This window comes from Pristis pectinata, chromosome 15, assembly GCF_009764475.1.
Source record: "Pristis pectinata isolate sPriPec2 chromosome 15, sPriPec2.1.pri, whole genome shotgun sequence".
Taxonomy (NCBI): domain Eukaryota; kingdom Metazoa; phylum Chordata; class Chondrichthyes; order Rhinopristiformes; family Pristidae; genus Pristis; species Pristis pectinata.
This window is the reverse complement of record NC_067419.1, coordinates 38,816,528-38,960,706: the sequence shown is the minus strand read 5'-3', so window position 1 is coordinate 38,960,706 and position 144,179 is coordinate 38,816,528. Positions and strand designations below refer to the sequence as shown.

The window sequence follows — 144,179 nt, the reverse complement described above, 5'->3', positions numbered from 1 at the left end:
TGGAGGTGAAGGTTACGGGCACTCTTAACTTCCTAGTCTCAGAATCAATCCACTCTGGTGCTGCTGATTTTTCTCATGTCTCATGGTCTGCTGGTCATTGCTGCATTGAGAAGGACACCCAAACTCCATGCTCAAGAGGAAAGACTCCATCTCCTTCACCTTCATCCCACAGGAGCAGATGGAAAAGAATTGAAGGCTTCCCCAAAGTGCCGGCATTCCATGACTTCCATCAGGTTCCGTTGTAACCATCAGGTTTTTGAATCAACCCGCATAACCCTAGCCCTAACACTATGGATCACCTCTTACACTGTCATGGACTTGTCTCTGATTGTGTCTTTTTTTTCACTGATGATTTGTTTTTGCACACTCTCTGTCTTCACTACATAATTTATGTATAATTTATATTCTGTTTGCTGTCAGAACCTGCATGCCTGTGATGCTGCTGCAAGTAGTTTATCATCGTACCTGTACCTTACCATACTTGTGCATATGGCAATAAACTTGTCTTGACTTTATTTGTCTTGACTGTGGTTATATAGTCTTACTCTTTTCAAAGACTTTCCTGGCCAGCTCATCTACAGCTGTAGCCAGATCTCCGCACCCTCTTGCACAATGAACATGCCTCCTATGGGCACAGTTTTTCACTGGTCCATCCAGGTTCCCTCACCCCCCTGGGAGCACTCATCCCCATGCATCACTGAGGCATCTATTCATTCTGTAACCGAAAGAGTGTTACATGCATTGTGGGATGCTCCATTCAGATCTGACTACAAAAATCTCACTTGCAAGACCAAATGCCAACAACTTCAAGAATTTACAATAGATCAATTGGATGCACTGTTCTGGAATTGACAGTTACTTATTATGGCATAGAAGGAGGCCATTCAGCCCATTGGGTCCATTCTGGTTCACAACAGAACAACCCCATTCTCCTCTTCTTTTCTGTCTAGCTCTTCCTTCCATATGCTCACCAATTCCCCATTGGTTCTTTTACCACTTAACTGCATTAAGAGATAATTTGCAGTAGCCAATTAACCAAACAGCATATCTTTCGGGTGAGAGCAGAAAGCAGAAAACACAGCAGAAACCCAAAGGAACAGGCAAACTTCACACAGACAGCAGCTGAAGTCAGAATCCAACTTAGATCCCTGCAGCTGTGGGGCAGCCATGTTAAATGCTGAACCACCATGCTGTGTTCCACAGAGAAATCCATGTTTCGTGAACAATTGAAATCTTGAGACTTTCACAGATAGTATTAAGGTGACCTACAATACCATCTTAACTCTTCTAAAATGTAGTAAAGTTGAAAGTTACACTTTATTGTCATTCACTCATATGTTATAAAAACACATGGAGGAACGAAATGTCGTTTCCCCCAGACTCACGCAACAGAGAACATACAGTACATAGAACAAAGGACATAAAATAAATGCAGACAAAAAAGTTTTGCCAGTACAAATAGTGCAAAAAACGGTATATACAAAATACAAAATCAGTGCGGGGTTAGTGCAAAACTGAGTTGGACGAAGAAAATACAGTTCTCAGTGTGTGCACTAAACGTATAAACATGTTCAGCAACAGCCAATGTTCTTATACGCCGTTGTGCAAACCAGGGCTTTTGACGTGGCATTTGTCTGAAACTGCCTCCAGGGTATTCAGGAGCCTGACAGCCTGGAGGAAAAAGCTGTCGTACAGTCTAGTAGTTCTGGCCCGGATGCTCCAGTACCGCTTGCCAGACAGCAGTGGGATAAATAGGTCATGGGAGAGATAAGAAGGGTCATCTATGATTCTGCAGACTTCTAGCCTATGATTACCAACAATATCTGGCAATATGACTTGCCACCAACAACCACAGGAATACTCCATGCCACTCAGGGAAGTAAGAGATATTTTGCAAAATCCTTGTTATTGGTGGTGGGGTGAGACGGAAATAGGTTTTGAATAAGCCCTCCTCTTCCTTTTGATTCCACAAGGAAACTAAACCAAAATCACTTTTTTCTCCAATTCGTTTACCCTCTAGGTGAACCTGGCAGGATAGAGGAATCAGCTTCCTGGCTCTGAGTCGGATACCTACCACGTAAATGGAATCCAATCTACATTTTTTAAAGGAGGATCCCGAAGATAAGTGCATTTCGGGTCAGTATGGTGTCAGGAGGTGTCTCAAATGTGTGATAATATGAGCCCATCTGCCCAGCAGGGTTAAAATTGCCTCATAAATATCATACGATTGAGGTCAACCACTGCACGTGGAGCAGTTTCAGGCTATGAAAGAAGCTATTTGAATAGTGCAGAAGTAAACCTAATTTGGTCTTCATCTGGACCCACACATTTCCAGTAAGGCTCACTAATAATGGCTAAAGTAAGAATTAATCTCCTTGAGCCTGAGGATATTAACTCAACTGTGGAGGCCTACCATTGACAAAAACCAACCATATAATTAGTATTGTCCAATAGTATTTACCCACACCAAGGAGCATATTCAATTTTCAATTAAATAATTCATATTGACGATGTAATTGATTTGACAAAACTGTAAACTGTTTTTTATGTGCTGTATTAATTGTTTTTTTTCTAGGAAGCTCTGAAGATACATGTTCAATAACATTATTGCATGTAATGGGACTTGTTAGCTAGTTCTATAAAGATGAATAATCACCTATTATTACGTACAGCTAAACGGAATTAACTGGACTACTACAATCTTGTTGTTCTTTACTGGTGGTTAAGAACAATAGATCATTCATTCAGTAAGTCACTGTTACAATCCCACATTGCAAGTAAAGTCAGGTCATAAGCAGGAAGCACTGGAGACAAGGCAGAGGTTCATAACTGTGCCACAGACTAAGAACAGTTTCACTGTTGCTATAGGAACAGTATTTGAAGTTCCAGAAGCCCAGCATCTATAGTTTCCTGAAAGAATGATGTACTGTCTGCCCCACAGCTGCGTACACAAACCAAAATTAGTCCACCATGTTCATACCTGTCTTGTGGCTTAACGAATAAAAAAATAAAATTATCAAATAATGAGCCACTGGACATTAAATTCCTCTTCTAGTTAAACATTAGATACTTGAGTTAGTGTCTCTTAATTTAGTATTAAGATAATAGTATTAAATGGGATAATTCAGTATTATCCCACTCCTATCTGAAAATGCTCCTCAGTCAATTGTTTCTATAATAAATGTGGTTCCACACAATGTCCAAGGTATGAAGATTTTTAAAAAGCTACAGGAAAGGGGGAAAAAAACCTTCCTTTTTTGCATAATCCTTTCAATATGGTTATGGTAATCCTGCACATTTTCAACTAGTCAAATAAACAGTGTTGAAAGAAAAATTTACCACAAGGTTTCAGAAGTGCTGATCTTTGACACAGGAAGTTCATTATCCAGCTGACCTAGCCTGCAAGAATATGACGCCACCAACTAAATGAGAAAAACAGATTGCACATCTGTTGAAAGTAATAGCTGCCCCTTCCTGCTCAGCCACATTCTAACGAATTATGTCTTTTAAAAATAAACGGTACAAGATAATGTTGAAAATTCCAGTGATACGGAGATTGTATTTTTGGAGGATTTCAACCTGACAAAAATGCATTGGGTTGAATCTACTTCTTTTTGCTTATTATATTTATTCATAAACCAAAACTTATTTTAGTTAGCACCCCTGCAAGACAAAGTCATTTTTATAACTTCTTACAATTTCATTAGAATAGCCACATTAGTTGAAAGGAAAGTTTTAGCACATAGGATAGAAATTATGATCTATGCTATTTTCATACAAATACTTGCTTCAAATTCCTCTGCATTTTTTCTAATTTAATAGTAGGGCATTTTCATATGAACCTCTAGTGGATAAATTTTTATCCTAATACCTCTATATTAGATTGGTATTGGATCTGATGATGATTCTTTTGGTCTATTGTTTTATGTTGTTTCAGGAGGCAAATAAGACATTTGCTTTTTCCACAATATCTGAATTGTACTACAATTTTAGTACAATTTTCCATCATGTCAAAAATGAAAGTCAATTCACAGCCAATTATACATCATTGACTTATGAGTTGGTATGTACATTTCACACTGATACCTAGGTTGCACAGAAAGGCAAACATGGATGTAATGCTGGACAGCAAAGAAAAAGCAAGAGGCAGAGCAAAAGAGCATTTCACAGATGTGGAGGTGAACTTCCTCACTGAGGAAGCCCTTAAAACATTTTGGGGATTAAAAAGCATCACCAAAAACCCCACAGAGAGGAAGTAGAGCTGGCAGGAGATTGTTAAAATGAGGAATACATCCTTCCAGGTCAAAAGAACAGGTGAGGTTCAGCAGTTGTGAGTGGGGTGATGGGGGAATGAAGGGTTCACGCAACTGGTTAAAATTAAGAAGGACTCTTTATGCATTGGTGATAATAGAGACTAATCAGAATGCCTCACCTCTATGAAAAAAAAGTAAGTTGACTTTCTATGCAGAGGCTGTTGGACTCAGATGTGGGAGCTGCAACCTGGGTTTTAGATGAAAATATTGCTACATCTTTGTTTTAAAACCATAAAATATTGGTGATTTAAAAACCTCCCAGTAGCTGCACAATAAAAGCACCACTTGATATAATACACTATTGAACAAGCCGAGACCATGCTTGTTCTATAATGAATTATATGTTTTCAGGCACTGAAGGTGGAGCAATTTATCCCGGTCTCCCTGTATTTGGAAAATTCAGCCACAGTTCTCAATATTGTTCACCTCCAACTGACACGTTGCATCCCCATCTCTTCCCATCTCCCCACAACTTTTGAAATGACTATGTGTACACAATAAGTAAGGGCAGAGTTTAGCTTGACTGTAATGTTTTGGGTAGCAATGTACACTACTGATTCTCAGCTCAAAGGCCATCATCTCCTCCTTGACAACTGCTCTGGAACCATAGTTACTGAAGCCTCCAGTGCTAATCTGCCTGAGTCATAGGAAGATGTGCTGTAACATGAGAAAAATAACTGCATGACCCACTCCAGATTAACCCCTGGAAGAAGCTTTGCCTGGAGAATGATGGCTGTTGATGTGCATCCATACAATATGTGTTCTCTGTGGATTCCTAAGATCCAATAAAGTCCATTTGCCAATAAATACATGAGAGACACATGGAGCTCAAAACAATATATATATCCACTTTCTTAAAGGCCTCCTCACACACTGCCTCTCTGGACTTCATTATAAACATCATTGTATCCCAGAGAACAGTTAAACATTCACACAATCCTTAAAGTAACAGCATTAAAACAAAATTATTGTTCACAATAATTAGATACCCTACATTGATTCCTGTTTTTTATAAAAACAGTCAAATCTATAAATTTTGTCCATTTTGAAGGTTTGGTATTAGTATTGGTTTATTATTGTCAGATGTACCAAGATAAAGTGAAAAGCTTAATTTTGCAAGCCACCTGTGCAGATCATTTCAAAACTTAAGTACTTTGAGGTAGTACAAGGAAAAAGCAGTAACAGAATGCAGAACATAGTGTTATAATTACAATGAAAGTGCAGTGCAGGTAGACAATAATGTGTGAGGTCCATGACAAGGTAGATTGTGCGGCCAAGAGTTCACCTGTAACGTACAAGACATCCGTCAAAGAATTTAACCAAGTCATCAGTTTGTGCATTTTTTGTGATCTTCTCAAAGATGCTGATGCCACTTATACTGAGCCCCTGGGAAACACAAATGTCAGTGGAGTATCACCCAATTCTGAACCCAGTGGTTCTTATCAATAATATCACTAGTTATGGGACTCACATCAGAAACCTTTGACCTCACAGTCTTTACAATAGTCACTGGTTTTGTATGTGAGAGACTGATCAATGTGGACTTTGCAGAATGTATTGCTAACTTTCACTAGATATGTCCTAGTCCAATACATACCTACTATCTCCCAAATGTCACTCTCTGCATCTCTGACTTGCTGGGATATCCAAAATTGCAAACTCTATTGTACAGACTGAATCCCTTCCCTTTGTAGTTTGAGTCAGAATTCTTCCCTTGTTTCCATCTCCATTCTTCCACCTTCCTCTCCAAATTTGCTTGGGCAAGGTTCGATCTCATTCTGAGGCTTCAATTCATTAACATTTCAGTAAGAGTATATCCTGTTGTAGAGGGAGGTGTGGTTTAATAGTTTAGGAGGAATGCTGAAAATTGATGCTTTATGACCATGTTCAATTGACCCTCTGGTCCCTTCAATTCTTCATTGACCATGTATTCTGACCTTTCAACTTGCCCATTAGAAGCTGGATAGTAATACAAAGTGAAATTGTGCCTTTTCCCAATCCTGTTGAACCATTCAAACTGGAAGTATCTGATCTGTGGAACCCTTTTTGACATGACTTCTTCAGGCAGACTGTGCGTAGCAAAAATAGATCTTATTCCTCAGTTGTATGGTCTGAGCCCTATGTGTATGACTTTTAACCATTTCAAGTGGAAGCCTATTAAAAACAAGTAGTCCAATCCTTTTTTCACAATAATTGATATAACATCATTGGAATGGTCTAATCTGCCAGTTCCACATCTGAAGTTGTGCTGGATATGCTGTTTGTCTATTGGCTAGGTCTTCTGATTTTTGTCAATGTCAGGTTAATAGGCTACTTCTCTGGTCACTGCCTTCATATTCACTCTACCCAAGTATTGTGCATGGAATTCTTCCACAATCTACTTCTGCCATTCTTATGTCATCATTACCCTGGATCTATTTGTAAAGCTCCAACTATGTCCACTTCCATGACAGAGAAATGGTAGAAAACTTGTAAAATAAAAACAATTGTTCTCTATGTTTGTTGTAGCCTTTTCATAAGGCACTCTAGACACAACATTCATCATAGCATGTTTGGATGATCTATACTTGATGTCTTAGTTGAGGGGAGACAACAGCATGTCATTCTGTCAATGGCAATCTCTGCACAGCCATTGTAAGAATGACAGATTTTGGACCCAGGATGACTAGCAGAGATTTGGTCCATGGTCTTCCCAGCAAGAATGGTGAATCCTTGTCACTCTGAACATAATCTACATACGTCCTTCTTAGGTGACCATTCTTCATTTCACTTTTGGTCAATGTGTAAAAACTTAGAAAGTTAAAGAAATTAGAAAATAGCAAGAAGATAAAAGAGACTGAAGATGCTGGAACCTGGAACAAAAACCAGACTGCTGGAAGAATTCAGCAGGTCAAGCAGCATCTGTGGAGGCAAAAAGTGTCCAGGTCAAAACCCTCTGACCTTTGAGGGGAAAATAATGAGAGGACAGGCTATTTCAGTATTGTACAATGAGAGTGTTATTTGGTTAACATTTAAGGAACATCTAGAAAAGAGTGATCATAATATGACAGAATCTTGATAAAGAATGAAAGTGATTTAATTCAATCTATAGCATTGTCACAAATCTAAACAAGTGAAACAACAAAGGTATGAGAGATGAGATGGTGAGGTAGATTGGGAAACTATGGTATATGGTATGACAGGAAACAAGCAATAGCTAACAGTTAAACAATATATATATATGTAGTTTACTAAAATATATATATTCCCTTAAAACACAGAAACCCATCAGAGAAAATGATTAATCTATGGCTAACAAGAAAAGTTAAAAACAATATTAGATCAAAGGAAAAGGCTTATAACATTGCCAAAAAAAAGAGAAGTCTGAGGATTGGGGAAACTTCAAATGTCAGCAAAAGAGGGCCAAGAAATTGATAAAGAAAGAAAAAGTGGAATATGAGGGTAATCTGGTGGACAGCAAATACTCAATAATTATGTAAAAGGGAAAAGATAGTGCAACTTAATGTAGGCTCCTTACAGAGTGAGGCAGAAGATATTATATAGGAGAAGAATGAAGTGGCAGAGAAATTAAACCAATATTTTATGTTTGTCTTTATGGAATAAGACATACCAACCCTTCCAGTAATAATGGAGAACAATAAGTTCAGAATGAGTGAGAAACTAAATGAAATTAGTATTAGGAAAGGAAATAATGGGACTGAAAGCCACTGCTTCAGTATGCATGACTAAGAAATTAAAAAAATGTGGTTGATATAGACCACATGGATTTCACTAAGGCCTTTGACAAGGTCCAATATGGGAGATGGTACAAAAAGTTAGAGCCCATGAGATCCAGGGCATATTGGCAAATTGGATACAAAGTTGGCTTGGTAATAGGAGGCAGAGGGTGATGTGGAGGATCATTTTGGGGCTGAAAGCCTGTAATCAAGGATTGGTGCTGGAAGCCTTACTCTTTGTTTCATATGTATTAATGTAGAATATGAATGAAGGAGGCATAATTAGTAAATAGGCAGATGACACAAAGAAAATGATAGATTTGTTGAGAAAGAGGAGGAAAGTCGAAGGCTACAGGATGATATTGGTCAGTTGGTAAAATGGGCAGGATTGCACATTGGATTTAATCCTGACAAGTGTGAGGCGATGCACTTTGTAAAAACTCATAAGAGCCAGACATACACAATGAATGGTAGTTCCTCAAGGAGTACTGAAGAACAAAGGGACTTCATGTACAAGTCCAAAGATCCCTGAAGGTGGCAGCACAGGTAGATAAAGTGGTGAAGGAGGCATATGGAACACTCGCCTTCATTAACCAGAGCTTAGAACAGAAGAGCAGGTTAGTTATGGAACAAAATGTATAAAACATTGATTAGGTCTCTGCTGGAGTATTGTGAAGAATTCCAGTCACCACACTATAGGAAGGATGTGAGTGCATTGGAGAGGGTGCAGAAGAAATTCACTAGGCTGTTGCCTGGGATGGAGTTTTTCAGTTATGAGGGGAGAGTTGATAGGCTGGGTTTGCTTTCCTTGGAGAAGAGAAGGCTCAGGGGGTATATGATAGACGTATACAAAATTATTGGGGCATAATTGGGGTAGATAGTAGGAAACATTTCTCACAGCAGAGGTACCCAAAGCTAGAGGGCTTAGGTTTAGGGTAAGGGTAAGAGGTTTCGAGGCAATCCAAGGAAGAACTTTATCACCCAGTGGGTGGTTGCAATCTGGACTGCACAGTCTGAGTGGGTGGTAGAGGCAGATACCCTCACAACATTTAGGAAGGATCTTTGAATCTCCAACCCATTAAAGGCTATGGGCCAAGTGCTAGTGCAAGGGATTAGAATAGATAGGTACTTGATGGTCAGCAGAGACACAATGAACTGACCAGCCTGTATCTGTATTGTATGATTCCATAATTAGCCTTTTTGTATTGAATGGCATAGCAGGCTCAAAGGGCTGAATGGCCTCCTGGCACTCCTGTTTTCTCCTTCTATGTTGAAGTACAATGGTGGGATGAGGGTGGGGTTCACGTGGAGTAAACCAATTGATGAACTCAACAATTTGTGCAAGTATGTTGGTCTGTATGTATCTGTTTTATAAGAGAGCATATTTTTCACTTGTGTATTTCTCAGCTTGACAGCATGAAATGTCTTCCAATATTGCTCTACTGAACAGGGATTCTCAATCCTATGGATAGAATTCTTGCCAGCCTTTTCCAATGGTGGTCTTGGCTGGTCTCCTGCACCACCCCACAGTGCATCCTTCCTGACATATAGCTCATTAACCAGGATTACTGTACTGCCTCTCAGTAACCTCTGCTCCATAGCAGTCATAATGCTTTCTACTGCAATCTGGCTGCAATGGAGAGTTTTTTTTAAGACTTGATGCTTTTCTGTGATTGCTGCATAGTAAAGTGCTGGCAACTGTGCCCAGTTGAGTGCAATCCTGTTGTGAACTGAGTTTGTCCTGCTTTAAAGCTTCATTCTGTGTATAAATCACCCCGTTACTGTTTCAAACTTGCTTTTGACAATTTCATGATTCTTTTCAGTAGGTTCAAATTTGCCATTAGTACTTCACAATGTTTTAGCACAGCAAAAATAGGTGAAATCCAATGCTTAGGCACTTATAAGTCCGGGTGAACTTTTGTACACAGGTGCTGAAAAGGAAAATTTGATTCCACTGGGTTCAGGTGTGTTCTGAAAGTGCATTTTTTGTTTCCAGGCACCATGGCAGGTGATGAGTGAGTTTCTACCAAGTGTAGCAGGAATTGCCATTGAGCAGACATTTCAAATGTTATTAATTGTTGTTTTTCTCTTTAAAATCTGCTGGCTGTTAGTCCAGTTGGGCAGGGTGAGTGCAGGAAATGGATTACCTGAATTCCACAGAGATTGCTGTACAAATGTCCTTGTGGACTGTTGGTGGCTTTACAAAATGGACCACACACGATTAATTCAAGATACAGTAATAATAAACTGAATTCCAACTCCACCATTACCCATCTCTCATTGCCCTGATGGCATTATGAATCAACCACAAAGTGTGGTACTGGAGCCAGATTAGTTAACAGTGACTGGCTCCTTTCCCTAAAGAAAACTAGTGAGTTTTTCCTGGCACTGTATTTTATAGATTCAATTTTTTTAATGGTGGGATTTAACCTCATCCCTTTTGTGTTGCTTATCCAGTACCACAGTCAACACCTAACTTACCCTCTTGCACCTGAAGTGCTAAATCATCAGTTGAGGTTGGTTGGTAGACATCAGAATTTAAAGAACGTGGCAGAAATCCAGTGTTCATTTTTAGAGTGCTCTATTTGGGGTGTAAGTAGAAGAGCAGTCTTGTTTCTGGTAGCAGGCAGCTTAAATATGTGGACTGAAAGAATGCAGTTGCAATTTTCCAGTACAAATGCATGAACCATGTACTCTCCACCCAACTGTAAAAGCAATCTTTAAAGGGACACACCACCAACAACTGCACAGAAAGGGAATTTCTAACTTAGATTTTCCTTTGTAGATTAACGCAACAGCTTCGGGCTGCACAAATGCTTATCCAGGCAACCCCTGAAAAATGGAGACTACTCCCACCCTTAGCTCTCAATGCCCCCACAGGCCCATGATCTTCCATGATTGGAGACACTCCTCAAAGCCTAACTCTTCACTTTCTATATAGGTACCTGAGACATCCAACATTGCACTGGTCCAGGACTAGTAAAGTGCTATAATCATCATGGGCCAAATGACCTGTTCCTGTGCTGCACTGACCTATCATGTAGCTCACCAGCTTGACAGTAACAAGGCTCAATCCTCAATGCAGAGTGAACGCAAGAGTGTCAGCAGAATCTCTCCAAAGATTAAAATGCATCCTCGTGCAACCACATCACAAAACGTGGAACTAGTGGGCTGCATCATAAAATAAGGAATTTTGATCAGAGCTTTTCTGGGGGAAGCCAAGTTGCTTCCATTCTGAACTAATCAAACATGCCACACCTCTCTGAAGTAAATGGGAGAGTCTTTGCTGACATGAATTATAGAATGCAAAATGGTTGTTTTCAGTTAACCAAGGCATATGCAGCAAGATATTTATATGGAGTTCAGTCAATGATCAGTTGTGATGTTAACAGATGGCTGGGGGGTTGGGGTGGAGTGGGAGTGGGGGCCGGGGGAAAGGGTCCTGTTGTTCCCATGTTCTGATTGATAACAACCCAGCTATGATTATCACATGCAGTATGAAACCACAGTGTGCACTATTCAGAACAAATGTTTTAAACTATGACAACAGTTTTAACTGTTGTCAACATGTTATTCCCCATAATATAGCCACTGTTTGAATCATTGATAAAGGACCCTCTGATAAGCTCTTCAGATGTTTAGTAAAATTACATTGTATTACATATTCTGTATTATTGCAATGGACAGAATGGACAGAGAGGCACCATCAAATGTGGCTGATGGTCAACTGCATGGAGAAACACGAGAAACATGATGTAAGGCAGCTAATACTGGTGGACCACAGAACGTATGAATTGAGCTTATTATTGTCCACCTCTTCTAATGAGCTTTCCAATTCATTCCCTGGTATTATCTGTTCATTTCTATTGATCCAGAGAGCCCAGCATCATCCCTATCAAGCCCCTAAAGAATTTTGCATGTTTGAATGAAAACACCTTTTATTCTTCTAAGTCAGAGAGAGAAACGATCCAGTCTGCTTAACCAACATTCCACAAGAGATCTGGTGAATGTGTTTTTGGGAGAGGAATGATGTTACATCTTAACACATAGAGAAAAGGTTCAACCAGTGTTTTGTGTTTTAGGAAGTTTATTTTCTTCAAGTGTGCTGAGTGCACATGTCTGCGATCAAAGCCCCTATAAAGAGCAACCAAAATAACATCTGCAAAAGATCTGCAGTGATACAGGATGTCCCAAAATCATCATCATCTCTCCTGGCTTGGAGAACATTGATCAACTTTATGCATTCACATACTATAAGTGGAAAATGATTACAGTATGCAAAGTTATAACATACCAGTTTAGAGTTAGTTTGATTTAACAGTTTCTTTTTGCTTGAATTCTTTCATATGTTTGTAAATGTATTTATTCATATACTGTAATCACTGAAATGCTAATTTTTTCACCTATGTAATTTTTGCACAGAACTCCATATGTTAAATTAATCCTCAGCAAAATGCATTTTGCAGACAGATTTTTCCCTTATGCACCATAAATTTTTGTGTCTTGCTACTATGTGCCCCTTGGGCTTGAGAACCATTTGCAAGAGATGTTCTTCCAGTGCTTACAGAATTCATAACAATGGGATTCATCACAAACTGATGTTACCATGTGTTTAATTATACACCTGGGTGGTGGGTTTTTTCATTCACTTATTTTTCATCTGCTTTTCCAGCTCAGATACTAACACAGCTTTGATATTGTTATGTCAAAAGAACCACACAACAGCTCAATACACCCTTGTCACCAAACCAGCCTCAATTTCAATATAGGATCATTAAGGTCTATGTTGCTTTCCAATGTAAATATTAAGGTAGATAAGCAGTACTGAGACTTCACCTGGAATATTGTGTACAGGGCTAGTCTGCATACCTGAGGAAGAATATCCTTCTGATTAAGGGAGTGCAAAAAATTTTCACTAGAGTAATTCCTGGAATAGCTGTAAAGTCCTATGAGGAGTGATTAAGCAAACAAGATATTTTCTGTCTCTAATTTAGAAGAATGAGAGGTGTTTTCATTGAAACCCACAAAATTCTTTTGGGGCTTGATATGGATGATCTGGGATGTCTGGGTCAATAGATTTTTTTCATATATTAAGGGAATAAAGGGATATGTGATTGGTACAGGAAAGTGACAATGAAGTGGAAAATCAGCCACAATCTTATCGAATGGATCAGTAACTATGAAGGCCAAAAAGTCTACCCTTAGTTCTATTTCTTATATTCTTATGTCCTTGCATTCTTGGAGTTGAAGAAGGTAAAAACATCACCAAGCTATTAGTTAAAGTCATCATCAACTACATTCTGCTTAAATACGGATTGATTTTTACTTCTTGTTGCAACCATCCTAGAGGCGACTCGTGCTGTTTTCAAGTTTTTTTGAAGTTGCTAAACTATACATGAAGTAGTGAGGCAGATGTTGAAGGGCTCCCATACCTGGATGCATTAGTATTAGTAGACATTCCACCTAGAACACAGCATCACTACATGAATGAGCAGAGAGTACACAGTGATTGATAAGCTGCCAGAACAGATGAGAGGAGGAGGAGAAGGGGTGAAGGACACTCACTGCAGCATTTATGTGTCTCCCCCTCATGCAGATTCTGTGTCTGAACAAAGCTGTGTTAGTATCTGAGCTGGTGGCTGCAAGTGTTCAATTAAGTCACAGTGTCTTCTCCTTCACTGTATTTTTGGTCTTTCATCATTATCAAGCCAGGCTCCAGTTTTTGATCATCTGAGATGAGAAAGGTACAAAGGTAGGGTGGAGATGAAGGGAATAGTAAAATCGTGCATGATCTCTCCATCTGCAGCTTGTAACTCAGAAGACATTGTAGGATGAGAGGAAATGGGTTGTGAGAAGTCAGATTAACTATGAGAATCCTGTTATTTTCAGTCCTTGCTTCTAAGCCACAGACAGTCCCTCCAATTATAACAGCACTGTTTCAAACATGTGGCTAAGATCATGGTGTTACAATTGCTCCCCACATTAAGTCCTGTAGTATATGATTACATGCCACCTTGACCTGCAAGAAAGGGGGAACTGCATCAGTGTGTGCACATGCAATCTCTTTGGATATCACATTTGAATGGCCAGCAATTTGTGCAAACTGTGAGATCTGGCTGTGAGACATGGAGAAGTATTTATTGTGCAAATATAAGATAAAGTACATGAATAATAATTTTCTAGCAGCAGGATGTTTTATTAGTAACTTAATAAACCATATTTCCTTTAAAAGAAAAGTGGAGGTAAAGTTTAGTGCACCATATTAGCAAATGTGAGTTGGCATATCTCATTGTATGCTTCAGTTCCCAAAATAATGGTGTAGCAATTGACAGAGATTGTTGATGGGGTCTGATTCATTGAGCAGTGTCCGAAGCTAGTGGTGCAGATGGTAACGTAAGGAACTAAGATATGATGTTGACCATGTGTGTGTTTATTGGAATTCTTGTGGCACTGCATTACTGCAGCTTGACATCTGTCTTTGATCACTCCAGCTACTTGCTCCCACTGCCATTGAAGAAAGAGGTCATACTAGCCTATTGCAAACATAGGACATTTCTCTTCCTTTCTACAATTTTCACCAAGGCCTGCAGAACAACATTGAAAAATCTTGGGGCCCACAATCTTATGCTTGGCACTATTGCCCAAAGAATCACAACCCAATTAACATTTTGCACCACTTCTTGCAGTCACAATATACCTCCGCTTTCAAAGGTAGAAGCTGGTTTGAAATAGTGCAGGCTGGATTTAAGCTTTGCTCATTATTGCCCCTTCCTGTGGTGTGCATCCAATGAACCACATGGTTTGCATTGTCTGCACACAGCAATCAAGTAGGCAGCACAGTTGGCAGCTACTGCATCGGAAGCTGAAAGCATGGGTTAAAAGCACATTGTGATTCCCATTTTAGGTGGGTATTAACTTCAACTCCTATGATGTTTTGGAAAAGAATTAATAACTGCAAAACCCTTATGGCTGAAGGTTCTTTCCCCGATAATTAAGTGAAGAAAATGAGGTCAAAGTGAAGAGCAGAGACTGTGTGACAGGATGAAGGGCCAGAGGTGAGAGAAGGCCATGGAGGGATTTAGAAATTAGCATAAATACATCATTGATAGGAAACCAGGGGAAGAAAAATTTTGAATATGTACTTCTTGGCATCACTATTTTGAAACCAGGAGGCATAGAACGAATTATGATAATTCACACTTTCTAAAGCAGAGCACCAAACTTTACCTCTATTTTTCTTAAAAAGAAAATATGGTTTATAAAATTGCTAATAAAACAAATCCTCCTGCTAGAAAATTTTAAAAGTAAACATTTTAGTGATTCCTGCAGCTAAAAGGGTACCAGTTGGGATCATTAATAGCATATACCACTTCTAAATATGTTTATGTTAAAGTGAGTATGAAGCCGGGCCTTGTTAGTTGTTGCTTGATGGCATCAGAGCGCCCCATAGTCCTATTCTGGGTCTGGTCCAGTCAGTAGGCCGCCAAAGCAAACTCACTGGAATCCTACTTTAATTTGAATTCAACCTGAATCAAACACCCTTCACGTAGCCAGGATATAAGAAGGATTTTTCTCCCCCAAGTGACGAGACAGAGACTAACCCAGTCTGAAAAGTCATTTGGTATTTATTGAGCAAACAAATGTGGTTATTAATGGTTACTAGAGATTGTATAAATAACATAGGAGTGCTCCAATTACAATTAGAATAGATGAAACCCATTGCAAGTGTATGATTCCAAGCAAAACAGTTGGGGTTTTCAGTGTTTTCATTGTTTTATCACCTATATCATATTTTAATTAAAAATATAATGCTTATAAATAAAAATCAGTACGTACTTTGTTCATAAATCCAATTGCATGCATACTTAAACAATGTTGAACACTTTAATACTGTTTAGAAAGGGGTTGGGGAGAAAACTTCAGCCAAGAGCAGAAAGGTTCCAGAACTCAGAACTGGGGCAGGGAGCAAACAGGACCTGAAGCAACAGAGAAATGAGGCTGGCAAGCACAGCATTGCAAGATGGTGTGAGAGCAATTTCAAGAGAGTTTGATTTCTGAAACTCATGTGGGGAAGGAGCTTAGTGCAATCCAGCTGCCAAAAGAAAATAATCACAATTACCTTATCATACTCTCAGAGCATCCCACTGAATTACTTTTGTAGTGTAGCTGTTTATAATTATAGCTGCAGTGGGGAAGTGGCTGGGTGGAGATTGCTGGCCAACCCCTGCCAACCCTACCAATTTCCCATTGAAGTTTGTCAGTCCATCCCACCTGCAAAGTCTGTGATGACCTGGTTTCATGGATTCATGTGCAAGGCCATATGACTAGTCAGGATGCTGATGACATCAGCCTTAAAGGCACACCCTTCAAAAACTGGTTATTCAAGTTTCTCATAGTCTGGGACAGAGACCTGGTATCTGGATTATTTGTCATTTTAGGTACAAACATATTTTGAGAGTCACAAACTGCCAGAGGCAGACAGAGAAATGCGGGCCAGAAACACAAAGGAAAGCTTTCTGTTTTTAAGAGATAAAGGAATACAAAAAGTAATCCTTCTTAACAACAGCATTGCATCTGACCCAGAGCTGGACCCATTGAATGACAGGTAGCAATCTTTACCTAGTGGGCACTTCCCCTTTCCTTTGAGCACTGTTTACTTGAAGTTTCAAATGGAAAAATAATAAACCAGGAGCAGGAAGTAGGTCATTCAGCTCCTTGAGCCTGTTCTGCCATTCAACAAGATCATTCCTTATCTTTTACTTCAACACCATCTTCCTGCCCTATCCTATACCCTATGTTACAATTAATATCCAGAAATCTACCAATTTTTGTGTTGAAAGCAATCAATGATTAAGCCTTCTCACCACTTTGGTGCAGAGAAATTCAAAGATTCACCACCCTTCGAGTGCAGAAATTTCATTCCAGTCCTAAATGACCCATCTCTTTTACTGCGACCCTAACCCTTTTTTCTGAACTCCTTGGCAGGGGAAACATCTTCCCCACATCCACCTTGGTGCATTAGATATTCTGGGCCAATAAAGCAGAGGTAGGCTGGCCTTTAATAAATGGGATAAAAAGAATGAGGAAATGGAGTTCAGGTGTGAGTAGGGGTACCATGCAAACCACTGGAAAATATAAAAAAGCAAAGCATGCCATTGCTGGAAAATGTGAATTCAGAACAGTCAGCAGGAAAAGGTTAGCAGGTTAGGCAGCAGCAGTGGAAAGAACAGATGGGTTAATGCTCCCAAACGTGTTGACAGTTAGCTGGTGGGTCCTCAGAGAACCACTGGCTGGTGCAGCGTGTACAGCAACACATTCCAGACTTCCATGACTGCACATTGCAGCACAGAAATCAGGAAGGAGCTGAAAGTCAGATGGGCATGCATCTGACCTCTCACACTACTGTAGACTCACCACTGAGATCAGAGACGTTCTATAAGCTGCTGAGCTGTGGGGCCCCTCAGCTTTATATTAGTGGTATGTCGGTGTGATGGTGAAAACATGTGGTAGTAAGGGATACAAGGTTAAGAAAGGTAAAAATTAGAACTGCACACGTAGGTAAGTAAGTCACTTAATTTCAGAGGGAAGTATGTAAGAAACAAATTTGTAGGATTATGAGTGTATTCCAAAAGTTGATCCAGAGGATTTCATGGAAGAAATGACACAATATTCTACTGAGCTGATGTGATGCCTTTCTCAAGTCCAGTGCTGGATAGAACACAACAACAGAAGATTTTTGAGAAGATCAAAGAACTTAGAAAACTAGTTGAGAGGTTACATTTGAGAATAATGCAAATACATGAATCACTCTTCAAAATGTGTAGATCTGTGTATGACGTATATGAACATATGGTTTGAAAGGGTGGAATAAACAAGATGCATGTGTTTTAGTTATTCTCCATGTCTTCTGGTGATTTTCAATATATTTTGACTACACATGGTTGTAGGAATAAGAGCTGACTCTTATATTACAAGGAAAGGGAAACCGGAGAGACAATTAAAGGGAGAGAGGGGAAGATTCTCCTGTCATTCTGCCTGGGCATATTACATCACCTGGCATCAGAATCTGTGAGGAAGGGCATCATCAACCTCATCTACAAACAAAGGGAGGAGATCAGAAATTAGCATCGATCCCTCTGTTAAAAGGTCATCACCAATTGAGTTAAATCTGCTTGGGGACCAGACCTGTGCTGTACTCAGAGATACGATCGCTTATGTGTGGGATAAGGGGTTGGACATTTGCTCTGTCAGCTTGGACTAGGAGTAATCCTTTGACAGAATATTGCACATATACAAGATGGATGTGTTCTCCAAAACAAGCTTTGGGGCTGGAATCTGAAATTGTACAACTGTTCTACATGCACATCACTAATGCAGTCAAAATTTTTGGGTGGGAAACAGAAAGCCTCCCAATAAAATTTTTAACACTTAAAAGACATTTGGACAGGTACATGGATAGGAAAGGTTCAGAGGGATATGGGCCAAACATGGGCAAATTGGACTAGCTTATATGAGCATCTTGGTTGTCATGGACGAGTTGGGCCAAAGGGCCTGTTTCCATGCTGTATTACTCTATGACTCTAAAACCTGAAGTCAGGCAAAGTGACTTCTCCTCTATCTTGTTTGTCTGTTGGATTGAGTCATTGCTGAAGAAATCAGAAAGGACACATTCATAAGAGGGGATAATGATCCCATGAGCATCACCATCTCTTGCTTAGACCAATACTGGTCCACAAAGTGATGAACATCTGCAACCAGTATGAACTAGTCTCAGGGGCCAGAATCAGTTGTATCAAAAGCAAGGCCATATTCTTTGGTGACTGCCCTGACCGGTCCTCTGCAGCATTCATCATCAGGTCTGATTAACTGAAGATGATAGGAGCCAAGGCATGTATCAAAGAACAAGCTTGAGTGAATAGCTGAGATGAAACAGAAGTTGGGAATGTAGGAGCAGCCATCTTCGGAAAGAATTTGGTCATCAAGTGTAGCTCTAGGTGGAGTAGGTGTGCTGCAGCCATCACCCGAGTTCTTTTCCTTTTCATCTGGAGCTGATGTACAGATCTCCAGATAAAGGGAAGAAGGATGTACCCAACGTGGTCCTCATCATGTATGTGGCTGCATCGAGCTATGTGTAGAATCTGAGTGTGCAGGTACTAAGTGTTACTATTTGACCACATTGCTGTGAAACCTTCCACTCAGTTGGACCATACCATGCCACATGACCCTCGTAGAAAAGTTTCTGCAGACTACATCAACCAGGCAGTGGCCTTCATAGGATGTCCTCAAGGCCCTGCAGGAGAAAGAAACAGCGGATCCCATGAATGGTCCCTGAGCAGGACCTCGAAGTCATTTGGTAGAATGTCTCATCACCACAGCTTTCACACAAGCACCAAGACCTCCCATGGCTGGTAACGAGAAGAAGTCCTCTCCATCAGATCCTTCATGCATAGCCAGAATTTCAGTCTCCCCTCATGCTGCCTTCGAGCTAGCTGGGGTGTGGATGAGATCATCACCCATCTCTTTCTTGATTGTGTGTTGCCATGAAGGTCTGGAAAAGGATGAAGTGGTCCTTGGCATAGTTCATCCCAAGCAACTGTGTAACGCAAGACTCTGTGCTCAATTGGCCATTCTCAGGGACTTACACTGAGGCAAACATTGACTGCTGATAAACAGTGAAAGGCGCACATTTTTCTGCTCAAAACTTCTCGATCTTCAAGTGCAAGGAGCTGTCTGCAGCTAAGTGACGCAGACTGGCACATTCCAGGGTGCAGGAGTATGTGCTGTGAGATGTGCTACAGCTTGGTGTAGCTGCCACTAAGGCTTTCAGGGGAAAAGCTAAAGTATAGGTCTTCCCACCACTGGACACTTGAGGGGCTGGGCCCTGGATAATAACTTTTCAGACTTATTGATTACGAAATATTTGGGATGAAAAAACTGTTGACATGTTGACATTGTAAATATTGTAAGTGAATATAATGACATGCTTAGTACAGTGAATAAAGATAATCTTATATAACTGGGTATGTAGGTAAAGTATATTCTTGGGGAAAAAGATGCATCACTTAACCACAATGCCTAAGGGAAAATCATGTAAAGAGAGCTGTATCCCTCACAGGGATCTTGCCTGATTCTAACTCCATTAATTTATCTATGAAAATCTCCATGGAAGATCAACCTGTATAACTAATACTTTCCATGCTGTTAATGTTGTGCTTTGAATGTATGACTTTTGGGAATAGGTACTTGGCAATTGTCAGGAAAAAAAACTCAAGCATTTGAAAAAAAATCCTGTTTTTTTTCTTTTTCATCCTTTCATACCTGTATGATGAAAACCACAAATATGAAACAGTTTGCAAGTTATGACAAGGTGCGTTAGGACTTGTGTTTTAAATCTACATGCCTGAAAGCTATATTTTGTCTTTAGTCTTTAAAAAAGACTAGAACTCAGATTAATAATATTGGTGTGTCAGAGTTAATTTATATTTCAACTAATAATGTTTTAATAATGTCAACTTTAGCATAAGGCAAAATGAATTCCTACAAGACCCAAGTCATCAAATTGTTCTAGGTCCTATGATCCAATTAAATTTCTCCATAGTTAACTTGAATCTGAATCGCACTGAAGAAGAAACTTTTTAACAGTTCTAAACTTGCTTCAGAACTTTCAGTAAACAACTTGAAACCTTTGGGGCCATAATTTCTTGCATGTTATTCCAATGATTTCAAATGTTTGCAAGAGCCTTCCTTTGCCTGCCTCAGTGAACATAGTATCTTTATACAAAATGTCAAATGCAATCATAGAGATAGAGATAAGAAAGCTTATCTTGATACATGCAAAATAAGTGTCAAAGACAAAGATTTTAGGATACCGGCAAATTGTTTATTCCCTCTCTTTAACTTCTTGTCTGTGGAACAGATAGCAGTGTGATTGACACACTTATCACTACTTTGACTATGTTGATACATATAAAAGGATTTTTGTTGACTGTTGCCTGAAGAAAAGCTTTCATTCCAGTTTTCAGCTCCTAATGCCCTGCAGCAGACATGTTGATACTTATATTCCTGTTGCTGTTTCATTCTGCTGGCTACACTTGAATGCTTTTATATTGATGAAACTGTGTTGATGATAGGACCACGGCACTCCTGCTGTTGACAGAGCTTTCTAATATAGAGAAAAGAATATGATGTCATCAGACACCCAGAGGGAATTTAAATGGGGAGTGGTTTTCATAAAGGTGGAGAAGAAAGGAAGGGTCAATGAGCATCTAATTCACCTAATGTCATCAGTTTTCAGCCTGTGGCTCTTTTAACTCCTGGCTCTCACTTACATCCAGCTGGCCAACTGCCTACCTGGATCAGGGCAGATCAGAATTGTAGGAGCCAGTGACTGTCTCCTGACAAAGTACCATTTTGTGAGGGAGAGAGTGGAATTTGGGATTGCTCCTCTGGTGGGAAATGGTAAGCCCGAGCACCTGTATGTGCTGCTCCTTCTGTTTCAGCCAGGAAAACTTTTGACTTGACTCAGAGGAACTCTTTTTTTTAACTGATCAAGCACTTACTGAATCACTAGGTAAGTATGCAGCTGTAGATAGGTCAAGGTGTGGTGGGAGGGCGGGGGTGGGGGGGGGAAGTTTTCCTATCCAGTTCCAAAAACAAAAAAGGCTTGCATTTCATAACCTCAGAATGTCCTAAAGTGCATTACACCCAATAAAGTAATGTTGAAACATAAATGCTTCCTTCTTCCCCTTAGGCTGTCCCTCTTGATCAAGGATGATTTGCTCCCACTGGTTTTGCTGGTTCTGAAGTGACTGATGGGGCTAATCCAGGAATTGCAAACCCTTCCACACATGGTGGACTGGTGGGTAGTTTCTGAAATGGTGCACACCTCCTGCCATTTATGCAGGGCTTCTGTGTGCTCCTGATGCGTGGACTGAGAGGTCTCAATACCATCCTGTTTGATCCTTCTCTATGTTGAGCTCTCATGGGCCAGAGATCTCAGAAATCACTTATTGCAATTTTTCAGGGAGGATTTGTACACATCCTTGAATCTTTTCTGGAGACACAAGGGATTCTGCAGATGCTAGAATCTGGAACAACAACACAGAGTGCTGGAGGAACTCAGCAGGCCAGGCAAGTTCCTCCAGCATTTTGTGTGTGTTGCTTGAATCTTTTCCTCTGTCCACCCTGGTTATCTCTTTCCATGACACAGCTCAGAATAGACTGTCTGCTTCAGGAGTTGGGCATTTGACACAGTATTAATGCATGAAAGACAGAATTTAATTCGCATACAGCAAACTCTACATAAACAGCAATGTGATAATGACCAGATAATTTATTTTAATGATGTTGATTGAAGAATAAACTATAGCCAGGACATTAATAGTGTCACACGAATTATCTAATGAGCACCTGAGAAAGCAGACGGAGTTTTGGATTAACGCCTCAACAGAGAAATAGCACTGCTAATGGTCTAACATTCCCTCAGTTCCTCACTGAAGTGTTCTGGCCTTTTGTGCTGAAATTGCATGGGTGGAAATTGAACCCATAACTTTCTGATCCAGAGGCAAGAATGTTGCAATTAAGTTCGATCTGGAACAAGGTAACTTGCATTCATACACTACATCACCTTATGTCATCAATACATGCCAGGGCCTTTCACAGGATGAGATATTAAAATAGATGACCAAAAACCTGGGCAAAGGAGTAAAGTTAAAGGAGGTGCAATCAATCCAAAGAGGGATGTGTGGGGATGGAAGTCCAAAATCCAGGGCCCAAGCAGATAAAAATGTGGCTGCTACATTAAAAACTGTGGATGCAAAGGAGACCAGAATTGGAAATGTGGAGAGATTTCAGTAGGGGTTAAGGCTGAAAGAAATTACAAAGATAAAAAGGGATGAGGTGGTGGACACTTTGGAAACAAGGATGAACATTTTAGAATTGAGGTATTCCCAGGTTGGTAGTCCAACCATTATCTTAATGGATCTTATACAAGCAAGGAAATAGAATTATTTTTTCAGTGTGGGTGTTAATATCCATGCAGCATAGCCTAGTGTCTGGTCACATTGGAACCCCTTGCCTTTGGATCAAGACCTCTCTCTGTTGTGCCCATGTGGTAGCTGGTGTGCAACAATGTCAAAAGAAGTAAACAGCCTCCAGTGCTCAATAGGAATGTCAGGAGCTGGAATGCCAGGACCTTCATGGGCAGTTCCCAATAACAGTAGACCTGAAAGCACTTCACTATCGTAGCCCAGAAGTTTAAGTACTTTGACATTGACACTACTGCACTGATTGAGACACAATGGGCAAGAGGTAGCCAGCTGAAAGAATAAGGTAGACATACACCTTCTTCCAGAAAGGGAAACCAGAAGGGGAATGTGCAGGGTGAGTTTCATTGCCAAAAATAACCAGGTTTGGAATCTTAATGACTTCCCTTGTGGGACAATAAAATGCCTTGTGATCCTTTGGTTCACTTGAACATGTCATTGGCACCAACACTCCCTTTCCCACTAGAGGGATACCACTCAAGGTTGACTCTGCAAAATCCTCCAAATCCACTGGCAGAATAAACAAGCCAATGTCAGCATCCTTTCCCAGACCAATATCCTCGCATCGAGGCTCTAGTTACACTCAGTCCACTCCCATTTTCAGTTTGTATGCCCAACACCAAACTCCCAAAACAGGCAAAACAGCAATGCTGGAAGAACTCAGCCACTCAAGCAGCATCTGTGGAAAGAGAGACCCATCAACATTTTGCGTCAGTGACTCTTCTTCTGTTTTCCACTATTTTTAGCTCTGTGAAAGCAAGAAATTAACAGATGGAGAAAGGAAACAACTGAAGGATGTTTTCAAAGCCTCCTTGATGACATGTTACATCCCCACCACCTCCTAGGAATCCCTGGTTTATGACCGCTCAAATGGGAAAGGAACATTCAGGATGACATTGAGACCTGAAGCGTGTGCATCAAGAGCACACTGAATCCCAAAGTAAATGGCATAAGGAGCACATTACTTCCCAACTACTCACCTACAGCAAATCATCCTCAATCCTGAGAGAGGGCCAAAGAAGGGAAGTTACTCTGGTGAGGAACTACATGTGTTCTAGCCAGTTATATTGCTGCTGTATCCAGAGCACACTTTGGAGTTCATAAGTTTTTGTTTTGTCAACTGCGTCCAAACAATCTAGGTTTAACTATGGAGACACAAGAGACTGCAGATGCTAGAAATCTGGAGCAACACACAAAGGAGCTGGAGGAACTCAGCAGGTCAGGCAACATCTATGGAGGGAAATGGACAATCGATGTTTTGAGTCAAAACGTCCACTGTCCATTTCTCTACATAGATGCTGTCTGACCCACTGAGTTCCTCCAGCTCCTTTGTGTGTTGCTCTAGGATTAACTATGTTGATTTAACAGGGAACAATTCTTTTTTTCATATTCGATAATGATATAAAAGGAGGCCTTTCAGCCCATTGTCTAAGACAACTCTCACACTGCTCCCTCAGTCCCCTACCCCACTTCCTTCCTTATAATCTGTTCTCTTTTGCATGTCCATCAGCTCCATTTCACCCTTTCTCTAAACACCCACATACACTGGGGGCAATTTACAATGGCCAATTAACCCACTGTATTACAGTGTCAGCGACCTGGGTTCAATTTTGGCCGCTGTCTGTAAGGAGCTTGTATGTTCTCCCCATGTCTGCATAGGTTTCCTCCAGGTTCTCTGGTTTTCTCCCACGTTCCAAAGACATACGGGTTAGGAAGTTGTGGGCATGCTATCTTGGCACTGAAAGCGTGGCAACACTTGCGGGCTGCCCTCAGAACACCCTACGCAAAAAGTTGCATTTCACTGTGTGTTTCGGTGTACATGTGACTAATAAAGATATCTATTTTATCTTGAGATGTGGGAGGAAATTAGAACACTCAGTGTAATCCCATGCATTCACAGATTCACAGGGGAGATGTGCAGTCTTCATAAGTACAACACTCAAGGTCGGGATTGAACCTGGGTCGCTGTAGCTGTGTGGCAGCAGCATGAACCACTGTGTCACCCATTGCAAAATCCACACAGACAGCACCCGAGGTCAGGATCAAAAACGCAGTCTGGCAAACAGAATTTCTACATCTTGTTTGGATTCAAAAGTTGCTTGGTTTGAAAACTTCTAAATATGGTGATAGGTTTCTTAGCATGTCGAACATACAGCTGACTGAAGAAAAATGTCATACTAGTGAACCAAAAAAGGAGAGCTGTGTTGCAACCAGTGCACAACATGACTTACTATAAAGGAATAAAATATAACTACAAAAGAGTAGCATAAACATGAATTAATTTTCAAACCATTCATGTTTTAATGTTATGAGGAACAATTGCAATGAAATGTTTATGTGCTACAGCATCACAGAAAAAACTTTGAATTCCAATGAAATCTTTTTAGCACCATTTTACTCTTCTTCTGAGTTATCTTCAGGCTGATGTAATTCAATAGCACTTCCTCCAGCCTTTCTATTTTGTAAGTGATTAGACACATCATTGGAACAACAAAAGAATGGAAATGGAGTTCAAACATCCTATTCAAAGGATAAGAATTTCACACCTGAAAATGAATAGTGGCAGACATAGCAGCTGCTTAACTTGATACCTATACTCACAGGTGTGAATTTAACTTTGTACTGTCAATCATTGTTGAGGGGGAAGGGGCTGTTTGCAAAGGCTGAACAGCAGGCAACTCCAGATGGGAAACACATGGCCTTTTTGGGAGAAAGACAAAAGGTTGTACACAAAGGAAGCTGAAGTGTGGAGTAAAATATTTTTCTAAGCAAACACTAGAAATAAAGGTTGAAGAAAGTCTGAAATATTCATGTTTAATCTTATGCAATACAGATAACTATTACATGTTCAAAAAATGATATTAGTAGAGTAAATAAAGTTCAATTGCATTAGTCTTTTTTTCAAATGAGAATTATTTTTCTTCTGATGAGAAACACAATTACACTTATTTACATCACTCCAGTAATTTGACCACATGCTGCCTCTATGTACAAAGTCCAGGGTCTGATTTACTTTTTTATTAATCACTTTCTCAGCCTGTTTTGCAACCATCAAATATTTGAGCACATATATACATAGGTATTTCGATTCCTGAATCACCTTTAAAATTGTAACCTTTGCATAATGTTGCCTTTCTTCATTCTTCCTCTCAAAATATATCACTTTGTACTTTCCCATCCATTCCACCAGTTTGACTGAATTTTTCTGTGTCATGATCCTCCTCGCTGTCTATCACATTTAGTTTAAAATTGTGTCTTATTAATGTACACCTAAGAAATTACTATATATCAAGAAAAGCAGTGGTTTAGTTATTAGGTTCTGAGGAACACCATTGCATACCTTCCATCAGCTCAAAAAAATGTTCATTCACCATGACACTCATTCTTGCCCCTAAGCTAATTTCATATGTAGCCATTTCCATTTTGTTTCATGGTTTGCAGTATTGCTTACAAGCTTATTTTGGCTCTATGAAACATCCCATTCAAAGGATAAAGATTTTCAAAGTCCATATGCACAATATTAACTCCATTGCCCTCATTAGCATTCATTTTTCCCTCACTAAATAAATTCAGTCATTTGTTAATGCATTACTAGGTTATCAGCTTGTGGTGGCTTTCCTTCATTAATCTGAATGTCGAAATAACTATCAGTTTTGTCCAAGATTATTCTTTCTAATAGCTTCCCTTCATCAAGGTTAAAGTACTTGCTGGGTCTAATCTTCCTTATTTTTAAAACAAGGGTGCAGAATTTATAATCCTCTATTCCTCTCATACTATCAAAAGTTTAAGGAGGATTGAAAGATTATGTCCCATATTATCTATAGTTTTGAACCTTGCTTAACTTAAAAATCTTCTAATATCTATTGATTCTACAATGATTCCCATAGATTGGAAGGTAGGAAATATAATCTCATTTTTTAAGAAAGGCAGGAGCTTGAAAATGGGAAATTACAGATCCGTTGGCTGAGGTCAGGAGTAGGGAAAATGCTAGATCCTATTATCAGGAAGTGGTAGCATGGCCCATAGAAAACAATAATAGGGTTGAGTAGAGTGAACACAGATTTGTCAAAGAGATATCATGTTTGATGGATCTGAGGTTGTAAAGTGCAAAATAGATAAGGAGGAACCAGTGGATGTGATATATTTCAGGAGTTTCAGAAGGGCATCAACATGGTGCCACACAAGAGGTTATCAAACAAAAATACAGCGCATAGGATTGGAAGTAATGTATTGACATGGATTGAGGATTGGTTGATGAACAGAAAACAGAAAGCTGAAGTACACAGGTTGTTCACAGTTTGGAAAACTGATTGGTAGAGTGATTAGGCATCAGTGCTAAGGGCCTGTCTGTTCACAACCTATTATCAATGACTTGGATGAAGGGACAGAGTACATTAAAATTCAAATTTGCTGAGGACACCAAGCTGGTTGCCAGTATAGTTTTTGAGGAAGATGCAGAGAGGCTTCAAGGGGATTGGGAAAGGCGAAGTGAAAGGACGTGGACTCTGCAGATGGAATATAATGTGGAAAAATGTGAGGTGATCCACTTTAGCAGAGAACGTAATAAAAGAGAAGTTTTTTTTAAATAGTGGGAGCTTGAAGGGTGTCAGTGTTCAAAGGTACACGAATCACTGGAAGTTAACCTATAGGTACAGTGAACAGTTAAGAAGACAAATGGTATGTTGGTCTTCATTGCAAAAGAATAGGAATACAACAATATATATGTTGTACTGAAATTAGTAGGGCCCTAGTGAGACAACATCTGGAATATTGTGTGTAGGTCTCGTAAGGAAGAATATACTTGCGATGGAGGGAGTGCAACAAAGGTTCAGCAGATTGGTTCCCGGGATGAGGTTAGAGGCTGAAATATGAGGCGACATGGGCCTTTGCTCTCTTGATTTTAGGAGAATGAGAGGTGATCTCATCGAAACACACAAAGTTCTTATGGGGCATGAAAGGTTAAATTCAGGGATGATGTTTTCCTGATTGGGACATCTAGGACCACGGTCGCAAGTTTAAAACAAACCCAGCCATGATTGAGATGAGAAGACATTGCTTCACCCAGATAATAGTGAATCTCTGAAATTATCGACCCATATTTATTTAGCACTCCTATCAAGCTCTCTACTTCAATACATACATCTTCTTTTGATTCTCCAGTTGGCCCTGTCCATTGTCAAACTGCGTGTTTACTTTTTATATACAGAAGACTTTATGTTTCCCTTTTTAGGCTTCTGCTAATTTGTAATCAAATTTTCTCTTTGACTTTCTTATGTCTCTTTTAAATTTGATCTTTGTATATTCATTCAGATCCTCGTTTGTGGTACCAACCTGGCATTTGTTCTACATTACATTTATCAGCTTCCTTTATTCTCTATCTCCTTCATCACAGTAAGGAACACTGACTTTTGTTGTCCTTTACCTTTTCCCCCTGGTGAGAATGTACCTAGACTGTGGCCAAACCATTTGCTGGTTAAATGCCACCCATTGTTCGATTATAACTTTGCCTGCCAATCTTTGATTCTAATTTACTCTAGCCAGCTCCATTTTCAACCCACTGAAATTGGCAGTCTTCCAGTTAAGTATGTTTTCTCTTGATTTTTCCTTCTCCTGTTCCATGGTTAATCTAAACCTTATGATAAAATGCTTACTGTTCTCTGAACTTTCCATAATATCCTATCCTGCTTCTATTTCTTATGTACATATGACACTTGTTCCACTTTCTCCCCAGAACCAAAGATATCAATACATTCTCCACTGGGTTGGAAAAGTCCTGTGAGAGAAAGTTCTCCCAAATGCAATTCAAAACCTCTTTACCCCCTTAACCCTTTATAATATTAACACTCCAATCTGAATTCAGATAATTGAAATCCTTCCTTATTCATGTTCCATATTTTTTTGATTCTGTCTGCAATCTCCAGCAAATTTACTCTTTATTCTTTCCACCTTAGTGGCTTATAGAATACACCTAGAACTTGAGGAATTTGAGGGATATGGGGAAATGGCACAGAACAGGAAATGAGGCCAGCAAAAATCAATCATGGTCATATTGAATGGCATGGCAGGCTTATGCAAAATTTCATAATCTCATGTCTTAGTGTTAGCCAAATGAATTCTGCTCTTGGCCCACCCAAGACATTCTCCTCAACCAGCCCTGCAATTAGTTTCCTTAATCAGAACTGCCAGACTAATGCCACTCTTCTTTCTTTTCTACCCCATTTTCTAAGAACACATTTGATCTAGCAAGGTTTACTATCCAATACTGCTCTGTTTTGAGCCAGATCTCCTTTACAGTCAAAATATCGTAATTATGTCATCTAGCTGCAGATTCTTCTCTCAGGTTCTGCTTTGTTCTTGAGGTAAAAACACTTTTAAATGAAAGGTCCCAAGTCGGTTCATTGAAATTAAATCAAATAAAATTTAACATCAGATCACATTGTCATTTGGAAATGTGACTAAAAGTTTGATCAAAAGGAATAAAATTCAACGAGTGTTTGAAAGAAGGAATGTGGAGTTGAGTGGCAGAGTGTTGTAGGGAGGGAATTCCAGAACACAAGAAAATAGGAGCAGGAGTAGGTCATTCAGCCCCTCAAGCCTGCCCTGCCATTCAATATGATCATGACTGATTTATACTGGTCTCAGATCCTCTTCTGAGCCATTTTCCCATATCCCTCAATTCCTCAATCTTTCAAACATTTAAGGCCCAGGTTACTGAAGCCCATCAAAGCTGGACCAATGGAAATGAAGGATGCACGAGGAACTGGGAATGGAGGAGCAACCTCACAGTATACTCAGGGTGGAAGAGGTTACAAAGATCAGAAGGGGCAAGATCATGGTTAAGTTTTAAAATAATAAAGCAAATTTTAAAGTCAGCCCTAAACTATACTTTTTCCACCTCCTCCTCTGCACTGACGCTACCTAAGAAAGAATGAATAGTGCGCTAAATGAAATCAGTGCTAATATATTTCCTTCAACATTCTAAGTAAATAAAAGCTTTAATGAGATTTTAGATAAGAGACTTTAGTAAGTGTAAGTCAAACTGCACACATTTTTTCCATGTACAGTATCCTTTCAGTAATCATCAGCTCGCTTCTGCACTAGTCTGGTTTATGTAATGTTTTTGTCTGGCCAAAATCTACTGCATACAACAGAGCGCTTACTGTAGCTGTTCCTTCTAAAGAGCAAAGTTGAGAACCGCGCTGTTTTGGCAAATAACTGTGCCTTTTTAAAAGTCACAAATTTAAGGTTTAAACAGTAAGGAATTATTGGCAGGCAGAGTTAATGTTGTATTTATATTATGGTGCTAGAGGCAGCTGCACTCTTGTCATTAAGTGGTGCTTAAACAGCAATCTACTCAGAATGTCTTCTAAGCCGTGTAGAAATGGAGATGGTGGATCCTGTTGAATGGTTTCTCAAACAGACTATTTAAGTCATTTGGCCAGGGCTTTCAGGTGGTAAGAAGGGCTTTTCCTGTCAGATGCACAGCCAGAGTATTAAGGCTATGCATATTGTTCTTGGGGTGGCTTTGCAGGAGTTAAGACCATTATCCATCTCCTTCTGGAATGTGCATTTTCCCTGAAGTTCTAGAAAGCAATGCAGTGGTCTTTGTTCATCTTGTTATGCCGTATAACAGTGCTCCATGGCTGTTCTCACACGCACATGGAAACAAACATCCACTGCTGTTGGAGATTATCAACTGCCTGAAGTTTGCTAGTCTTCCAGTGTAAGGAGCAGTCCACAACTGAATGATGCCAATTGGTACATTCCAAGGTGCAAGACTGTGTACTGGGGTCACAATGAAGCTTGTTGCAGCCAGTACAACGCTCTGTGGGAAAAGACCACTGTTATAGAGCCCTCCCGCCACAGACCACTGAGGAGTTGGAACATGTGTGAAATCTTCTCAGACTTTTAGTTCATGGAATGTGCATAAAAGAAAATAATTATGTCATGCTCATATAAATCTTGTAAGTAACTGAAATAGGGTATCTGTTTCGGGAGTTCCAACTTTGGTGTCATATTTCACCCTGAGATGGCCTTCAACTAGATATCCATAACATCACTATAACTACCAATTTCACCTCTGTAGTATCACTCTACTCTGTTCATACATCAGCTCCTCAGCTCCTGAAACACTTGGCCATGCCTTTACTACTTTTAGACTTGACTACTACAAGTTCTTGCTCATCCTCCCTTGATTCACCCTCCATAAACCTCTGGTCACCCATATCTCCACTGCCTATATCTTTACTCACATCAGATCATGTCCACTTCTGCTGCTGTGCTTGCTGACCCACACTCGCTCCCATTTGAGCAACATCACAATTGTTCCTCCCTGCTATCACAGCTCTCCATGGTCATGTAACTCTGTAATTCCCTTCTAAAACTTCTCTGCATCTCTGTCTCTCTTTCCTCCTGTATGACAGCCCATAAAGCCTAACGATTTGACCAAACCTTTGGTAATCTGTCAAAATATCATATTATATAGTTTGGCAACTTTATTTATCTGAAAGTACTACCATAAATTGTGTTGGGGAATATTTGCTACCTTAGAGGTGCTAGGTAAGTTATTGTTGCTGCTCATACTTAAATGCCCCTTCCATTACATACTGGTTCTGGCTGTGGGGTAAGTGCTTACCAAACCCAGCAAACACTATTTGTGGAATTGCCAGCCAGCACCCAACTAAACAAATATAAAAGTTTTATTTGACTGAGGTCATCGACTGTATTCTGTTTCCCTCTCCACAGATGCTCCCTACTTTGCTTAGCATTTACAGCATTTACCATTTTTATTTCTGATGTCCAGCATTCAAAGGGTTTTATTTTTATAAAACCAGTTCTGCTGTTGAGATGTCAGTTAGCAGCCAACTAAATCAATATAAAAGTAGGTTGCTCATCCAATTACTATGATGACCTATTTTTCAGTACTACAGCAATAGTTAATCAAGAACCAAAGGTGAGAATGCCAAAATACACAAACCAGCCTCCCGAGGACCACCTACCGAATAAGCATATGCCTGCTCTGTGGTAGACAATTATTCAAGAAAATAATTAAACAGTGGTCCTGCAAGGTATATCCCTTTCTTTGCTCTTAGCTTTCCAAATACTTTCAAAATAAGGTATTGATGCTGCATAAGGTCCCTGTTGTATTTCTAAACAATCACTGTCAATTACAAATCCAATTAGCACTTCCACAGAAGGTCTTACACTCTTTTAGAGTTACACACAAATTCATCAATGATTCAGTACTTGTCTAGTCTAATATAAAAATATTTCTTTACTTCCATTGTTTCACCAAGGATATAGGGTGGTGCAATGAAATCATAAAACCTTAGAAATGCAGAATCTTGTAGGAATTAATAAAAAGATAATATCAGGCTGCTTTACAAATCACATATGTATATAATTAACAGATTAAAATATCAAGAGTTTTGAAATTTTTATTTTAGAACAGAAAGATGAGACAAATCAATGATACTTATGGGATGAAGTAACATTGGGTGATATTAATATTATACATTTGTTAACAATATTTGTTAATATGGTCAGATGAAGTTCTTGCTGCTATTTAAACAAAGATATTAATTCACATAAAATAACGGGACAATGCAGTTGTTAAAAATTGTACATTATGGAATTTGAAATGAGAAATAAAGAATCTTGCCTTTTATGGGGTCATAACATCCCAAACGATTAATGAAATTCTTTTGAAACAGCAACAGTTGTTGCATAGGGAGACCCACCAATTCACAGAAAACAAGGTCTGAAATACAGCTTAAAGTTAAAAGACCAGGTATTTGTTTCAGTGATGTTGTTGAGGGATAAATGTTCTTTGAAGCGTAGAAAGGGATCTATTACCTCCATCTGAGAGGGCAGATGGAGCCCTGATTTAACACCCTTTTCTTAAAGCAACATTGCTGCACAACACAGAAGTACCAGCATAGATTATGCGTTCCTGTTTTAATGGATCTTTGAACATCGTTGAATCATAGCAACCAAAACTACAGTGTGATTTGAAATTGCTAAAATATATTAATGTTATCAGCCTTTCTCAGTGCAAACACCTCAGATATTGGAAACGTGAAATACCAATACAAATTGCCAGTGCTAATTGATCAGTATTTGAAAAACTAACATTGTGTTGTTCAATAAACCATAGTATATTTTCCACGACATTACCCAACAATGTGAATGTTATCTCCATCATTGCTAACATCCAGTGGCATGCTACAGTTATTTCTAAACTTGACTTCTGGAGTGTTTTCCTGACTACTCCTCTGAGCTACATCCTACACAAATTTCAATTCCTTCAAACCCTATTGCAAATACTCTTTCACTACATTTGCTTTTCATGACTATCTTTGTATGTTGCTATTGTTGCTCCATCCTAAAATACAGTGCATTCAACATCTTTTCCGTAGCCTTCAGTTCTGGTCTCTTGTGCATTTAAGTTCGCCATTTTTCCATCCTTTCATTTCACCATCTGGAACTTACTTTCTGGGACTTTTCCCTGAAACATTCCACTTACAATTTCTCCCTTTACTTTTAAAAGTCCCAATACCTAATCTGTGCAACTATAATTCTTCTCTGCTCTCTTATGTCTTCCAGCATTGTGTATGTCATTAATTCTCTATAATGAACAATGTGTGGCGACTCACCGTTTAGTCGGGCGAACCGGCTCGGCGGTCGGGTCGCGCGGCGTCGGAGCGACGAGGCCCAAGATGGCGGCAGGCCTCGTCTTTCCCGAGCGACGGGGAGAACCCGCGCACGGGAAAGTCTTGATGACGTAGTACTTACGTCATTGCCGGTTGCTTTGGGCAGGAACATTCTCCCTTAAAGGGCCCGCGCAAGGCGGGAAAATAAACCACTTCTTGTTCGACAATCCTCCGACTAGCGTCTTGTTTTATTTCTTGGTAGCAACTGCTACATTGGTGACCCCGACGGTCCAAACGGACTTTGGACCCGCGCAATGGCCGACAGCACAGCAGCCAACGCAGTGGCCCTCAAGCTGCCCACCTTTTGGTCACTTCGGCCCAGCGTCTGGTTTGACCAGGCCGAAGCACAATTCCACCTTCGGCAGATCACCTCCGACTCCACGAAGTACTACCATGTGGTTAGCTCTCTGGACCAAGAGACAGCTGCCCAGGTTGGGGACTTCATCCAGTCGTCTCCAGAGGAAGATAAGTACCCGGCTTTCAAAGACCTTTTGATTCGGACCTTCGGCCTCTCCCGTCGTGAGCGCGCTGCCCGCCTGCTTCATCTGGATGGCCTGGGGGACAGATCCCCATCCGCCCTAATGAATGAGATGCTGGCATTGTCCGAGGGACACAAGCCACGCCTGATGTTCGAACAGGCCTTCCTCGAACAGCTCCCCGATGACATCCACCTGTTGTTAGCTGACGCCGACTTCAGCAACCCCCTTGAGGTGGCTGCCCGGGCAGATGTCCTGTGGAGGGCCAAGGGCGAGAGCGGCTCGTCCGTCAGTCAAATCACCAGGCCGCGAGCCCAACGCCCGCCTCGCCCGGCCCCAGCAACCGAGCAACCACACCCCAGGAACGCAGACGACGACACGGGTGACCAGCTGTGCTTCTACCATCAGAGGTGGGGTGCGGAGGCCCGTCGATGCCGCCCACCCTGCAAGTTTCAGGGAAATGCCAGGGCCAGCCGCTGCTGATGGCTACGGCGGCTGGCTGCCAACAGAGCCTCCTATTCATTCAGGACAAGAAATCTGGACAGCGTTTCCTCGTTGATACTGGAGCGGAGGTCAGTATTTTGCCCCCGACTGGCCGCGACACTCGTAACAGGCCACCCAGTCCTCTACTCAATGCCGCCAACGGTACAACGATACGGTCTTTCGGCACCCGTACACTTCAATTACAATTCGGCGGCAGCCATTTTACCTGGACCTTCACCCTTGCCACGGTCGCCCAACCACTCCTAGGAGCTGATTTCCTTCGGGCCCACAACCTGTTAGTCGACCTGCGAGGGAAGCGGTTAGTCCACTCTAGCACCTTCCAGACCTATCCCCTGGGAGAAATCAGCACACCAGCCCCGCGCCTGGACTCCATTTCCCTTTCTGGCGACGATTTCGCCAAGCTCCTAGCTCAATTCCCATCAATTTTGGCACCTTCGTTTACGAATTCTAGGCCCAAACACGGGGTACGACACCACATCATTACTACAGGGCCACCCCTTCATGCCCGAGCACGACGATTACCTCCAGACAAGCTCCGCCTGGCAAAGGAAGAGTTCCGTCACGTGGAGGAGCTGGGGATTGTTCGCAGGTCAGACAGCCCCTGGGCCTCCCCCCTGCACATGGTCCCCAAAGCCACCAGAGGGTGGAGGCCCTGCGGCGAAACTATAGCAGGCTGAATGACGCTACCATCCCGGACCGCTATCCCATCCCTCACATCCAGGACTTTGCAGCGAACTTACACGGGGCCCACATCTTTTCCAAAGTGGACCTCGTTCGGGGATACCACCAAATCCCGGTCCATCCGGATGACGTACCCAAGACTGCGATTATCACCCCATTCGGCCTGTTCGAATTCCTTCGGATGCCGTTCGGCCTTAAGAACGCCGCACAGACCTTCCAGCGGCTGATGGACGCGGTAGGCCGAGACCTGGACTTCGTGTTCATTTACTTAGACGACATACTGATCGCCAGCCGTAACCGCCAGGAACACCTTTCCCACCTCCGCCAGCTGTATTCCCGCCTCCGCGATTTCGGCCTCACAATCAACCCGTCCAAGTGCCAATTCGGACTTGACTCTATCGATTTCCTTGGCCACAAAATCACCAGCGACGGGGCAACACCCCTACCCGCCAAGGTGGATGCTATCCGCCATTTTGCCCGCCCCGACACAATCAAAGGCCTACAGGAATTCCTTGGGATGGTCAACTTTTACCATCGGTTCATCCCTGCAGCAGCCCGTATCATGCACCCTCTGTTCTCGCTGCTGGCTGGTAAGGGCAAGGACATCACCTGGACTGACAAGGCTGCAGCTGCTTTCGTTAAGGCCAAAGACGCCCTGGCAGACGCCACGATGCTTGTACACCCTAGGACTGACGTCCCGACTGCCCTCACGGTAGACGCGTCCAACACCGCGGTGGGTGGGGTACTGGAACAGCTACTCGAAGGCCGCTGGCAACCCTTGGCATTTTTCAGCAAGCACCTTAGACCGCCCGAACCGAAGTACAGTGCTTTTGATCGGGAACGTTCTAGCACTGTATCTGGCGGTCCGGCATTTTCCGATACTTTCTAGAAGGCAGGCCTTTCACCGCTTTCACCGATCATAAGCCTCTGTCCTTTGCCTTCTCCAAAGTCTCCGATCCCTGGTCAGCTCGTCAGCAGAGACATTTATCCTACATTTCCGAATTCACAACTGACATCCAACATGTCTCCGGAAAGGATAATGTCGTTGCTGATGCACTTTCCAGACCAACGATCCACAACCTATCCTTGGGTGTCGACTACACTGCCCTAGCTGACGCACAGCAAGCCGACGACGAACTGCCCAGCTACAGAACCGCAGTCTCGGGTCTGCAGCTCCGAGATTTCTTGGTTGGTCCAGGTCAGCGGACCCTACTTTGCGACGTTGCGACTGGTCAGCCTCGCCCTATAGTCCCTGCAGCCTGGCGGAGACGCGTTTTTGACTCGGTACATGGGTTGGCGCACCCGTCCATCAGATCTACTGTCTGACTGGTCGCCAGCAAGTTTGTCTGGCATGGCCTGCGCAAACAGGTCAGTGAGTGGGCCAGGACTTGTCCGCACTGCAAGACGTCAAAAATCCAGCGACACACCAAGGTCCCACCACAGCAGTTCGAGCCTACCCGTAGGAGGTTCGACCACATACACGTCGACCTTGTGGGCCCTCTGCCGGTTTCAAGAGGAGCCCGGTACCTCCTTACCATCGTGGACCGGTTCACGAGGTGGCCTGAGGCAACCCCTCTATCTGACATCACAACTGATTCCTGCGCCCGGGCGCTGCTCACAACTTGGGTCTCACGTTTTGGTGTTCCGGCCCACATCACTTCAGACAGAGGCACCCAATTCACTTCCAGTCTCTGGGCTGCATTAGCGAACCTGCTAGGGACGCAGCTGCACACCACCACGGCCTACCATCCTCAATCAAACGGTTGGTGGAACGTTTTCACCGCCATCTGAAATCAGCCTTGATGGCCCACCTGAAGGGTCCTGTCACAACCAGCAACAAAAGAAACACACTGAGCATGATTCAGTGTTAAAAACTATTTTATTAATCACTACTTATGATAATACGTAAATAAAAGTAAAAAAAAATGTTAGTATGTTAGAATTCAAGAATGTTAAACCTCGAACGTTAACCCCAAAACTAAACTCTTCGTGTGTTGTGTGTGACAAAGTCCAAAACTCCCAGTTCCGGAATGGTTCTTAAAGTTCAGTTCCGCAAGCCATAAGGTGAAACATGAGCAAGGGCTTTCTTCAACAACCACCGTTGTCTGAAGATAAGATGTAGATGTAGAAAAACATAGAGAGAGTACATACGAAATCCAAATGTTCCACGATGGAACCCAAACGACACTCCAGTGTTTACTCGGTAGTGACTTCCTCCCCCCGAAAAGCATCCGAACCGTGGTCGTCCACACACAAATACCTGTTTCCTTCTACAGGTCAGCAACAAAGTGAACTCCACCGGATTACTCCCAACTTCCATACATGGATTTCAGTGGCAAACACAGTTATTGTTTCTCATCCATCGATAGAGAAAACAAGCAGGCTGGTGTCTCTCTCCCTTCTCTCTCTCTCTCCTTCTTCTTCTAACTTCTTCAACAACGTCATTACGTCCTTTATCTTCTATTGACGTAAGCACGCCCCACACACACATACACACACACTCTCTATCTTAAAGGGACTTCACTGAGTCCATAACACCTCCCACCTAAAAAAAAATTTCCCAAGAAAATTTTAACCGTGCATACAGTTAGTAATGTTAATAATTATCACGCTACACAACTACAGACTATCAGATTAGTACAGATACATTTTTCCCATTTAACATCGAGAAAGACAATCAGCAATCACATTATCTTTGCCTTTAATGTGAGTTATCATGAGATCAAACTCTTGCAAAATTAAACTCCAGTTTAACAGCCTTCTGTTCTTGTTTTTGACTCGGCTCAGAAACACCAATGGGTTATGATCTGTATACACAGTCAATGGTTTCTGAGCGGTGCAAACATATACACTGAAATGTTGCAAGGCTAAAACAAGCGACAGTAATTCTTTCTCTATGGTGGAATAATTCTTTTGATGCTCATTAAATTTCTTTGAAAAGTAAGCTACAGGATGGTCAATATCATCAAGGTCACCCTTCTGCAACAACACAGCTCCTGCAGCTTCATCACTGGCATCTACTGCTAATGAAAATGGCTTTTCAAAGTCAGGTGTTCTGAGCACAGGATGGTAGCATAAAATGGCTTTCAGCTTCTTAAATGCTTCTTGACAAGAATCTGTCCAAACAAACTTTACTCCCTTCTTCAGAAGATTAGTTAGGGGAAGAGCAATATCAGCAAAATTTTTACAAAATTTTCGGTAATATCCAACCATTCCCAAAAATCTTCTAACAGTCCTCGTACCTGTGGGAATAGGGAACTCAGATATGGCTTGAACTTTTGCCTGAACAGGAGCTTGCTTGCCTTGACCTACAACATAACCAAGATACGTCACAGTGGCATGGCCAAATTCACTTTTAGCCAAGTTAACTGTAAGGTTAGCCTTGGAAAGTCTTTCAAACAACCTTTCTAACGCAGAGATGTGATCCTCCCATGTATCATTCCCAGTCACTAAGTCGTCAATGTAGGCATCTGTATGTTTTAACCCATGAATCACTGAATTAATCATTCTTTGAAATGTTGCCGGAGCATTTTTCATTCCAAATGGCAAAACATTGTATTCATACAATCCAGAAGGGGTTACAAAGGCTGAAATTTCCCTTCCTCTATCTGTTAATGGAACACACCAGTACCCTTTTAATAGGTCAATCTTTGTAAGAAATTTTGCCTTTCCCACTCTGTCTATGCAATCATCCACCCTAGGAATAGGGTAAGCATCTGACTTTGTTACAGCATTCACTTTCCTGTAATCTGTGCAAGATCTAACAGTTCCATCAGGTTTAGGTACAATAACACAGGGCGAACTCCAATTTGAACTAGAATGTCTAATAATATCATTTTCCAACATGTACTTTATTTCCTGATCAACAAGTTTACTTTTTTCCACATTCATTCGATATGGGTGTTGTTTGATTGGTTTTGCATCCCCAACATCAACATCATGGGTAATTATCGATGTTCTGTTTGGAACATCTGGGAACAGATTTTTAAATTTTAAAATTAATTCTCTCATCTGTTGTTTTTGTGAAACTTGTAAATGGTCCAACTTCGTTTCAAGGTTCTCCAGGATATTTTGGTTTTTTAGTTTCGATGGAACAATATTTGGTCTAAATTGGCCTTCCTCAACATCAACATCAGGCATTCTAGAAACAACCTTTACACCATCCACCAAGGCCACAACTGAATCCCTCTCATAATAAGGTTTTAGCATGTTTACATGACAGAGTTGTGTTTTCTTGCGTCTATCTGGTGTTTTGATTATATATGTTAGATCAGTCACTCGAGATTCAATAACATAGGGTCCAGAAAAACGAGCTTGCAAGGGATTATTTTGGCTAGGGAAAAATACCAACACCTTTTGCCCCACTGCAAATGTCCTAGGCCGAGCACGTCTATCAAAATATGTCTTCATTCTTATCTGGCTTGTTTTCAAATTCTCTCTCGCTAGCTGGCAGACTCTCTCCAACCGAGTTTTAAATTTTTGGACATAGTCCAACAGACTCAAGTGAACTTCCTCATTAACCCATTGCTCTCTTAACAACTCCAAAGGTCCTCTCACCCTATGTCCAAACACAAGCTCAAACGGACTAAATCCTATTGACTCCTGGATCGATTCTCTAACGGCAAACAAAAGTAAATGGATACCTTCGTCCCAATCCTTGGTGTTTTCAAAGCAATAAGTCTTCAGCATATTTTTGAGAGTAGAATGAAATCTCTCCAGAGCTCCTTGAGATTCTGGGTGATATGCAGATGATACAATCTGCTTTGCTCCCAGCTCATAGACTATTTGTTGAAAAATTTTTGACATAAAATTACTACCTTGATCAGATTGGATTTCTTTTGGCAAACCAAACAAGGTAAAAAATTTTACAAGAGCCTTTGACACCGTCTTGGCCTTAATATTTCTAAGGGGTATTGCCTCTGGAAATCTAGAAGTGGCACACATGATGGTTAACAAATACTGATTTCCAGTCTTAGACTTTGGTAATGGGCCAACACAGTCTACAATCACCTTCGAAAAGGGTTCACCAAAAGCAGGAATTGGTTTCAAAGGAGCCACAGGGGGTTTTTGATTTGGTTTACCTACCATCTGACATGTGTGGCAGGTTCGACAAAACATCACCACATCTTTTCTCAAACCAGGCCAATAGAATTGTTTCAAGATCTTCCCTACAGTTTTATTCACACCAAAATGACCACCCAAAGGCATACTATGGGCCAGGTTTAAAATCTCATCCCTATAAACTTTTGGAACAACAACCTGATGAATAACTTCCCATTCCTCAGTAACAGGAACATGAGGAGGTCTCCATTTCCTCATTAACACTCCATTTTTGACATAGTATCCAGTTGGCACTTTTTCAATCTCCTCACATGAGAGAGCTTTTTCTTTCAATTCTGTCAACTCAGGGTCCTTTGTCTGTTCCACCATAAAATCCTTCCTTGACAAAGACAAATCTTTAAATTCAGGCTCACTATAAGGATGTTGATCCTCCAGTGAAGACAGAAAAGTCTCAGATAAGGCATCATAATTTTCTTCCTGTTTAGGACTGTCACAAGGAACCACATCAGACTGCACCGGACTGTCTGTCTTGGCTAATTCTCTAGCTCTAGCTCGAGTCACCGCACATAATGAGTAAACATCTGGATCATTCTCAGACTCATCAATCCTTGGTTTGGTTGTTAACCGTACCACAGGATCACTTTCTCCATTTGCAAGGTCATTTCCCAATAACAAAGAAACTCCTTCCACTGGCAAACTAGGTCTTATCCCTATCTCGACTGGTCCTTCTACGAACTTTGACTTTAAAATCACCCTGTGAAAAGGGACAGACATGGTCTCACCTGTAACGCCTCGTATTAGATTTACTTCACCAGTGTCACTTTCTTCACCAAAATTTAAAACACTGTCCAGCAAGAGAGATTGACTAGCCCCAGTATCTCTAAGAATTTTCACTGGCACCTGGGGTGACTCATCATTCAGTGAAACAAAACCCTCTGATACATACGAACGGAATTCCTTTCTCACCTCCTCCAACTTTTCCGCTTTTCCCTCTTGCAAGGACTGATCTTTAACAGCATCTCCTAAACCTTTTTGATTTTTAATTGCCTGAAAGCAAGCATTGGGCCCAGCTTCCTTCTTTTTCTTCAAAAGGGCACAATTAGATATCACGTGGCCAGGTTTCCTACAGTAATAACAAGTACGCTCAACAGGTTTCTCCAGCCCTGGCTTCTTTTCATCTTTTCCTTTTTGATTACCTCCCAATTTAATCTCCGGTTTACCTGGATTGTCTTTGTAACTCCTTTGAAAGGTTTTAGGTTGTCCCCATTTGGATTTATGGGTTAAAGCATAATCATCTGCCAACCTAGCAGTTTCTTGTAAAGTTTCCACTGCCTTTTCATTTAAATATGTTGTTAATTCAGCTGGAACACATCTTTTAAAGTCTTCCACTAGTATCAATTCTGTCAATTTATCATAATCCCCATCTACATTTTTAGCCAGGCACCATCGTTCAAAACATATTCTCTTTCCATTGGCAAATTCCATATAAGTCTGATCTGCAGATTTCCTCAAATCTCTGAATTTTTGTCTATAAGCCTCAGGGACCAATTCATAGGCCTTCAAAATAGCTTGTTTTACCTTGGTATAATCAGCTGCATCCTCAACAGACAAAGCAGAATAAGCTTTTTGAGCTTTACCTTTAATCACACTCTGTACCATAAGAGCCCATCCTTTCCTTGGCCAGTTTGAACTCACAGCAACCTTTTCAAAATGTTGGAAATACTGATCAACCTGATCTTCTTCAAAAGGAGGGACTAATCGACTCTCCCTGCTGGCTGAAAAACCATCATCAGAATCAGATTCCGAACTCCTACGCTTCATTTGTAACTCATGCTGCCTCTTTTTCTCCTTGTTATCCAGCTCCATCTGCTTCATTGCTAGATCAGCCTCTATCTTCATCTGAGTTATCTTTTGTTCGGCCTCTAATTTCTTTTGTTCGGCCTCTAATTTCTCTCGCTCGGCCTCTATCTTTAACTGGGTTTGCTCTCGTTCGGCCTCTAATCTCTTTTGTTCTCGTTCAGCTTCTAATTTATTTTGTTCTCGTTCGGCCTCTAATCTCTTTTGCTCTCGTTCAGCCTCTATCTTTGCCAGCTGCACCTGTGCCTCAGAAATTGCTATTTCACTGCCAGGAAACTGTTTTAACACTTCCTTCTCAAACACCTTCTTTTCCACATAATGGCCAGCTATCAATCTCTGAATATCTGCCTTTCTCATAGACTGCTTTACTTCTGTAAGGTTTAGCCTTGTAGCAATCTTTATCAAATCATCCTTTTTCGCCACCTCCAATCCCTTTTGGGTTGGTGACTCCAAAAATGCCTTAATATCCATTGCTGCTGGTTTCCACACACACAAGCCAATTAAAAAGAATTTATCAGACCTTCCTCAAAAATCTTTGGATTGAATCCCGAACAAATCTCGTCAATCTGGGGTACAATCCCAGACGACACTCGTTAACCTTGGGAACTATCCCGGACGAGCCCCCAATTTTGTCACAAACCAGCAACAAAAGAAACACACTGAGCATGATTCAGTGTTAAAAACTATTTTATTAATCACTACTTATGATAATACGTAAAATAAAAGTAAAAAAAAAATGTTAGTATGTTAGAATTCAAGAATGTTAAACCTCGAACGTTAACCCCAAAACTAAACTCTTCGTGTGTGTGTGTGACAAAGTCCAAAACTCCCAGTTCCGGAATGGTTCTTAAAGTTCAGTTCCGCAAGCCATAAGGTGAAACATGAGCAAGGGCTTCTTCAACAACCACCGTTGTCTGAAGATAAGATGTAGATGTAGAAAAACATAGAGAGAGTACATACGAAATCCAAATGTTCCACGATGGAACCCAAATGACACTCCAGTGTTTACTCGGTAGTGACTTCCTCACCCCGAAAAGCATCCGAACCGTGGTCGTCCACACACAAATACCTGTTTCCTTCTACAGGTCAGCAACAAAGTGAACTCCACCGGATTACTCCCAACTTCCATACATGGATTTCAGTGGCAAACACAGTTATTGTTTCTCATCCATCGATAGAGAAAACAAGCAGGCTGGTGTCTCTCTCCCTTCTCTCTCTCTCTCTCCTTCTTCTTCTAACTTCTTCAACAACGTCATTACGTCCTTTATCTTCTATTGACGTAAGCACGCCCCACACACACATACACACACACTCTCTATCTTAAAGGGACTTTCACTGAGTCCATACCACCACGGCCTACCATCCTCAATCAAACGGGTTGGTGGAACGTTTTCACCGCCATCTGAAATCAGCCTTGATGGCCCGCCTGAAGCGTCCTAACTGGGTTGACGAGCTGCCTTGGGTCCTGCTCAGCATACGCACTGCCCCCAAAGAAGACCTCCGCACTTCGTCAGCTGAGCTTGTGTACGGGGCGCCACTAGTTGTCCCCGGGGAGTTCATACCTGCCCTTCGGGACCAAGGGGAACAACCCCCAGCAGTCCTACAAAGACTGCGCGAGAAGCTTGGCAACTTGGCCCCAATTCCCACCTCACGGCATGGTCAAGCCCCATCCTGCCAGCCCAAGGAACTACGGGACTGTAAGTTTGTTTTCGTTCGCAGGGGCACACCTCGGGCGCCATTGCAACGACCATATGAGGGACCGTTCCGAGTCATACGGAATAATGGATCTACCTTTATTTTGGACATTGGAGGCAGGGAACAGGTTTTCACGGCGGACCGCCTCAAACCGGCCCATTTGGATCTGCAACAACCTGTCGAGGTTGCAACGCCGCGACGCAGAGGCCGGCCCCCTAAGCGGCAGCTGGCACAGCCCACGGACCTTGGGGACTGTATCGCCGGTTCTGGGGGGGGTTGTGTGGCGACTCACCGTTTAGTCGGGCGAACCGGCTCGGCAGTCGGGTCGCACGGCGTTGGAGCAACGAGGCCCAAGATGGCGGCGGGCCTCGTCTTTCCCGAGTGACGGGGAGAACCCGCGCACGGGAAAGTCTTGATGACGTAGTACTTACGTCATTGCCGGTTGCTTTGGGCAGGAACATTCTCCCTTAAAGGGCCCACGCAAGGCGGGAAAATAAACCACTTCTTGTTCGACAATCCTCTGACTAGCGTCTTGTTTTATTTCGCGGTAGCAACCGCTACAAATGCATTTTTTTAATTTGTTAAAATTTATTTCATTTTATTTCATTGGCATAGATCAGCCATGATTATATTGAATGGTGGGGCAAGCTTGATGGCCTACTCCTGCTCCTATTTCCTTGTGTTCTAGGTTCTTGTGTTTTTGAAATATGTACAGAAATGGAGAACTTCTTACAATATACATATGTATACTGTTGTACATACGTACATTGATATACTGTTGGCTCACAAAATACTTATGTGAAGGTGTGCTGATTTTTTTTATTCAATCAATGGATGCAGGCTTCACAGCTGAACCAGCATTTAATTGCCCATCCCTAGTTGCCCTTGAGAAGGTGGCAGTGAGCTGTCTTCTTCAACCACTGCTGTCCTTGAGGTGTGGGTATACCTACAATGCTGTTAGGGAGGGAGTTCCAGGATTTTGACCCAGTATCAGTGAAAGAATAGCGATATATTTCCAAGTCCGGGTGGTGTGTGACTTGGAGGGCAACTTCCAGGTGGTGATGTTCCCATGCTTTTACTGCCCTTGTCCTTTTGGCCAGTAGAGGTTGTGGGTTTGGAGGGTGCTGTCTAAGGAGTCTTGGTGAGTTGTTTCAGTACATCCTGTAGATGGTACAAACTACCGCTGCTGTGCATTAGTGGTGGAGTGAGTGAATGGTTATGGATGGATTGCCCATCAAGTGGGCTGCTATATATTGTATGGTGTTGAGCTTCTTGAGTGTCATTGAAGCTGCACTCATCCAGGCAATTGGAGAGCATTCCATCACACTCCTCACTTGAGCCTTGTAGATGGTAGACAGGATTTAGGATGTTAGGATGTTAATTACTCACTGCAGAATACTTAGCCTCTGACCTGCTCTTGAGGCCACATTGCGTACATTAACTACTCCAGTTCAATTTCTAGTCAAGGGTAACCCCTAGGATATTAATAATGTGGGATTCAGTGATGATAATGCCATTGATGATAGCTGGATTTTCTTTTGTTGGATATCATCATTGCCTGGCACTTGTGTGACATGAATGTTACTCGCACCTATCGGCCCAGGCCTAAACAGTGACATTGCACAATGACTGTATAAAAGTAGATATTCAGGTGTTAACCAATATTTCATATCATATATACATGCATATAAAAATTACCTTATTCAGATTTCCCCGAAGAAATAATTCATTTGTAGCTTTTGAAACAAACTTTTAATAATGACAAATTCTTGATTGCTATTCTGTGGATTTCAGTTGGTAGATTATTGGAAATTGGATTTATTGTTAAGAAGTGGGGAAAACATGTAAACTAATGTACCTGTATGCTGCCACTGCAATTGTCTTCAGCCTTTGAGGATTGAAGTAATATATCTGTGACAAAACAAATATGTAAAATAATTATAAACACAAGGAATCAACAAATATTTTATGCTCAGCACATTACCTTTCAAAGTTATTTCACTTATTTTCCATTTTATTTACTTTGCTACCTCTTTAGATCCCCTTGCATTCTGCATTGACTCAACCAAAAATTATGTCTGAGTTGTTAGATAAAGAAAATGATAATTCTGAATCCCTGAAAGGACTTCCAATTGTCCGAGAATGGAAGTACATATTGTACCATTGAGTAGAAGTCTATAGCATACAGTATTTGCTGTTGCTATCCTTTATCTACTTCCTCTTACACTGTCCCTCATGACTGAGGATAACCTACTTCCACTTCAGTTCTGTGACTTCTAAGGTGATTGATGCAAGAAAAATGGGACCCATAGACTCTACCACAGGTGGGACAGATGGCACTTCATGGAGTGGGTAGTTTATGAGGTGACGTGTTGGTCCTGCTATTTCTCTAGGCTTCTCTCTGGTCCTGATGCATTGACTTGAGGTATTCATTGCTGTGTTTCCATTTTGAGGGATCCTGGGCCAAGGATTCCTATGAGTCAATGAGAATGTAACATTTCTTTAAGATGGATTTGAGAATATCCCTGAACCTTTTCCTCTCTGCACCTGGTAATCCCTTGCTGTGAAAACTCAGAAAAGATTGTCTGTTTCTGGAACCTGGCATCATGCCAACAAAACATTGAGGTCTATCATTTGTAAATGAAGCCTCGGTACTGGGGGTGTTAGCCTGGGAAAGGATGCTAACTTTGGGTTGCTTATTGCCAGTTCACTACCAGTGGATTTAGGAGATTTAGCAAAGATGGTGGTTGTATCTCCACAATGCTTTGAGATGTTTGCTGCAGGTAATCAATGTCTCAGTACAGCGTTGCAGCAAGTAGTTCGATCCTGACCTCTGGTGCTGTCCATGTGGAGTTTGTACTTTATCCCTATGACCAGGTGGGTTTCCTCCAGGTGCTCTGGTTTCTTCTTACATTCCCTTCTCTCCAAAATGAACTAGTGGACAATGACTTGGTCAGCCTCCAAATGTCTGCATACACCAGTGTTATTTGCGAGCTGTGGCTTGATGACAGAAGTTGGAGTAATCTTGGTTCTGGATTGGAAGTAACACAGGTTGAACAGTGTCCCATATGTGGGAAGCTTTTTGGTGGTGATGTGCAGTAACATGGCAAGAAAGAATGAAGAAGTGACACAGCCTTATTTGTCACAAGTCTGCATTGAAATTGGGTTTTGTTGTTTATCCATTGATTACAACTGTCATGAAGCAGCCATGAGATGGAGACGAATTTTTGTGGGCAGCTCTGTAGCCCTTCCTGAGTGATAGAGTCAATGCTTTCATGAGGTCAAAAAGACCTCCCATTTCTCCTGAAATTGATGTTTGGTAAAGATCATGTCCTTTGTTCCTCAAAATGGACAGAATCCACACTGTATTCAAGAAGCAGGCATTCAGCATTAGGAGGAGACAGCTGAGGAGGACTCTGGTAATGATCTTCCCAGTAGCAGAAAACAACCAGACTTCTCTATGAGTACAACAATCAGATTTCTTTCCTTTTTTTCCTTATTATTAACATTGCTGCATTATTGGTGTATTAAGATGACCAAACAATCAGTACTAGCAACCCAATGCAATCCATTCATAAGTTCTGTTCACTTACTGACATGACCTGATTTGAATTGTCTTCTATCTCCCAGCTATCTGCTAATTTAAGCTGCCTTCCTGTTTCCATCTCATTTTAAACAATTAACATTAAACATAAATCTTTCAAAACTCAAATGAAAAAAACACATGTCCTTGGCCTGATTACCTGAAACAAAGTTTGTGATTTTTTTTGGAAGGCAAAGTGAGTTATGTCCAGAACAGTCTTTTGTTTATTAATTAAAATAATTTTATAGTGTTTGAATCATTCCAACTGCAGAGATTTAAGTAACAGTTTCAGAATTTTTTTGTGTGTTTCTGCTCAATGCTAATGCTGCAAAATAATGCAGGTTTCCTTACCAACCCATTTATATTGAGCTGGCATCTTGGCTAAAGAGCTAAGAAGAACAGCCAGATGCTTGCCTATTTTATGTAGGAGGCCAGGTTAAGAGGAAAATCAGGATCTTATGATGCATTTAGCTTGCCAGTTGCAATTTTGAGCTACAGCTAGGTGAGATACGTGTATTGATGATCTATCTATGTTCACAAGTGCCTCCTCCAACATCATCTACTACATTTGGTGCTCTCGAAGTGGCCTCCTCTACATCAGCAAGATCAAACGTAGACAGGGCGAATGTTTTGCGGTACACCTGTGCTCTGTCTGCAGTGGACACCCTGACATCCCAACTGCCTGCCATTTCAACCCCCCTTCCCATTCCCACACCAACCTGTCAGTCCTCAGCCTTCTCCACTGCCAGGGTGAGTCCAAACACAAACTGGAAGAGCAGCACCTCATTTTCCACCTGGATAGTCTACAAACCAATGGTACAAACATTAAATTTTCCATCTTCAGGTAACCCACACTCCCTGTGCTTCTTTCCCTCTCCTTTTGTTTCCTCCTCCCCCAACACCCCCTCCCCTGCCCTCCCGTCATCCAGCTTCATTTCCCTCCCCCACCTATTTCCATCTGCTTATCACCGACACACTACACATTCTGGTTGTCCTGCCCACTCCTCCAACTGGTTCCACATGCCCCTCATCTTTCCCTTATCTGGTTCCACTTATCTCCCAACAGCCACTCTCTCTGACTCCACCTCTCCTCCTCCCCCTCCTGGCTCTGTCTGCCCATCATCTCCCTCCTCACCTTTTTCCACCTATCACCTGCCAGCCCCTATCTCACCCCTCCCTCTCACCACTTTATACTGGCCATCTCCCCTCTAGACTCTCAGTCCTGATGCAGTGTCTCAACCCAAAATGTCAACTATCCCTTTGCCTCCACAAATGCTGCTGAGTTCCTCCAGCAGTTTGTTTTTTGCTTCAGGTTCCAACATTTGCAGTCTCTTGTGTTTCCATCTGTCTATTTTGATCTGGCATTAAGCAGCCTAATTTCCATTTATTCATTTTTGGGATCTGGGCAATGCCAGTATTTCTTTCCAGTCCCTAATGTCCCTTGACAAGATAACGGTGATCTATCTTCTCAAAACACTACAGTGCTTCTTGTGAAAGTATTCCAACAATGCTGGTGGATTGGGAATTCCAGGATTTAGACAAGCAACAATGAAGGGCCGGTTATATACTTTCAAGTCAGGATGGTTTGCCATTTAGGGAGGGAACCTGCAGGTGATAGTGTTCCTGTGCACTGCTATCTTTGTCCTTTTTGGTGATAGAAGCCATAGGTTTGTCTGGGTGAGTAACTGCAGTGTATTTTATAGATGGTGTATACTATAGCCATCGCAAGCCAGTGATGGAGAGAATCAATGTCTATAGTGGTTGATGGCATTGGTATTGGTATTGGTTTATTATTGTCACTTGTACCGAGGTACAGTGAAAAACTTGTCTTGGATACCATTCATACAGATTAAATCATTACACAGTGCACTGAAGCAGTACAGGGTAAAAACAATAACAGAATACAGAGTAGTGTCACAGCTACAGAGGAAGTGCAGTGCAGGTAGACAATAATGTGCAATGTCAAAACAAGGTAGATTGTGAGGTCAAGAGTCCACTTCATCATATAAGAGAACTGTTCAATAGTCTTATAACAGTGGGATAGAAGCTATCCTTGAGCCTGGTGGTATGTGTCCTCAGTCTCCTGTATCTTCTGCCTGATGGGAAAGGGGAGAAGAGAGAATGACCGGGGTGGGTGGGGTCTTTGATTATGCTGGCTGCTTCACCAAGGCAGCGAGAGGTACAGACAGAGTACATGGAGGGGAGGCTGGTTTCCATGACGTACTGGGCTGTGTCCACAACTCGCTGCAGTTTCTTGCAGTCCTTGGCAGAGCAGATGCCGTACCAAGCCGTGATGCATCCAGATAGGATGCTTTCTATGGTGCATCGATAAAAGTTGGTGAGTGTCAAAGGGGATATGCCAAATTTCTTTAGCCTCCTGAGGAAGTAGAGGCACTGGTGAGCTTTCTTGGCCGTGGCGCCTACGTGGTTGGACCAGGACAGGCTATTGGTGATGTTCACTCCTAGGAACGTGAAGCTCTCAACCCTCTCGACCTCAGCACCATTGATGTAGGCAGGTGCATGTACACCATCCCCTTTCTTCAAGTCAATGACTAGCTCTTTTGTTTTGCTGACATTGAGGGAAAGGTTGTTGTCATGACACCATGTCACTAAGCTCTCTATCTCCTTCTTGTACTCCGACTCATCATTATTTGAGATACGGCCCATTACAGTGGTATCATCTGCAAACTTGTAGATGGAGTTAGAGCAGAATCCGGCCATGCAGTCATGAATATATAGGGAGTAGAGTAGAGGGCTAAGGACGTAACCTTCTGGGGCACCAGTGTTGAGAATAATTGTGCTGGAGGTATTGCAGCCTATCCTCACTGATTGTGGTCTGTTGGTCAGAAAGTGAAGGATCCAGTCGGAGAGGGAGGTGTTGAGTCCCAGGTCTCGGAGTTTGGTGATGGGTTTGCCTGGAATAATAGTATTGAAGGCGGAGCTGTAGTCAATAAACAATAGTCTAACATGGATGTCTTTACTGTCCAGATGCTCCAGAAATGAGTGTAGGAAAAAAGAACATGTGGTTCCAATGGGGCATGCCAATTCAGCAGGATGCTTTGTTCTAGATGGTGCTGTGGATCTTAAGAGTTATTAGATTCATCCAGGCATGTGAGAATATTCCATCACACTCTTGAGTTGTGCCTTGTAGACAGTGGAAGGGCTTTGGAGTGTCGGGGGTGAGTCACTCACAACATTATACCCAGCCTCTGATCTGCTCTTGTAGTCATAGTATTTACATAGCTGGTCCAGTTGAATTTCTAGTAACCAGTGACTCCCAGGATATTGATGGTGGGAGAATGCGATGAATATAATACCAATTAACATCAAGGATTGGTAATTAAACTCTCTCTTGTTGAAGATGGTCATTGCCTAGCCCTTTTATGGCATGAATTTAACTTGCCACTAATCAACCAATGCCTGAATGTTATCTAGGTGTGCCTGCTTGCAGATGCAGGATTGAACATTATACAAGCATCAGTGAACACCATCACTTCTGACCTTTTGATGAAGTAAGGCCATAGATGAAACTGCTGAAGATCATTGGGCTTAGGACACTGCCCTGAGGAAATCCTGAAGTGGTGTCCTGGAGATGGAATAATTGTCTTCTGACAACCACAACCATCTTCCTTTGTGCAATTATAGTACTTTTCCTTTGATGCACATTAATTAAATTTTACCAAGATGTTTTGACGCCACACATGGTGATGTTGCCTTGACATCAAAGGCTGTCATTTTCATCTCCCCTCCAGAGTTCATCTCTTTGGTCCATGTGTGAAGTAAAGTTGTGATGAGGGCTAGAGCTGAGTGGAACTGATGAAACCAATGAGTAGGTTATTGGTGAGTCAGTGCCATTTGATAGCATTGTCAACAACAACTTCCATCACTTAGCTGACAATCGGGAATAGATTGACAGGATGGTAATCAACTTGAATGGATTTATCCTTAGTTTTTGTGGACTGAACATACATGGACAATCTTCCACATTGTGGGGCAATGTTGTAACTGTACTTGACGGTTTGGTTAGTTCTGGAGTATAGGCTTTTGATACTTACAACTGTGAACTTGTCACTGAAGGACATTAGTGAACTCAAGTCTCTGGTTAGTTAATCCAGATCACTGGATTATTAGTCTAGTAATTTCACCACTGCGCCACCGCTATATCAGGTCATTGATCCTTAAAGGTATAGTAGTGGGTGGGGGTGGGAGAAATGCTCAGAATCAGAATAAGAATCAGAATTAGGTTTATTATCACTGACACATGCTGTGAAATTTGTTGTTTTGCAGCAGCAGTACAGCGCAAGACATAAAGACATAAAAATTAATCTAAATTACAAAAATAAATAAATCGTGCAAAAGAGGAATAACGAAGTAGTGTACATGGGTTCACGGACCGTTCAGAAATCTGATGGCGGAGGGAAATGATCAAAGATACTTTTAGCTTTTATTTTATGGTGCTCCATGAAGTAGGGTGTAAAATAGATCACCTGTTCTTTTAAACTGTGCAATGTCCATAACAAGGATTTTAGATATAATTCCATTCATATATAAAAAATTTCTAGTCTGCAACACTATATTTTAGTCCCAAAAGGCAAAATGCAGCCAGCTTGCACAAAGTTTGCCTTAGCTGTTTTTGTAAGAATGTCAATTTAGCACCAAATCAAGGACAATTTTCTGCTGTGCGCTAATGCCACTACTAACTGCTGTTGATGTGAAGCTATTTAACATGAGAAGTTTACAGGCAAAGAAAGACAAGATTTATCCAATCATTCTGCTCTGATTTGTTTTGATCCTTATCCACCTCACTACACAATCAGTCTGCACTATAATATTGGTGAGTATAATGACATAAATGGGGCTAATAAAACAGATCTCCAGCTGGTGGTTTTGAAGAAGTCTTAAGTTTTTAAAAAATTTTAGATCTGAAATATGTTTTTCAGTAAATTTGTTATTTTTTTCGTGCTATTAATTTTTAAATTTAATTATTTGAATTCTTTTGAAATATCTCTGAACATCAGTTCTAACAGCAACAATCAGTCAAAAGGCCACCAGGATCTGCCATCTGAGGTCCAGTCACCACTTGCAGTGGGATGGTTACAGCAGCCCAACTCTAAACCAATTGCTTCAAAAAGTAAGTATAGTTGTGGGAAAAGCACAGATGAGATGAGTGTGGGCAGCCAGACAGACAGATTGAGGAGGATCAGGCCCTATGTTTGTCAAGTTAGTGTGATTTAACAACCAGAATACATATATTTCCCAAAATTTACCACCAATAACCAATAATAATACCAAAGTACTTCCAAGAACTTTAAGATTTTATATACAAATTATTATTTTCATTTTAATCTTCATTCACAGTCCCTTTGTGTCCAATTCTGTAAGTTCTGAGCTGGCTAATTCTTGATCTCCAAACACTCTTTTCTGCAAATGGACAAAGGCTATACCGGTGCACTGAAAGCTTTGGTGAATTCTGTCTTTGAGAGGTGGCTTCAAGATACAAGAGGTGGTTCACATTTTCCAGGGTCTCATCGGGGACTTTTATTCGCATAGGAGAGAGGTGTTACGCAGTGGGGGCTAGTTGGTAGAAGACGTTTGTTTTGCAGAAGTTAGATATAAAATCCAGTCTCTCATATGCTTCAATTAATGAGGCAACAATGACTTTATTTTAAGATTTAATTAGTACTAAAAGACTGTATTGGCTGTTTTGAAATCAGATGTTACTAGCAACAGCTAGAGGTAGGATAAAAATAGATTATAAAAACGGTATTCATCCTTTCTAATATATCTGAAACTTGGAATTTTTTGCTTTGGTAATTTTCTGCATGATTTACAAAACACATTGAAGCTTAAGCATTAACTTGAGCATGCAATCACAAGAATGAAAAATCAGCCAAATAATTGCTCCATTCGAAATACTTCCTACAGCTAATGAAGGCATTGGGTCCAGAACTATTAAGTCAAGACTATGCTGATATGCAGAAATTTATTGTTAATACCAGATGGACTCTTCAGAGACAAATGTTGCCACAGAGACTATGCAGTTTTTATATTCAACAATGACATAATAGCACATTGTTAAACTGCAGAATCATATGGCTTAAACTTCTAAGAAAATCGAGAAATAATATTTTCTTACAATAACGCTGGAATTTGATCAAATAAAATCTAGAAGTATCAAAAAAAATTAAAGCTGGTTTCAGTGAAGATTTTTTTTACAGTTGTCCTTCAACACTCCACTATACCTGCACTAACCTGTCCCTGAAAATGTATATATTAAGTACAAAAACTTGTTATAACATCACTATGACTCTGTAGTTGCCTGCTCATACAGGAAAATTGTAACAGAAGTAAACGTTCCAAATAGCAACAACTGTATTATTATAATCAAGACGAATTTTTTCATGGATCTAACTGTCAAATGATACCACCCAGTGTGGTATCAATTTACACAGGACAGGAAATCTGACTTTGGTGCCCAGTTTGTGTCACATTATAGCTGAGCTCAGTTGGGGCAGGGGTTAGGGTCGAGAAATGGACTCTGCACGGGTAAAGAACAAACTTAGCCAGGATGTGAACTTCTCATTTGTATAGCACATCCTGCTGTAAGATGTATTAGTGCACATCAAAATCAAAGCACAGCTGGTTTGGTTGCCACATTTCCTTTCATGCTGAAGCTCTTCCAATAGCTTTATTGAAGCCTACACAGGAAGAGTGGCCTTTTGGACATCTGCCTCATTGTCATGCATTATTGGCATCCCTAGCATCCTTTGTAGATAGTTCAGTTATTTGGAAAAATAGACCAGTTGAGAATCTGTGTTTGCCTATCTTCATGAACTTGGGATCAGGATAATTCATCAATCCATTGACAGGAGCTCCAATGCAAATGTGGTTAAGTCAGGTATGTACACACACCAGCCATGCAAGAGATTCCACAATTGTTGATCTTAATTCTATGTGAATTCAAAAGGTTCCTAGTGAAGTCCAGTAAAGTGTACATCAACATATTTCAGTCTATGGAACATTTCTGGGTAGTGTTATTTACTCTCCTTTATGTGCAAGTTTAAGCACTGAACCAGAATTATTAGAACATGCATAACTTACCTCAATGCTCTTGGCTTGCTTGCCAGTAAGGAAAACAAGCTTTTTCAAGCTTTTCATTAATAACAGCCACTTTAATATGCCAGTGGCTCAATCACTGCTACTGCTGTTTGCAGAATTTGCACTGCTTTTGTATTGTGGGATAGCAGCAACAAAATAAAACACTTGGAACAACTGGTAACCTCTATAGCAAATACAAGAACATGTTGGAATGATATCTTTTCACTGGTATGATACTAGATGTTCTGGAACATGAAAATGGAGAATTGATTAACACCCTATGAAATAATGGCCATTGGGTTTCAGTAGCTCAGAACTGCTATAGGGATTAGGCTTTTATTTGTATTTACTCAATTTGTTTGGGATATGGGCATTGGCTAACATTAAGTGCCTATCCCTACTTGCCCTTGCAAAGGTGCTGAATCACCTTCTTGTATCACTACTGTCCTTCTGGCAAAGGTACTCCCACAATGCTGTTGGGTAGGTAGATGCACAATTTACACTCAGCAACAGTGAAGGAATAAACATGCATTTTCAGGTAAAGATGGTGTGCAACTCATAGGGGAACCTGTAAGCAGTGGTGTTTCTTTGTAGCTGCTGTCCTTCTCCTTGATGGTAGAGTTTGCTCGAGAAGCCTAGGCAAGTAACAATATGCATTTTGTAGATAGTATCCACTGCAGCTTTGGTAGTGGAGGGAATGAATGTTTAAGGTGGTCATCTGTATGCCAGTCAAATGGACTGCTTTCTCCTTAATGCTGAGCTTCTTTAGTGATTTTGTAACTGAACTCAACCAGGGAAGTGGGGATACCTGACTTGTATGTTGTAAAAGATAGAAAGGCTTTGGGATGTCAAGAGGTATGTCATATACTGCAGAATATCCAGCCTCTTATCTACTCTTGATTTTTATGTGGCTATTCAAATTGAGATTCTGATGACTCCCTGATTGTTGATGATTGGGGACTAAACAATTATAATACAATTGAATACTAAGGGTAGGTAGTTAGACTCTCCACTGTGAGAGACACTTATCTCCTAACCCTTCTGTGGCATCTTATGTGCTGATATATTACTTTGCCACTTATTAGTTCATGGTTTCATGTTGGCTGGGTCTTTCTGTATGCAATTGTGGATGCTTCATTTGTTGAAGAATTGTGAATGGAATTGAACATTGTGCAATCATCAGTGAACATCCCGACTTCTGATCTTCTGATGGAAGTAAGGTAATTGATGGAGCAGCTGAATGTAGTTGGATCTAGAACACTGCCTTGAGGAACTCCTAAAGTGGTAGCTGAGACTGGGATGACTGACAAACAACCAGAATTATCTTTCCTTGTGCATGATATCACTCCAACTCTTGGAGTGCTTTCCCTTTGAATTCAGTTTTACCAGAACTCCTTTATTCTACACTCAGTCAAATGCTGCCTTGAAGTCAAGAGAAATCATTCTCACCTTGCCTCTAGAATTCATATCTTTGGTCCACATCCAGACCAAGGGTGTGATGAGATATGAAGGTGAGTGATCCTGACAAAACCTAAACTGGGCATTAGTGAGCACCTTATTACAGAGCAGGTGTTGCATGATAGCACCTTCCATCATTTTGCTGATGATAGGCCAGCCATTGGCTGGTTTGGATTTGTCTTGCTTTTTGTGCACAGAATATACCCACATAATTTTCCACATTGTTGATTGATGCTAATGATGTAATTATATTGGAACAGTTTGGATGAGGTGCAGCTAACTCCAGAGTGCAAGTCTTCAGTATTACAGCCAGGAGGTTGTTTGATCCCACAGCCATGCTGTAACCAATGCTCTCATCAGAAGTTGATATTATGCAGGGTGAATCAAATTGGTTGAAGACCATCTTCTATAATCATGGGGATTTCAGGAGGAGGCCAAGGTGGATTATCTACTCAATAGTTCTAGTTGTACATGGATACAAATGCTTCATTCTTGTCTTCAGTCTTGTCCTTTACACTCACGTGCTTCCCCTGCTGTTATTCAGGATGAGGATATTCATGGACCCTGTGCCTCTCATTTGCTGTTTAATTGTGTATCACCACTCATGGTGAGATGTGGCAGGAATGCAGAATCATGGGATCAATTAGCTATATCAAGTAAATATTAACTTTGCTATTTAGCACACACGAGGTCAATCATTGCAGTTTCATCGGGTTGGCACCTCATTTTTACAAATGCTGGAGCTGCTTCCACAATTCTCTACTGCACTCTTCACGAACCAGGGCTGATATCCTAACCTGATTACAACGGTTGAGTGAAGGCCATTCCAAGGCATGAAGTTACAGATTGTAGTTGTGTACATTTCTGTTGTTGGTGGTGACCCACAGAATCTCATAAGTACCCTTCTTTGAAATGCCAGAGTGAAAATCAAAAGAACTGCAGATGCTAGAAATCTAAACAAAAGCAGAAAATGCTGGAAATACTCAACAGGTCAGGCCACATCCGATGCCATATCTGTACTGAGTCTATCCCATTTGGCATGACTATAGTGCCACACAACATGCTAGAGAGTGTACATAGAGTGAAGATGTCAGTTTACCTCCACAAGGACCATGAAGTGGTCATTTATTACAAATGCTTTTAGAATGCTTGCATTCCCATTGAAGAGGGATTACTATTGCTCAGGAAATTGAGAATCTTATGGGTATCAAGTGCTTTGATGAATTGATCAAAGTAATCTTCTTTGGTCATCTTTGAGAGGAAGTTATGTATACTGTAGAGGCAGGCTCCCCACAATATTGGCATGATACAAAATAAATGTCTGCTTATAATTACCAAAATTGGGTCATACCAATATAAAAATACTAAGGTCTTGCCAAAAAAGAAATTAGTGAATGCAGAGAGAGAGAAGCCACATCCAAGAGAAAAGTCCATTTTCATGGTTTCAAAGGTTTTGCCTCCTTTGTGTAATCTTACAAAAGTACAATGCCTTGTAGCAATATATATTTGTATATGGTTTCCTCAAACAAAGAATGTGAATTTTTACAATGACTAAGAAGAAAGATAATTACAAAAACATGAATTTCTTTAAGTACCATAATAATACAGATAGATTGACATAAAAATCTTCATAAAACATACATGCATATAAAGCATTATTTCAGAATATATTACAAATATTAACCAAATGTTTTAGCATCTCAGTCAGTTTCAAATCTCTTGGATACTTGTACATGCAGTCCCTCAATCTAAAAACTGCATGTTGATTAATTTTTTTTGCTACTTTGTAAACAAATTACAGCTTTTAAGTAGATTGTAATTTTGCACCAAATGAACACAGATTACTGAATTAGTAATTAGAAATCATGACAAAAGCCTGTTGGCACAGAAATTTGATGAGCCAGTAAACAATCAGGACCAATGAGCCAAATGACCTCCTTTGCTGTCATACTGTCTCTACAACTCTGTAAAATAAACTAAAATCCCCAGTCATTGCTGAATCATTAAATGAAAAGCATTAAGGAAGATAAGAACACCCACATACGTGTATTCTGCAGTGGAAAACTATTTATTTGAAATCTAATGTATTTCTGCTTTTTATGCATTCCCTCAGGATCAAGGTTGATTTACTTTCTTGATTTACTTTGTTTTGTGGGTTCTAAGATGGCTGATGCGGTGTGGAACAGTAGACTTTTTCACAGATTGGGCAAGTGATGGACAACAGGGTTGGTGGATGGGCATTTTGTGAAGTCGTCTGCTCCTTCTGCTGCCTCTGTGTGTTTCTGATACATTACCTTAATGTTCTCAATACCATCTCAAATGCTCCTTTTCCACTTTGAGCAGTCACAGACCAGGGAATCCTTGGAGTCGGAGGGATATTGCATTTCTTCAAGAAAGGTGTGAGCTCAAGCTTGAATTTTTTCCTTTGTTCCCCTGAAATATCTTTATATGACAGAGCTTGCAACAGAGTATTTATTGATTCTGGTGTAGGACAAGCAAGCAATATAGCCTGTCTGTCATTACCAAATGAGCATTACTATTGTCTCAGCACTGGAGATATTAGACTGGGAGTAGACACTGACATTGATTCACTTATTCTCCAGTGAATTTGAGGGACTTCAAAAACAGCAATGGTGGAATCTTTTCAGTACATTGAATTGCCTGCTGCAGGTAGTCCAGGCCTCAGAAGCTTATAGGAGAGCAAAGATCACTGCTGCCTGGTAGACCATGAGTTTTGCAACAAGTTTAAATCTTGATCTTCAAATACCCTTTTCCTCAATCAATCAAATACTGTGAAGGTGACTGTAAATTTTATCATCAACATTGTTGGGAAATGGGTCCCAGGATATGGGAAGTGGTTCAGGTTTTTCAGGGTCTCGCCATGAATGTTGATTGTTGGAGCACAGTGTGATACAGCAGGGCAGTTTGGTAGAGAACTGTTGTCTTGTGATGTTGGGTGTCAGGCCCATCCTCTTGTGTGCTTCAGTAAATGCATTGGTAATAGCTTGATGCTGGGCCTTTGGGCATGTGCAAACACAGATGTTGCCTGTATACTGAGGTGCGAGTAACCTTGCACATTCTGCAATCAAAAAATGCTTTCTAGAACCCAATGTGCTATATGTCGCAAAGATCAAACATTATCATTAACAACTATTTGCATTTATATATCTTTAAATAACAAAAACATCTTTGATGCTTTACTGCAGCGTAATCAAACAAAAATGCAAAAACAGATATAAGAAGCAGGAAGAGAAAACTGATTCCACTAGTTGGTTGTAATGAAGCCCTAAAAAAAGGGAAAAGCATCATCAAAATTGCTGGACAGCATAATTTGCAATAAAAATGTTCATTCAAGAAAATGGATGCAGATCATAGCACTCAAATCAAGAGTGCCACAGAGTTCACTTTGTCAGCATAGAGTCCTTTGTGCTTGACAGGTACACTCAATAGATCATATGGTAATTGTTTGAAGACATTTCTTTAACTTATTTTGTAGTATGTACTGCCTGATTGACATGATGCAGTTGTCAGATTGGTAAGACACAATGGTAAATCTGATAAGATACCTCATAAAAGATCCTTACATAATAGTTAAAGTAACATTAGCGCAGAAAAAAGGATTGGTTTAAAACAGTAAACAAAAAGTAGAGAAAACAGGCTGTTTTCAGGTCGGCAGATTGTTACCCAGTGGGATGTCATAGGGAGTAACACTGGCGCCCTAGCTATTAACAATTCATTTAAATGAAAGGATGGTGTAGCGCACCCAAGTTTCCTGATGATACAAAGCTAAGAAGGAAAGTGAGATATGATGAGGGCACAAAGACTTCGCAAAGGAATATCGACATTAACCAAGTGGTGGGTAGAGTATAATATGGGGAAAATGTAGAATTATGCAATTTGATACATAAAATAGAGAAAAAAGCCAAAACAAATTGGATTGATGTTTCATGATTTTGTCTGCTATGCGCTCTGAAGTCATAGAGTCATACAGCAAAGAAACAGGCCATTCGGCCCACCACATCCATGCTGACCAGTGGGAACCCATCTGTATTACTCCCACCTCCCAGCACTGGTCTTTCAGTGCCTAGGCGATTCAAGTGCTCATCTAGACACTTCTTAAATGCTGTGAGTGACTCTGCTTCCACCACTCTCTCAGGCAGTAATTGAAAGTTGAAAGTCAAGTTTATTGTCATATGCACAAGTACATGCCTGCACAGGTGCAATGAAAAACTTACCACTCTCTGTGTGAAAAAGGTCTGTTCTAAATCTCTTACCCCGAGTCTAAATCTGTGTCCTATAGGTTCTTCTACATTGAAATCTGGTAACCAAACATCCTTTATTGATGGTGAACGAAACTCAACTAATGGGGTGGCTGATGCAATACTTTAGCAGAAATCCTCACACAGAGCAAAGGATACAAAAGCCTGAAAGCACGTACCACCAGACTCAAGGACAGCTTCTATGCCGCTGTTATAAGACTATTGAACAGTGCTCTAGGACAATAAGATGGACTCTTGACCTCACAATTACCTCATTATAGCCTTGCACCTTAGAGTTGCTTGCACTGCACTTTCTCTCTAATTGGAATTGGAATTGGTTTATTATTGTCACATGTACTGAGATACAGTGAAAGTTTGTCTTGCATACCATTCATACAGATCATTTCATTACATCAGTGCATTGAGGTAGTACAAGGTAGTACAATAACAGAATGCAGAATAAAGTGTAATAGCTACAGAGAAAGTACAGTGCAGGTAGACAATAGGGTGCAAGGTCATAATGAGGTAGATTGTGCGGTCAAGCGTCCATCTTATCGTGCTTGGGAACCATTCAATAGCCTGGTGGCAAGTGCTTTCAGGCTTTTTGCCCGATGGGATCTTCTGCCCGATGGGAGAGGGAAGAGAGAATGTCCAGGGTGGGTGGGGTCTTTGATTATGCTGGCTGCTTTACTGAGGCAGCAAGAAGTATAGACAGAGTCCATGGAGGGGAGGCTGGTTTCTGTGATGCGCTGAACTGTGTCCACAACTCTCTGCAGTTTCTTGCAGACACGGGCAGAGTAGTTGCCATACCAAGCCGTGATGCATCCAGATAGGATGCTTTCTATGGTGCATCGATAGAAACTGCAACAATTTATTCTGCACTGTTGTCGTTTTTCCCCTGTACTACCTCAATGCACTGATGTGATGAAATGATCTGAATGGATGGCAAGCAAAACAAAGTTCTTCACTGTACCTCAGTACCTGTGACAATAATAAACCAATTTACTAGTTTTCATAGTTCTTAAAAGTATACTAGATGATTCTATTTCCAAAGAGATAAAATATAGGTGAAAATCAAACACTTCATGCGTGTGTTCATGATTTTAATTCTTGGGTGCTCTGTTGTTCTAATACATAACATACAGTCAATCTCAAGCATGCCAGCATTGCCCATAAACTACTCATGCAGAAGCATACTTCCATTGTTCTTGTGAAACTTGAACCATCAGGAACTATTTGAACAGTTCTCAGTTTAGCGCTAAGAATCCAAAGTCCCCTTTTAGTAATATTCAGCTGTCCCTTGTGTTCCCTGCACAACACAATCTCCCCTTGTCTAACTAACCATTACACCCCCCTCAATTTCCTGACACAACCAGATACCCTACCCCCAACAACCAACCCAGCTACCAACTCCCAAACCTGATCATTGATTATAATCCCATAACTTGCGAATGAGACTTCAGCCTACAGTTTTCTGACTCAAAGATAGGTGTTCCATCAACAGATAGGTGTTCCATCAACGTGAGTACTCCATTTTCTATTATTTAGGATAAGCAGGTCAAAACACAAGAGTTATTAAGTGAAACTGGGTGGTCTGAGTGTGGGAAGTCATCAATAAACTTTTCAATTTTTTAACTCAGCCATGTTCACGCACATAAACCATAGACATCCAGACCTTCTGCTTAAATATTTTTGCTACAAATGCTGCAAGACAGTGCCTGATGGTGAGTGAAATAAGATCACGACAATGCGTACGAAAACTAAAATTGATTTGATGTCAGGGTCAATATCAAATTTCATTGACATATGTATGAAACAGTACTACCTTCAGATCAATCCTTACAATGGGTTTAATTTATAGTGGCCCTGACCTTGAATTGCCTTTGATGTTCTGAACTTCAGAGACAAGATACCAGGCATTCATGGGGAGGCAGGGATGATGCAGGGAAGGCTGAAAATAATCAAAGAGTAACACAAGGCCAAGGAACAAAAGAACTTCCTGAATCCAAAGGCAAGACTGTCTTTTTTCACTCTATTTCTTGCCTGGAAGGCAGCCAAATTTACAGTCGGGCCAGTGACCAAGTCAGAAAACCAGTGGCAGGAAGGCACAGCCAGGATCCTTCATACCAAGCTCTTTCAATATGGGATTGGCTTGGGGGAAGTGAGGGGGTGAAAGAAAGCTGGTGATTGTAAATGGAAAGAACGTGAGGCTACTATTAGCAGGTGGGAGGGTGAGGGTGCCCTTGTAGGGCCCAACATTTCCACTCTTTCCAACCCATAAGGGATGTTGGAATGGGAAATTAATATGGACATCTCTCTTCTCAACCAGTTTTCCTAATCCCTAGGACACATTAGCGGCACCTGTGAATTTTAAATTGAATTTTTAAATTACTTTTCAACTAGAATAAATTGCCAACATTAAAGGGAAAGCTTGGCAATATATAATCATTTTATAAAAAAGTAATATGAATGAGAATTTCTTTTTTCCCACTCACATATTCAATGCATTGTTTCTCCAACTATCCACACCAATTTCACTAATCCAAAGGCAGATAATTAGTACATTTTTATTGACTACATCCATTCAAGCAATGCCTTAGTTGTTATAAATAACTCTTCTTCACAGCCTAACCATTATGGTTAATTATTCTGTAACCTCCTTAGTCCTTTGACAACAAATGTTTCATGGTGAAGACATATGTAGTATAAGTAGAAGATAGTTTTCTAACAGAAAATGCTGTAGCCTGGACATTTTATTTAATTTATAAAAAAAGAAATATTGCAATTTGGCTGAAATCAACAGAATTTAAACATTCTCTGCCCTGGGCAGGACATACACTGAAAGTTCATGAGGTTCTGCTGGTTCCAATCACAGAATTCAAATTATGCATAATTTAGTCACCATGGTTTCAGTCTGGGATCACGTAAAGTCAAGCATAATTGTTACCAATGAGAGAACCTCTACATGGTATCTTGGGACATTCCATATGTGTTCATAACACAGCAAGTAAATGATAGAATTAGAAGAAAATTTCTTAAGTAGACTTTATTATTTCCCTCAAAGGCACATGGAGCATAATGAATGATAACAGGAAGTTCTAAAATGAGCATCGTATTCAAAGTGAAACAATTTACTATAATGATATGGTATATTTTCAAATAGCCATTTAATTGCTCTTTTGTCAATAAAATGCAGGAGGTATACTCCCATACAGTTTTGTTGTCCTCAAATAGTACAAGGAATAAAACAAGGAATCTTGGATACCAGTCTCAGATAATCTCACCGGAAATATTTTAAAAAGATCGATACTTAACATGTATGTTATTGACAAATCAAATTGTTGCGCTATAGAGGCTCTTCATGACTTTCTGCTCAATCAGTGTGAACAAAATTTAATTTGATGATGTACTAAACTAACCAATAATATAAACATGAAGCTATTCAGTCCATATACTGCACATGCAAAATAATTGCAAAAACTCACTCCTTTCATTGACAGAAAAATCTGAAGAAGTCATTCAACAATAATGAGGTATGTAAAAATATGTACATAAAAGGGAGTCAAAATCCAGGAGGACTTGAGCACTCCTTCACCAATATATTAAAACAGTTTGTGGAGTCCATGGTTAAAAGTACGTATTTCCTTATCTTTCAATATTCCTTATCTTTGAGCAGCTAGGGACTAAATTAAAAGGCAGATCCAAAAAGGTAACAATCCCTGGATTGCTATCTGAGCCACATGCAAACTGGCACAGGGTCAATAAGATTAGAGAGTTAAATGCTCATAGACTGGTGTAAGAGAAGTGGGTTTGAATTTGTGGGACATTGGCACCAGTATTGGAAAAGGAGGGAGCTGTTCCGGTGGGACGGGCTCCACCTGAACCATGCTGGAACCAGGGTCCTGGCAAATTGCACAACTGGGGCTGTGAAGAGGGCTTTAAACTAAATAGTGAGGGGGGGGGTGGGGAGGGTTCTACAGATTGGAAAAGTATGGGTAAAGTAAAAGGAGAGTGCAGGAGAGGTCACTGAAGTATCCAGAATAAAGAACAAGACAGAAAGTTTAGAAAGGGATAAGAATTTAACTTCAGGCAACATGGAGCCAAATTTGAGAAGGGTGGTGAATACAGGACTGAAAGTGTTATATTTGAATGCACGCAGTATATGAAATAAGGTAGATGAGTTTATAGCACAGTTAGAAATTGGCAGGTATGACGTTGTGGGCATCACAGAGTCGTAGTTGAAAGATCACAGCTGGGAGCTAAACAAGGATACATATCCTTTTGAAAAGACAGGCAGGTAGGCAGAGGGGCGGGGTGGCTCTGTTGGGTAAAAGTGAAATCAAATCCTTAGCAAGAAATGACAGGATCAGAAGATGTAGAATCCTTGTGGGTAGAGTTAAAAAACTGCAAGGGTAAAAAGACCCTGATGGGAGTTATATACAGGCCTCTGAATAGTAGCCAGGATGTGGGTTACAAATTACAACAGGAGATAGAAAAGGCATGTAAAAAGGGCAATGTTACGGTGGTCATGGGGGATTTCAATATGCAGGTAGATTGGGGAAAATCCGGTTGGTACTGGATCCCAAGGGAGAGAATTTGTAAAATGCCTATGAGATGGCTTTTTAGAGCAGCTTGTGGTCGAGCCCACTAGGGAAAAGTCAATTCTGGATTTGATGTTATGCAATGAACCAGATTTGATGAGGGAGCTTAAGGTAAAGGAACATTTAGGAGGTAGTGATCATAATATGATAGAATTCACCCTGCAGTTTGAGAAGGAGAAGAAAAAATTCGATGTATCAGTATTACAGATGAATGAAGGTAGCTACAGAGGCATAAGAGAGAAGCTGGCCAAAGTTGATTGGAAGGGGACCCCAGCAGAGATGGCGGTAGAGCAGCAATGGCAGGAGTTTCTGGGAGTAATTTGGAAGACACAGGATCAGTCCATCCCAAAGGAGAAGAAGGATTCTAAGGGGAGGATGAGGCAACTGTGGTTGACAAGGGAAGTAAAAGACAGCATAAAAGCAAAAGAGAGGACACACAATATTGCGAAAACTAGTGGGAAGCTAGAGGATTGGGAAGCATTTAAAAACCAATAGAAGGCAACTAAAAAAGCAATAAGGGGAGAAAAGATGAAATATGAAGGTAAGCTAGCCAATAATATAAAAGAGGATACCAGAAGTTTTTTCAGATATATAAAAAGTAAAAGAGAGGCAAGAGTGGACATCAGACTGCTGGAAAATGACGCTGAAGAGGTAGTAATGGGGAACAAAGAAATGGCAGATGGACTAAATAAGTATTTTGCACCAGTCTTCACTGTGGAAGACACCAGCACTATGCCAGAAGTTCAAGGCAGTCAGGGGGCAGAAGTGAGTGTAGTCGCTATTACTAAGGAGAAGGTGCTTGGGAAGCTGAAAGGTCTGAAGGTAGATAAGTCACCTGGACCAGATGGACTACACATCAGAGTATTGAAAGAGGAAGCTGAAGAGATTGTGGAGGCGTTAGTAGTGATCTTTCAAGAATCAGTAGATTCAGGAATGGTTCTGGAGGACTGGAAAATCACAAATGTCAATCCACTGTTTAAGAAGGGAGGGAGGCAAAAGACAGGAAATTATAGGCCAGTTAGCCTGACTTCAGTGGTTGGTAAGATGTTAGAGTCCATTGTTAAGGATGAGGTTTTGAGGTGCTTGGAAGCACGATAAAATAGGCTGAAGTCAGCATGGTTTCAATGAGGGGAAATCTTGCCTGACAAATCTGTTGGAATTCTTTGAGGAAGCAACGGGCAAGATAGACAAAGAAGAGTCAGTGGATGTTGTTTGCCTGGATTTTCAGAAGCCCTTTGACAAGGTGTCGCACATGAGGCTGCTAAACAAGATAGCAGCCCATGGTATTACAGGAAAGGTACGAGCATAGATAGAAGATTGGCTGACTGGCAGAAGGCAAAGATTGGGAATAAAGGGGGCCTTTTCTGGTTGGCTGCCAGTGACTAGTAGTGTTCCGCAGGGGTCAGTGTTGGGTCCACTACTTTTCACATTATATGTTATATGACATATGACAGAAAATCTGTATATGACGAAATGGATGGCTTTGTGGCCAGGTTTGTGGATAATACAAAGATAGGTGGAGGGGCAGGTGGTGTTGAGGAACCAGGGAGTCTGGAGAAGGACTTGGAGAGGTTGGAAGAATGGGCAAAGAAGTGGCAGATGGAATACAGCATAGGCAAGTGTATGGAAATGCACTTTGGTGGAAGGAATAAAGGCATAGACTATTTTCTAAATTGGGAGCGAATTCAGAAATCGGAGGTGCAAAGGGACTTGGGAGTCCTAGTGCAGGAATCCCTAAAGGTTAACTTACAGGTTAAGTCGGTAGTAAGGAAGGCAAAGGCAATGTTAGCATTCATTTCGAGAGGACTAGAATATAAAAGCAAGGATATAATGTTGAGGCTTTATAAGGTGTTGGTCAGACCACATTTGGAGTATTGTGAGCAGTTTTGGGCCCCATATCTAAGGAGTGATGTGCTGGCATTGAAGAGCATACAGAGGAGGTTTATGAGAATGATCCCAGGAATGAAAAGGTTAATGTGTGAGGAGCATTTGAAGGCTCTGGGCCTGTACTCAGCGGAATTTAGAAGGATGGGGGGGATCTCATTGAAACCTACTGAATATTGAAAGGCCTGGATGGAATGGACGTGAAGAGGATGTTTCCAGTAGTGGGAGAGTCTAGGATCAGAGGGCACAGCCTCAGAATAGAAGGACGTCCCTCTAGGACAGAGATGAGGAGGAATTTCTTTAGCCAGAGGGTGGTGAATCTGTGGAATTCATTGCCACAGATGGCTGTGGAGGCCAAGTCACTGGGTATATTTAAAGTGGAGGTTGATAGGTTCTTGATTAGTAAGGGCGTCAAAGGTTATGGGGAGAAGGCAGGAGAAGGGGGTTGAGAGGGAAAAATAAATCAGCCATGATTGAATGGTAGACCAGACTCAATGGGCCAAATGGCCTAATTCTGCTACTATGTTTTATAGTCTTATGGTCTTATCTCAATGAGTTTCCAACTTTCACGGGACAGTTTTGGTACTGAATTTACCAGAAGCTCACTCAAGAATGACAGTATCACAGAATCTGACATAAATACAAGGCCAACTTTAGATGGGGCCCATAATGAAAAATTTAGGTTGACTTTGGTTATGCAGGACCCTCAAGATGACGGCCAAAAACCTTCTGGTTAAAGGAATTAGTTGTTTTATCTATGTCATCTTCCAAACACAAAATAATTAAACATGTTCAATCACCGAGGAACTGGTTTGTTAGCTCCTGCTCTTTTGGCTCTACAAGCATCCTTGGAGCTCCAGAATGGCATTTGTGACACATGGACATGTATGCTGGACAAGATGTGCCAGCATACGAGGGAGGGCATTAGTGCATGTACAGCAAATGTGCCCTGGAAGTATTGAAAGCAAGTAGATCACGATGTGAATCAGCATGCAACCCTGATTTGACACCATAACTGTTCAGTCCTCCATCTAAGATCTTGTCTCAACATTATATTGGCAAAAGTGCATCCAGCAGTGAAAAATAACCCCATCAGCACTGTTTAATGGGATCATGCACTACATTTGGGTTAGTTGCTGATTAATTTCCTCCGACTGTTATTATGATTCAATGAATCTTTGGCACCTTCTATAGTTGGTTCAGATTACAAAAATCTTCAGGGACTAGTGTGGCAGGTGCTGAATGACTTTTTCTGACTTCAAGGCTTTTGCAAAATCCATTTGCTTCTAAACATGGGAAAACAGTGATTGGGAGAATAAGCAGAGAGCAAGCAGAACAAGACAAGCTGAAAGAGGGAAGAGGAATGTGGAAAAAGGCTAAGGTAATCCGGAAGCAATTCTCCTAAATGAAATCAGCAAGGGACAATGTGTGAGATGTCTGTGATTCAATATGGACATCCATAGTGACAACTACTTCAGCTGAACTCAGCTGAGTTCTCTATTTAATAAGAAATAACTGCATTTCATTCTCTCTTCTCAGACACCAGGGGCTGGAGGAGGGGTGTGATGGGGGAGGGGTGTGTGGAGAGAGATAGATATGGAAAGAGAGAGAATATGGCTTGCAATTGCAAGCATCTCCGAGAATGAAAGTACTAATGACCTTACTTTACGGGGACTGCATATCAACCCTGTATTAATTAAGAAATGAAAGAGTAACCACTCCCTCAAAGTCCAGCTAGTGTGCATCCATAGGCAGCAAATTATGCATGTCATGAAGCAGTTTACTATCCTAATCATTTTTATGTGTTCTCTTAGTACTTGTCTTCCATGTGCCGTTGCCAGTCCAAATGTTTCTACACACGCCTATCCCAGTTGTTGCATTGGACTACTGGAGGCCTGCTAACTTTCAGTGAACGAGACTCCAATACCCTTGAAGACAACCTCAAGCAGTGCTGACAATTGCAGCATTTCGGCATGGTACCTGCAATCTGAACTGACTAGCTGACTGATAATAATAAGACTACAGGTAGAACATGGGTAAAAGGATAACTGCTATTATTCTTAGATAAAACAGTGGGTCCTTGCTACATAGATGTTCTACCATTTCCCCAGGAAATTCATTGGCATTCATCAGCAATTTTGGAGCATAGATTGCTGAATTCTACTGATGTCCTCCAAGCCCCATTACACAATGATGAACTTAAGCTTGCGTGGTGGCAAACTGACCCATGTATGACAGCAGTCTCAATTTCCACTGTTGCACTCAGTTGAGTGTGTGCTGAATATGCTGAAAAGAAGCCCTAACATTAATCATCAGAATCAGCAGTCCCTACATGGAATTGGCCATCACTTTCACTCTGAAAGAAGGAGCTACAAACTCTGCAGAGTCTTGATCCAACCAGGTACCTGACTCCTCCATATTCCTTCTCAATGAACATTGGCTTTACAACAAGCTTCCAATTCACCAAGCAATTTGTTGTTAATGCTCATCCCATAAACAGCAACTTGTGTGACAATTCAGTGTTCATTAAACCAGATTCCAACTCTCTCCCATGTTGTGCCAATCTTCAATATTTCCCAGGCTAATGTCACTTCCTGAACTGCCAATATTGGCTTCAGCCATAATGTGCTTCCCCTTTAGAAAGTCCATTCCAGCTTTAACTAGAGCCAGCCATAGCCATTCACAATATTGTTCCCTTGTTGATGCATCCATCCTATCAACAATTTAGTTTGGATTGGCTGGTTGCTATAATCATTAATATATTGAGGCGGCACATCATTGGTAATCTTTCACAGCAGTTGTGATTCCTATGCCCAAATCAGGATGCTATTGCACTTAGTCCCCATTATATTTTGAATATATAAAATATACAGGCTTCTTCTTATTCAATATTTTTCCAGTTCTCTAATTTTGTCCTCTTTACCAGAAGCCACTGACTCCTTGTTGTGGTATGGTTCTATGGGAATTCCCAAGTTCTTTGTTTGCAGCTGGCTTTGGGCACTGACAAGACTTTTGTTTTGTTGACCACCATCATTGCCAAATGCAATCTGATTCATGACTTTTGTCCATCTATGTGCAATTCTGGAAGTCACTAGATTGTGATTAGAAACTCACACTGACTTTTGCCTCCTGAACCCCAGAGGCTAAATTTAACACCCCCTCACCCATACTGGCTGTAATTAGTTAAAATGCCATCAAACCAGGGACCTAAGTGTCAGGATGTTTCATCTACCTTTTGGATAAATCTATCAAGCATTTGGAGGAGCCCTAAGATTGTCTATCTTAATGAGATTTATTTTAAGTACTTAAATTTTACTTTGACTTCATAGTTTCCATTGCATTGTTCTTCGGAGTCAAAACTACTAAATTGTATAGCAGCTTTCATACCACAGGTGTAGGCAATAACCATGGAAAATATTTTCCACATTTCCACAGGCGATTGACACCAACAGCTGCACTGACTGAATCGACACTTTTATAAGTCCCTCAGTCCCAGAAACTTCCTGTTCCCACCAACACTTTAATTTTTCATGATTTATTACAAAACTCTTTGAATTTCAAACTCCTTGTCTGTTTGACCTTAAATATTTTAAAGATGTTACAGTGGAAATAAAAATTCACTATCTTTCCAGCATCATTACTGTTTCATTAGCACAAAAAATAACACTTTATACAGAATATAAAATGCACATGCACAGATTGAACTCGATCACAGTGCAAATTTCAGCTCTACAGCATGGGTGTCAACTTGCAGTGCACAACCTGCAATTCTGAATTTGCATCATGTTTTGGGGAAGAATAGTATGGGGAAACAATCAGGGAATGCGAGATTTCAATGAATCATGTGCAATATTTTGTGTTCTCGGGACTGTAATCAACATCTCATTCCTAAAATACCTACCACAAGGAAACGCCTGAAGTTGACAATCACTTTTGGTAGTAACAACCAACTATTGTGATGTCCAGACCATTGAAAAATAAACCTTTATAATTAATAATTAGTATATTTTGTAAAAATATTAATTAACAATGCAAAATGCAGGAGTTGCATTACAAACCAGTCAGCATCTGAAAAGGAATAGGTCAACATTTTGGGCAGAAAGCTTCATCAGAATTTGTAGAAGCATTTGCGGTGGAAAGACTATGTATCTTTTTCAAACAGAATCATCTGTGCCAAACCTATTTTTAACAATGACATATGAAATAAGCACATAAAATAGGTAGGAATAAGCAATGTGGCTCTTTGAGTCTGATCTGTCAATCCATATCATTACTGATCTTATGCCTTAAGTCCATTTCAACCATTCATGTAGAACAGTGATGTATAGGTTGATTGGGGAAAGGCCAGATTGACAATCAAAAACATTGTCTCTCACAGGACTGAAGAAATCCCAGAGAAATGCTGCAGATGCTGGAATCTAGATTAAAAACACCTTGATGCTGGAGGAACTCAGCAGGCCAGGCAGCATCGCAAACTGGCCAAGCGCAAACTGGATGAACCGCACCTCATTTTCCATCTTGGAACCTTGCAGCCTAACGGCATGAACATTGAATTCTTCCACTTTAAGCAATCCCCCCACGCCCCTTCCCCACAGCCCCCCCAACTATACCTTTTCTTCCCTTTCCTAGCCTCTTTTTCTTTTTTTTAATCTTTTTTTTCTCTCTCCTTACCTTTGACCCATTCTCCCAGTGGGTCTGCTCTCCCCCCCTCCCCTGCACCTGCCTATCACTATCTCTCACCTGCATCTACCTGTCACACCTTGTGCCCACCCCACCTCCCCTCTTTTGTCCACCTATCACTGCTCTGCTTTTCCCTCCTATATATTGGGTTTCCCCTTTTCCTATCCTCAGTCCTGAAGAAGGGTCCTGGCCCAAAATATTGACTGCCTGCTTTTTTCTATGGATGAAGCCTGGCCTGCTGAGTTCCTCCAGCATCATAGCGTTTTTCATACTGAAATCCCAAACTCCTGAGAGATTCTCCTTGCTGTTATTCTTACTCATTGAGCCCAGCAGCAGTGTGCTGATCCTTAAAGTTTCCCAACACTTACATTGGGAAATCATCTGAAACTGTATCAGGTTAGAGATGGCACAGATTCAGCAAATCCATTCATTTTGAGGAGGGAGATTAGTAAGTTTGAGGTAAATGACATTTTCGAAATTAATTGAGTTGACATAAATGTTTTTAGTTCTTTTGACTATTTTCTAGTGTTTTAATTGGCATTATTTTAATAACTTTTAAAAAATGTTTTATATAGTACAATTAACTTATGGAAGTTTTAAATTATTTTTGTATGTTTGTAAATATCAGATGTATTCATTCTTTTGACAAGTTTGACAGCCAGTGAGTCTGGGAGCATGGCTTAGCTGGTTGTAAAGTTGATTCTGCAGGAGGTTCTTGTTATTTTCAATGGGGTCACTTTATACTGTGCAAGAGATAGCTTCAAGGATGAAACTGCCACTCCAGGTAAGAGCAGGTAGTGATCACCAAGGTTGGCTGGGTGGACCAGTCCCATATGCCATATTGTGAACACTGCTGATGTAGAAAATAAAGCAAATAACTTGCATGAAATTGCATCTTTTATGTGCCTGGACATCAAAAGTGCTTTACAAGCAATTAAGTACTTTTGAAATCTATTGTACTGTAGCAGCCAATTTACACACAGCAAGGTCCCATGAGCAGCAGAGATATTAGACCAGATCATTAATTTTTGGGTATTAGTGATGAATAATAGTTGGCACAATAGTGGGAGGAGTCCCCAATTCTTTGGATTATTGTGTCGCCTTAGAAAGGCCGATAAATACTCACTGTAACAACTCGCCCAAAGAAGGCAACTCAACAGTTTAGCATTTGCTCAATACTGCAGTGAAGTATTCATCTAGACCATACATTTAAGCCTCTGGAGTATAACTTGAACCAACAACCCACTAAGTAGGGGTGCTACCATTGAGCCAAAATAGTGCTGACTAGAAACTGAATGTTCAGCCCTGAAGTGATAATGGAAAGAAGCCTGGAAGTTTGGAATTTAATTTTGGCCAATGTACAGATTTTGGATATTTTTTGGCTTTGGCCATTGCTAGTCCACATAGTTCTTCGCCAATATAGACTTATGTTTTAGAGTTTATCCAGCTGTGGAAGAAACAGATGCCCAAAATAAATGGTGTTGTTTCTGCACCAATGATACTGTAAAAGAAAACCATTTTCTGCAGCCCAGGTTTCAATAAGCCAGAGTTTGATTCCAAATCTGTACAGTAAGCTTCTATTTCTCAATTGTTCATATAAATCCATATAAATCACAGAACGAAGCTACTCATCCTTCATATCTTCACACTACTATAAAGCTATTCAATCAGACCCACTCCTCTCAATCATCTGTTGCAGTCATGCACCTTTTTTTTTACTTTGCAAATGTTTGCTTTCACTACCTTTTCAGGCAGGGAATTTTAGATCATAACTTTACACAGTAAACGTTTCATCATCTGGCACTGCACCAACTGGTGCACTCCAATAACTGGCATTTCAGTGGGAATACCTAAGCTGAGGGAGTGCCTGGGTCAATATCCGGCAATGCTGAGTTCGTCTGCTGACATCTAGCTAACAGATATATTTGATTAACTGGCACCCATCAAATCCAGATGAATAATTGAGCTTTTATTGAAAAACAAAATCTCCTCATTTCCCCTCTGGTTCTGTCAACTATTTGAATCTATGACCTCTGGTTACCATAAGAAACAGGAGCAGGAATAGGTCAATTGGCCTCCCAAGTCTGTTCTGTCATTCAGTAAGATCAGGGCTGATTAACTTTTAGACTTGACATCATTTTCCATCCTTCCCATATACCTTGAATCACTTGTACTTTGAATATCTGTCAGTTTTGCCTTGAATATATTCAATGACTCCACCTATAGGATAACAAATTCCAAAGATTCTCAACCCTCTAAGGGAAGAAATTCCTCCTCATCTCTGTCTGAAATGGGTGATGACTTATTCTGAAACAATGTCAGATTGTACTCAATATATCCATCCCACCAATCTCCTTCAGAACCTTATACTTTTCCATAAAATCACCCCCCTTTCTTCTAAATTTCAATGTTTATTCTCAATAAGCTCAACTTTTTTTCATGCATTAACTCCTTCATCCTAGGAATCAACATAGTGAACCTTCTCTCCACTGCCTCTTAAACAAGTATATCCTTTTTAAAATATCAAAGCCATACTTGTACACAATACTCCAGGTGTGACCTCACCAGCACCGTGTGAAATTAAAAACTTTGCTATTTTTATGCACCATACCCCTTGCAATAAAGGCCAACATTGCATTAGTCTTCTCAATTACTTACTGTACCTGCATGCTAACCTACATGCTCCCTTTAGAATGCAACATTTTGTAGTCTCACTCTATTTAAATGATGTTAGTTTTTTATTCTTTCTTCCAAAGTGGATAACTTCACATTTTTCCACATTATACTCCATCTATTAACATATTGCTCATTCAATGATCCCAACTATATCCGTTTACAGGGTATTTGTGTCCTCCTCACTACCTGCTATCTCACCTACCTTTTTAACATCAGCAAACTTGGCTGGAGGACACTTGGTCCTTTCATCCAAGTCATTCATATAAATTACAAATAGTTGAGGTTCCATCACTGCTACACCACTATTTATTGATGCCAATCTAAAAATTTGCCATTTATCCATGGCAGCATATGGGCCCCAACCGCTGAAGAAAGAAGTAGGCATGGAGAGAAATTAGCCATGGGCACTCACATGAGCCCCGGCTGCATCTGTCTTTTTGTTGCCTACAGGGAACGGTTCCAAACCTACTCTGGCTCACGTTCCCAACTCATTCTCTGCTACATTGACAATGGCATTGGTGCTGCTTGCTGGACTCGTGTGGAACTTGTCAATTTTATCGCCTTTGCCACCAACCTCCACCCTGCTCTCAAATTCGCCTGGATCATTTCAGACACTTCTCTTCCTTTTCTGGATATCTTTATCTCTGTCTCAGGAGACAAACTATTCACTGATATCTACTACAAACCCATAGACTCCTGTAGCTACCTCAACTTCACCTGATCCCATCCTGTTTCCTGTTAGGATGTTATCCCCTTCTCTCAGTTTCTCCGTCTTGGCTGCATCTACTCTTAAGATGAGGCTTTCTACTCTCTGACTTCTGAAATGTCCTCCTTCTTTAGGAAATGTGACTTCCCTTGTGCTGTAGTTCACAGAGCCCTCACGCAAATTTCCTCCACTTTCTGCATGCTTGCTCTCACCCCCCCTCCCCAGAGTTTCTCTGGACCCCACCTTTTGCCCCACATCTGGTTTTACCACTTCTGCCAGCTCCAAGGGTATCTCACCACCAGTCACATCTTCCTCTCTCTCTCTCTCCCTCCCCCTTTCTGCTTTCTGTAAGGACTACTCTCTCTGCGACTCCCTGGTCTGCCCATCCCTTCCCACCCACACCTCGCTGTTCCCTGGCACTATTCCCTGCAACCATCAGAGGTGCAACACTTGCCACTCGCCTCCTCCTTCACCACCACCCAGGTACCTGTCTATCTTCTCCTTTGGTTCATCTTTCCTGTCCCTTTCCCCATTTGACCACCATCCCTCCTTTATCTGGTCCCACCTATCACCTACCCTTCCCCTTCCCCATCACACCTAATTCCATTTGCCTAAAATTTTCTTTTTTCTTTTCTTATGATTCCATCTATCACCTCACAGCCTCTCTTTCAACACTCCTTACTCCCTTTCATCTGGTTTCACCTATACACTGGTTATCTTCCTTCTACACTCAGTCCCGAAGATGGGTCTTGACCAACATTCCTTTGCCTCCGCAGAGGTTGCTGGCTCCATTAAGTTCTTCTAGCAGTTTATTTTATGTTAACTAACCTTCTTGGCTAGCAGAAACAGTTTCTCCTTGTTTCCTCTATCAAAAACAAAATCATAATTTTAAACACCCAATAATTCTCCACTCACTCTTCGCTTTTCCCAGCTTCTCGAGTCTTTGCATTTAACTTAAGTCCCTTATTCTTTCCCTCATTTAATTCTGCTAAATTTGCAGGGCAGTGGGAATGCTCCTACATAGAACCAGTAGAAGATCAGCCCTGATCCTGTTTAACGGTGAAGAGAGGCTAGAGGCTACTTCTGCATCTGTTTGCTATATTCTAGCCCTCACAGACTTATGGAACGCCGATTCATGATTGCTCAGTGCGTGACCACCCAAAACCTGAGAAGAATATTTGGGGAAGGCAATGAGAAGGTGTTCCTTTCTTGACAGCGCATGGAGGTAAAGTGAAAATAATGGGAGGATCACTTCACCACCTGCCCATTAAATACCTCCAGCTCCACCTGCGACATAATCTGTGGATCCCACACTGGTGTCAGAATTGGTTTGGAAGCAAGGCACCCGCGACCCGAGAAAGAGAGAAGATAGTTTTGCCTTGGGGGTGACTTCCCACGTCAGCCAGAAGACATCTTCAACCCTATTGCACCCACTCTTTGCAAACATGTACGTCGGGGTGACGGAGAGTCCGATGGAGTCATGTGGGAGTTGGTGGGGGCAGGGTGGATAGAAGATTATCACAAACCAGTCTGATCCCATCTTCAATTGTTATTAGCACTTCCCAGCAGGGAAGTTACCCAGGAGGGGAAAGATTTTCATTACTCTAGCCTAGGAGTTCCAGCATTAAATGAAGAACCCAGCTGTGGAAACTCAGCAGACCATGAACTCAGCTGGACATTTTGTTGTGAATGTCTTAACGATATATTTCCATTACCTACTGAGGCACTGTGGGAGGCGAGAGGCAGGGACAAAATAATCAAAACAATTAGAAACGTAATATCTAAGGAAAATATGCTGAGTTTTTTCGTAGTATGTTTGTACTGTAGCAAGAATATCTTATTAATTATTCATGCACTAATTGTTAACATAACGCATCGCATATCCACAAAACCGCATTGCAAAATAGGTATGAAATGCGAATCAGGAACAATCAGTTACAAGTTTCTGAATAAAACATACATTGCGAGAAGTAAAGCAAGCACATATATTTGCGTTCTTGTATGTTCTTATAAGAAAACAAATATATGTGTTTACTTTATTTCTCGCAACTGTAGCGAGTAGGTGCAAATCGTTCTCACAAGCATGAATCATTTGTGTTGATTGGATTTTAATTTCTAATTTCCTCTGCTCCTCCTGAAGGTGCTAACTCCTAATGGCGAACAGTTTCACAACTAGCTGCTGCATTTCAGCATCAAAGAGCCGGAGGAAGAGATAGCGTAACAGAAAACAAACGTGCAAAGAGGCAATTAAAGATGCAAAGTTCCAGTAAAATGAACTGTGTTTTAATTTAAAGAATACCACGCAGGACAACCACAATTTGACCATGTTAGGGGTGAGGGTGATGCATCTTCAACCCGGTTGCACCCTTGAGAACCCTTTGCAAACATGTACGGGCGCGCGGCAGACTGGGAACTGTAGTCCCATTAATTTAAGCTATGACGACGTGGGACACCCCCCCCCCCCCCCCCCCGGAAGGTTAAACTACAAATACCAGAATCCACTGGGCGGGACACGGCGTCCTGATCACGTGGGGACGACTACGGGCCAATGAGGGAGCAGTGTTGCGAATGCTGTGGGGTGGGAGGAGGCTGGAACGGAGGGGAGGGTTTGTTCTGACTGCGGGTGTACATGGTTGTGTTTGTACCTGCGGTAAATCGATAGAGGACTGGGATTTATCGAGAGTTCAGCACCTACCAACTTTTCCGCGGCTTCACCCATCGTCTTTTCCGAAAGAAAACGAAATATTTTTGCTGCGTTGACGAGAGAGAGCACGGAGTTTCAGGCGGGGAATCTTGTTGGGGGGTGCGTGGTGGGGAGAACGGTGATAAACTCTGAGAAAGGAGAAGAAACTGGGAGTGAGAGGAGGCGGGGGGGGAGGGAGAAGAAAGGAAAAGAACGAGCGAAGGATGGCTTGGATCCGGAGGCGGCCGTTGAGCGCGACGCTGCCGCTGCTGCTCGGTGGAGCCCTCGCGCTGCTCTGCGCCCGGATCCCGGCGGCGGTTGCCCTGGAGCCGCCTCGCGCCTGCCCGCTCCGCTGCTCGTGCCTAGGTGAGCTGCTGGACTGCAGCCGCCGCAAGCTCAGCCGGGTGCCGCACCCGCTGCCCGCCTGGATCGTCCGCCTGTGAGTATGCCTTGCAAACTACCTCCTCCCCCCAATCTTTCCGGAACGTTTCCAAAGAAAAGTCTCGAGTTTTGCATTGGAGGGAAAATATGTTTGCGTTTTAGCAAACGAAACTTGTTACATTTGCAAAATTCCAATAGCTTGCTGCCGATTTGCGCGGAAACTTGACCACGAAAGGTAGACCTTTCTGTGTTCCCCTTGGAGGTGCGCGTTTGTACCGCGCACAAATGTTTCAAATCCCTGGTCAAATCGGCGAAAGAAATTGGGATGCAGTTGATGTGTGGTTAACTTTTGAGTACTCTGGGCAAATTAAGTCTGAGTGAGAGATCATGTTGCCTTTGGATCTCCAAGTGCATTTTTTGATGGCCATCAAGTTAAGATAGTTGCTGCGAGTATACATAATGAAAAGAAGTTACATTAATTGCAGTTGTAACAGCTTTTAGATTTTCTGTGTTGGTTTACAGTTTGTATTCGGGATGCAATCTATTAAATGCCTCAGGTTTGATTTTAATTTGTGGTAATTTAAATTTTTCATTGCATTTAATTGTTGGTAGTTTATTAAGTTGTACACTTTAAGGCAAAGAAAGAAATGTAAATATGTTTCCTGCTGTGGAACAATTTACTATGTAGTTTTGTGGCTACTTGGCTGAAGTAGGAGAGTGGTTTGTACATCTGGAACTGTCCTAAAGGGCAAAGGCCCTTAGAAGGAAGTGTAGTAGGGAGACGTTCAAAGAGAAGAAATTAATGGAATTAGTTGAAATAATTAATATTGCCATCAACTGTAAAATAAATCTAGGGATTGGTACTCCTTTTTGTTGCTGTTCATCATTTGACTATGTGCAGCGAAAGGTCCAAATGTTGAACAAAGCAGGAAGACTTGCAATTAGTTGTGGCTAATTCCCTTCAAATTAGCTCATCTGGCAGTAATGCTGCCTTGCTCACAAAACATGAATAGCTCTTTCTTTAATGGACTTTGAAACTTTTCACTACTAACAAACTCCATGCCTTCCAAGAATTAGATACAAGTAAATTGAGGATTTTAAAAAGTGATTTTTAGAAAATTCTTCCTTTCCCAAATTTTAAAATTAATTTTAAGTTATTTATTTTGTATTGGATTTTAGTATATTAAATCTGGCAAGGGATAATTTTATTGTGTTCTGTATTATTTTCCACAAAATGACAGCAAAAGTACAATATTGAGATATTTTAGTGTTTAAATGCCTCATTTAAATTGGCACTAGGCATTTTCCCTTTTAAATGAAATGAACAAAACTGTGTCCCCTTTTCTATTAACTTGCTTTAAAATACCAGCTTGTTCTAAATATGAACTTGATTTTTCAACATTTTATTAGACACAGTAAAATGGAAGTTTGTGGTTGGGATTCCATTTTCATATGAATGTCAATAAAATCACTAAGAGTTTGAAGTTACTTTAAAAAATTTTTGCAAAATACATATTTTTGTATGCAAAGTCCATGCAACAGCTGGAATGACTTTCAGTATTTGATTTTTTTTGTTCTCTATATTTCAATCACTTCAAAGACGTTAATTTGCATCCATATGTTCTTATTAGTAGAGAAGTGTCTATGAGAGGAGCAGCTGTGGATAGTTTCCAGTTGTGTAAACAACCACTAGTAGCCCAGTTGGGGCACATAACTGTGATCACCCTTTGGAGAATTTGCCAGTTACTCAAAAGAAAACATTCAGTATCTCTTCTGTTTACACCAAACCTTGTGTTCTTGTAGCATTTATAAATGCTTCACTGTTAATCAAAAACTTCCTGAGGAAAACAGTGTGTTGCTTTGGGGTTGGGGAACAGTTTCATAAACCTCACGTTGTTCAGGTGTAGTTACACTGTACAGTTGTAGTGATTTAATTCAGCGAAATTTTGGGTTATTTAGTCAGCAGTTGCCAATTATCCATTCTTTGGTGTGATTCTGGAATTGAAGGTGGAAGTTTTAATCCCTTTTGTATTAACAACCAAAAAATCTTGCATTTAGTGCTTCAGGACATTCCAAGGCACCTCACAGCAAATTAAATTTGAAGTATGGTCATTGCATTTTTATAGAGAAGCACAGCAGCCAATTTGCACTTGGCAAGGTCCTACAAAGTCAAATGAAATACTTTCTTGAAAATCGTTCTTTTAATAACTCCTATACAAAAAAAAGTTAACCTTATTTTGTCACTGACTTAAATTTTCTGCCGCTCCCAAATCTTATGCCCAGATTTAGAAGCATCATATCCGTGACATTTTGAAGTGGATTATCCTGTAAATTTAGGAATCTGTTTTCAAACTACCTTAGACTTTTTTTCTAGTTATGGATGGTCTGAAATTAAATCTTAGAACTAAAGATGCTCCCTTGCCAGTCATACATAACTTTATTATCATCTTTTGTGCATTTATCAGCCATCACATTCATAACGCATCTCAATGTTATCTGTGTACCAAGTTTTAAACTTTTCACTAAAGCCTTGCATGTCTTTCCTGTTGTTTTGGTTCCAGCAATTTGCATTCTTGTTTGACTTAATGTCATGATGTTACTCTTGTTGAATTTTTCCTTCTCCTTTAATTAGTCTGCCCACATTGCTTAGAATTACTACTCATGGGTTAGCATCGTTGGCCAGTGCAGCTTGTTTGATATCCTTCATGGAGAATGTTTAATTGCATTTGTTTTTATTTGCTTATAAGAACATTGGGAGCCAATTCCACTCTTAACACCTCCCCCCTACACTACTTTTACTTAACTGTTTATTTTCAGCCAACACAATACCAGCCTTGTATTTTCTGGATGTTTTAAGATTTTGGTACTATTGTTATAGTTTCTGATTTACAAGATTCCCTCATTCATTGTGGAAAATCTCATGGCATTGGAATTTAAGGTACCCACTGCAAGGCAATGAATATGTTTATAAAAGTAGATATAGTTCAACAAGTGAACGTTTAATTGCTAACACACTTGGCTAAAATAAATTTAACTTTATATTGGAAAGTGCTTTTAAATTCGGATATTATTTAGCTCACATTTCGCTCCAAGTTTGATGTCATTCTCACCTATGGATAGGATGTTTTTCCATACCAGTTTGCATTTCATAAACAAGTTGCTTCCAAGGGTGGTTCAGAGGTGACACAGTCTGCATTAAGTTGAGTCAGCAGATGACAAATGCGTGGTCAAAAAGCAAAGGGTTTTAAGGTTGCATGTCAGGATGGGTGAAAAAAGTTGCAAGGCTTTAAGCAGAATGTTTGAAATTCTGTTACAGTTCATCCTTTTTACCTCATGATTGATGTAATCTGTAAAATTTGATTCTATCAGCATTATTCCATGACCAATAAGCAGGAGACTTATTGTGAGTGGGATCTCTAATTATGAGTGGGAAAGAAATATTCTTCATATTTAAAGACTAAATAACCTTGGGTAGTTTTCATGCTTGAATGTGTGCATCTTAGTGGCAGTGCAGTAATGACATTTTTCTCCCAGCAGGTAGCAGTTATATAGAGGTTTAGTCTTTTCCAATGTTCAGCACTAGCTGCTGAACAATGTTTCTCCACAGTGTGAGGGGAAAGAAGTGGCTGAGTAATTCCAGGCCATTTTCAGTGAAATTGTTGGCGAGTGAGGAAAAATACAACAAAGGTTACAAATAGATTTTGCATGGGGAAGAGTGTTAAATTTCCTGGGTGTCACGTACTTTTTGCTGCACATTTGTCATTCTGGTTCAATTTAAGCCTGTACTTCCACTACAATCAATAAAGTAGTAAATGTAGTTTAATTTCCTGTCAGGTGACACCAGACTGTTAAGTGGATTTAGACTGATCTTTCTTTTTGGGGGGGGGGGGGGGATGGGTGCATGCTGGTGATGGTTTTGCTTGAATAGTTGCACAGACTGAGAAGGTCCCAGTCAGTTGGTAACTTGATCTCAATTGTTGGTCTGCAGTTGCCTCTGTACTTGCTGTAAGGAAGAGGCACAAGTATTCTACTTCCTCATTGGAATTCATCAGGTCCTTTTGTTTTTTTTAAAAATGTAAATTCATGATGTAATGAGGGCAGGATCTCTTTGGGAATGGGTTCTTTGTTAAATAACTTGCAGAATCCCATTATTTAGTCTTGTAGATTGGTGTCAGTGGTAGAACCTTAAGAATAAATGAAGAGCTAGTGGTGGAATAAAAGAATAAAAATATTAGCTGAAGTAGAGAAAAATTAAATCTTTTGAGCCAAAAAATGCAGTCTGCCTTAGTAATTTTGGGACTGAAACTTGTTTGGCATTTGAGTAATTATTTGTGAATTGAATTCACTCTTTGCTCTCAGTGGATTACTATCCAACTTGTTTGTTCTTTGAAGCTGTGGTCAATCATTGCTTTAAATACTTCAACGCTTGTCAATTGCAATGTAAATACAAAATTGAAGAAAATGTCAAATCGGAGCAGTACTTTACAATGGAAAGCATAATTATGATTTTAAAAGATCAAAGGGTTATTTTATATTTTAATGGTGGCTTAACTGGTAAATTAGCAAAAATATGCGATTAGCTGATCTTTTGGGAAGGTTTGTTTATGCACATGAAAAGTTTACCATCTATGTGGGGTGGTTATGGGTGCAAAGTGGTTCTTTGGACTGTTGCCCGTTACAAACTTGGTTTTGGCATATTGGAAAGTATGAAACTACTATGCAAGTTTGCTAAAAGGTCAATGGCTGTGTAAATAATGAAATAAGACCACAGTAAAGTAGCAATGTCCCATTCCTTTTGTTTCTAGTGGTTTATTCTTAAAATCCACATTCCAGTGAATATGTTTAAAAGCTGCTGTTTGGTGGAGGTGCAATGGATGTAAAGAAACACGAGATGCAACATATGAAGTGGCCATGCATCAGTCTGCCATATTAGGCTTTTTTCCCTTGGATTTAAAAAGCTTTCCCAGAGCCTGCTTGAAGGATCTAGTGGAAAATTGAAGTGATAGAAGTATCTATCCAACTAGGGCAAAAGAATTTGTAATTCCACTGTGAAGTACATTTCCAAGGAGAAATTTTCATCGCTTTTATAGTTGCACTACAGCTGACAGATGCTGGGAATATTACTTCACAGATCTCAGATGCTTACAAGTGAATCTCTGGTTATCAGGGACTGATTGAGACAATCTAATCAAGGGTATAGGTTGTAAATGGGAGAGCTGCTTGAGCCTTTGTTAAATTTCCAAGATTAGATTGAGGCCTTGAAAATAACCTGTTGTCAGTAAGTAATAACCTGTGTACTGTTTAGAAGTTGTGAGGATGGTGGGGCATTCCTGGGCTGCTGGAGTCTTTGTTTAGTGAATAGCCTTTAACATATTTGTAGTATATTAATTTGCTGTACAGAATCTCTAGTTCTTCACTGATAAGCAAATAATTCCATGGCTCAATACAAAACCGTTTTGCAAATACCATTCTTTCCTGGATACAATAGTAAGTGTCTGCCAACATGAAGTGGGAAAGAAGCTTGATATAAGTAGAGACCTTTAAATGAAAATGCGATAATGATTAAGATCCAAAGGGGAAAAAACTTGATTTTATTATTCTGGAAGTCAGAAAAACACATGGCAATGAGCTGTTCTCAGCAGCTGCTTTTCTATACAATCCAGACTGAGAACTTTTTACGTACTGCGCTGATTTATGAGTCACTCAATATTGGTGTCTTAAAGTAGTTAAAGCTTTGTGATTTCCCTTCCCAGCATACTTATTTTTCTGCTGAATTAGCTCATCTACCCCATGTTATGGTATTGATTTAAAATCTTTAGCTTTAAATGTCTGCTGTGAGATGAAACTTTTTGCAATTCAGAAATTGTTCTTGATTACAGCATTCAAATAGCAATCTGAACGTAAGTTTCTATTTTCTTAAATTTATGAAATTGGCTTTTACCTCTTTGCTCCCCAGTACTTAATCCAGGTGCAACAGATTGCCATACCACTACATAGCCTTTGTTCCTTATGGGGAAAAAACGTTGTCTTAGTAAGTGTGGTGCTATTGATTTCTTACAAGAGACAGCTGTTTTATTCTTGGTTTGGGGCTATTTCCTCACTTTCTTTGTTAACACCTTTCAAAAATGAGTGAAGAATAGGGTTTTTGAACAGTGAGTGCACAGGAATAGACCTTATTGAGATGGGAATCTCTGAAGCTGGTTAGCTATTGGTTTATTTATTTTTCTTAGATGCACCAGGCTCCTGAAGTATGTCTTTTTGTGAAAATTTTCAACTTGAGCACTAGGTTTATGGATTCCATGGCGATAATTCCCTGTAGTGCTCTTTTTTATTTAATTTTAATAGAGAATGTGCATATGCCAAGCTGGATTAGCTGTTAATATGGAGGTGCAGAGTGCATGCACACATTTAGTTCCTTTTTATTACACAATAGTGTTAGAACTGTAGTATTGTTTCATAAGCTGTAGCTCTGAGTTATGTATATTGTGAAATTTTGAAGGAGGGATACCTTGTCAGCATCCAGCTGCATTTGTATTTTGCACAAACATCTGAATCTTGCCTACAAGATAAGCATTGAATGTACTTTCGTTATAAATTCAACCTGGTATTCTAAAATGTTACTGAGGTCATTAATAGGCAGTTGTTTCACATGTGCACTGTTTGGGTTAAATGCATGTTACGATAAAATCACTTATCCATGTTTGCATCCTGTGATTTGTGTAATTCTACCTCAGTTTGTTTCAGATTGACAGAAAGACTGCCAAGTGACTTCTATTTTCTCAGTAATTATCCTTCTTTTCTCTCCTTGTTCAGTTTCATGGTTAGGATAACACTATTACCTCAACTGATCATATTCATAAGTGCTTATGACTATTGGCATTCAGGTAGCCCACAAAGAAAACTTGGTTAAGCATGATCCTGACCTTTAGATATTCACATCTGTATAGCAGAGGTTGCTAGATAGTCATCGAGTATGAAAACCCTTACTAAACCCAGTTGACGTCAGTTAGTTTGATGCAGAACCGGAATCAAGCATTGATTTATAATTATCCATATGTTAAGTTAATTTTGCAGAGGTATTTCGAGTCACATCAGTTTTTCTCATCCTGCCATGTCAGTGTCTTTGTTTTTGAAGCAAAGGTTTTTAATTTTTTTGAAGATTAATCTAGAAGCTTTATCGGATGAAGTAATTAGAAATCTGTTTGCAAGGTGAATGAAAAGCATGTGCTAACAAACTTTCATAGAATGATGTAGAATTACATCATTGAGGTGTACATATATGATTAGGTGCTGTATAAATTTGATTTTTTAAAATCCCAAATGGTTCTTAAGTTCCTGAAAGACATGGGCAAAGCCACCCTTAAGTCCTTATGTACTTGATCTAAATGGATATTTGAGAGCCTTGATTATTGCAGCACCACTAAGCTTTATGGCTAATCTAGTTGCATACTACATAATATTGTAACTTGTATCTGGTAATAATTTGCAGTCTGTAAGTAAGAGAACAGAGCAGACATTATGATAAATTGGGTTGGATTATTAGGTTTTGAGTACTTTTTCTATTATGGAATGTTATAATTGAGAAATGAACATTAAAACCTTTTGAGAATGAGCTTTATCAAAATGTTAGGAATGTGAAAGCATGAAGAGGTAGGATACTGGACTGAATTTAACTGAAGCAGAACATGTTAGATGAGGAAAATCAGTTGAGATTTTCAAGGTTGTAAATGCTGTTTTGATAGTAGCTGGTCTATTTTCTGTGGACACTGCTGAAGTTGCCATTTTTTCTAAAATTATTATAAAGTGAATAAGGTGGAAGCCTGAGTGCACAGAGCATAAATTGTATTGCAAGGATTAGTTTTACAATAAGCAATAAACAGATTAGTAGCTTACCACTTTTCCCTTAATTTTAAACAGGGTAGTAGGTTTAGTTTTGGAATGTTTCAGCTGAGTTCTCTCATGCATGAAGATTGCCAATTGGTGGGATTTTGCAGCTTTTCTTTAAAAAAAAGAAATGTACTCTTTTCTGTCTTAGGATTGCAACAATCAAATGTGGCACCTTGCCTGACAACAACTAAACCAAGAAAGACTGAGATCATAAATTACTTGCTGATCTGATATGCAGGGGAGTGACTGGTGTCTGCAAATGGTTTCAATCTGTAGTAAGTCAGAAATGTATGATGCTTGCTGTCTTTCCCTTAACAGAAGTAACTGTAAACATGTCATTAGCTAAGTTACCTTTTTCTTGTTTTGGAGATGGGGACATTGCAAAGGAGTTTGTCTTTACCCAAAGTTCATATGCACATTTAACACTGGGGCATAATGAAGCAAGAATTCTGACTTGCCTCTCCAGCTCCAATTCTGTTCCCTCTACCTCGTATCAGTGATAGCGGGCTGCCCCCAGAACACTATGCAAAAGATGCATTTCACTGTGTGTTTCGATGTATGTGGACTAATAAAGATATATTATCTTATAAGGTAACTGTTTTGCATTCACCGCGGCTGTGGTGAGACCAGTTAAACAAATGTAGGTCAGAAATAAAATTTGCCTTGATCAAATTCTGTTTCATTTCCCACAGTGAAATTACAGATTAAGCCGCTTCATATCAGTGAGCTTTAATTGTTTACTAAATGTGATTTCCCCCCCTGCCTTATTTTAGTATTAAGAGCAGTTCTAAAACATGGATATAATTTTTTTAAATCTCATTTAAACTTCATATTAGTTCAGCCAAAAAGTTTAGGCAAAAAGGTGAGAAATAGAAATTTAGCTGCTTTGGTCAAAACAGCTGTATCTGGAATCTAATTCCATAAATGGTGACCCTCTTGAGATTGGATTTTGAATGTGTAAAGAAATTTATGTGAATTGGGACACAGCACTTTAAGGGCAAGTTGCCATATGTAGAAAATTCCTTAGCTGAAAATAATCCTTTACTAAAACAAGCTGTTCTTCTAGTAGAGACTTGCACCTATGTTGCTTCCAGACTTTTGTGTCTGAACTTTCTAAAATCCAGTACAAAAAAATTGGTAGAAGTTTGGTCTTTGGGAAAAGAGTGCATTTTGAGAGTTTTTAAAGCCAGAATTCTAGAAATTTATGATGGAATTAAAAACTTTTTTTGATGCTGTGTTGTTAACATTTAGTTGTAAGTGCTAACCTGCTTCCAGATAAATGTGACTCACAATAAGAAGCAGATTTAGGATATCTGTTTAAGCCTTGATGCAAGCATTCTGTAAATTGAACTTGAGCATGTTTCCAATGTTCTTGGAAATCTGTCGGTCATCTTGTACTGTTAACGTCGCTAATTTTCGATTTGGTTTTTTTGACATTTTGTAACCCTAAACAGTATGGAGCTGGGGCAACTTGAAATAGATTGAACACTGTTTTCATATTTGCTGATAGACTACAGATGGGGCAGAGTTTAAACTCAAGTGGAAGTGTCTGGCTGCAGTGTGATGATCTTGCACAGCACTCTTAGTAATTGGAGGATTTTGTAGTTTAGAACCTTTTGCCAGCTCTGTACATGTTACAGCTACAACAGAACAGACCTCATGTCTATAGCTGTCTGGGTGTCTGCAAACATGCTTCAAATACATGGTATAGATTGCAATTCAAAATCCACAGATTTTGTACTCTGCCTGCTTAGTTCAGGAGCTGGTTATGCACAACCATGGATATTGAATTAATTTCAACTAGAATAATCATTTTGTAAATGTTACCTTAAAATATTAAGCCAGAATTCCAATTCTTTCCTGTATACCACAAAGGTTCAAGTTAAAAAAAATAGTCTGATTGTTTGCTCTCCAATGTGGGGAAATTAGTTAAGTTAATATCCTGGTTCAGTGTAGCACATTCAGACACTTGAGAAATTTGTTGTACATGGAATTTTTTCTGCTCTTCTCAATAATTCTAGAGCTTAACAATTAAAACATTATAATACTCCTGTTTAGGACTCTATCAGAACAATTGATTGTGACAGTATTTTTGAAATTTTGTCCCTTATTGGCTTAAAACTATAATTTACATGTTTGGAAAAATGCATCATTTGCACCTATGTAATTCCAGCTTGAGCACTAACAGCTTTTTGGAAAAAGACTCCCATGCTTTTCTGTAGATAATGCTATATACATGCAGCAGCATGGATCTTTTGATACCAGAAGCTCTGTAATGTTGTCCAGTATTTATTCACCAGGTGACCCTGTATAGTGACTATGCAACAGACTATTTTGCCCCAAAAAATAGTCAAGCTTGATGGTAGTTTTATCTTGAGCACTTAAATGCATAGTGGTTTACTGGGTCAATGACGTCAGATCAGTGTTTCTTGTACAGATCATTTGGAAGCAGAGTAAGAAAGCTGGCTGAATTGCCTTGTGTCCAAACCAAGGGCATGAAGTTGCATTTCTGCCAGCTGTGAATCATGTGTTCAGGAATTGTGACATAGACCAAGAATCGAATCTGTGACCTTCCTGGTTTGCTATTTCAAAATTATACCAGTAAGTACATTTTACCTAATGTACTATAGGGTAGCCAATTTTTGTACATTAAACCAAGGTTACTAGTTTAGTTGGTTGAAAACCCAATGTGTAATGGTTGCAAATTTATGGCTAATTTCCCTACAACCCTCAACATGATAAATTAAAGGTGGGTTTTATCAAACTATGTTGTAAATTGTATGCTCTGAAATGGAATTTCACATTAATATGTAAAATATTTTCCAGGGACGTGAGTCACAATCGAATTACTTCTATCAATGGTAGCTTGTTTAACCATCTACGCAGCTTACAGGAAGTGTAAGTAGCATTTTATTTGTTAGAATTAACTCTTAAATTGTGTTTAATTCATTTCTGACTTTGCCTTTATTGACTTTCAGAAAAATAACTCACAATGAACTGACTACAATACCAAGCTTTGGAATTATAGCTGCAAACCTTACTCTGCTTTCACTGTAAGTGACAATGTTTATATTTTTATTCAGGGCTTTAACTTTTTGAAATGCTATAAAGCACAAGTATGTGTATTCTGTCATGATGCATTCATGTTTTATTCTGGTATCCTGAATTGCCATGGTTGCTGAACAATTCAGGAAAGCCAGATCAGAATTCTATTACTCTAGGACAGTGGTGGCTTGGCTTATTTGCTGGCATTGTAGCACCTGAGTGAGAAGATCATGGAAATTGGCCTGATGGTATAGTTAAATTTCATAATCTAAACAATAAACTTGTGCAGGCTTGAGTGATGTTGATGACGCTACTCTTTGGATGGGATGTTCAACAGTGTTATCAGTTCCCGTTCTTGTTCAGCTGAGAAAACAATGCTGTGCATTGGTAAAAGCAGTTTTCTGGTATTCCATTTGTTTTGACCAAAAACAGATGTGGTCAATCACCACCTGTCTGGGGGGGGGGGGGGGGGGGGGGGGGGGGGGGGAAGGTTGACAGTGAAGAATGCTTGCCGCATGTGGCTATGTGACAGCACTGTCCTTGAAGCAATAATATGTGAATTGCTACATAAATGCAAATGTTATTAGTTGAAGTTGTCTTTCTAAAGTATTGGCTTTCATTTATGTTGGATATGCACAGGGCCAGCCAGGCTTGCATTGGGTATGCACGGGTCTAATGCAAGGATAAGTGAAGTATAAATATTAGGATATTGCTTCAGTTGGATTCGCAGGCCAAAACCTAAATATATCCATTTAGTGGCTTTTAAATTACAGCGTCTGTGTGCACTGTGCTGTGGCTGATGTGTAACATGAAAGGAGTATGGCTAAGCCGCAGTGCTTGAATATTGCTTTTGATTGTTCCTCTAGAATTGACAGGCAGAAGTTCCAAATCGGAATTTACTCACAGCATTTGAAATAATAACAAAAACATAGTCAATAATGAAAAGGATCTAGTTCATTGTGATCCACTCAAATAAGAGTCCCTTGTCTGAATCAGTAGTTTGGGGGGGGGGGGGTGTTCTTCCACAGCACCCCCCACCCCCCCACCGAACTACAGATTCTCTGCAGTTAGTATTGTCGTACAAGTTTGAACATTCTCTTGCAGAACAATTCTGCCTGCTCACTTACCTGATACCTGCAGGGACTAATTTCTGCAGTTTGCAACAAATTCTGATAGGAAAAATGACTATTGAAAGCTAGGCTGTCCCTTGGTATCATTGGTTGTTTCAGATGCATTTTAAACTTTAAAACTCAAAGTTGGTCTTTATTAATCTAAGTTTCACTTTGTGAATGTCAGTTGAAGAAATGTCACTCCAGTTCCTTGAAGTGCCCTAATTTTTGAAATTGCTTTCATTATCAATGTTCACAACACCTGTATTTTGCCTCAAGATATAGAGCCTGATTAATGCTGCTATTAAAAGCAATAGTTTCTTCAGTTTCTGTATTGAACAAATAGTTTTGAATCATACATAAGTGCCCAGAGTATACTTGTGAAGCAAAGGTGTATGTGTGCTACTGGTTTGTAATTTAGGAAATGTACATGTACAGTTTAAGTTAACTCTTTAATGCCTTGTTCGTTAAGTCAACTTAGCTCCCTAAATGGCTAATACAAGGTTTTAAAACAAGATCGGGAGAAAAACACATTCAGGTCCAAAATTGGCTTAATAGGAGACAGAGCGTGATGGTCAAGGGTTCTTGTGACTGGATGTGTGTGACAAGTAGTTTCTCACATGGATCAGCACAGGTATCCTCGTTGTTTGTAATATATGTGAATGACTTGGATGTGGGAGGCATGATCAGTAAATTCACAGATAACACAGATTGGCAGAGTTGATAATGTGGAAGATAATCTTGGGTTGCAGAGATTTGCATTTGTGAAATGGGCTGTAAAATGGTGGCGTTTAATCCAGGCAAATGTGTGGATGTGCACTTTAGTTGTACTGTACTAATGAGGCTAGAATATACACCAAGGTCTTGAGAAATGGAGGGACATTGGAGTAAAAGTTCATAGATCATTGAAGGTGGCAACACATGTAGATAACATAGTTATGAAGGAACTTTGGATGCTGGCCTTAGTTATTTGAGGCATTGAATATGGAATTGGGGAGGTCATGTTGCAAATTTATAAAACCTTGGTCAGATCTTGGCTGGAGTACTTCATGCCGTTCTGGTTGCCATGCTATAGGAAGGATGTGATGGTGCTGTAGAGTGTGCAGAGAAGATTCACGAGGTTGTTGCTGGGATGGAGCAGTTCAGTTGCGAAGAGGCTGGAGAAAATGTGTGTGATCTCTCTGGAAGAGAAAAGGTTAAGAAAGGACATGGTTGAGGAATATAAAATTGAGTAGAGATGGGGTAGACTGCAGGAAACTCTACTCCTTACTAGAGGATATAAATACAGGATAAAAGGGAAGAGATTTGGAGGGTATATAAGGGGGACCTTCCACCAGAGAGTGGTTGGAGCTGGGTCACTGATACCATTTAAGGAGTGTCTAGATAAGCACTTGAACTACTTAGGCATGTATGGCTATGGACCAAGTGCTGGGAGATGGGATTAACACAAGAGTTCCCACTGGCATGGATGATTTGGGCTGAATAGCCTGTTTCCATTGCTGTACAATTCTATGACTCTAAACTTTTACACTGTGCCAAAATATGCCATCAGTATTCTCACTTTCAAACTAAACCCAGCAAACTCATTGTTTCCCACTTCAGTTTATATATAGTGCCAAAAAAATTTCACTGTGTTCAGCAGCATAATGAATTTCTTTTAAAGTTTAGTCACTGTTGCAACATAGTAAATGTGGCAGAAAATTTGCACACAGCATGGTCTTCCAAACAGCAGTGAGATAATGACCTCTTTGAAATAGTGCACTGAATCCGATATCCACTTGAAAGGGCAGCTGGGGCAATGGTTTACTATTTCATCTGAAACACTGTCCCTCTGACAGTATAGAGCACTCCCTCAGTACTGTACTGGAGTGTCAGTCCAGGTTTTCCCAATACTCTAAAATGAGGACTTTCATGCTCTGTCTTGAATTCAAGTGTGCATCAGAAAGCCATACCTGACATTTAGGCATAACAATTGGAATGGACATGCTGGGCCGAAGGGCCTATTTCTGTGCTGTACAACTCTGATTCTGTGTTTACTGTAATGTACTGTTATCTGTGTAGATCTTGAGTGACCTATAGTTTTTAAAAAAAACTTTTTTTTTGTCCTCCAAGTCCACCAAAGCCAGTGCATCCTGCGTTTTTAGGCTGTGTTTGCTATTTGCTATTCATCATGTGTAAGTGTAGAAGGCTGTTGTTAAGCTAGGGAAAGCAGTGGGTCCTAGATCCCTCTGTCTTTCAGCTTCAAGAATTTTCCAATGAGGAATCAGTGAATATGCATTTATTTCTACCTAAATCTTCAATGAAGATTTCGAACACTTCATGCAGAAGTTTTCTATGAGAAACAAAGCAATGTAAGAGGTGAGTATACAAGAAGACCACACCATAATGCCTGAATTAAATCAATGATGGGTGAAGGTTGTTTCACCTCAAATGTTTAACAGACCATGAAACTAGTGGATTGGTCTATAGCCCATGTACAAAGTGAGCTAAGTCTTTGTGTGTGGTTGATGAAAAGGAAACTAAGGCAATTTATTGTTGAATCCATATTGTCCACTGCCCCTAAACATAGGTCTTTGTGCAAGTTTTGGTATAAGCAAATAAGGCTCATCTTGGACATTCTCTTTCATTTTGGAAAAGTATTGGCGTTTCCATCTTTCCTGGAGTTGCTGAATCGGCTGGGTAGTATTTTCATTGATACCAATAGAAACCCAGCCGAATTTTCTAAACAAAGGAATTTGCTTGCCTTTCTGAGATTTTCAATTCCTTGGGACAAGGGAAAAGTGGCAGTTTTTGCTGTAATGTGTGTAGTTTTGTGTATTCCTGTTGAAGGATTCTGAAGCTGTACTTCGTGTAATTGCATCTTTATTTTCAACTTTGGCACATCCTACACTGCATGTGTGGCATTTCCTATTGGAGAAGGAACACACATTTGTAAACCATAATATGAAATCTTTTATTCCTTCGTGTCTTTAATGAAAAACAGTCATTCTACACTTTGAAGACTCTGAGGCATAAGATGAAATAAATTTTTTGAATTAGTACTGAATGTTACCAGATAAACATGGGGTGCAAGCTAATCAGGTTTTCTTCAGGCAAAAGCTGTACTACCTCCATATGTTCATTTGTAGCAAGATTCCCAAGTTCAGCTAATCAAACTTTCTTTCACATAGCAAGTATTGTATCTCAGGTTTTAGTCTGCAGTTAACATCTAGGATTATTACTTCAAAATGAGCTGTGTTTTGAGGGTTAGGTAACAAATTCCCGGGAAACTATTCAATTAATTAATCTGATCACAACTCAATTACTTGCATCTGGTGATTTATTGGGGTTTGTTTTTACTGGGCCCAGGTCAGTTAGTGTAGCCAGTGTGTCTGCAGTACTGCTTGAATAAGAGCTAAGTGACACATGATATGAATATGGGTTTTCCAATAGTAAAGGAGAAAAGCAGACAATATTTGAAGTCTGCCTCAATTTTAATTACAAACTTCAGTAATTGATAATCAGGTAAATTTTACAATAAAATTTAAGGTTATCAGTTGTTCTTTGTAGCATTCTGGCAGCAGAACAGTATGATTGTCAAAGTATGCTTCCAGCATTCGTATATGTTGCATATCAAACACTGCATGAGGTTTTTGATGCACCTAGCTCCTTATTTTGTGCATAATGAACATCATTGAAACTTGCTGGTTTCTTGCAGAGCACCCCCAGCACATTTACTTTATTGTTCCTGATTATGAATTGTGTGTGACTGTATAAAACTCTGAATACATTTGGTTTTGCTAAGAGAGTTTTTAGATCTCCTTTTGACTTTCTTGAACGACATTACTTTTTTTTTAAGTCTGTTGTGATTTAAAATGTAAATTTCAATTATGAACAAATGACAAAGTTTACGAGAATAACACTAAATGGCTCTATAACAGTGCACAGCTTTACCTTGTGGTGCATGCAGCTTTGATGTGTGTTAACACATCTGGGTCATAATAAAATGAGGTGATTTCTTTAAATTGTAGAAATGTGAAGAAGGAAGGGAGGAATGTTAACTGTCAGGAGATTGACTGTTTATTGATCTGAGACTTGGAAAATTGAGATAAACAAATGGTTTAAAGAAACTGGAGTAATGCTGTCTGTGGCTTGGGCGGTGACCCAGAATGAAGCCTGCATTAAGTGATGTTATACTTGTTGCATTTTTATTAACTTTTATTTAGCAAAAGTCTTTTGAAGGACTCTGATGGCATAAGATTGACCAATGCTTAAAAATTGCAACTTTGTGTATTTATGTTGTACAACTCTATTTGATATAACATATGAAATATTTCTCCTTTGGTGTTAACAACAAATCGAAAAATAGTTTAAACATAGGAGTTGGAAATAGTGTCAGTATTATTTAGCCTGTGGTATAAAGATGTACAACAGTGACAGTATTTGAAACATCAGCTACCAATAATGTTCTCATTGCAGATGATTTATTGAAAGTTTAGTTTGGTGTGTTCTATCATAATTAAAATCAACCACTTCATATTGCATCCTTGGAAGACACTTCATTAAGTCTAGAAGTACCATGAACTATCTGAATTGATTTTCATTAAAATTTATAGGTAGCTCTAGAACAGTTGTATAGGTGAGTGATTTGGGGCAGTTTATTTCCTTTTTGTTGTAGACTGAGTGCTCACTTTGTCTCTGCAGGTTTACATTGTGGTATGTCTTTAAATTGAACATGTTGACCATTGCTATACTTGGATGCAGGTTCAGTCCCCAAAAATTAAAAATGTAATTTTCTCCTTGAGCTCAATAGTTTCCTTTTGCAAATTACTGATCTATAAAATCTGCCTATCAGTGTAATTGGAGCACACATCTGGCACTAGATGTTCTAAAATAACAGGAGAGAAAAGTTCTTTTGTTTCCTCTTGTACACTGAAGATCGACACAATGGAGAGTAGGCTTTAACAGTACAAGTCTGAGATGGACCCTATCAAGATACCTTTTCACACTTGGAATCTGTGAAATTCTGTACTTGATCTTGTATATTTGCAGTGTCTAAATCCAAAGCATTTGGAATTCCTTCTGGATGGTCTTTAGATCTTATACAAGATGAATCAACGCCATTACTTTCCCCCAAAGTTAGGCAAACTATACCATTCACCTCAATCTGTGACCTCAGAAAACTGAGCTTATTTGTAATGCACTCACCACTGGGTGATGGGTCAAAGAAGGCTGAGAAAACATGTTTGTTTCATTCAGGTGGTAACTTTATCTATTGTTTAAATACAAAAAAAAGTCAGTTGCACAAAATTATCATTAGTATAAATGCATCCTTTGAGCGCGGTTTATTTCCAGCTGCATTATTTCCAGAAATCAAATCATGGTACTGGAATTTTAATTCAAAAGAAACTTTTTGCTCAGAGTGTTATAATCTAGTGGTTTCTCAATTTGTAGATGAGACATGAGATTTTAAAGAAATGATGTGCTATGAAATATTTCATGTTTATTGGTACACTGTGCTGTACCAAGTGTGCCAGTTTGACTCATTCAGTGCACTGAGTTCATTTTAACCCCTACCAAGCAATTCTATTGCAAGGAGGCGGATTATAAGTAGAAGTTCAATGTCAGCTGATGTAGACCTCCCAGAAGTGAGCTGTGAAGTGGTATTGTCGGTTCATCATGATGGAGGCTTATCCAAGAGAAACAAAATGCAAAATATGCTAATACTAGGTGGGATTGGGGGAAGAAATTAAAAGTTGTATTTGCATAGTATACCTATGATTTCATGTTAACCTTCATGATGACTCTGGAATGAATCTACTTTTCTCCCCCCCCCCCCCCCCCCCCCCCCCCCCCCCCCCCCCCCCCCCCCCCCCCCACATCACTAATTTCCTTGTACGGCATTATCAATCACAAAAGTAGCTCCCCTCCAGTGTATTGTCTAAATGTCCCTTTTTCACTTGAGTCTTAAATGTATGTTTATCTCCATATATTTTAACCAGAAAGGCATCATATCTTGTCTTGTCCTAGTGCAGAAACACATACACTTGCATTTAAGGATGTTGTATAGCAGACCAGAGTAGGAGAATATGAGAGAGGGGGAAAAAAAAAAGATCGATTAGGAATTCCTCCTGCAATGAATTACAGTTAAAGCAAAGTGCGTAAATTGTTTAAAATTGGACAGATGAATGGAAATGTAGAAAATTCTACACAGGCAGAGTGTGAAAGAGAAGGTCAGGCTGCTTCCCCTTTGGATGGAAAGGGGATTCCCAAAGTGGTACTATCTTTTTGCTTTCTCCTGCTCTTCCATAGGTGCTGCAGTTAGTTACGCATACAGTTGCCTTCAGAGTTAACTAAACTAGCATAATTTAATGGATTTAAATTTGGAACTAATCCATGTAATTTTTTTAAATATTTTTTTGTCCTGTTAATTCATGTAATTGCACAAATTCTAATACAATGAAAATTTGGTGGATTTAATAAAGCTGGGAAGACTCTGTGAAATTGGTTCATTCGGCTGTCAGCTGTAACAATTCTGGCAAGTTTGAGTAAAATTTAGAGCTATTGATTTCATGCTAATGCACAGTTAGAGAATCGGTGATCCTTGAGTACCACTGCTGGCAGACTTCTTAGACTGGAACATGTCAAAGCAGAAATCAGTACCATTTAAATGAAGATCTGCAAATGTGCACGTCCAGCCAAACTAATACGTAGAATAGTAAAGCTGGTAGAAATAGCAACTTGCCTCACTCTTTTGGGCTTCTACGGTTCAGAAGTAGTCTCAAGTCATTATAGTTCTGATCTGAGCAACCTGAGGCAAAACTGCATGAAAGCTGTTTTGAATGTGCTGACAGTTCATACAAGCAGGCTGAAGCTTGAATAGTTGGGTTAGTGTCCAAATTCAGACTGGATATTCAGGTTTAATTCTTCACAAAGAGTCCATTATAAGTGCATACAGAGGTTTCAGTTTACAATATGCATTTCCTATGGTTTTTACAGAGACTCACCACTTCTGCATTGTATTGCCAAGTACCATATTGCAAATCCAAGACAAGAATACAGGAAAATAAGAGCAGGAGTAGGCCACCCTCAAGCCTACCCCACCATTCAATATGTTCATGGCTGATCTGCCCCAGGCTTCAACTTCTGTGCCAGTTCTCCATAGCTCTGAATTCCCTGACCTTTTCAAAAATTTATCTACATCTTTAAATACCTCCAATGTTCTAGTCTCTGCAACCATCTAATGTACAGAATTCCAAAATTTGCCTCCCCTCTGTGAGAAGAATTTCCTACGCACCTCAGGTTTTAATGACTGCACTCTTGTAACCATGTCCCCTGTTTGAAACTCCCCACTCATGCAAACACCCCAACATCTACCCTGTCAAGCCCCTTTAGGATCTTGTATCTTTCAATAAGATCACCCCTCGTTCTTCTAAACTCAAGTTGATAGAACTAACCTTGTTAGCCACTTGTGATAGGACAACACTCTCATTCTAGGGATTAGTCTAATGGACCTCTTTTAGTTACATTTCATTTGTCTTAAGGACCCAGGTAAAACTTAGTTATCATGTTGGATCAAAAAGGCAAGTGGTTTACAGTTGTACTGGACTCCATGTATTATAGAAAAATTGTTCCATTTGTTTCCCTCTTTTGCAGGTTATGCAACAGGGCTTATGCAAAATAAAATGACTTGTAGTGAAGCAAGTCTGCAAATGTGGCTTTACTTGTATTAACTAATCTACTCTTTTTGGCAGAGTATATAATCTATGGAACAAATGGCATTTTATACCTTTTATTTAAAAAAAAAGCATTCTCAAGTGAACAATAAACAGAAGGTAAAAGAGCTTTAAAGGTTGGAGACTTGATGAATTTTCCAGAAGATATTTGAATGAGTGGTGGTCACTTGACATTGTTTTAGGAAATGATTTTCATAGAGCAGAAATGTAGTGATTTGTTCTTTTTTTGATGCATTGTTGGCCTTTGCTTTTAAGACTGCAATCCTCAATTTTAAATCTTCCACAAATACATGACTTGAGAAATGACTTTTCGCCCTATTCCAACTCTGGACTGTGAGCAATGTATTGGGATTCCAAGTAGAGTTGGTGAAGAATGATGGTGATAGAACATTTAACTACTTAGATCTGTTTTATTGTTTAACAAGGTCACAGCTGATTTGTGATCTAGTACCATGTACCCTGCTTTTTCTTCAAACTTCAATACTTTCACTAGGGAAAAATCTTACCAATTTCAGGTTTTTAAATGACCAATTGACTTTCAATTGCCATTTGCAGAAGATTTCAACATTGCTACCATCCTCTGCATAGAGTATTGATTCCTAACTTCAGCCCTAAAAATTCTCAACTTTGAATTATAGGCTCTGCCCCTAATTCTAGATTCCTCAATCTAGTGTAGTAATTTCATTTTGTCTGGCCTATCAGTTCTCTTTAATGTCTTGAAAGCTTCAATCAAAGTATCCTGTAACTTTCTAAATTACCTCCCTTTGTAATTTAACCCTGGGAGTCCATGTATCATTCAGATTAATCTATACTGCATTCCTTTCAAGTCCAATATAACTTTCAAAATGGGTGTAAACAAAATGTATAGAGAAAAAGAAAAGCTTTTCAGCATGTAGGTATTTTTTTGGTTTAAATTGCATTATTACATAATTTCCTGTGCTGCAAATGTTCAGTAGACTTGAAGTTTTAGGCATTTGGTGCCAATGTTGATACCATAAATGTTGGTGCGGTTATAGAAACCTAAGGGATTTCTAATATTAAAATAAATGAGTAGTCACTGATGATTGTATTTCACTTTATGGTTCATTGAATCATTTATGACAGGAAGATCTTGCTGAACTAGATCTTGCATGCTAGTTCACAATCTGTTACTTCATTTCACCATGGTATTGATGGTAGGTCCATTCCTGTTTTGAGAGTTCTGCTCTCTCCACCAACCTTTGCTGAGAGTCTAATTCTGTGACATGCCCTGGGCATTGTGTACGATTAGAATAGACCTTGCATATACACTCTTGTGTGAGACCTTTTTTCTGCCAGTTCTGCACTGGTGGAGCAGGTGGATAAAGTAGACAACAGCTTATTGGTCCCCAACCACTAATGAGGATTGGGCCTGGGATTGGAGGCTTTGGGAATAGAATTGCCTCCAGGGAAGGGGCATCTGGGAGCTAAAGTCATCTTTCTAAAGAGAAAGTGTTTTGGGGGGGGGGGCGTGTGGGTGTTGCATGGAAACAGTGAAAACAGGCCCTATCATCCACTGAATCTGTGATAGCCATCAAACACCCAATTGTTACACTAATCCTACCCTAACTCATTCTATTCTCCTCCCATTTCCATTCACTTCTAGACTCTACTGTTTTCAGTTCACAGAGAGAGCACACAGGCCATTCAGCCCACCAGGTCCGTGCTGACCAGCAACCACCCACTTACACCAATCCTACGTTGATCCCATTATTTTACTCTCCCCACATTCTTGTCAACTCCTGCACAGATTCTACCACTCACCAACACTTTGGTGGCAATTTACAGCAACCAATTAATCTACCAGCCCATACATCATTAGGGCACAGGAGGACACTGGAGCACCCTAGGGAAACCCACAGGGTCACAGAGAACGTGCAAACTCCACACTCTCGCGCGGGTCGGGATCGAACCCAGGTTTCCTGCGCTGTGAGGCAGCGGCTCTATTAGCTGCACCACCCTTGCCGACCCCAGTTCCTACACTCCCTTTCACACTTGGGGCAATTTACAGTGGCTAATTAACCTAAATTAATCTTTGAGATGTGGGAAGAAATGGGAAGACCTGAAGGAAACCCACACAATTGCAGGGAGAATGTGCAAACTTCACTAAGGTCTGAGGTCAGTTTGAAACTGGGTCATCAGAACGGAGGTAGCAGGTCTTCTTGCTGCACCACAGTGCTGCCCAGGAGCTGTAGAGGGTTGCTAATCTCATGTGTTGTCAAGGGCTGTGAGAATGGAGGAGAGCAAACTTCATGGATTTGAAAGCATACCTTCCTACAATGTTATAATTGTGTCTGCTTTGATCTGGGTGGTCCATGGTGTTTGCAGGTCTAGAATGCACAAAGAAATTTTGTGCAAGTGATGTCAAGATGTCTGCTGCTTGCCATTTGACTTAACTAAGCATGTGTGGCAACCACCATATGTCAGACCTGCAGAGAACCAGGGTTGTATATCCAGATGTGTGTACACCAAGAATCTGATTGTAATTAGCATTTTGGTTTTAGTTAAGGTTTATTTTCCCTGCATAGATGAATCTTAAGAATTTCTAATCTTGTTTTTATTAATAATTGGCATTTTCAGAGTTCAGCAGAAAATGTGAGAAATAAACAGTGTGTTTGTGACATTTCTGCTTGGATGCATTTACTACTGAACTTCCTAAAGTCAAAGGTAAAATCTTGCATCCAAATGACCAAGTGCTGCTTCTGTGAAGCAACTGAAAAAAGAATAACTTCTACATCTTTTCAGAGTGCCTTGTTATTGAGCCCAGGATGATCTTGTGTTCGATGAGACTTGTTTATTTTCTCAAACAAGCACTAAAATAAGTCTTACCCCTGTTTTGATTCAGAAGTTTATGAAATTATTTCCAATTATAGTTTTTTTGTTTGAAATTATTATAAAAATATAGCAGCAATTTATCATAATGTAATAAAGTTTTGTTATTCCCCAAAAGCATTTGGGCATAATGTCACTCACTTATCATTTTGTCTGTGTACCTTGATCAATACTATTTTGGTTTTAGAGCTGCATCTAATCTTTAGCTGCAGCATAACTGTTTAAAGGCAGCTTTCCATTAAAACTTTGGAGCATTTCTGACAACAGGTCTATATGCTTTTGTGTATGTGGTGGGGGGCTGGTAGTTGGGGGAAGGTCCCCTTGAAATCTCTACTCAAATGCCAAATTTTTCATGCCTGGATCAAAACATTGTCTTATGAAAAGTTACATATGGATGAGGCTGTCACCAGTGAGATTTTGTGCAACTGCATCTATACACGTGTGGGTTAGAAATCCTACTTTGGTAGCCACAGCAGTGCATTGTGCCCTTTTCTTATGCCTATATTTTAAATTGCATCCTGGTTTAGGTTCTTTACCCTTTTAAACAAACTAACTATTTTGCATCCATGTTTTCCAAAAATATTGATTATATGGAATGGACTATGAAGGGAGGCAGTGAGATTTGATTGTATCTGCAAACTTAGGATATGGTTAAGCACTTGGAAGAAGTTTTTATTTGAAAGTGGAAAAATGGTGTTGTGGGATACGCAGTTGAAGCATAGAGTCCATGATTTTTGTTTTGGTTCTACATTCTTAAGTTGTGGATTTGATTAATCCATCTTTTCCTCTTTTTGATGTAAAATAACTAATGGTTTTTCTTTTCCAGTTTGTAACACAGAAATTGGACTTTGCTCTTGAGATTACTTTGGTTTTGATACTGTATGCATTGTAGATTGTCACGTTTATTTGGACTCGGTTACATTGCCTATTCAATAGTTATTAACTATTTGAAATCCAGTACAAGCCTAGTGATGAAATAGCACTGAAGACTGCTCTTCTGAATTCAATAAGTAATGCTGGCACTCTATAACCTTCCACCACCCTGTACCCCGAACATTGGCATTTGTGCATGTTCTGAGCAGGCACCTGTGTAGAGTAACCTTGACAGATTAACTGCTTGCTCATGTAATGCAATTTGTATCATGTTCTCTAAAACAGTTAAGCTGTATACATAATGATTGTGACACATCATCATTACAACTGCACAAGAAAGATGGTGCTGCTGACATAATATTAAACTTGGAGATGGATGATAAAACATAGAATAGTACATACAGCACAGGAACAAACCTTTTGCCCCATGATGTCTGTGTGGACCATGAAACCTATCTGAATTGCACATTCACTTGCACGTGATCTAAATCCCTCCATTCCCTACTGTTCATGTTCCTGTCTGAGAGCCTGTTAAACAATGCTATTGTATTTGCTTCACCATTTCTCCTGACAGTGAATTCCTGGCACCTACCATTGTGTTTCTAAAAAAAACTTGCCTCATTAATCTCCTTTAAACTTTCCCATTCTTGCCTTAAACCATTGCCCTCTAGTACTTGACACCTCTCCCGGGGGGGGGGGGGGGGAGCAAGGAAAGAGTATCTACCCTATCTATGTCTTTATAATTTCCTGGTGAATCTCTTCTGCAATTTTTCTAGTGCTAACACATCCTTTATATAGAGCAGTGACCAGAACTGCACACAATATTCTAAGTGTGGCCTAACCAATGTCTTGTACAACTGCAATATGACATCCCAATTCTTATACTCAGTGTCCCTCCCCATGAAGGTAAACAAGCTAAATGCTGCCGCTGCTACTTCCGTTATGTTACCATTTTCAGGGAGTTATAAACTTGGACTCTGTACATCAATGCTTCCAAGGTCCCTGCCATTTATGATATACATGTCCTGCCAACATTAGATGGCCCAAAATTCATTACCTCTTGTCTAGATTAAATTCCATCTGCCACCTTTGCCCAATTTTCCAGCTGATCTTTGTCACTTTATCTTTAGGCAACCATCCTTGCTATCTGCAACTCCAACCTTCATGTCCTCAGAAAACTAACTTATTAGACCATAGACGTTCTCATGGAAATAAAATATGACAAACTACGAAGGTCTAAGCACCACTCCCTACAATCTGCCACAGGTTACTGACTTGCAGTAAAACAACTCTCCACCAATATCCTCTCTCTCCTATCGCCAAGCCAGTTTTGGATCCAGTTTGCCAAAACAACTTGGACCAGCCTACCATGCAGGACTTTGTCAAAAACCTTGCTAAGACCCATGTATATCATGCCTACTGTCCTGCCTTCATCAATTTTTTTTAGTAACACAACCAATTAAAAAAAAATTCAGTCAGATTTGTAAGGCAGGATTTCCCATGCTGACTCCCAGTAATCTGTTCCTCATTTCCAATTGATCATAAATCCTATCTCTAGGAGATTTTTCCAGTTTTCCTGCTATTGACAAGGCTCCTCATCAGGCCCTGGGATTTGTCCACCTTAATATGCGTCAATATCTCTAACACACCCTCTTTCCTGATGCGCACATGTTGAGACTACCAGTATACACCACATCTAACTCTCCATCCTTCTCCCCGGTGAATACTGACGCAAAGTATTCATTCAGGCCACCACAGGTATCTATTGGCATAGATTTGAATAGATCTGATCAAAAGCAATTGGGTGTTTTCTGACCTAGTTTTCAGGCCTAATTTGCAGTGTTAGTGATCATAATGTACAACTAAATTTGAGCATTGCTTCACAGAGCCAGCATACATGTAATGGACTAAATTGTCTCCTGTTCTTTGTAAATTTTGGAATGTTATATAGTTGGTTAAAATAATCCATTAACTTGCTCACCCATTGTTATTGCACCCCTCTTTCCAGTGCTCTCACTAAGGTAACTCGTGTGACAATGCAGTTTCATGGGTCATCGTGTGAATAGGGTGCATAATGTTGTTCTGCCATAAAAGCCAAGCACACTCTCCACAATGATTCTTGTAGCAGAATTGCTGGCAGGGGATCAAGATGAAGCAAATGTATCTTTCCTCTTCGTAGCTCAACAGTAAAGCAAACTTCACTGCTTTGAGCTAGGGTGATTTAATGAGGACCAGGGTCTGAAATTAGACACATGTTCTAGGTTGTACCATGTAGTGGTATTGTGATCCCTTTTTGGTTGTAGTAGTTATAGCCTGAAACATACCTTTTGTGGATTGTTGGCTTATTGTATGTAATTTGTATTGTAACAGTGTAAGGGCGGGCAGGCACAGTAGTGTAGCAGTTAGCGTAACACTGTTACAACCCAGGTTCAATTTCAGCCGTAGTCTGTAAGGGGTTTTGCCAGTCTTCATGGGTTTCCTCTGGGTGCTCCAGTTTCCTCCCACATTCCAAAGATGCATGGATTAGGAAGTTGTGGCATGCTACACTGGTGCTGGAAGTGTGGCGACACTTGCAGGCTTCCCCCAGAGCACTCTATGCAAAAGATGCATTTCACTGTGTTTTGATGTATATGTGAGTAAAAACATCTTATCTTATCTCAAAACTTAAGTCTTATTTGTGTTATCAGTGGTATCACTGTAAAGCTACCCAATCACACCAATCAGATTGGAGGAGCTTTGTTTTCATCAAAGGATTGAGGTATCAGATATTCATAGCCATGAGTGTGGTTAGTTTATCAAAATGTTAATATGAAGGAAAATAATGTTAACATATTGGCATAGCAGAATCGTGAAATTTAAAGCAACTATATAGTTAATGAAGCTAATGCTTACAAGTAGAGCTGAATAAAGCATGGAACTATATTGAAACAGTTTACTGAATATATTGCCATTGTTATGCTTCTTACCGTACATAGACTCCATTTAAATATACCATAGATTGAAAGTTAAACATCCATAAACTTGCAGGTTTTAGATTTTGATGTGAAGTAGAGTATGCACTGTAGAATTGGTCATTCAGTAGGAGGTTTTAGGGGAGCCCATTAATGTTTTCTCTGACTCGGTACCATCAAATGATAGTAAATTTAGATGAAGGACCATTTTAATCTATTGAGATTTTAATGCACAAAATAACATTTCTATTAACCTATCTGCATGTCCTTTTGCTTTTTGGTTATTGACTCAATAACCAGTGGAAACTTTATGCAGCTTGTCTAACAGAACCCCTCAGTTTTGAGTATCCGTTTGTATCTGTTTCGAAATCAATTTTTAATTCTACCCCTCTGGTGGATTCACAGTGCATCATTTCTGACTCATTGCACGCTTCACTGTCGTGTGTGGGGTCTTCTCTGTGCCGTTCTGCTATCTGAGTCAGGTGGAACCTTAGCAATGCAAATAGTATCTTTTCACATAGCAGTGTTGTAATTTAGAGGGACAGTTGGATGAAGTGTGTACTGTGCAATGCTCAAGAAAATGAAGAGACCCCAAAAGTTGTCAGAACTGGTAACTGCCCTGGGATACCCATTGAAGGAATGCAGGTTATCTACTGCATGATGCTGGAGGGTAATAAAGTTACGGGAGAGCAGATAACAAGGACTAAATTTATTGTTCATAATGTCTAGTCATAAATGGCATGGATCCACCATTAGATAACATAAGATATCTTTATTAATCACATGCACATCAAAACACAGTGAAATGCATCTTTTGCATCAAGTGTTCTGGGGGCAGCCTGCAAGTATTGCCATGCTTCTGGTGCCAACATAGCATGCCCACAGCTTCCTAACCTGTACGTCTTTGGAATGTGGGAGGAAACCGGAGCACTGGGAGGAGACCCACGCAGACACAATGTACAAACTCCTTACAGACAGCAGCCAGAATTGAACCTGGGTCGCTGGCACTGTAAAGCATTACGCTAACCGCTACACTATGCCTGCAGTAAGGCATGAGTATAATTCTAATTGCCTGTATTTAAACGTGAAAAAAAGGGGTGGGAAAATTTAGGTTTTCTAATCTACCCACAGAACAAGGGTCACTTATTTCATTTCAAACAGTTTCAAATCAGAATTCTGAGTTTATTTGGACTATTGCCTGTGCAATGTCAACCATTTACTTTTCAAAGGCTATAATGCTTTTTGTAAAGCATTCTGTATCTTAACACTGCTTAATAAAGGCCAGTTCCATGTTAAACATCTTTAACGTTACATGTTAAGAACTTGTGTTGCTATTTGGATCATGTATTGCAAACATTTTTTGTTTCCTCTGGGCACTATTACAATTTGTTTGATATTTAATTTAGATTAAAATCTTTGAAATTATTTATCTGCAGTCCCTGATGTGAAAAGGTTGTGTTGATCTTAAAATTGTGCATTGATATTTTATGCATGTATCTTGAGAATGGTTCTTTGCTTTATTTCAGAAGTTCCATCTCCATAAGGGTTTTTGCCCAATTGTTTGTTTTTCTCTGCAGATCTAATAACAAAATTGCTGAAGTGCTATCTGAACAGCTGATGCCATTTCAATCCATGGAAACACTTGATCTCAGTAACAACCAGATTTTTGAATTGAAAAAGTTTCCTCCTCTACAACTTCGATATCTGTAAGTATATTGGGATAATTTGAAATGTATGCTCTGGTCAGGCTGTAGAAGTTGAGCTTAAGCACAGAGGTAGTTCTTAACACTAAGCAGAAAAATCTTTTGAATATAGAGGGAGTATGTTTTCACAATGAAAAATCCTTCTCGAGTGGCTTTTCAGCTTGTAAATTGATTTCCCCTAACTTTTGGAAGACAAGTTACTGCACTGAGATTCCTCTAGCATAGCACCTGTAATGACAAACACAAGTTGTACTCCATTACAATGCAAATTCATTTTGTCTATTGTGTATTTAATGTAGAATAATGTCCTGAGTTTCTTGGTGTTATTAACACAATATCAGAAAGATGGAGATTGGGAGGGGTAGTTTTCAAAGAATGCTTTGATGGTAGAGAGGCCACAGCAGACTGCATGATCAAGAGCATTGGGTATAGATATGACATCGTTGCAATCACTGAGTCGTGGCTTCATGATGGATGTGATTGGGAACTGAATGTCAAGGGGTATACAGTATATAGGAAGGATAGGAGGGTAGGCAGAGGGGGAGGTGTGGCCATGATGGTTAGTAGCGATATAAAATCAATAGAAAGGAAGGACATTGGGTCAGAGGAGGTGGAATCCTTATGGGTGGAGCTGAGAAATAGCAAGGGTAAAAGAACAATAATAGCAGTCATATATAGGCCCCCGAACAGCAGTCAGGAAGTGGACCATAAGTTGCAGATTGAGATAGAAAAAGCGTGTCAGAGTGACAATGTGAAGATAATTATGGGGGATTTTAACATGAAGGTGGACTGGGAAATGCAGCAAGGCGGTAGTACTCAGGAGAGTGAGTTTGTGGAATGTCTAAGGGATGTTTTTCTGGAGCAACTTATTGAGGAGCCCACCAGGGGATCGGCTGTTTTGGATTGGGTGCTGTGTAGTGAACCCGAGGTGATTAGGGAACTAAAGGTAAAGGAACCACTGGGAACAAGTGATCACAATATGATTGAGTTTAGTTTCAAGTTTGAGAAGGAGAAGCTGATAACTGGTATATCGATATTTCAGTGGAATAAGGGAAATTACAAAGGTATGAGAGATGAGTTGGCCCAAATTGATTGGAGGAGTAAGTTAGCTGGAGGGACGGCAGAGGAAAAATGGAAGAAATTTCTACAGGAAATAAGGACAATGCAGGATAGATATATTCCAAGAAAAAAGGTTTTGAATGGAAAAAAAGGCACAGATGTGGATAACGAGGGAGGTGAAGGATAAAATAAAAGCAAAAGGGGCGGCGTACAAAGTAGCAAAAATTAGTGGGAAAACAGAAGATTGGAACGATTTTAAAAATCTGCAGAGAGAAACTAAGAAGGTCATTAGGAAAGCAAAGATGAGTTACGAAAGGAAGCTGGCGGACAACATTCGGAAGGATTCTAAGAGTTTTTTTAAATACATAAGGAATAAAAGAGAGACACGGGTTGACATAGGACCAATTGATAATGGTGCAGGAGGTATTATAATGGATTATAGTGAGATGGCAAGGGAATTGAATGAATATTTTGCATCGGTCTTCACCGTGGAGGACATAAGCAATGTGCCCGTTAGTCAGGAGTCTCACGAATTGGAGCTGAGTTCAATTGAGATTAATAGGGAGAAGGTGCTTGGAAAACTAAAGGGGCTTAAGGCTGATAAGTCTCCTGGACCGGATGGGGTGCATCCCCGGGTTCTGAAGGAGGTGGCTGTGGAGATAGCGGAGGCATTGGCGATTATTTTTCAGGAATCGATAGATTCTGGCATGGTTCCGGAGGACTGGAGGGTAGCGAATGTAGTTCCGTTGTATAAGAAAGGTGGGAGGCAGCACAAAGGCAATTACAGACCTATTAGTCTGACGTCAGTGGTGGGAAAATTATTGGAGTCTATCCTCAAGGAGGAGGTTACCGAATACCTAGAGGCGCAAGGCAAGATAGGACCTAGTCAACATGGTTTTGTGAAGGGGAGGTCCTGTCTGACCAACCTATTGGAGTTTTTTGAAGAAATCACAGGTAGGGTGGATAAGGGAGAGGCGGTAGACGTTGTGTATTTAGACTTTCAAAAGGCCTTCGATAAGGTGCCTCACAAGAGACTGATTAATAAGATGAGAGGTCATGGAATTATGGGCAGGGTAGCAAAATGGGTGGAAAATTGGCTGGTTGGCAGGAAGCAAAGGGTGGAAATAAAAGGATCTCGTTCTGGTTGGTTACCGGTTACTAGTGGTGTGCCGCAGGGGTCGGTGTTGGGGCCTCTCCTTTTTACCTTGTACATCAATGATTTGGATGATGGAATAAATGGTTGTGTGGCTAAGTTTGCGGATGACACCAAGATAAGTGGAGGAGTAGGGAGCATAGAGGAAATAGAAAGAATGCAGAGGGACCTAGACAGTTTAGGAGAATGGGCAAGGAAATGGCAGATGAGATTCAATGTTGAGAAATGTGCAGTTGTACACTTTGAAAGTAGAAATAAGCGGGTAGATTATTATCTAGAAGGAGAGAAGATTGATAGTGCGGTAGTACAAAGGGACTTGGGGGTACTCGTACAAGATACCTTAAAAGTTAACCACCAGGTTGGATCGGTGGTTAAGAAAGCGAATGCTATGTTGGCATTCATCTCGAGAGGTATAGTGTATAAAAGTAAGGAAGTGTTGATGAGGCTCTACGGGGCGCTAGTGAGGCCTCATTTGGAATACTGTGCGCAGTTTTGGGCCCCACATCTTAGGAAGGATGTGCTGACGTTGGAGAGGGTTCAGAGGAGATTTACGAGAATGATTCCAGGAATGAAAGGGCTTAAGTATGATGAGCGTTTGTCGGCTCTTGGACTGTACTCGCTGGAGTACAGAAGGATGAGAGGGGACCTCGTAGCGACATTTAAAATGTTGACAGGTAAGGATAGAGTAGATGTGGCTAGGCTGTTTCCCTTGGTGGGCGTGTCCAGGACCAGAGGGCACAATCTTAGAATTAGAGGGTACAGTTTCAAGACAGAGATGAGGAGAAGTTTCTTTACCCAGAGGGTGGTGAAATTGTGGAACTCCTTGCCACGCACAGCAGTGGAGGCCAGATCAGTGGGGGTATTCAAGGAGGAGATAGACAGATATCTAAATAGTCAGGGTATCAAGGGATATGGGGATAAGGCTGGCAAATGGGATTAGAATAGTTTTTTTTTTCTTTTTTCTTTTTTTCCCACCCCATTTCTTTTTCCCTTTTCCTTGGAGCAGACTCGATGGGCCGAATGGCCTGCTTCTGCTCCCTTATCTTGTGATCTTGTGATTGGAGAGTTTTAAGCAGGATCGAAGGGAGAGTTTTAAGCAGGATCGAAGGGCAGTAAAGTTATAGGAGAGTAGATAAGGGCTAGGTTATGGCTCCTTTTGAGTTGAGTTTTTATTTAAAAAAAACTATTTCTAATGTAGTTTCGTTGAAATTAAGATTTTTAATAGAAAACTGTTAATGTTTTTAAGGATGCTTGTCCATTAAGCAGGATGCAGATATGCACTCAAGGATGCTGGGCTGGTTGATCTTCGCCTTGTCTAAAAGGCTGGATTTATTTTTGAGAATGGATAGGCAGAGAGCCATTGGCCATATTCGGAAATCAGATTGGATTTGTTCAATAAACAGTGCTATAAATGCCTTTTGGAATATTTCTACAGCTATGTAACTGAAAGTGTGATGTTGTTTAGGTATATCAACAATAACAAAATAACTTCTCTGGATCCTGGTTGCTTTGACAATCTTTCTAATACTCTACAAGTCTTGAAGCTGAACAGGAACAAAATTTCAGCTATTCCTTCCAAGATGTTTAAGCTGCCGCATCTCCAGCATTTGTAAGTTCATTTTGTACCAAAGTTACAAAAGGTACTAAATTTCAAATAGATTTTTGATTTAAATGTTTTTTTTCCATCAACACCCCTCAACCCCCTCCCCCCTACTTAGTTTTCTTTAAAGTAGAACAAGTTGTTGCGCTGTAAGATCAATATTTCCTTATTGTTTTGCTGCAGGGAACTCAGCCGCAACAAAATTAAAAAAGTCGATGGCCTTGCATTTCAAGGACTTAGTGCTTTGAAATCTCTTAGATTACAAAGAAATGGCATTAGTAAGCTCATGGATGGAGCTTTCTGGGGACTGAGTAACATCGAGATCTTGTGAGAACTGATTTTTAATTATTTAATCTTTGTATATGAATGATAACATTGCCCAAAATAGAACTAATTTCTAAATATTTAGATGTAGTGGAAGATTTTGTTTGGATGTTCACAAGCTTGTAGATGGCTTCACTAACCAAAGTTTGCTTTAAACAAAGAAGTACTTGGTTCAGCAAAATATGTAAAAACTTGTTTGTAAAATGAGCTGCTTTCTACCTTTTTGGCCTCGCAGCTTTGGCAGTTGACTTTCATTCCAGAGAATCCAGCCACATGGCCTCAGTGTTTAAATTGCTTTTTAACTGCATGACAAATGGGTAAAAGACCAATAAAACCTCATTTTCAGGCTAATGCAAGCTAATATTTTCTCTCTTGCTAATTTTTTTCCAGACAACTGGATTTTAACAATTTGACAGAAGTAACGAAAGGATGGTTATATGGCTTGCTGATGTTGCAGCAACTTAATCTCAGCCAGAATGCCATCAGCAAGATCAACCCAGATGCCTGGGAGTTCTGCCAAAAACTCAGTGAGCTGTGAGTACCTTTTATTCCATTCCAGTTCCTTTGTGCACGTAATGCCAAAATGTTAGCTTTGTGATTGAGATTTCTTTTATATAAAGATTTCATGAGGATGACCAAAGCAGTGTTTCTTATGAGATGCAAGACTTCTTTTAAAACCACAAATGACTCGTTGGTTCTGTGGTGGGTGAGATTTTGTTGTTTTTAATTTTGGAGCCGTCTTCTCAAATGAGATTCGTTGGTAATTTAATACCCTGTGATTTAGAAAACATCTAGGAATCTAGCTAAAAAACATACAAATCATGCAGTGGTTTGTACCTTGCATTTAGTGAAGCTCTGCCTGCCTGCTTACATGCATAGCAGCATTAAGAGAAACAGGAATTTTCCTGATGGTCAACAATACTCCATCAACCAACACCATCAAAAGCAAATTTGTCTCTTGCTTTTTATGGAACTGTGCTCCTGTGTAGGTGTCTGCATTTGGCTGCAAAGCACCTCGAAGGATATTACTGATATGTTGGTAGAGTTTATAAGGTCAATTTACTTATTTTCAATAACATTGCATAACTTGCGGCCTTTGGTAAGAAGTGTCAAGAAGCTGGATAATTTTTAGTTGCAATAACAATGACCTCAAGATAGAAGCTCTGTCCAAAGCATACACAGATTTGAGAACAAGTGTCGCCGTTGATTGTTAACTTTGTTTTTTTAAAATGTACTAGATTAGCTCTTTGTATGCAAGAGAGGGAGAACTCAGGAAAATCCTTAGCTCTTTTTGGGTATGAACCCCAGCAGACTTTTGTTGGCATGAAGTAAGTCATTGCCAAAGAAGCATTCCATTGATGCTTTCACTAACCAGACCCATGTGACCCCAGAACTCTACAGGTTGACGGTATGGGATTTCCACGGCTGTTCATTTCAGGCAAGTCTTCAAGCGTGGTCATCACTTAGCAGCCTACACCTTCTTTTCTACTTCTCTATGTCCTAGTGGGAGAAGTACAGTAAAACATTACAAATTCTTACTAAATGTAAATATTGCAAAGATTACTAACAGTTCAAGGTGCAGAATGACCATTGATCCATCTTGTCCACCTATCCATAATAATGCTTTGCTTCACTTCTAATATTCACACTTTGATAATTGGTGGTTTTCCCACTCTGCCTGGAAATGAACTGTCACCTTAATATACACACATTTTTAATTTGGATTCCAGGAGCTGGTAAAACTGGGTCTACAAGTCTGTGGCCCTGCTATATGATACTGATTCAATAGTATAATCAAGGTGACTGGATCTAATTTATTGCAGCAAATAAAAGCAGCTTTCTGGTTCCACTGAGCAGGAATGAATGAAACCTGCAGGTTTCTCATGGGGCAATTTAGAATATATTCTAGCAATGGTCTTTAAGCAAAAGTCTGGCTTTCTGGCTCACTGCTACTACAGTACAAAACAGACCCTAGTGTACAGCTGACAGTCTAAGCTTGAACACTTGTTAAACTGAGATTTAAAGAAATCAATCCTACTTAATTTAGTCAGTTAGATACTGCTGGGACTTCTAAGCATTGAAGTTTCTATCAGCCATATTCTGAGTTCCCTCCTGAAGGAATTCTACAATTTGCTGTCATTTAATGACCTGGGACAATAATTATCTGCAGGTTATTTGAATACTGGATGGAGTGATAAGGAGGAAGTCTCCCCATCAGCATGAAACATCTGCACCTGGGGTCTAGATGTATCCTTCTTCCTCTTGATGGCCATCAAATATCAATCAACTATAACCCTGCCCACACCACAGATTTGGGTATACTAAAGTAAAACCATGCTGCCTTGCTGAATGACTGGACCAGGAATCCAACTTGTTCATACCTAGTTTTTGTAGTATAACTGTCTCTAAATAAACTTAATGGACTGAGAAAAATGGGATTTGAGATTACTTAAATATACTGGGTATGAATTTTGCAGTAGTCATTTTACCTTCTGTATGAAATGCTAAATTTACTTTATTTCCCAATGACAGGGATGTCTCATTCAATGAGCTAACACGTCTAGAGGATTCCAGCTTTGTTGGTCTGAGCCTGCTTGGCCAGTTATATATAGGAAATAACCAAGTGAGTTACATTGCTGATGGTGCCTTTGGAGGACTATCCAGTTTACACAGTCTGTAAGTTTGTTTGGTTTTCCTTATTTGTAGTATATGGTTTAATGATGTATGTATATTTTGAACTACATTTGCTTGCTTTTGCTAGATGGAAAGTCTGAATACCTTTTTAATTATCACTAATTGTTTTCATGAAGGACCTTGGTGTCAAGAAATAGGCTCTTTCATCTTTGTCTTATCATTTGGTGCATACTCTTTAAGTTTTTGTACCACTTGTTTTGAAGGTGTGCCATAATCAGGCTTTGCACGCTCGTGAATTTTCTAAGAAGAAAAAATACCTCTGCAATTGGATGCCTCTGTGCTGTAGTGTGCCATGCATGCAGGATCCAGAAGCAGCTTAAATCATAAACTATCTCAAAGCATGCACATTGTGCTACAATAGAATTTCAAAGCCATATTATCATCTTCAGCCTGATAGCATTTTTGTGAAGTAGTCTAGCATTGGCAAGCCTCAGGTTAAGGGGGTCAGGTGATACTAAAATATTGCTAGCTGTGTGCAACTTGCTGGTAGTGGGAAGGATGGTCACAAGTACCCAGATCAGGACCATTCTGCAGGGCATTAGTATTATGCACAACCACTTTGTGTAGCTGACTTTATCCAATCTGATGTATATTCTGCATCTGGAGTAGTTTGAAAACTCTAATCCATTGAATACAGACCTGTAGGTAAAATTACCCATGACTAAATTTGAAAAGTGCCAAGTGAACATAAATGGTGTAGTTTTGAAAGCTTGAAACCTCATTTGGCAGTGGTGGGGATGGAATCTAATAAAAAATCCTAGTCCCATTGAAGTGCAATTGTATAACTGGAACTAGTGAAGGTTACTTGAGGGACTGGACTTTTCATAACCAGCCCAGCAGAGTAGAATAGCTGAGACTGTTATTGGTAGAAATTGGAGTTGTTGCAATTCTCGATGGATTTTTAAAACGAGAATTAATAAGAACCTATACAATCAAGCTGTTTTCTGAATAATTATTGATTTCAGAGATTAATTACCAACTGTGGATTGGAAGGACTTTCAAAATGTCTCCCAGACAGTAGAAGCTTTTATAAGTAGTTTTGTTTCAAAGACAAAATGTTGTTTATGACTGATTATTCATTATTAGCTTTACCCAAAACTTGATAAAGGTAAATCTCATGTCTTCAATATATTGTGGCATAAAATTTGGTAACGTAATATAAAATAGGCACGGATCTGTTGAAACAGATGAGTTCTCCTTTTTATATGGTTTGTCAAGTTGACTGAAATTAAAACTCAGTATTTTGTAAAATGCTTATTCTCTCTTCATTTCTATTCCCCACACCTTGCCCATTGCCCTGCCCCCCTCCCAAAACACTTGACAGAGACCTGAAAAATAATGAAATCTCATGGACTATTGAAGATATGAATGGGGCTTTCTCTGAATTGAGCAAACTAAGGAAATTGTAAGTGATATTTTTCTCCAATGGAGACATTTTGAAGATTCTGTGTGGTTCAATGTTTTGTGCATGTGAGCTTCGTCTGTGTGCAAAGTTAGATCGAGAAGTGACTTCAGAATGTTGAAGTGAATTATTTCGGGCTCAGTGAGTCCTTTGGTGTGGAAAATATTGAGAATCCAATACTCTTTGTGGGATGAGGAAAGGAAATGTGCTTGAGGATACACTTTGATCAGGGCAGCCTGAAAAAGCCATGCAATTCAATGCTATTGGAACTGAAGGGGGGTTTTAGACCCCCAGCACTGTTTTGAAAACCTAAAGTTAAAGGTCAAGATTGTACCGGAATAGTAAAGTCAGGCAAAAATGTCCAAATCTGACTGATCAGAGCAAACAAGGCTCGTGATAAAGTTGGATTTCAAATCATAGATTTGCTCAGTAGATTTTAGTTTCAAAATTGCCCACTTTTAACTGTTAGTACCACAATGCTGTAGTGATTATTTTGCAAAGGGTTTTGAGCCCTTGACAAAAAGTGTATTGTTCGAATATAGAGGGGGAGATTTTATTTGGTGAAAAATTGATACTGCTACTTATTCCTCATTGTATTCAAATATGCCCATTTTGGTGTCTCTTATTAAATTAAATGCTTATTCACCAGGGGACTACAAGGAAACAGAATCAGATCAATCACACGGAAAGCATTTTCTGGTCTGGATGCACTTGAACATCTGTAAGTATTCTGGAATTCCAGCACAGATGGTGTTGAGCACTTAAGTCAATTGACTTTGAGGCCATATTTGAGCTACTCTGGAGTTCAGATCTCTGCCATATAGATTTACAAGATTGATTCCTGGGGTGGGGTGGGGGGGGGGGTGGAGGTTGAGCAACTGAAGAAATCTGACCTTCAGTCAGAAGTTTAGAAGAATGAGAAGTGACCTTGATATGCAAGGATCTAAGGAGGATGGACAGATAATACAATGCTTCCTTTTTGTGGAATGTCCAGAGCTAGAGGGCATAGTTTCAAGATGAGGGTTAGGCTGGGATGAGTAATTTGTCTATCAGGAAGGTTGCATTGAGCATGATGCATAAAAGTAGAGGTGAAAACATGACCTAAGCTAATTACCTGTTGCTTTAATTTTTGGTTATCACATAAGTATATTGATGGTTTAGGGCCTTTTGGCAGAGCAAGGCACTTATGAGTAAATTAATAATTTTAATGAACCATTTGAAATTGGGCAAGCTTCTAACAATAATTGAATTAAAATTTACTAATAGATATTTAAAGTTAATAGAAACTGGTGGAGGGTGTTATTTTTAATTGGTATACCATTTTCTGTTTTTTTCCAGTGATCTGAGCAATAATGCAATCATGTCTGTCCAGAGCAACACCTTTTCTCAGATGAAGAAACTTCATGAATTGTGAGTGAGATACTTGCAGATTTTCTGTAACAAGTGGGTGTAACTTTAGGTGTTATGTAAAGCTGCAAGAGAAATCTAAAATCCTGCTTGTGCAGTTCAATGCAGACTGATTTTCTTTGGCTTTTTACCTCATTCCAGCTGAGTAATATTGAGCACTTATTTCTCAGATATTTGAATACTTCAAGCCTCCTTTGTGATTGTCAGTTGAAATGGCTGCACCAGTGGGCGATAGACCATGGATTTCAACCTTTCATTAATGCGAGTTGTGCCCATCCCCAGTGGCTGAAAGGAAAAAGTATATTTGCTACTAAACCGGAAGACTTTGTATGTGGTGAGTTATGAGCTCTGCGTTTTTTTAAAAAAAACAAATTGCAAATTAAATCTTCTAAATCATTTAAGCAAAGATGATAAATGTATGATCAATGTGAATAATTCCAACTGTTTTGTTAATCCAAACACTGCAAAAAAAGGTTTTCTATTAATATTACTTATTATTTCTTCTGCACAAGTTTTTATTTTTGCCAAACTTAAACTTACTGGAAAATTTCTCACAGATGACTTTCCCAAACCTGAGATCATTGAGCAGCCTGAAACACAAGCAGCTGTAAAGGATTCGAATGTGAGCTTCATCTGCTCAGCAGCCAGCAGCAGTGATTCTCCAATGACATTTGCCTGGAAGAAAGATAATGAAGTGCTTCATGATGCTGAGATTGAGAACTATGCACATCTTCGATCTCAAGGTGGTGAAGTAATGGAATATACTACCATCTTGCGTCTTCGACATGTAAATTTCAGCAGTGAAGGAAAATACCAGTGTGTGATTTCCAATCACTTTGGTTCATCCTACTCCAACAAAGCCAAGCTGACTGTGAATAGTAAGTATTGAGCTGCAAGTCATTTTTGGTATCATAGTTTAGAATGATTTTAATCAGGGATAACACTTGAAAGGGTATATGCATAAGCAAATAACAAAGACGGTAGTCTCTTGAAAAAATGAAAACTGATGGTCTCCTATATGTGTAAATGGCTTGGATAGAATAGATATGTAGGTGTGTTAAAGACAATCAATAAAATGCCCCCACCAAGTAGTCAAAGAAATTTCTTTACTACAATGCTGAGAATGCTACTACCTGACTTTCTGAATGTTATTACCTGTCTTTCTTGAACCTGTTTCCAACACTTCCCATTTCATTAGGCTATTTGTGGTTGAGAAGTAAAAGCTGTGGTCTTGTGTAGAATTGAGGTGTACAATAAACACACCAACAAACCATTTGGTAATTTCTTACTTTTGTTGTGCTTTGCAGTGTTACCGTCATTCACAAAGTCACCAACAGACCTCACTATTCGAGCAGGAGCTATGGCCCGTTTAGAATGTGCTGCTGTTGGGCATCCTACACCACAGATAGCTTGGCAAAAAGATGGTGGTACTGACTTCCCTGCTGCACGAGAGCGAAGGATGCATGTTATGCCAGAAGATGACGTATTTTTTATTGTAGATGTGAAAATAGAGGACATTGGAATTTATAGCTGCACTGCTCAAAATAGTGCTGGAGCTATTTCAGCCAATGCAACACTAACTGTATTAGGTGAGTCCAAATATAACGTTGTCATTTGACTGAGTGGAACAGAAATTTTAAAAATTGTAGTTTTATGCCATTTGAAAATATAACGTATTTTTTAATCTTAAAACATTGAGCTTGGAAGTTATTTTTGTACCTTGTAAAATCTTCATTACTGTGTAGTCAATGCATATTTTGATTTTAATAACATTAAAGATAAAACTATGGAAGTACAAATATAAAAATTAATTTAAAACTGCTTTCAATCCAGAAACTCCTTCATTTGTGCGTCCTCTTGTTGATAAAACGGTGGCAAAAGGTGAAACTGCAGTTCTGCAATGCATAGCAGCTGGGAGTCCTCCTCCAAAACTGAACTGGACCAAAGATGATAGTCCTTTATCAGTAACTGAAAGACACTTCTTTGCTGCTGGAAATCAGCTGTTAATTATTGTAGACAGTAACCTGGATGATGCTGGGAAATACACATGTGAAATGTCAAATACCCTCGGAACTGAGCGGGGCCACATTCGCCTGAATGTCATTTCTACACCAAACTGTGACTCTACACAAAGTGCTGCATCATTTGAAGAGGACGGATGGTCTACAATTGGAATTGTTATCATAGCAGTGGTATGCTGTGTGGTTGGCACTTCTTTGGTTTGGGTGGTTATTATTTACCATACAAGGAGGAAGAGTGAGGACTGCAGCGTGACAAACACAGGTGTGAATTTTAAACATAAAAACACTCTTCATTTTCCATTCCTTTGTTTTAAGTGAAAGAGATAGAAATGAGATCAACGCAATATATCTAATTTCAAATGAAAATTTTTGCTGGCTCCCTGCCCTCCTCCCCCTCTCCTGACTCTTGCCTTCAGCTTCAGTAATTACACGAATGCTAAAAGCAAAGTGGTTGTCATCTGTTAGTGGGCCCCAATATTTAAGTATTGTCATGTTGTTCAACTGCAGTAAGTATTACAATCCGATTAGTTGTCTTAGTTTTCATGTTCAGACATGAATATTTGATGGGCCACCAGTTGACACTCGAAAGAAGAGAATCCTCGGCTGATCTGTTTTTTTCCCTCTTAAGTATCCGGGGACTGATTGTGTTCCTTTCATTATTTCTACTGAAATCATTAAAGCCAGCGTGGATCAGTAATTGAGCTAAGGTTTAGACACGTATAGTTTAGCTATTTGCTGGATTAAACTGTTGAGCTATCAAGGGAACTGGTAATTTTTTCCTAGGAATGTTTTGTTTCCCTTTGTTAGTACTGTCCCCCACCCACCCTTCTTATAAAATGATCCCAGGGTAATTTTCCTCACATGCACCTATGTTTATGACTGACTACAGCATTGTAAAAACAAAGGCATGTTCTGCACTTATTCCCAAGCTTAAGGTATATTGGTGCTCATCTCATCAAGCAGAACTGTTTCTTTAAAGCACACTTATAATAAAAAGGTAAATATGAAGAGGTCACAACCTAAAATGTCGACCATCCCTTTGCTGCTTGACCTGCAGTTTGTTTTTACTCAAATTTGCAGCATCTGCAATCTCCTGTCTGAGAAATATTTACATAGGGATTTTGAAGTTGAACATTTTGGATTTGAAATGCACGACATTGTCAAGTGACTACCAATTGTAGTTCACTTTTCTCTATACAATTGCAGTGCTGGAGTCTTCATCTTTGCTTTCTTTTTATTCCTTAGTACTCCATCTTTCTTTCCATTAGGAAGGTGTGACTTGTGTATTTGTTCACAGTTAAGCTGCATGAAGAGTTATTGTCCCTCTGGTCCTGCCTTCCATTTAGGTCTCTACTAATCCGTGACTCTCGCCAAGTAATGTTAATTAGGAACAGTCATCCCCCACCACCCTTCAGCCCTCCCTTAATACTATTTGCCGCCGCCACCACCACCAGCAGCTCTTAAGCTTAGAGTCCTGAAGGCAATTGTTTTGTCCATTTTTGAGTTTGACTAAGACAGTGAGTTAGTACTCTTGGTCTCCAGAGCTCAGTGCTACATGATGTAGACCAGTCAGGCACTGAATTTTTGAATGTTAATATTTTCCTTAACTGAAAGATTGTATGATTGGGTATAGTCTATTGCCTATCTTAATGTTTTTCAAAAATAATTAGGTAGTTACTGCAAAAGAACTATAGAAATTTTGTACAGTAAATTAGAATTAAGTTTACAAAGTGACCTGATTTACTTTTGTTCAGTAATTTGCAACATTTGGCATAAATTGAACCATTTGTGTCTCGAGAGGAACTAAAGCAACTTTGAGGAATTTTATTTGGAAGACTTTAATACGTGATTTATGATCGAGTTGCACAGATGTTAAAATTGTTCTTGTGTTTCATAGATGAGACAAACTTGCCTGCAGATATCCCAAGCTACTTATCATCCCAGGGAACACTGTCTGATCATCAGGAAGGATATGGGCGATCAGAAGCTGGCAGTCACCATCAGCTTATGACTGGTTCTATGAATGGATATTTACTCCAACACAGAGGAAGTGATGGTGAGTTTTGAAAAATAACTTATTCAGTGACGATTCCCTCACTTGCAAAGTAAACAAATGCATGCATGTTCTAATTCTTAATAGTTTGTAAACTTACCAGTCCAGGTTCCAACCAACCTCTAGTCAAAATTATTATATTTTGTGTGTATTGATATTTGCGAACGCTCAGAAGAATTTGGCTGGCAGTGTGATGGATCAAAAGTGAGAAAAGTGATCTCACGTCCACAAAATAAAACCAATGGACTACCTAGCATTGACCTAGGCACCAAATTCAATTGTGCTAGCATAGTCAACCTTGCAGAGTCCTCCTTCCAGACAAATGGAGGCTGGCATCAAAATTGAGAGAGCTGTCCCACAGCCTAATCAAGCAACATCCTGGCATCGTCACACTTGCAACATCATAGCTTACAGATGACGTGTCAGATTTGTTCATCACAATCCGGCCCTCCTTGCCAGGACCTTCCAAACTGAAGGGACACCATAATATACAGATCAGAGGGTGTAACCCTGGAAGTCCTCAACATTTGAGTCCAGACCTCGTAATGTCTCCGCTTCAGGTTAAACATGGGCAAAAGAGAACTTCCTGTTTACCGTCAGTGTGCCTGCTCAGTTGATGAATTGGTACTCCATGTTGAGCAACACTTTTTGAGAAGCACTTGAAAGTAGCAAGTGCACAGAATGTAGTCTGGGTGGGGGACAAATGTCCATCACCAAGTGGTCTAATGGCCAGCTCACTCTCAAGATCACAAGACAAGGGAGCAGAAGCAGGCCATTCGGCCCATCGAGTCTGCTCCAAGGAAAGGGAAATAGAAATGGGGAATGGGGGAAGAAGAAAAAAAAACTATTCTAATCCCAATTTCTGGCCTTATCCCCATATCCCTTGATACCCTGACTATTTAGATATTTATCTATCTCCTCCTTGAACGCCCCCACTGATCTGGCCTCCACTGCTGTACGTGGCAAGGAGTTCCACAAATTCACCACCCTCTGGCTAAAGAAATTTTTCCTCATCTCTGTTTTGAAACTGTACCCTCTAATTCTAAGATTGTGCCCTCTGGTCCTGGACTCACCCACCAAGGGAAACAGCCTAGCCACATTTACTCTCTCCTATCAATATTTTAAATGTCGCTATGAGGTCCCCTCTCATTCTTCTGTACTCCAGTGAGTACAGTCCAAGAGCCGACAAACGCTCCTCATACGTAAGCCCTTTCATTCCTGGAATCATCCTCGTAAATCTCCTCTGAACCCTCTCCAACGTCAACACATCCTTCCTAAGATGTGGGGCCCAAAACTGCGCACATTATTCCAAATGAGGCCTCACTAGTGCCCCGTAGAGCCTCATCAACACTTCCTTACTTTTATACACTATACCTCTCGAAATGAATGCCAACATAGCATTCGCTTTCTTTACCACCGATCCGACCTGGTGGTTAACCTTTAAGGTATCCTGCACGAGTACCCCCAAGTCCCTTTGTACTTCCATGCTTTGGATTTTCTCTCCTCCTCGATAATAATCTGCCAGCTTTATTTCTGCTTCCAAACTGCACATTTCTCTACATTGAATCTCATCTGCCATTTCCTTGCCTATTCTCCTAAACTGTCTAGGTCCCTCTGCAACCTTCCTATCTCTTCAATACTCCCTACTCCTCCCCCTATCTTGGTGTCATCTGCAAACTTAGCCACGAAACAATTTATTCCATCATCCATATCGTTAATGTACAAGGTAAAAAGGAGCGGTCCCAACACCGACCCCTGCGGCACACCACTAGTAACCGGTAACCAACCAGAAGGAGATCCTTTTATTTCCACTCTGCTTCCTGTCAACCAGCCAATGCTCCACCCATTCTGTTATCCTACCCGTAATTCCATGACCTCTCATCTTATTAATCAGTCTCTTGTGAGGCACCTTATCAAAGGCCTTTTGAAAGTCTAAATACACAACATCTACCGCCTCTCCCTTATCCACCTTACCTGTAATTTCTTCAAAAAACTCCAATAGGTTGGTCAGGCAGGATCTTCCCTTCACAAAACCATGTTGGCTAGGACCTATCTTGCTTTGCGCCTCTAGGTATTCCATAACCCCATCTTTGAGGATAGATTCCAATAACTTTCCCACCACTGACGTCAGACTAATAGGTCTGTAATTTCCTTTATGCTGCCTCCCACCTTATACAACGGAACTACATTTGCGACCCTCCGGAACCACGCCGGAATATATCGATTTCTGGAAAATTATTGCCAATGCCTCCGCTATCTCTAAAGCCACCTCCTTCAGAACCCGGGGATGCACCTCATCCGGTCCGGGAGACTTATCAGTCTTTAGCCCATTTAGTTTTCCTAGCACCTTCTCCCTAGTAATCTTAACTGAACTCAATTCCATTTCGTGAGACTCCTGACTAACCGGCACATTGCTGATGTCCTCCATGGTGAAGACCGATGCAAAATATTCATTCAATTCCTCTGCCATCTCTCTATCGTCCATTATAATAGCTCCTGCACCGTTATCAATTGGTCCTATATCAACCCGTGTCTCTCTTTTACACCTTATGTATTTAAAAAAAACTCTTAGTATCCTTTCGAATGTTATCCGCCAACTTCCTTTCATAATTCATCTTTTCTTTCCTAATGACCTTCTTAGTTTCTCTCTGCAGGTTTTTAAAAGCTTCCCAGTCTTCTGTTTTCCCACTAATTTTTGCTTCTTTGTACGCTGCCCCTTTTGCTTTTATTTTAGCCTTCACCTCTCTCGTTATCCACATTTGTGCCTTTTTTCCATTCAAAACCTTTTTTCTTGGAATATATCTATCCTGCAATTTCCTTATTTCCTGTAGAAATTCCTTCCATTTCTGCTCTGCTGTCCCTCCAGCCAGCTTACTCTTCCAATCAATTAGGGCCAACTCCTCTCTCATACCATTGTAATCAGTGGTGATGCTGAATCCTGGCTGCTAATTTATTTCTGCAGCAGATAGTCACTGACTGCTGCAGTCTATTTAGACAGTCCTGTCTTCACAGTGAGCAAATGGTCTCCTCCTTCACTGTCCATGTAATCACATTAACTGGGAGAATCTTGGATCAGGCAGCTCAAAACTGGGCATCTAAGGTGCTGTGGGCCAGGCAGTTACAGAAGTATATAGCTCTACAATCTGCAACCTCATGACCTGACATTTATTATCAAGCTAGGCAATCAATGAGTGCAGAAGGGCATACTGCAAGTAACATGAGGTTTGCATAAAATGGTGCCAACCCTGTGCCAGGCAATGACCATCTCCAAGAATCTAACTACCTACCCTTGACATTCAGTGGTATTACCAATGCTGAATCCCCTTCCATCAACATCCCTAGGGGGTCACCATTGACCGGAAACTCAATTATTGTGGCTACAACAGTAGGTAAGAGGTTGGATGTCCTGTCCCAGGTGATTTGCCTCCTGACACCCCAGAATCTTCCCAACATCTATGACATGATGGAATACTCTCCTCTTGCCTAGATGAATGCAGCTCCAACAACTTTAAGCTAAATTGCATCCAGGGCAAAGTAGCCCATTTAACAGGTACCCCTTCCACCATCACCACCCTGAATGTTTCCTTCCCCATTTGAGCTCAGTACTGCAATCTCTACAAAATGCATTGCTGCTATTTGCTTCAGCTTTTGTGAGAACACCTCTCAAACCTGTGACCTCTGCCACCGACAAGGACTTAAAGTAAATGGGAATATTATTGCCTGCATCAGCATATTCCTCCCAAGTTGTGCACCATGCTAACTTGGAAATACGTTGCTGTTCTTTCAGTGTTAGTGGTACTAAATTCTGGAACTTTCCTTGCCATCAGCATTGAGAGAGTATCTTCACAAGAAATTAGCACACCATCTTCTATAGGACAGTTAAGGATGGGTGATAAACACTTGTCTTCCCAGTGATTCCTTTACTCTGGCATGAACTTAAAAAGACATTTTGAATATGATATCAATACAACAAGTTTTTAAGGTTTGTGATGTGCAGAAAGTTTTTAGGAATTGAAATATATTGGTGTAGTTCAGTTTGATTTTGAAGTGTCTTTCTTTTCCTTAAGATCTCTGTCACATTGACAACGGAAGTGACACTGACATAGAAGGTGTATCTGATCCACTAGTTTATCATAAATCAGTCCATGCAGCCTCAATGTATGCTGGAGGAATTGTATATGATACTGAAACTTTGGATAGAATCAGCAATCAAGGTAAGCAAGTTAAATATTCGAACATTTGCTTTATTTTCCTGAGAGAGTACAAACAATATTAATGAGTTGAATTAAAAGGAAGGTTATGGGCAGTGCTGCATTTGCAGGAAACTCATCCAGGTTGCAATTGACATAGTAACCTCAGCAGCCGTGATACTCCTGGCACACATTGTGGTGTTGATGGTTAACCTATTCCGTAATGCTCATATTTTCCACTGATTATTTCAAATATTTTTAGCTGAGCAATTTGAAAATTTTTATTTTGAATTTGTTGACTTGTGTCACTTTACATTGAAATTCACTGCTGCAAATAAGGTTTTGGCAGTTACAACAGTAGTTATGGAATTTAGTAGTTCTTTACTGAAAACAATATTGTAGGTGTATATAGGATAATCATTTAGACTTAAAACTTTAATTGAAAAAATAAAATGGCATATGTTGTGAGACCTGAAAAACTTCCTAAACCAACACCTGAACTTTCTTGCCCTTTTTGTTCTGCCTGCAAATTCTTTTGTTACTTCAGCCTTGAGGTGAAAAATGTGAAATATTATTTGAATACCTCCAAACAGATTTTTGCCCCTAACCAGAAGGGGACCAAAACATTTGTTGGTCATAAATGACATCCTGAATGACAAAGATGAAAACACCTTTCTCATAACATTTCTGCACCCTTTGCCACAGTTGAACACATGATCCTCTTGCAACTTGACCCTATTGCTTAACTGGATGGGGCTGCACCTCCATTCTTATCATATTGTTCAATTATACTCATCTATTGTTGAGCTGCTTCTGTTTCTCATCCATATGCTGTACTGTGGCAGCAAGATCCAAAGCACGCCTTTTTTCCTTAAGTGAGCTGTCAACACCCAGCTCTACCTCACCTCTGCTTCTCTTAACCCATCCACTCCATTCTCTCTAATTTACTCATCTACTTGTCCAACAGACAAACTTTTGATCCCCACCTCAAATTATTTCCTTGGCATCAATTCCATTCCTCTTCTTGGCAACTAAAGTCTGAAACAGATTTTGCAACCCTGATTAGAATCAGGTTTATGATCACTGACTTGTATGTTAAATCTGTTTTGTGGCAGCAGTACAGTGCAAATACAAAATTACTATAAATTACAAAATAGTGTTTTTAAAAAAAATGTAGTGTTCTTGGACTGCTCAGAAATCTGGCAGAGGGGAAGAAGCTGTTCTTAAATCATTAAGTGTGGGTCTTCAGGCTCCTGTACCACCACCCTGATGGTGGTAATGAGGGTGAGGGTCTTTAATGGATGCTGTGACCTTGAGGCACCACCTCTTAAAGGTGCCCTCTGGGGGAAGGGTTATGCCTGTATTAAATTCCCCATGGTAGAGATGCCTTTAGACCGGAGGGCATTGGTTTAAGATGGAAAGTGAGAGGTTTTGGGGAGAACTGAAGAGTCGTTGCAATCGGGAGTGCACTGCTTGGACACGTATTTGCAACATCTATGTACAAGCACTTGATTCACCAAGGCATGGTAGGCTATGGGCTTAGTTCTTGCAAATAGGATTTGGATATGTATTTAGTGCCTGCTTCTGTGCTCTAACAATACAAATTCTCAGATCACCTTCCAACTGCGTGCTTATCACCAGAAATGCATTTATCCACGTCCCTCCACGGAATTGTCTGACTCTATCCCACCTCTATTCATCTGCTGAAGTCCTTATCTGTAACTGTTACCTCTGGGACATGACTACTCTTAGCTGATCTCCTTTGTTTCACACTGTAAAATTTGAAGTCACCCAAAGGCCTGCTGTTTGTGTTTTCTCATAAAGTTCAGTTCATCCTTTAGCAGCTTTTCACTACTGTTCTACAAATCTGAGGTAACAGATGGAAGTGGTCTCAGTATTAAAAGGCAAACTGATCTGATTAAGTGAACAGTGTGGATTCCATTGATTTGTTGACCATTGCAAGACATCAGTTCTTGACTAATATTTGCTTCTCAAACCAGATGAAAGTTCTGACCAGGTGGGAACTGGTCCAGGCGTCTACAATGATTCTAGCACCTATTCAAAGAGAGGGTACTCTCAGTTCACTCAAGTGCCCCCAGAAGACCTCTTCAACCAAGCTATTGCAAAGAAGATGATTCAGCTCCCAAATTCGAACTTGTTCAATTCTGTTCAAACTTTACACAAAATGACTGCTGTTGATGTACCAGTTTCAAACAGGAATCCAGAAAAATTAACAGCAACTCACAATATGTATGGTGGTAGGTAGATCTTTTTTGTTAGTGAAATTATTGTAAAAGTTAAATGCAGAAATTACTTGAATAATTTTGAATATTTTTTATCAAACATTTGCTGTGCTCCTTTTCTATCTATTAGTGTTAAGTAGAAATGTTTTATTCCAGGCAATAATATATATTAGTTACGCACTAAAGCTCATTTTTGAATATTGAGTTGTTTTTGATAGTTCAGGTAGCATTTTTCCCCTATGAATTTTTGACCAACTTTGTCTTGTGTTCAAAATTGGATGTATGCATAACTCTGAATTCTGGCCAGTTTGTTGAATTTCCTTTTGTAGCCTGGAGAAATTGAGTTGAATGTAATGTCCACAGCAATCTGATTAAAATCATCACAAACTGCAACTTCTGAGGATTGGCTGCTCAATCAGGCATCAGAGGAGCTCTAGCACATTCAAATTCTATTTAGAGAGCTATGATTTGGACGTGTGATTAAGCAGTTATACCTTAAATTGCATTGTGTATTTTAATAATGCAAAGCAAGATGTTGCTTTTTAATTGGATCTTTTTGCCACAATTCTGGTGCATGTTTCTCATCAGCTTTTTTCTGTGGGAAGAAAGAGTTGGAAATTGAGATTAGTTCAAAAAAAATTTAAACTGGAAACTTGAGTAATGTTTAAAGAACATTGTGACTTTTGTGGTTCATTGAATCTTCCTGATTGTACTTTTGTTTGGGATTTTTCAAAAAACATTACAGATCCTTTCTGCTTGACATGAAGAGAAAAGTGCTTTACGGCTCAATCTTTTACTGGACACTAACATTTCAGCAACTTAGTCCTTCGGTAGCTTTAAAGTAACTTGTGACATTTCTTTAAAAAAAACGTACTTGGAACCATATTCACACCTGTAAGATATTATACAGTAACAATTGAACAGCATTATTTTAAAGATTTGAGTTCATAATGCTCATAGGCTTCTCTAATAGTATTCTAATACTTAAGCTATAAAGTTTTTAACCTTTTTAAGAAATTTTGCAAGGTAAACAGAATGTAAGCATCTTGTGCTTAAGTTTGAATCCATTTGAGCCTATTTGAATTTGTGTGGAGTACATAATTGTATTTTGTACTGTATTTTCTATCCTACCTCATGAGCCTTTTGCTCATTTTAATTATACGTTGCAAAGATGGAGTTTGATTTTTTTTTTGTCTGCAAAAATGACAACTAATATCCAGAATTTGTTTAAAGCTAAATTGTATTATGCAGATTAGTAGCTTGAAAATTTTCACAATTTAATAGGATAATCTCATGCTGCTTTTGAACAATGTTCTCTTTAATGTTTGCAATTCTTTATTGCCAGGGACATTTGGAAAACCCTTGTGGAGAAGACACCAAGATCCCTATTCTGATTATATTCAACCAGCTGCAACTCGGTCTTTAACTCTTCATCATAATCCTCGAGGCTCATTGGACAGTGATTCTGAGATTGAAGCAGAATCAGAGAGTCCCTCTGTTTCTGTCACAGGGAACCACAATAGTACTTATGAACACATTGTTGATAAATGTAGGACTCCGACTTTTCAGCCATACAGAGTTAATACGTAGATACCATCAATGTGAACTACACTACTCAAATTTATTGTACCAAAGAAAGACTTAAACTACCTCAAAACTGTTGCTTCAGTTTTCCAGAAAAGTGATTTCTTCTAAGAATTAATTGTATCTCAAAGATTGTAGATCGCTATAAACTGATGATTAATGGACCAAGAGGAAGCATTGTTAATGTATGCTTTTATTTTGAGCACTACTTCTGAAGTATGATGAATTTGCTATATTTTTATTATTTTATACTTTTTTACTGAATATTTTAAAATTTTCACCTGTAAATTAATTATGTAAATAACAAGTATTTACCTATGTTTGTATAATAGGGGATACTTAATGAACCTTTCATTGTTATGCTAGAATTTTATCATTGGTACAGCATGTTAGTTATATGGTGCTAAGGCTGACTATAGGTCAGCATTTTAGTGCCTTATTTGCACATTTACATTGACAATAAAATAGTGTTTTGCTTTGAGCTAATTTTAAAGGAGCACCTTTTTTGTATTCTGACTTGAATTTGTGTAGTGTATAATCTTCTGTTACTTGCAATCTGTCTCTTAACAACACATCACAGCTGCTGTAAAAGATGTCTGAGATGCCTTAATAACAAAAGATCCACATTTACTGATTGTGTTGAACTTGTATAATAAAAAAAATGATTGGCTGGAATTGTGCTGAATAATGGTCTGTGATCCAAGCAGAATAGCCACGTATCAGCCATTCCCACCTCAGTTTACCTTGGACCTCCAAGCATGCATGGTGAACGTCCAAATTGAGCTGGAGGTTGGATGCTATTGCTACTGACAGCTACACAACTTGACTTAACTCTGTTTGGTGCTCAATGGCAGTGATGTACAGAAGAGGATCTAGATGCTCTTTGCATCTGGCCCTTTATACCAAGAAAGGCTGTGAACTCATTCATTTGAACTGCAGTGCATGTGCCTTGTGGCAGTATGAAAAATCCCCTGAGGTTTACTGTGTTTTGTTTCTCCATTAGTACAAGTTTTGGAATCTGATCCCTCATTTCTGCAGTTTGTATTGCATGATTTTAACATGTTGCAATACACTTTAAAAATAAAGGAAATTGCACACAAATTGATCTGGACTCAAAACCAGATTCCAAAGTTATAAGGTCTTTGTGCGTCAGGTCAATTTTTAAACTTCCCTCATTGACCTTTCCTATGCCCTTAAGCCCCAATTCAAGCTTAATCCAGTTTTTGCATTTCTCTTACTCTTCCTTACTAAGCTCCAATAACTCTATCTCCCAGTATGCCAATAACAACCCGAGCCATTAATGGATGTTGCACAATTATTTGTTTTTGATGCACTAATTATTCTCCTCCCAGTATTGTTGATGTATTGTAACCACCAAGGTGCAAAATAGCTTTCAGTATGAACCTTAAATGGGTTTTAAATGCAGGGTTTGTAACCCTTAGCTGAGTTGGGGGATCTTAAAGAAAAATAACACTCTCTGCTCCTTTAAATGCCAATCTGCAGATTAGATAACTCATTATTGGGTTGTGGAGCTATTTGGTGAAGTACGGGTTCCCTGAAAAACAGCTTTGAAAACCACTGACCTAAGCAATGAGTGCTGTAGATATTACATCCAAATTGGTAACTGAAATTCTCAAGTGATTTGAAGAGTGTGCTTTCCAGCAATGATCACTGAACAGTGATTATGGAATCCAGCTCAGTTCTTTCCCAGCCAAGAGCTGCATTAGTGTTGACCCCATTCCAAATGGTTGCACCTTCTTTAGCATGGATTGGAATTAAATGGTGGACTTTGAATTAACCTAGAATCATTGTACTGTTCAGTCACATGCTTTGTGTGTGTGGGGGGTGGGGGGGGGAGGGAGGGGGAGAAGAGAAAAAAAAGTTTTCCCCCTAAATAAATTAGCTCTCTCTATAAGGTGCACTTCCTGAATTTCCATGATCTCAAATCCTTTGAGTGACAATTTTAAGAAAGTTTAAACAAAGTTTGCTGATTTTAATTTATGCAATTTTTTTTTATAATTTAATACTTTAATCCCCATTTAAACTGGGTTTAAACAGGAATCTGAACCATTGAGTGAATGGACTTAAATTATCAATAAAACACTTTCTTAGCCTTTGCTATTTGGAGAATTCTACCTCACCCAAAATATTGGTGGCATAAATAGGGGAAGACAAGGTAATTAGAGTAATAGTGAAAATTTAAGAGAGCAGATAACTTTACCAAGCAACTAAATGACATTGGGTAAATGGACTTGATATTCAATGCTTTCTGAAACTTTAAGAGTCCTCTTGCTTATCTAGGTTCTTTCCAGTAATTAAACCCTCGTCCCCACTATTTATACCACCAATTTTTTTTGGTGGTAGGTACAATAGTGAAAGCTGAGAAGTATTTTTTCCACATTCAGTGCAGTTCAGACTTGCTACAAATGCTTCAGTCAGAAGTCACTGGGATTTGAAATCTATATATCAGAAAGAAACATTCCATTTATTGCCCTTGATTGTAGTTCAGGTGAACACTGTCATGTATTGATAAAAGCTTTTTTTTAATTTTTAGCACTGCTATTATCTTGATTGTGACTGGAATGCACTGAACTTGTTTATTGCTGCTACTTGTTTTCATTCTGTTTAAACTCTCAATTCACACTGGTGTATTACCCCTGCACTCATGAGCTCTAATTTTGTTGACTAACCTTGTTGAAAGCTTTCTGGAAATCCAAAGCTTTCTGGAAATCCAAATTCACCACACATACTTGTTACCCCTTGTATTCCAGTAGCTACCAACCTAAAAGAAGTTACATAAAGTTAAATGTAAATTCCTTCTCAAATTCCATGTTGACTCTACTCAATTGTATTATTCTGTCTCAATATTATATCCCTTATTATAGATTCCAGCCTACTACCTAGCAGAGATGTCAGACTAACAAGTGTCAGGCCCTTCAATGAATCTGGGGAGGAGAAAAAAAAATGGGATTAATGTCAGATTGGTGTAAAATGGGTGGTTGATGATCGGTGTGGACTGAAGGGCTGTTTCTGTGCTACATCTCATTCTTAAATTGATGACTTGGAGTATGGCCTCCAAATATGTACATCTCTTGCGCAATGTCTGCATAGTACATCTGAATAACAGGTTGGGGTGATCCAGGTTCTGGAGTGGAGATGACAAAGGTTGAATAGTTTCCTGTTTCTGTTTAGGCTAGTTCCATACCAGCAAGGAACTTTTTGAAGGTGGTGTGCCACATTGCAGTGAGAAAGATTGAGAAAAGCGTTGGGAGAGCTATGCAGACTTGCTTGATACCAGTCTGCACTGAGAATGGGGTCTATCATGGACCTGTTGGTTAAGATCACAGCTTGCATATCATCTTGAAGCAATAGTACAATGGAGGTGAATTTCTGCGGGTAGCCAAAGGGTTCCTCTCGATTGACAGTCAAAGCCATCTATGAAGTCAAAAAGGGCCCTGTTTGGTGGTTGATGTTTTAATACCTATGGAATCCTCTCCTAGGTAGCTTCACCTTCTGTGAATCAATATATTCAGCATGTCACTGCTCATTTTCTTACCCACTTAAATCCCTCCCTTTCTTTACTCAATCCCAATGCCTGCCTTATGAATCAATTTCAAGACCCCTTAAATTTTACCTATTTCATTGGCTGCTTCCCTTGCACACGTGCTTGCATTTTTTTCTCAATTTTCCTGCATCATCACCACAAAATTCAGTGTCAGAAGTTTGCAAAGGAACATCTAAACAAGCCTGATGCATTTTGGAAACAAGTCCTGTGGACTGATGAAGTTCAAATAGAACTTTTTGGCTGCAATGAGCAAAGGTATGTTGGGAGAAAAAATGGGTGCAGAATTTCATGAAAAGAACACCTCTCCAACTGTTAAGCATAGGGGTAGATGGATCATGCTTTGGGCTTGTGTTGCAGCCAGTGGCACGGGGAACATTTCACTGGTAGAGGGAAGAATGAATTCAATTAAATACCAGCAAATTCTGGAAGCAAACATCACACCATCTGTAAGAAAAGCTGAAGATGAAGAGGATGGCTTCTACAACAGGGTAACTATCCTAAACACACCTCAAAATCCCCAAGCTGAAGGTTTTGCCATGGCCCTCACAGTCCCCTGACCTAAATATCATCGAAAATCTGTGGATAGACCTCAAAAGAGCAGTGCATGCAAGACAGCCCAAAAATCTCTGAACTAGAAGCCTTTTGCAAGGAAGAATGGACGAAAATCCCCCAAACAAGAACGGAAAGACTCTTTGCTGGCTGCAAAAAGCGTTTACAAGCTGTGATACTTGCCAAAGGGGGTGTTGCTAAGTACTGACCATGCAGGGTGCCCAAACTTTTGCTTCAGGCCCTTTTCCTTTTTTGTTATTTTGAAACTGTAAAAGATGGAAATAAAAAAGTAATCTTGCTTAAAATATTAAAGAAATGTGTCATCTTTAACTTTATGCCTTTTGGAAATCAGGTCATCTTTTACTCGCTTAGCTACTCACAGTAACAGAAATTTTGACCAGGGGTGCCCAAACTTTTGCATGCCACTGTATGCACATATGTCAGACTATGTACCTTAATAATATTGTGGGAGCTTGTATGTCTATAAGGGTTTTCCATAAATTGGGTGTTCGTAACCCAGGGATGAACTGTGGTCCATATTGCAACCACAATGCACTGGTGGTGGAGGGGGTGAACGTTTAGGGTGGTTGATAGGGTACTAATCTTTGGGCTGCTTTGTCCTTGATAGTGTTAAGCTTCTTTGAATATTGCTGGGCGTTCATTCATCCAGACGAGTGGGAAATATACCATTACATGCCTGACTTGTGGCTTGTAGATGATGGAAAGGATTTGGGGTGTTAGGAGGAGAGTCACTTGCAGCAGAACACCTGCTCATGTAGCCATTGTATTTATGTGGCTGATTAAGTTAGGTGTTTAATCAGTGATGACCCACAGAATGGTGGGAGACTTGACAATGGTCATATCACCATATGTCAAAGTTAGGTGGTTAGACGTTCTTGTTTTGTAATCGGTCACTGCTTTGAATTTTTGCGGCACAGGGATTGGTGCCAGGGACCCAGCTATTCACAATCTACATCAATGATTTGAGGAGACCATGTGCAAGATGTCCAAGTTTGCTGATTATATGAATTTGTGAGGAGGATGCAGAGAGGCTTCAGAGGACCACAGACAGACCAAGTGAATGGGCAAGTTACAGCAAATGAAATATAGCAGAAAAAGTAAAAAGCATTTTTTAAACGGTCAGGGATTTTAACGTGAATAGCATGCTAGACCAACTGGTATTCAATACAAAATAAAACTTGGGAGATGCGAAGGAAATATCACCAGAACATCCTACATTTATTCAGAAATAAAGGAAGAAAAAAGTAGCATATGTTTACATTTCTGAAAGGGTCATTGCTAAACATAGTAACATGATGAACAAACCAGTAAAGTGATGGGTTTTCTTTTTTGCTGGGTTTATTGTACCAACACAACAAGAACACCATTCTCTGCAAATTACTTGTCTTAATATATTTTCCTGTGCAACAGCTTTGAGCATCACTTCCAGAATATAGATTCACATGCAGAATTTGGTGAGGGTTTCATTTTAAGTAAGCGAGTAATATGTTACAAATGATTGATATAAGTTAAATCCTGTGCCATCATATCTGGTAGTTCCGGAGGAACAAACATAATGATTGATAGAGAAAGGAATGGAACACGCATCTCATTTTGCTCCTTAGTTATTGACCTTATACAGGATCTAATAATAATCTTGTTTAACAGCTGCTCTTACATGTGAGATAAATGATTGACAGGAGAAGAGGATGCGTATTAGATGAACTGTTGATTGATTTTTCTCTGATAGTCACAGCATCAGTGTGAAACAATAGAATGGTGCAAGGAAGTCAAGGTCTTTGAGTGTAAAACAGACAAGGACAAAAGTAGGGAAAATATACACAAGCCACACCAAGAGACATAACTGCACTCCGTGATGAAAAGAGTTATTATACATCAAACAAACTGCCTGGTACAAAATAAAGTAAATATTAATTAAGCATTAATTGAACTTTTATTTGCTGGAATTTTCTTGTTTGAAGGCTGTAGGTGTGTGCTTCCGTACATGCACAGTTATATACCAAAGATTGATTCTGACTTACAATGAGTTCTAAGATTAATAGCACGTATATTAATTTTACATTACAAAAGCAATAATTGCTAATTGGTTGATTCTAATCATCTTCACTCAAGAACAGGTTAAGTACATGGCATGTTCAGGTAGTTATTTCAAATGGTACCATTCTCAAATATCTAAAATTACTCTTACAATTAAAAAAAAGACAAAACTCATAAGAAATACGAAACAAGTACAGAAAAGTATAATTGAAATTTTGCAGCTGCTGAGAGATACCCTATTAGTTTTCATTCAAGGGTAACATCAAAATAATTTCAGCAGCCTTTATCCTTGGAATAGGTAAACCTGCTGAACACAATGCTAGCACTTTAAAATATTAAAAAAGGACAAAACAAATCCTGGTCATTAGTGTCCCTTGGCATAATTGTTCTTGGCACTTCATCAGCTTGCTGAAATACGGCCTGACATGGGCGATGTTTATTGGCATAGGTTTCCAAGCTTGATGTTTCTGTCTTACCAGAAACAACTTAGCTGTAACACCAGTAAATAATCCAAATGAGATGCCCTTCTGCTATCATGCAATTTGTGTGCAACAAACAATCTGCTGGAGGAATTCAGCGGATCGAGCAGCATCTGTGGGGGGAAAGGAATTGTCGACGTTTCGGGTTAAGACTCTGCACCATTAACTGCTGCACGACACCTGAGTTCCTCCAGCAGATGTTACTCCAGGTTCCAGCCTCTGTGACTCCAATTTGTGTGCAAGCTGTTTATCAATAACAAGAGCTTCTCTTTATATCACTCCTGTAACAGAGCAAAGGCACTTCACAGAAATATTAACAAATAAAAATAAATAAGAAGGCATACAAGATACTTGCCCTCATTAGTCAGGGGACAGAGTATAAAAGCAAGGAGGTTATGTTTCAACTATATAAAACATTGGTTAGGCTACAGATGTAGTATTGTATATAGTTTTGGTCACTATGCAACAGGAAGGATGTGATTGCACTGGAGAAGATGCAGAGGAGATTCATCAGGATGGGAAATTGGTTAAATAATTTGTAAATTGGTTGATTATTGTCACATGTACCGAGGTACAGTGAAAAACTTTGTTTTGTCTGCCATCCATACAGATTATTTCATTACAACAGTGCATTGAGGTAATATAAGGGAAAACAGCAACAGAATGCAGAATAAAGTGTTAGTTATGGAGGAAGTGAAGTGCAGGCAGACAATAAGGTGTAAGGCCACAATGAGGTAGATTGTGAGGTCAAGAGACCATCTTATCGTACTAGGGGACCATTCAATAGTCTTATAACAGTGGGATAGAAGCTATCCTTGAGCTTGGTGGTATGTGCTTTCAGGCTTTTGTATCTTCTGCCTGAGGGGAGAGGGGACAAGAGAGAATGTCCAGGGTGGGTGGGGGTCTTTGATTATGTTGGCTGCTTCACCAAGGCAGTGAGAAGTGTCGACAGAGTCCATGGAAGGGAGGCTGGTTTCTGTGATGTGCTGACCTGTGTCCACAACTCTCTGTAGTTTTTTGTGGTTTCAGGAAGAGCAGTTGCCATACTAATCTAGATAGGATGTTTTCTATGGTGCATTGATAAAAATTGGTGAGGGTCAAAGAGGACATGTCAAATTTCTTTAGCCTCCTGAGGGAGTAGAGGCACTGGTGAGTTTTATTGGCCATGGCATCCATGTAGTTGCACCAGGACAGGCTATTGGTGATGTTCACTCCTAGGAACTTGAAGTTTTCAACCTTCTCAACCTCAGCACTGTTGATGTAAACAGGAGCGTGTGCACCGCAGTCGTGAATGCATAGGGAATAGAATAGGGAACTGAGGACACAGCGTTGTGGGGCCCAGTGTTGAGGATAACTGTGGCAGAGGTGTTGCTGCCTATCCTTACTGATTGCGGTCTGTTGGTCAGCAAGTCAAGGATCCAGCTGCAAAGAGAAGTGTTGAGTCTCAGGTCTAGGAGTTTGGAGGTGAGTTTGCATGAGATTAGAACATTTCAGTTCTGAAGGGAACTGTATCGGCTGGGTTTGTCTTCCTTGTATTGGAGAAGGATGAAGGGTGACCTGATTGAGGTATACAAGATTAAGAATGGCATGGATAGGATAAATAGTAAAGGCCTTTACCACCAGAGGAACTAGGTTTAAGGTCAGGGTAGGAGATTTGGAGGGAATATAAGGAAGGATTCTTTCACTCAGAAGATGGTTAAAATCTGGAATGCCCTGGTGAGATGGTAGTGGAGGCAGGTACTTTCACAACATTTAAGAAGTACTTAGATGAGTACTTGAAACGTCATGGTATAGAAGTCCATGGATCGAATTCTAGAAATGGAATTAGTGTAGGTAGGTACTTGATGGACAGATCAGACCCAGTGGCCTATGCTTCTATGAGGTAAGACTCTAAAGCAAGTCACCCGAGAAGATACAAGGACAGATGATCAAAAACCTTGTCAAAGACATAGATTTAAGTTGTGTCATTGAAAAGGGAAAAAAGGATTAGGAAGGCAAGGACATCAGTGATGGGATGATTAAAACTATGCATGACCAGGAGTTCAAGATTACAGAGCACTGATATTTCAGATTATTAGGCTCCACTTACCGTCGCTAAGGGTAGGAGTTTCTGCTTTACACTCAACTGGCAATTTTGATGTCGATTGTGCCCAAACTTGTGGCTATTTTGAAACATCTTTGACCTTGGCAATTTTGCTCCACCATATCTGTACATCACAAAATGCAAAGTCTACCAAGAACTAATGCAATCAAGCAGAAAGCAAATCACTGCAGATATTGAAAATCTTAAATAAAAACAGAAAATGCTAGAAATTCTCAGCAGGTTAGTCAGCGTTTCAGGTCACGGACCTTTCATCTGTTCAAGAGTCCAGTCTGATCTGTTGTATATTTCCAGCAGTTTCTTTTATTAATGCAAACAAGCAGCATTTTAAAATATAATGATTTCCTTCGAAAATAATTTTCCTTCATGCATTTAAAAGTAGTAACTTAGAAACATTTGATTACGAAAACTGAATTTACAAAATACATATTTTAATCACAATGTCCATCCACCACCTCTGAATAAGTGAACTTACTAAAACTCACTTCTAACAATATTTAATGCTCACCCACGCCAGGTAAATTGGGGTACATTAATTTCTTAGAAAATCTTAGAAACTCTGAGATGAAAATCTCATCTTAAACCTTTTAAAACTGTCTAGTTGCATCCATGTGCCCAAAATATCAAGCTTCATTATTAAACATTCCATGAAACCCTGAAGATGAGCACTATTAGTGGAAGTTCCCAGAGGTGATTATTTTGTGAGGAAGGCCACTATCTTGGGGATGTCCTTCTTCCTGCACAATGTTTTTAAAGCCAAACCAAAATAGCACAGATTCAAGCTACCTTGATGCAAATTGTGCTTAAAATTCTAGCATCTTTTTTTTAGCTAAGTATACTGATTTTGGAAGATGTGTGCCCAGTTAAATACCTTGCAGTCAAATAGAAACATCTGGACTTCTCAAAATCTACATAAATTATACCAACTATGCATTAAAGCTTTTCATGCATCTATGAAAATTTATTTGCTCACACAATCCAGCACAAAGTCCTCTTTTATCCATCACCTATGCTTACAAGCCTCTATAGGCTTATGGCAATGAATGCAAAATCTTTGTTCTTGTCTACATGGCTTTGCTCAAGCCTGCTTTCTCAAGCGTCTTGCAACCTCTGTTTAACTTTTCTCACTTTGAAACTTACTTCATCAGTCCTATGTCATCTCTTTCTCTTATTTCTCTCTTTTTCTAAATTGGTGTTGTATAAGTGTGCATTACTTCTGAATCACCTAAGCTTGTGGATTACTATGAAGAATAAAGCAAGAAACTGTGCTTTATATATATATATTTTTTATTTTTTATTTCTATATATATATATATAATATATATATATATAATATATATATATAATATATATATATATATGTATATATATGTAAATAAAAACTTGCATTTACAAATCCAGTAACAAATGCACTACATCACTAGCTAGGTACAGTGTCCATAAAACAAAAGTCGATGCCTAAGCTACTTCCATCAGCTACTTGAATTTCCCATTCAAATACATGGGAAATAAATTAATACCTGAATAATGCTTCCTTTGAATAAACTTTCAAGAGTTCTTAAAGCCAGAAAATTGGAATCTTAACACTTAACATCCATGTTAAGGTTCACAATACACTCAATGCATGTTTGTAAAATCCTTTTTCAAGTAATTAAAAATCCTACAGCACTATTTTGAAAAGAAGGGGTCACAGAGTCATACAACACAGAAACAGGCCCTTCAACGCACCATATCCCTGCCGACCCTACACTAATCCCCCATTTGCTAGCATTAAGTCTGTGCCTTGCCTACTTAAGTGCTGGTGTAAATTTCTCCTAAATGTAATAATTGTATCTGACACCACCACCTCCTCTGCCAGCGAGTTCCAGATATCAACCATTCTTTATGTAAAAAAATTGCCCATCAAATCCCCTTTAAAACTCCTTCCTCTAACCTTAAACCTATACCTTCCTGTTTTTGATACCATTACAATCAGAAAAATATCTTGACTATCTATGCCTCTTACAACTTTATATACCTCTGTCAGATCACCCTCAGCATCCAAAGCTCCATGGAAAACAAACCCTGTTATCCCTGGTATTCTGGTTAATATTTCTCCATCAACCAATACTAGTAAATCAGTTTATCCGGGTTGCAACGTACAAAACTGTCCGCCGTGCTTTGTACATTACATCAGAGACTGTACTTCAAGAAGTACTTGATTGAGGTCATGAAATGGGGCTTTATAAATCAGTGTCTTTCTTTCTATATTTATTTGTCCATTGTTGGAATCCTACATTTCAGTCTCCTAACTGCCTCTCAGGATTTCTCTATCCTAGATGTCATTCTCCTCTATAATTATTGAATCCATCATATTGCGATGTTTAATGGAGGTTCCTTGGATCCAGCCTTACCAAAATAAGGCGTGGCTGAGTGTAATGAGTGCATGGTGATTATGGTATTATTGAATAAACCAGAGGTCATGAACTTGCATCTCAACATGTAGGTGAAGATGGTAATTTGTAAGCTGCCAGCAAGACTGTGCATGGAAACTGTTGCAAGAAAATTTGACAAAAATTCTATTATAATTCTATTATCTAATCACTCAGAAGCGCGCGGGCGATTTAAAAAGAAGACTGCCATATCCAGCGGACAGCATCGGAGCGGGCAGCAGAGTGAGAGGGAGCAGAGTGGTTTGGGCTTTGGCTCAACGGGCTTTGGCGAGACCGGGTAAGAGGTGAGATTTATAGAGAGGGGGTAAGTTATTAGTTTATTTATTTATCTCAGTAGTATTTAGCAGTATGCATCTGGGGTTGATCTTACGTTTGGAGTGTCAGATGTGAAGACCCTGGGAGACTACCAGCCTCCCCGATAACTACATCGGCACAAAGTGCACTGAGATGCGGCTCCTCGAGGAATGGGTTGAGAGTCTGGAGCAGCAGCTCAATGACCTTCTGCTGATTAGAGAGAGCGAGCAGGAAATAGACAGGAGTTATAAAGAGTTTGTAGAGAGTACCTCTGTGGCAGCCCCCCTCGAAAATCGGTATCTCATTTTAGATTCCATTGGAGAGGATGACCTGTCAGAGGAAGACCACGGCAACCGGGACATTGGAACCGTGCCCGGTACTGTGGTCCAGCGGGGAAAGAGAAATGCAGTGGTTATTGGGGATTCTATAGTGAGGGGAATGGATAACAGATTCTGCGAAACCGACAATGAATCTCGGATGGTGTGTTGCTTCCCTGGTGCCAGGGTACGGGATGTCACGGACCGGGTCCAGAATATTCTGAGGGGAGAGGGTGATCAGCCAGAAGTCTTGGTACATGTAGGCACCAATGACATAGGTAGAAAAAGAGAAGAGATGCTGAAGGAAGATTACAAGGAGTTAGGGAGAAAGTCGAGAAGTGGGGACCTCAAGGGTGGTAATTCCAGGATTACTACCTGTGCCACGTGCCAACGGTAGAAAGAATAGAAAGATCTGGCAGATGAATGTGTGGCTGAGTGACTGGTGCAGGGGGCAGGGCTTCAGATTTCTGGATCATTGGGACCTTTTTTGGGGGAGGCATGACCTATTCACTAAGGATGGGTTACACCTGAACTCCAAAGGGTCCAGTATCCTGGCGGGAATGTTTAATTTAACTGTTGGGGAGGGTTTAAACTAATCTGGCAGGGGGATGGAAGCCAGGATGTTAGGATACAAGATGTTAGGGTAAGGGAGGAAGTTTATAGAAACAAGTCCAAGACAGTGTGCAGTGAGGATGGCAAGAAGGACAGGCAGGTGAGAAGTCAGGATAATTTGCTGAACAATAGAAGTACAACCAATCAGGATGTTAGGATACAGGATGTTAGGATAGAGGATGAGGTATATAGAAACATGTCCAAGATAGTGTGTAGTGAGGATGGTAAGAAGGACAGGGAGGTGAAAAGTCAGGATAATTTGCTGAACAATAGAAGTACAACAAAATCAATAGCAGATACTGGACTAAATGTACTATATTTGAATGCATGTAGCATTAGGAATAAAGTAGATGACCTAGTGGCACAACTACAGGTTAATAGATACGACATTGTGGCAATCACCGAGTCATGGCTTTATGACGGATGTGATTGGGAACTAAATGTCCAGGAGCACACAGTGTATAGGAAGGATAGGCGGGTAGGCAGAGGGGGAGGTGTGGCCATGATGGTTAGTAGTGATATAAAATCAATAGAAAAGAAGGACATTGGGTCAGAAGAGGCGGAATCCTTATGGGTGGAGCTAAGAAATAGCAAGGGTAAAAGGACAACAGTAGCAGCTATATATAGGCCTCCTAATAGCAGTCAGGAAGTGGACCATAAGTTGCAGTTTGAAATAGAACAAGTGCGCCAGAGTGACAACGTGAAGATAATTATGGGGGATTTTAACATGAAGGTGGACTGGGAAATCCAGCAAGGCAGTAGATCTCAGGAGAGTGAGTTTGTGGAATGTCTACAGGATGGTTTTTTGGAGCAACTTGTTGATGAGCCCACCAGGGGATCGGCTGTTTTGGATTGGGTGCTGTGTAACGAACCGGAGGTGATTCGGGAACTAAAAGTAAAGGAACCATTGGGAAATAGTGATCACAATATGATTGAGTTTCGTTTCAAATTTGAGAAGGAAACTGATAACTGGTGTATCGATATTTCAGTGGAACAAAGGAAATTACAGTGGTGTGAGAGAGGAATTGGCCCAAATTCATTGGAAGAGTAAGCTAGCTGGAGGGACGGCAGAGCAGAAATGGAAGGAATTTCTACAAATAATAAGGAAAATGCAGGATAGATATATTCCAAGAAAAAAGGTTTTGAATGGAAAAAAAGGCACAAATAAAAGCAAAAGGGAGGGCATACAAGGAAGTAAAAATTAGTGGGAAAACAGAAGACTAGGAAACTTTTAGAAAACCTGCAGAAAGAAACTAAGAAGGTCGTTAAGAGAGAAAAGATGAATCACGAAAGGAAGTTGGCAGATAACATTCGAAAGGATACTAAGAGTTTTTTAAATATATAAGGAGTAAAAGAGAGACCAATCGATAACGGTGCGGGAGAGATTATAATGGATGATAAAGAGATGGCAGAAGAACTAAATGAGTATTTTGCATCGGTCTCTGTGGAGAACATCAGCAATATACCAGTTAGTCAGGGGTCTCACGGAATGGAATGGAATGAGTTCAGTTAAGATTACTAGAGAAAAGGTGCTAGGAAAACTAAGTGGGCTAAAGACTGATAGGTCTCCCGGACCGGATGAGGTGCATCCCCGGGTTCTGAAGGAGGTGGCTTTAGAGATAATGGAGGCAATTGGTGATAATTTTTCAGGAATCGATAGACTCCGGCATGGTTCCGGAGGACTGGAGGGTCGTAAATGTAGTTTCACTGTATAAGAAAGGTGGGAGGCAGCATAAAGGAAATTACAGACCTATTAGTTTGACGTCGGTGGTGGGAAAGTTATTGGAATCGATCCTCAAGGATGAGGTTATGGAATACCTAGAGGTGCAAGGCAAGATAGGTCCTAGCCAACATGGTATCATGAAGAGAAGATCCTGCCTGACCAATCTATTGGAGTTTTTTGAAGTAATCACAGGTAGGGTGGATAAGGGAGAGGCGGTAGATGTTGTTTATTTAGACTTTCAAAAGGCCTTTGACAAGGTGCCGCATAAGAGACTGATTAATAAGATGAGAGGTCATGGAATTACAGGTAGGATAACAGAATGGGTGGAACATTGGCTGGCTGGCAGGAAGCAAAGGGTGGGAATGAAAGGATCTCATTCTGGTTGGCTACCGGTTACTAGTGGTGTTCCGCAGGGGTCGGTGTTGGGGCCGCTTCTTTTTACCTTGTACATTAACGATTTGGATGATGGAGTAAATGGTTTTGTGGCTAAGTTTGCGGATGACACCAAGATAGGTGGAGGAGTAGAGAGTATTGAGGAGACAGGAAGGTTGCAGAGAGACCTAGATAGTTTAGGAGAATGGGCAAGGAAATGGCAGATGAGATTCAATGTTGAGAAATGTGCAGTTGTACACTTTGGAAACAGAAATAAACGGGTAGATTATTATCTAGAAGGAGAGAAAATTCAAAGTACCGAAGTACAAAGGGACTTGGGGGTACTCGTGCAGGATACCTTAAATGTTAACCACCAGGTCGGATCGGTGGTAAAGAAAGCGAATGCTATGTTGGCATTCGTTTCGAGAGGTATAGTGTATATAAGTAAGGAAGTGTTAATGAGGCTCTACGGGGCACTAGTGAGGCCTCATTTGGAATACTGTGCACAGTTTTGGGCCCCATATCTTAGGAAAGATGTGCTGATGTTGGAGAGGATTCAAAGGAAATTTACGAGGATGATTCCCAGAATGAAAGGGCTTACATATGATGAGCATTTGTCAGCTCTTGGACTGTACTCACTAGAGTACAGAAGAATGAGAGGAGACCTCATAGAAACATTTAAAATGTTGAAAGGACTGGACAGAGTAGATGTGGCCAAGCTGTTTCCCTTGGCGGATGAGTCCAGCACCAGAGGGCACAATCTTAGAATTAGAGGGTACAGGTTTAAAACAGAGATGAGGAGAAATTTCTTTAGCCAGAGGGTGGTGAATTTGTGGAATTCCTTGCCACGTACAGCAGTGGAGGCTAGATCACTGGAGGCGTTTAAGGAAGAGATAGATAGATATCTAATTAGTCGGGGTTTCAAGAGATATGGGGATAAGGCCGGAAATTGGGGTTAGAATAGTTTTTTTTTGCCCCCTCCAATTTCTCATTTCTTTTTCTTTTTTCCCTTTTCTTTGGAGCAGACTCGATGGGCTGAATGGCCTACTTCTGCTCCCTTGTCTTGTGATCTTGTGATCAATCATAAGAGTACAGGGAAATAAGAAATCAGTGCATGACTATGTTATTTGGCCCCAAGAGTTTGCTCTGCCATTCAGTAAGTTCATGGCTAATTTGAACTTGGTCTTAAGTCCCTACATCATTTTATTCCCCTTTGTCTAAAGATTTATTATCACAACCTTGAATATATTCAAAGAGTCGCTGTCCACAGCTTTCTGGGGTGTAGAATTCCAAAGGTTCATGGTCCTTTGAAAGAAAAGATTCCTGCTTATTTTCATCTTTAATGGGTGACTCTTCATTCTGAAGCTGTACCTACTCGATGTACCAGAAGAGCAAACATCCTCTCAGCATCTATCCTGTCAAAGCCTCTCACATTTTATATATATCATTAAGAACATGGAACCTTGCATTCTTCTGAATCTGTTCATCCTTTCCTTATAAAAAAGCCTTTAATTCTGCCCAGCCCAGTCCTGATGAAGGGTCTTGACCTGAAACGTTAACTGTTCATTTCCCTCCATAGTTGTTGCCTGAACTGCTGAGTTCCTCCAGCTCCTTTGTGTCTTGCTCCAGATTTCCAGCAACTGCAGTCTCTTGTGTCTCCTTTTATTCTAGGAATCAACCTTGTGAACTTTCTCTGAATTGTCTCTAATGCAAGAAAGTCCTCCTTAAATCCTTACCATAAATTAC

General features: G+C 40.0%; 1 protein-coding gene across 2 annotated transcripts; it reads left to right on the top strand.

Moving 5' to 3' along the window:
* The first annotated feature begins 77,516 nt into the window (after positions 1–77,516).
* On the top strand, positions 77,517–128,604 carry lrig3 (leucine-rich repeats and immunoglobulin-like domains 3). Of its 2 annotated transcripts, XM_052030081.1 has the most exons (19): positions 77,517–78,126; positions 88,782–88,853; positions 88,934–89,008; positions 106,076–106,204; positions 109,879–110,022; positions 110,197–110,340; positions 110,728–110,871; positions 112,870–113,013; positions 114,356–114,436; positions 115,083–115,154; positions 115,772–115,843; positions 116,011–116,174; positions 116,398–116,718; positions 117,148–117,429; positions 117,674–118,123; positions 119,759–119,917; positions 123,982–124,128; positions 126,105–126,362; positions 127,693–128,604. In XM_052030081.1, exons 1-19 carry the CDS (start codon positions 77,912–77,914, stop codon positions 127,935–127,937), a joined length of 3,318 nt encoding a protein of 1,105 aa, XP_051886041.1. In that variant the 5' UTR covers positions 77,517–77,911; the 3' UTR covers positions 127,938–128,604. The 2 variants fall into 2 exon arrangements, with proteins under 2 accessions (XP_051886041.1, XP_051886042.1); XM_052030082.1 differs by lacking the exons at positions 88,782–88,853; positions 88,934–89,008 and having other exon boundaries at positions 77,631–78,126; positions 127,693–128,596.
* The last annotated feature ends 15,575 nt before the right edge of the window (positions 128,605–144,179 follow it).

Bases quoted from the DNA above. Each gene is read 5' to 3' on its own strand.
- lrig3 (XM_052030081.1), top strand. From the start codon at position 77,912: ATGGCTTGGATCCGGAGGCGGCCGTTGAGCGCGACGCTGCCGCTGCTG. The intron at 106,205-109,878 runs GTAAGTATATTG...GATGTTGTTTAG, and splicing joins CCTCTACAACTTCGATATCT to GTATATCAACAATAACAAAA. The intron at 110,872-112,869 runs GTGAGTACCTTT...TCCCAATGACAG, and splicing joins TGCCAAAAACTCAGTGAGCT to GGATGTCTCATTCAATGAGC.